The sequence below is a fragment of the Lipophrys pholis genome, assembly GCF_963383615.2.
Source record: "Lipophrys pholis genome assembly, chromosome: 18".
Lineage (NCBI taxonomy): Eukaryota > Metazoa > Chordata > Actinopteri > Blenniiformes > Blenniidae > Lipophrys > Lipophrys pholis.
In genome coordinates this window covers 232207-376385 of record NC_137646.1, presented here as the reverse complement: position 1 = coordinate 376385, position 144179 = coordinate 232207, and the positions used below count along the sequence as shown (strand labels likewise).

Sequence of the window (144179 nt, the reverse complement as noted above, 5' to 3'; positions counted from 1 at the left end):
AGCCTGGGATTACTGCAAAAAGTGTCCAAATTAAGCATCACCAACAAATATTCAAGCCAACTAAAAAAGTTGCCAAAATGACTCTTGCACACTTTGTGTTTTGTAAAATACCTTAAATAGGCGCGGCTCAATGTCCGACTGGGACTTGTGGTGACTGTGCATCCAGTGCTCCCTTTAGCTCAGACCCATTGTGGTATCGCTTCTCGGCCTTTTGGCTAAGATCAAGTGTAGTTTCTGTTCTTATCAGTTTAATATCTGATATGTCCCCTATCTGGGGACTGTATATTAAATTGATTTTTGGAACAGGGAGATGGAATAGGAGCTTGCTCTGTCCACTCCATGCATCAACCTGGTATTGCAGTTCATCTGGGAATGGTGCACCCTCCTCTCCTGTTGAATGAAAACTAAATAGTTCTTTCTTGAAGGGCTGAACTCAAAGTTAAGCAAAGAAAGCAAGTTTCAAAAGAAGTGTAGAACAAAGATCCTGTCTGTGTCAGCAGGGGTGTGAGCCTGTCACTGTTGCTAACTTGGTGACTTTGTCACTAAATCTGGTGACTTTTCAGGTCCTGTTGGCAACTTTTTTTGTGAAAAGCGACTAGCGACTTTCTAGTGTGTTTGGCGACTCTGAGGTGAAAGCAGGTCTGGTTCTGCAGTCACTGTGGTCAACGAGCAGCAGGTCCTGCTGTGAGCCCCTCCCCCGTCCTGAAGCATTGACAGACCTGCGGTCAGTCTGACAGTCCCTCCCTCCCTCCTGCAGTCAGACCAGAGGAGACCCTCACCACACTGCGTCCACACTGAGAAGGAACCACGCATGCGCAAGGCCGCCGCTGCTTTACTGAGCGGCAAGTAAATCTAAATATTGTTTCAATCACACTGAGGCCTGTGGCCTGTACTAGGAACCCTGATCAACATATCCAGGATCTCTCTGTTTCCTGGGTTGACTGATCCTGATCACCGTTACTACCAAGCAGGTTATCAACTCTCTGGTTCAACCCAGACCTACGTGTGCTTGTTCACATGAAAGGGGCGGAGTTTGCAGCATCTGACCAATCACAGACAGAGAAACTCTGCAGAGCAGTTTACAGATTACTGAAGGAGCAGTTAATCTCTGAGATTATGAAGAATTAAAACACATCCAGCAGCTAAAAGCAACACTGCTGCTGCAGCCAAAGCCAGAACATTCCTGACTTGTTAATGCTGACTTGGTGAGATTATACCAGATTAATTCATCAGACTATATAAACAGACAGCACTGTGATCACTCAGTTTCACTTTATTCCAGCAGAAACGTGTCGGGCTGAACTTCCTCACTGATCTTCTTTTAGTTTAGATTTTCCATCCAGTTGTTTTGAGGCTGAGTTTCTCTTGTGTTTTATGTTGGAATATTAATTCATCACCGTGACGACACGAGTAGTTCTGGTTCCATAAATTCATGTTCCTGCAGTTCTGTCAGGTGTGATCATTAAGCTCATTATTCCAGATCAACCCTCATGGAGATAAACAGACTTGGAACAAGTCAAGAACAAAAACATCCTTCAAAGCCTCAGAGACCAGGATTTATTTTATTATGTCAAAAAGATTTCTAAATTCATTTCTCATCTCCGCTCTGCTGCAGCTCAGAGCTGAACCTGCCCACCAATCACCATCATTTGAGAATGGGCGGGGCATTTTCAGAGATTGTCATTCATACAGAATTTCAGACTCTGATCAAAGTAAATAAGGGATTTTTGTCACTTTGATCTTTCCCAATCCTTGGAAATAGTATAGACTAGTTAGAACCAGCAGATGGCGTAATAATACTTCATGGATGCCAACTGCCATTAAAGCCAAACGAAGAAGAAGAAAGTCAATTCAGGATAGTGTTGGTGACTTACAGACTGCACATCTCCATCTTCAGCCCACAACAATCAGGGTTCTAATTTACAGATGATTTAAGGTCCGTTTACACCACAACAAAAACAAGTGGAACCACAAAACTTTAGTCACATTTGGGCTCCGTTTATACAACAGTGGTGCTCGGATCCACTGCAACCGTCACTTTTTGGTCCCGGCTCTCAAGGTGGAACTTTTCTTTCACACTCCCGACTCCACCGACAGGGACAGCCGGAGGCTACGGAGCGCTGTTACTGAGCATGTGCTACTGAACCAGACTGTCAAACTGTGACCTGACAGTGTCAGAGTCTTGATCTCCTGCCTTATTTATGACAATCACTGGAGTCCTTTAGCTTTGAACATGTTGGCTCGTTGGTCTAGGAGTATGATTCTCGCTTTGGGTGCGAGAGGTCCCGGGTTCAATTCCCGGACGAGCCCTTTAGTCATCAACCATGATCCTTTGTGTTAAATTTCCAAAGAGGCTTTGACTTTGTGTGTGAGAATCCTCCTCCCAGACCAACCAGCAACATCTTCAAGAAGCAAAAGGACTCAACCAACAGTATCGGGGCTTTATTCACTTTGAGGAGCTTTCAAACAGCAACACTGACACATTTCAGGATTTTCTCCTAAAAACACTCGATGCTCTGGGTCTGGATGTTAAACTGATCCTGGACCAGGAACATGATGGAGCCAGAACAATGTCTGGCCTCATTTATAAAGGTTGATTATGACAAAACAGGTCCTGAAAGATGCGTACGTCACTTTCCACACTAAGTTTGTGATCTAAAATAAACTTAGGAGGAGACTGTGCATACTAGTATGACAACAATGGACCTGGACCAGGAAAATTTTTGTTATGGGGAAAAACTGGTAGAGCTGATGGTGAAGTGGTGATTTGGTGATGTAGTGAATTGGACCAGATGATGAAGTGATTAATTGACCCACATGGTGAAGTGGTGAATTGGTGAATTGAACCACTGTATGAAAACAGAGCTCCGCCCAACGTGGGGCTCGAACCCACGACCCTGAGATTAAGAGTCTCATGCTCTACCGACTGAGCTAGCCAGGCTACTTGTTCTATGGTCATGGAAGGTTCACTGTAATATCCTACACATGAGACGACCACTGCTCACTGTGGCTGGCTCACATTGTAGAAACTCCATTGTTGTCAGTGTTTCTGCTGCTGTGGTGTAAAAGTAACACTTTTCTTCAACAGACAAGTTGTTGTCACTTGGAACCTTGTGATGTAAATGGGGTCCAAACCGACCCGTTAACATGAGACTGGGTTGTGAAAGCTCACACAGGAGGAGGGTGAAGAAAAGATCTATTGCATCAATTGGCCGGGAATCGAACCCTCCTGAGTGGCAGGAGAGAATTCTACCACTGAACCACCAAAGCTTAAACTTCAGCTCATTCCAGCCAGGAAATGTGAAGCGTTCCACCTTCAGTGCTCCATGAACCCTTCCCCCACAGTTTGAGTGATTCTCACTGTCACTGAGTGAAACTGAACCAAACTGTGACCGGACACTTTTTGTCTCCTGCTGGAAAATAAGAGTCAAACTGTCAATAGTAAGAGAAACATGAAAATCTGACAACTCAATGGACAAAGCTAAGATCCTGAGAGGAGCTGAAGTCAACATTCTTTACACCTTTTTTCATTGTCATGTTGCGTCTCTTCACTTTTGCACTGAAGTGGACGTAGCTTCTACATCACCAGATAACTTCTACAACCTGAGTGAACTTTCATTTTTATGAAGACGACACACAACAGAACTTCCCTATAAAGCCTGGCTCTGCGGACTCTGCCTCTATCCTGTCCTGCCTCACAAAAATAAAGAACCAAAGTCCAAAACCTTTTTACAGCTGAACAGTTTACAAACTGAAATCATTTTGATCGCCCCGAATGGACCCAGTTCTGGTGGTTTTAACAACCTTTGCTCTAGTCTTGGTAGCTCATTGAGCAATGTTTGAAAAGAGGTCCACAATTTAGGTGTGGTGTTCGACTCCGACCTGTCCTTTGACGGTCAGGTGACCAAGGTAGTCCAATCCTGCTTTGCTCAGCTGAGACGACTAGTCAAGACCAGGTCATTCCTCTACCCAGCAGACCTGGAGAAAGTAATACATGTCTTCATCTGGTCCAGGCTGGATTACTGTAACTCCCTTTATTCTGGCATCAGTAGGCTCAATGTTCAAAGACTGCAGCTGGAGCAGAATGCTGCTACCAGGTTTTTAACAGGCACCAGGAGGAGGGACCACATTTCACCAATCCCTTCTTCCTTTCACTGGCTGCCTGTCAGTTTTAGAAGAGATTTTAAAATGCTACTGCTTGTTTTTAAAGCCTTGAATGGTCTGACTCCTCCAGATATCAGAGACCTGTTATGATAATAATAATTACTAGATGTTTGTATTTCCAGAAGAAAATGCAAGTGTGAATGCTGATCTCCCTCGATCTCTGCGTCTCCATGGCTCCAGTGCTGATCTCTTATCAGATTGAAGGAGATCATCACCTGTTGCAATGGAGATGTTCAGAGCAAAGATTTTCTCCTGCTTTGATCTGCTCTGATCTCCATGAGGTGCCTCTCCCATCTGCTTTGTTTGGGACATTTTTTTTCAATTTATTCAGAAACAGTTAAAGATATAAAAAGCAAACAACAGAGCACTTAAAAAAAAAAAAAAAACTCAAAATGATTACAATGAAGAGTAATACGTTGACCAGTAAGAAACAAATAAAAAAAGCACATTTCGGCACTTTGTGGGTTAATTTTTAACCTTTTCTTATAGACTGCACCAGTCCTGATGAATGTGCCAAATTTGTTGAGCAAGTTTATGTCAAATTTGGGTTCGATGTCGTCAGGAGAAGAAAGAAAGAAAGAAACACTACAGATGCAATAGGGTCCTCGCATCCAGGCAGCTTCCCTTCTGGGCTCGGTCCCTAAAAAAAAAGGTGCACAGAACCTGGTGTCCAGTGATGAGGTCCTAGAAAGGGAACAACAAATGGACTCCAGAGTCTTACTGTGTAACTTTTATGTTCACATTGGCAACAGCTGGAATGGCTGGAAGGGGCCGTTCCCAGTCTGAACCTCAGGGTTTTCAATAACAAAACTAAAGGGTTTTATTCTCCCTGTCGGGGAATTGAACTACAGTCTCCTGTGTGACAGGCAGGGATACTCTCCACTATAGTAACAAGGAGATGAGGTCAACCACTGACAAAGTCTCTCAGGGGCGGAGCCAAACTCTGCACCTACGCTTGTGTAACCACAGCGGAGTGTCACTCAAACTGTGGGGGAGGGGCTCACGCAGCACAGCAGTTGGATCACATGACCTCTCTTGGTGGGAATCTGCTGCTATGTGAGCATTGGTGGTTCAGTGGTAGAATTCTTTCGATTTCAATTTGCCCTTCAAAATAAGATTTACGCCCCAAATTTAATCTGGCTCTCCCTCAAACACTACCTCCTCTGAGGGTGAACATCATATCGGCTTCAAAACATTATTAACTGAAAGAGGAGACGCTTCTGCTCAAAACTTCTGATGATGAACCAGATGACAACCAGATGATGAAAAGGTGAAATTAACCAGATGATGAAAAGGTGAAATTAACCAGATGGTGACTTGGTGAATTGAACCAGCTGATGAAGTGATTAATTGAACCAGATGGTGAAGTGGTGAATTAGTGAAGTGGTAAATTGAACCATATGATGATTTGGTGAAATTAACCAGATGGTGAAGTGGTGAATTGAACCAGATGGTGAAGTGGTGAATTAGTGAAGTGGTAAATTGAACCATATGATGATTTGGTGGAATTAACCAGATGGTGAAGTGGTGAATTGGTGAAGTGGTGAATTGAACCAGATGATGAAGTGGTGAATTGAACCAAATGATGAAGTGACGAATTGAACCAGATGGTTCATTTTTATGGACTCATCATATTTTTTCTGGACTCAGACTCATCACATTTTTTTGGACTCATCACATTTTCCTGGACCCATCACAGTTTTCTGGAACCAGACTCATTGGGTTTTTCTGGACTCAGACTCATCAGATTTTCTGCACTCATCACATTTTTTTTCTGGACTCATCACATTTTTCTGGACTCATCGGTTATTTCCGGACTCATCAGATTTTTCTGGTCTCATCACATCTTTCCGGACATATCAGATTTTCTGGACTCATCAGATTATCTGCACTAATCGTTTTTTTTTCTGGACTCATCAGATTTTTCTGGGCTCATCGCTTATTTCCGGACTCATCAGATTTTTCTGGGCTCATCGCTTATTTCCGGACTCATCAGATTGTTCTGGTCTCATCACATCTTTCCGGACATGTCAGATTTTTCTGGACTCAGACTCATCAGATTTTCTGGACTCATCAGATTTATCTGCACTAATAATTTTTTTTCTGGCCTCTTCAGATTTTATTCTGGACTCATCAGATTTTTCTAGACTCATCGGTTATTTCTGGACTCATCAGATTTTCTGGACTCATCGGATTTTTCTGGTCGCATCACATCTCTCTGGACTCATCAGATTTTTCTGGAATCAGACTCATAAGATTTTCTGGACTCTCTGGACTCATCAGATTTTCTGGACTCATCACAGTTGTTTTTTTTGGACTCATCAGATTTTTATGGTATCATCACATCTTTCTGGACTCATCAGATTTTTCTGGAATCAGACTCATGAGATTTCTGGACTCTCTGGACTCATCAGATTTTATGGACCCATCACATTTTTTTGGACTCATCAGTTTTTTCTGGACTCATCACATTTTTCTGGACTCATCATATGTTTTCTGGACTCAGACTCATCGCATTGTTTTGTACTCATCACATTTTTTTGGACTCATCACATTTTCCTGGACCCATCCCAGTTTTCTGGAACCAGATTCATTGGATTTTTCTGGACTCAGACTCATCAGATTTTCTGGACCCATCACATTTTTCTGGACTCATCAGTTTTTTCTGGACTCATCACATTTTTCTGGACTCATCATATTTTTTTTGGACTCGTCATATTTTTTCTGGACTCAGACTTATCAGATTTTCTGCACTCATCAGATTTTTCGGGTCGCATCACATCTTTCTGGACTCATCAGATTTTTCTGGAATCAGACTCATGAGATTTCTGGACTCTCTGGACCCATCACATTTTTCTGGACTCATCACATTTTCTGGACTCATCATATTTTTTCTGGACTCAGACTCATCGCATTGTTTTGTACTCATCACATTTTTTTGGACTCATCACATTTTCCTGGACCCATCCCAGTTTTCTGGAACCAGACTCATTGGATTTTTCAGGACTCAGACTCATCAGATTTTCTGGACCCATCACATTTTTCTGGACTCATCAGTTTTTCCTGGACTCATCCCAGTTTTCTGGAACCAGACTCATTGGATTTTTTTGGACTCAGACTTATCAGATTTTCTGCACTCATCACATTTTTTTTCTGGACTCATCACATTTTCTGGACTCATCGGTTATTTCTGGACTCATCAGATTATTCAGGTTTCATCACATCTTTCCGGACTCAAAAGATTTTTCTGAACTTAGACTCACCAGATTTTTCTCGGCTCATCAGATTTTTTCTGGACTCATCACATGTTCTTGGACTCATCCCATTTTTCTGGACACATCACATTTTTCTGGACTCATCACATTTTCCTGGACTCACCCCAGTTTTCTGGAACCAGACTCATCGGATTTTTCTGGACTCAGACTCATCAGATTTTCTGGAATCATCAGATTTTCTTCACTCATGACATTTTTTTTCTGGACTCATCAGATTTTTCTGGACTCATCGGTTATTTCCTGACTCATCAGATTTTTCTGGTGTCATCATATCTTTCCTGACTCATCAGATTTATCTTAACTAATCGTTTGTTTTCTGGCCTCATCAGATTTTATTCTCGACTCATCAGATTTGTATGGACTCATTGGTTATTTCTGGACTCATCAGATTTTTCTGGTCTCATCATATCTTTGCATACTCATCAGATTTTTCTGGACTCATCAGATTTTTTCCTGGACTCATCCCATTTTTCTGGAACCAGAATGATCGCATTTTTCTGGACTCATCCCATTTTTTTCTGGAGTCATCAGATTTTTTTTGGACTCATCGGTTTTTTTCTGGACTCATCCCATTTTCCTGGACTCATCCCAGTTTTCTGGAACCAGACTCATCGGATTTTTATGGACTCAGACTCATCAGATTTTCTGGACTCATCAGATTTTTCTGGTCTCATCACATCTTTCCGGACTCATCCCATTTTTCTGGAGCCAGAATCATCACATCTTTCTGGACTCATCAGATTTTTTTCTGGAATCATCAGATTTTTCTGGTCTCATCACATCTTTCCGGACTCATCAGATTTTCTGCACTCATCAGATTTATCTGCACTCATCACATTTTTTTCTGGACTCATCACATTTTTCTGGTCTCATCACATATTTCCAGACTCATCACATTTTTCTGGAATCAGACTCATCAGATTTTCTGGACTCATCGCATGTTTTCTGGACTCATCACATGTTCCTGGACTCATCCCATTTTTCTGGACTCATCGGATTTTTCTGGTCGTATCACATCTCTCTGGACTCATCAGATTTTTCTGAAATCAGACTCATAAGATTTTCTGGACTCTCTGGACTCATCAGATTTTCTGGACTCATCACAGTTGTTTTTTTTGGACTCATCACATTTTTATGGACTCATCACATCTTTCCGGTCTCATCCCATTTTTCTGGAACCAGACTCATCAGATTTTCTGGACTCATCACATTTTTTTCTGGACTCAACACATTTTTTTTCTGGACTCATCAGATTTTTATGGTATCATCACATCTTTCCGGACTCATCAGATTTTTCTGGACTCATCCCATTTTTCTGGAACCAGAATCATCACATTTTTTGGTCTCATCACATCTTTCTGGACAAAGACTCATCGGCTTTTTCTAGACGGATCAAATTTTCTGGACTCAGACTCATGAGAGTTTTCTGGATTCTAGGTGAAAACCGAATATAGTTTGTTTTTAGATTAAAGTGAACACGAAAGTGGAAATGGGAGTTTTCTTTAATTAAATTGAAAATCAAGGTGAAAATATGATTTTCTATCAAATTAAAGTGACTATGAAAGTGAGAATAGGAGTTCCCCCCTCACCTCCAGAGGAACATAGAGAGTGAGCTACCAGCAGCTTCTCTCTGGGAAGAACATCAGTCCTCACCTCCAGAGTGAACATAAGTCATGTCTGTATATTCCATCCATCCATCCATCCATCCATCCATCCATCCATCCATCCATCCATCCATCCATCCATCCATCCATGATGTGATCCAGTAAACATGTCCCAGCAGTAGTGTTGTGTTGTTGCTTCTCATTGTCAATAGAAACATGAGAAAGTATGAGAGTGACTGATACGCTTGTATGATCACTGGACCTTTTGAAAGCAGTCAGACTCTCATACTGTACCAGTAGCATCTGTTTCATTCACAACCCGTCTCCATCTTAACTGGACTTTCTGTGTACACATATGAGTTTGTGTTCATCTGTGGTCTGGTGGTGAGTTAGTGTGTTGCCTTGAGTGGCAAAGGGAAATAAAACCTCTGCATGAACAGGAATCATGGAGCCTCCCCCTTCTCAGCTCCAAGTGTCCAAATCTGAACAGCTGGTCTGGGCTCTGAGTGGAAGCTGAGGTGGTCATGTGCCTGGGCCTCCAGACTAATCCACTCCAGTCTCTCTCTCTCTCTCTCTCTCTCTCTCTCTCTCTCTCTCTCTCTCTCTCTCTCTCTCTCTCTCTCTCTCTCTCTCGCTCACGGTGCAACCTCAGCTCCGCCCACTACTCCCAGAGTCCAGGATCCATATTTCACTTTCTCTTGTATTGTTTGACTGTACACTCATAGTGACAGGACGTCTTTTCCTTTATAAATGAGTTCCCAGTCATCTGATTGTACCTCAATAACTAGTTTATCCAGGGATTCCTCTGACTCATTTGTACTGATATCTATCTGTTGTCTGTTTTAATGTTTCTGTGGTTTTTATAGTAAACAGACATGAAATCACTGATATCATTGACTAATACACCACTTACTTTGATAGTATGTATAACATGTGTAAATATATTATCACTAAAGGTTGCACAATGAGAAGTGGTCCTGCTGGAATTCAATTGAAAACTCCATTGTATTTATGAAATCTTCTACCTGGCTGGCTGCTGTAACCTAACTACCTACATACCTGAATCTAATGATGATGTCATCACCAAGGTTGTGAAAAAGAACAATAATGAGCCTTTCATTACAAAGTGGATGGGAGAGGCACCGGATGGAGATCAACGGAGATCAAAGCCGTAGGAAATCTTGGATCTGAGCATGTCCATGGCAAAAGACACTGATCTCCTTTGATCTGATAGGAGATCAACACTGGAGCCATGGAGATGCTGAGATCAAAGGAAATCAGCTTTGTAGAATTGTAATTTGCTCGTACTCATCCTTACATTTTTCTAGAAATTTGTCTTCAATCACCTTTTCTCTAGCTACACCCTCTACCTGAACCTTTACCTGTTTATTTATTTCATATTTTCCAAATATCATGATTTTTGTTTTACCTCGATTTAATGAATTAGAGTTCACTTCTCTGAATGTATCTAGTATGTCGTTGAGTTTTTCTAGGATTTGAGAGAATTGTGGGTCTGTAGTTTGTGAAGTGTGTCTGTTTTCAATAACAGTATCCTTACTGGAAGCCTGTTGAATAATACTATGTAGAACCTTCTATGTACTGCTGACATTGTCTTTATTGTTTTCTGGTACTTTCTTAAAATAATTCTTCTTACATTTTCTCATTATATGAGTGAACTTATTTTTACATTTCTTGTATTTATTTTCCATCTCCTTCGTTCTACATTTATTGGATTCTCTATGTCATGTATTCTTCTTCTTAGATGCATTTTTTAAGCCCTTTGTCATCCATTAAATATCTTTATATTTCAGTTTCACTTGTATTTATAAATGAGTTCCCAGTCATCTGATTGTACCTCAATAACTAGTTTTTCCAGGGATTCCTCTCTTCTGACTCATATGTACTGATATCTATCTGTTGTCTGTTTTAATGTTTCTGTGTTTTTTATTGTAAACAGTAAAAAAACAAAAACAAACAGACATGAAATCACTGATATCATTGACTAATACACCGCTTACTTTGATATTATCTATAACATGTGTAGATATATTATCACTAAAGGAGTGGTCCTGCTGGTATTCAATTAAAACTCCATTGTATTTATGAAATCTTCCACCTGGCTGGCTGCTGTAACAGAATCTGACAGGCACCACCGTCTCCGGGACACTAGGTGGAGCTGTTCCGTTCATTAAATGAGTCTATGTTAGAACTTGGTGCTCTGTATGTGCAATTCATGATGATATTTGAGTTTTTTCTCCATCAATATTTTTAGAATGATCCATTCAAAGACATGTTCCACCACTGTTGATATTTGAGTATGAGTACTCTGCAATATCAGAGCTGATACTGAGAACTGTTACCAGTGCATTCCTGGTTGAAACTGAATGATAAATGACATGTTGCAAATAATTAGAATTCAATAATAATTCTATCCTACTGTATTTTTCTTTCTATTTTATGTGAAGCACTTTGTGTTGCAATTCCTCTGTCTATGGAAAATGCTCTATAAATAAAGTTTGATTTGATTAAAGAAAATGTGTCTTGTCTTTGTATACTTCATATAGTCTTGAGTCTGCTTTTAAATTCAGTAGCTCTTATTTCTCAAACTCATAGAGCAGAGGTCTCCAATCCTGGTCCTGAGGACCCCTGCCCTGCATGTTCTAGTTCCTCCCTGCTTCAGCATACCTGAATCTAATGATGATGTCATCACCAAGGTTGGGAAAAAGCCCAATAACGAGCCTTTCATTGAAATCAGGTGTGTTGAAACTGGGAGGAGCTAAACCTGCAGGACAGGGACCAGGGAGGACCAGGGACCAGGGACCAGGGAGTTTAAGATCCTAACTTCAGCTGGAGCCCCGACTCTCTGATTAAGTAACGTAATATTAATTGATTAATAGTTTGAACGGTTTAAATCAATTTCAATGATTTTAACACTTTCAGTAATTTAATATACTTAAGAGTTGTTGGCTAATGAATGCAGGTTTATTGCTGGAATAACCCGCATTGCTTTTAAATCATTTTGGTGTCTAATTACTCGCAGTATTATTGATTGATTTAATACTCAGTTAATTTAATCACAACTTGAATTGCCTCTAAAGCTATTGGTGACTTCATTGCAGATATATAATTAGTATTTCTTATTAATTAATAAATTAATACATTTATTTAATTAATAATCAAGATTGTTTTTAATCATTTTTCAGTAGTTTTCTTGCATCTCAGCATCTAATTATCCAGAATTATTAATTAATAAATCACAAGGTTGTTCAGTTGATAATCTTAACTGCCTTTAATTCATTTTCAATGGTTTGGCACATTCTAGTAATTCATTGTATTAATTAGTAAACCACGACTTTACTTAATTCCAACTCCTTCTTGATTACTTCTGATTGTTACTAAATAAATAACCACATTAGTTTAATTAACAATCTATCCTAAATGACTTGTAGATCACCCTCGGTGATTCATCCCACTGAAGTAGTTTAACCTCCCTTCAACTATTAATTTATAAATCCCAGATTTGTTTCATTGATAACTTGAATCATAAATTACTTCCTGTAATTTAGCCGTCACTGGTAATCAAGTACTGTTGATCACTGATTGGTCAATAACCATTTGTGACTCCGAGCAGTTTGAGTTCTTCCCAGGTTGCTTCAGCGAGTCGCCTCCTGTGGCTCCACAGATGCTTCGGTAGTTCACACCAGTGACCCGCGGTTGTTAACCAAGGAGTGACCGGTCACTCCTATTGACCAGTCACTCCTACTGACCAGTCGTATCACTTGTGGACCGCCTTAGTGATCTGACACCTCTGGAGGTTCCTCCCATCAGGTAACCCTTTATAGCTCACAACTGTCGGTCAACAACTGACTATTTACTGTAATCAACCCTTGTAGCCCTGCATAACTTACACTTGGTACAATGCCTTAGTAATCTATTACTCCAGTAATCCAATACTTTGGTGGTCTACCACTAGTGATCAGTAATTGTCCACAAGTAAATAACAATTTACCTCTGCTTGATGATTTGTTTATATGTAAATTACCTCTGGTGGTTCAGAACCTTCCATTGGCCGATCACTAGAGTCATTTGCATATTCTGATCAAACCCGAACCCCAACACCACAGAGAGTCTGGTTGTGATGAAACAATGAGTGCTCATGTTCTCCACTGAAATGATTTTCTCAACAAAGCAAAGCAAAGAGAACCCATGACCACTGACCACTGCACCAATGTGATAAACAACAACAACTGACAGTGCTGATAAAACATTTACTCAGGTACATAGTGGAATTCATAAGATGAAAGGTTATCAAAGAGACAAGTTTCTCCTTGGAGGATGAAAAGTTCAATACCTCGTGACCAAAACAATAAATGGTCATAACTTAGACATTGTGCATTAAACTTCACATGCTGTCTCCTCTGTCCTGTCATGATCTACTTCCCTCAATATTGTTTTATAAGCCGATATGATGTTCGCCCTCAGAGGAGGTAGTGTTTGAGGGAGAGCCAGTTTAAATTTGGGGCGTAAATCTTATTTTGAAGGGCAAATTGTGGACTTTCTGTTGGACTTAGGTCAGGGGTGTCATTGTGTGATATTTAGGTGTTGATGAGATGATCAAATGAGTTTTAATTTGATTTCTCTACGACATTCTGACAGACATCTGACCATGGCTTTGGTGGTCATTTTAGTAATTGTAGGTGGCGCTAGAGAGCACATTTTGGCACTTTGTGGGTTATTTTTTACATTTTCTTATAGTCTGCACCAGTCCTGATGAGTCTGCCAAATATGTTGAGTTTTGGAGAATGTTTATGGGTCAAATTAGTTTTTGGGGGAAATTAGGAACGCCGAATGCGTTACGCATCAAAAGTGAGACAAGTCAGGTGAAGTAGGGCTGAGTAGGTACCAGTGGAAAAGCAGCATAAGTTGACCAGTAAGAAAAAAACCCACGGTGGGATATTTATGTCAACTCTTCAAAGTAGGGTTTAGAAAAGGTCTGTTGCATTGGCCGGGAATTGAACCCGGGCCTCCCGCGTGGCAGGCGAGAATTCTACCACTGAACCACCAATGCTCACATAGCAGCAGATTCCCACCAAGAGAGGTCATGTGATCCAACTACTGTGCTGCATGAGCCCCTCCCCCACAGTTTGAGTGACACTCCGCTGTGGTGACACAAGCGTAGGTGCAGAGTTTGGCTCCGCCTCTGAGAGACTTAGACAGTGGTTAAACTCACATCTCCTTGTTACTATAGTGGAGAGTATCCCTGCCTGTCACACAGGAGACTGTAGTTCAATTCCCCGACAGGGAGAGTGAAACCTTTTAGTGTTGTTATTGAAAACCATGAGGTTCAGACTGGGAACGGCCCCTTCCAGCCATTCCAGCTGTTGCCAATGTGAACATAAAAGTTACACAGTAAGACTCTGGAGTCTATTCGTGGTTCCCTTTCTAGGACCTCATCACTGGACACCAGGTTCTGTGCATCTTGGTTTTAGGGACCGAGCCCAGAAGGGAAGCTGCCTGGAGGCGAGGACCCTGTTGCATCTGTTGTGTTTCTTTCTTTCTTTCTTCTCCTGACCACATTGAACCCAAATTAAACCCTAAACATTCTCCAAACTCACCAGATGTGAAACAGCACATCAGGACTGGTGCAGACTATAAGAAAATGTAAAACATTTTAACATCGTTAACATACAAACATGGTATTAAATGACAGAGGAGACACTTCTGCTCAAAACTTCTGTACAGTGGTCATTTTGACAACAAACTCTGATTTAGTCTCAGTCTTTTGAGGAACTCACCATTTAGTTTTAGTCTTAGTTTAGTCATCAGAAATCTTTCTTGTCTTAGTCTAGTTTAGTCGATTAAATATCTTCAGAGTTTCAGTCGACTAAATCCACAGTGGACTTAGTCCATGAAGTGTTTCTCCAGAATATCCAGTCATTGGAAATATCCATCAGTCTGTTCTAGAAGGTATTCAAGTTTCAATTAGCAATACAGACTCAGATTGAACTGTTGTATTACAAAGAATGAATTTCATTTTATTCTCAATGTCAAAAACTTGAGCAAGGTATTTTCACAAAAGCTGTGAAAACCAGCATGTTCCTCTGCAGAGTTTCTCCATGATTGTGATTGGTCAGATGCTGCAGACCACTATACTAAGGAGGAGATGTGGTTCCTCAGATATTATGAGAACCTTCATCCATCAAAACTCTGGACTTCACTTGATACCAATAGATTGAAGACAGAGGCAAGTAGGAGAGGTGAGAGTGCTGCAGCTCCCCCTGTAGGATGGTATATGAACTGCATATCTTCCACTTCAAAGGTCTAGAAATCAGTGTGTCCACCACTGCAAGTCAACAGATAGAACCAAACCTTTGGGTTCTAGTGAGGAGTCAGTCTTCTCTTGTATTGATATTAGTACTGTGACGGGCTGAGTTCTACTTTATTAATCTGATCATAGAATCAAGAGGAGGTGCAGGAGGATTCGCAGGACGAGGTGCAGGATGGTTGCAGGAGGAGGCGCAGTATTCTTTAAGGAGGCACAGGAGAAGACGCAGGAGGAGGTGCAGGATTGTACAAGAGGAGGCACAGGAGGAGGCGCAGGAGGAGGTGCAGGATTGTACAAGAGGAGGCACAGGAGAAGACGCAGGAGGAGGTGCAGGATTGTACAAGAGGAGGCACAGGAGGAGGCGCAGGAGGAGGTGCAAGAGCAGGCACAGGATTGTGCTGGAGGAGGTGCAGGAGGAGGCACAGGGTGAGATCGAGGATGTATGCAGGAGGAGGCGCAGGAGGAGACACAGGAGGAGGTGCAGGATGTGTGCAGGAAGAGGAGGAAGGGGTGGAGGAGGAGGAAGAGGGGGTGGGGGTGGAGGAGGAGATGCAGGAGCAGGTGCAGGAGGAGGTGCAGAAGGAGGTGCAATAGGAGGTGTAGGAAGAGGTGCAGGAGGAGGTGCAGAAGGAGGCGCAGGATGAGGCGCAGGATGAGGCACAGGATTTGTTCAGGAGGAGACGCAGGAGGAGGCGCAGAAGGAGGTGCAGGATTTGTGCAGGAGGAGGCGCAGAAGGAGGTGCAGGAGGAGGTGCAGGAAGAGACGCAGGATGTGTGCAGGAGGAGGCGCAGAAGGAGGTGCAGGAGGAGGCGCAGGATGAGGCGTAGGAAGTGTGCAGGAGTTTGGGCAGAGCAGCTCCTACATAGTTCAGCAGGACGGTTGGCACAACCCAAACTAATTTCTTCGGCCAGAAGGAGCTGGAAGAAGGAAATGACGTCATTTTGTTGGGCAGGACAGACGTACTAACGAGGAGATGTGAGGTCAACCACTGTCTAAGTCTCTCAGGGGCGGAGCCAAACTCTGCACATACGCTTGTGTAACCACAGCGGAGTGTCACTCAAACTGTGGGGGAGGGGCTCACGCAGCACAGCAGTTGGATCACATGACCTCTCTTGGTGGGAATCTGCTGCTATGTGAGCATTGGTGGTTCAGTGGTAGAATTCTCGCCTGCCACGCGGGAGGCCCGGGTTCAATTCCCGGCCAATGCAACAGACCTTTTCTGAACCCTACTTTGAAGAGTTGATTTAACTATCACACCGTGGGATTTTTTCTTACTGGTCAACTTATGCTGCTTTTCCACTGGTACCTACTCAGCCCTACTCAGCCCTACTTCACCTGACTTGCTTCACTTTTGATGCGTAACGCAGGCGGCGTTCTTAATTTCCCCCAAAAAAACAAATTTCACCCCTAAACCCCTAAACATTTTCCAAAACTCAACATATTTGGCAGACTCATCAGGACTGGTGCAGACTATAAGAAAATGTAAAAAATAACCCACAAAGTGCCAAAATGTGCTCTCTAGCGCCACCTACAATTACTAAAATGACCACCAAAGCAATGGTCAGATGTCTGTCAGAATGTCGTAGAGAAATCAAATTAAAACTCATTTGATCATCTCATCAACACCTAAATATCACACAATGACACCCCTGACCTAAGTCCGACAGAAAGTCCACAATTTGCCTTTCAATTTGCCCTTCAAAATAAGATTTACGCCCCAAATTTAAACTGGCTCTCCCTCAAACACTACCTCCTTTGAGAGTGAACATCATATCGGCTTATAAAACTATTTTGAGGGAAGTAGATCATGACAGGACAGAGGAGACAGCATGTGAAGTTTAATGCTCAATGTCTAAGTTATGACCATTTATTGTTTTGGTCACGAGGTATTGAACTTTTAATCCTCCAAGGAGAAACTTGTCACTTTGATAACCTTTCATCTGATGAATACAACTATGTACCTGAGTAAATGTTTTATCAGCACTGTCAGTTGTTGTTGTTTATCACATTGGTGCAGTGGTCAGTGGTCATGGGTTCTCTTTCCTTTGCTTTGTTGAGAAAATCATTTCAGTGGAGAACATGAGCACTCATTGTTTCATCACAACCAGACTCTCTGTGGTGTTGGGGTTCGGGTTTGATCAGAATATGCAAATGACTCTAGTGATCGGCCAATGGAAGGTTCTGAACCACCAGAGGTAATTTACATATAAACAAATCATCAAGCAGAGGTAAATTGTTATTTACTTGTGGACAATTACTGATCACTAGTGGTAGACCACCAAAGTATTGGATTACTGGAGTAATAGATTACTAAGGCATTGTACAAAGTGTAAGTTATGCAGGGCTACAAGGGTTGATTACAGTAAATAGTCAGTTGTTGACCGACAGTTGTGAGCTATAAAGGGTTACCTGATGGGAGGAACCTCCAGAGGTGTCACATCACTAAGGCGGTCCACAAGTGATACGACTGGTCAATAGGAGTGACCGGTCACTCCTTGGTTAACAACCGCGGGTCACTGGTGTGGACTACCGAAGCATCTGTGGAGCCACAGGAGGCGACTCGCTGAAGCAACCTGGGAAGAACTCAAACTGCTCGGAGTCACAAATGGTTATTGACCAATCAGTGATCAACAGTACTTGATTACCAGTGACGGCTAAATTACAGGAAGTAATTTATGATTCAAGTTGGGATTTATAAATTAATAGTTGAAGGGAGGTTAAACTACTTCAGTGGGATGAATCACCGAGGGTGATCTACAAGTCATTTAGGATAGATTGTTAATTAAACAAATTGTGTTATTTATTTAGTAACAATCAGAAGTAATCCAGAAGTAGTTGGAATTCAGTAAAGTCGTGGTGTACTAATTAATACAATGAATTACTAGAATGTGCCAAACCATTGAACATGAATTAAAGGCAGTTGAACAAACTTGTGATTTATTAATTAATAATTCTGGATAATTAGATGCTGAGATGCAAGAAAACCACTGAAAAATTATTAAAAACAATCTCGATTATTAATTAAATAAATTTATTAATTTATTAATTAATAAGACATACTAATTATATATCTGCAATGAAGTCACCAATAGCTTTAGAGGCAATTCAAGTTGTGATTAAATTATCTGAGTATTAAATCAATCAATAATACTGCAAGTAATTAGACACCAAAATGATTTAAAAGCAATGCGGGTTATTCCAGCAATAAACCTGCATTCATTAGCCAACAACTCTTAAGTATATTAAATTACTGAAAGTGTTAAAATCATTGAAACTGATTTAAACCGTTCAAACTATTAATCAATGAATATTACGTTACTTAATCAGAGAGTCGGGGCTCCAGCTGAAGTTAGGATCTTAAACTCCCTGGTCCCTGGTCCCTGGTCCTCCAGGGTCCCTGGTCCTCCAGGGTCCCTGTCCTGCAGGTTTAGCTCCTCCCAGTTTCAACACACCTGATTTCAATGAAAGGCTCGTTATTGGGCTTTTTCCCAACCTTGGTGATGACATCATCATTAGATTCAGGTATGCTGAAGCAGGGAGGAACTAGAACATGCAGGGCAGGGGTCCTCAGGACCAGGACTGGAGACCTCTGCTCTATGAGTTTGAGAAATAAGAGCTACTGAATTTAAAAGCAGACTCAAGACTATATGAAGTATACAAAGACAAGACACATTTTTTTGAATCAAATCAAACTTTATTTATAGAGCATTTTCCATAGACAGAGGAATTGCAACACAAAGTGCTTCACATAAAATAGAAAGAAAAATACAGTAGGATAGAATTATTATTGAATTCTAATTATTTGCGACATGTCATTTATCATTCAGTTTGAACCAAGAATGCACTGGTAACAGTTCTCAGTATCAGCTCTGATATTGCAGAGTACTCATACTCAAATATCAACAGTGGTGGAACATGTCTTTGAATGGATCACTCTAAAAATATTGATGGATAAAAAACTCAAATATCATCATGAATTGCACATACAGAGCACCAAGTTCTAACATAGACTCATTTAATGAACGGAACAGCTCCACCTAGTGTCCCGGAGACGGTGGTGCCTGTCAGATTCTGTTACAGCAGCCAGCCAGGTGGAAGATTTCATAAATACAATGGAGTTTTAATTGAATACCAGCAGGACCACTCCTTTAGTGATAATATATCTACACATGTTATAGATAATATCAAAGTAAGCGGTGTATTAGTCAATGATATCAGTGATTTCATGTCTGTTTGTTTTTGTTTTTTTACTGTTTACAATAAAAAACACAGAAACATTAAAACAGACAACAGATAGATATCAGTACACATGAGTCAGAAGAGAGGAATCCCTGGAAAAACTAGTTATTGAGGTGCAATCAGATGACTGGGAACTCATTTATAAATACAAGTGAAACTGAAATATAAAGATATTTAATGGATGACAAAGGGCTTAAAAAATGCATCTAAGAAGAAGAATACATGACATAGAGAATCCAATAAATGATGAACGAAGGAGATGGAAAATAAATACAAGAAATGTAAAAATAAGTTCACTCATATGAGAAAATGTAAGAAGAATTATTTTAAGAAAGTACCAGAAAACAATAAAGACAATGTCAGCAGTACATAGAAGGTTCTACATAGTATTATTCAACAGGCTTCCAGTAAGGATACTGTTATTGAAAACAGACACACTTCACAAACTACAGACCCACAATTCTCTCAAATCCTAGAAAAACTCAACGACATACTAGATACATTCAGAGAAGTGAACTCTAATTCATTAAATCGAGGTAAAACAAAAATCATGATATTTGGAAAATATGAAATAAATAAACAGGAAAAGGTTCAGGTAGAGGGTGTAGCTAGAGAAAAGGTGATTGAAGACAAATTTCTAGAAAAATGTAAGGATGAGTACGAGCACATTACAATTCTACAAAGCTGATTTCCTTTGATCTCAGCGTCTCCATGGCTCCAGTGCTGATCTCCTATCAGATCAAAGGAGATCAGTGTCTTTTGCCATGGAGATGCTCAGATCCAAGATTTCCTCCGGCTTTGATCTCCGTTGATCTCCATCCGGTGCCTCTCCCATCCACTTTGTGATGAAAGGCTCATTATTGTTCTTTTTCACAACCTTGGTGATGAAGTCATCATTAGATTCAGGTATGTAGGTAGTTAGGTTACAGCAGCCAGCCAGGTGGAAGATTTCATAAATACAATGGCGTTTTCAATTGAATTCCAGCAGGACCACTTCTCATTGTGCAACCTTTAGTGATAATATATTTACACATGTTATAAATACTATCAAAGTAAGTGGTGTATTAGTCAATGATATCAGTGATTTCATGTCTGTTTACTATAAAAACCACAGAAACATTAAAACAGACAAAAGATAGATATCAGTACAAATGAGTCAGAACAGAGGAATCCCTGGATAAACTAGTTATTGAGGTACAATCAGATGACTGGGAACTCATTTATAAAGGAAAAGACGTCCTGTCACTATGAGTGTACAGTCAAACAATACAAGAGAAAGTGAAATATGGATCCTGGACTCTGGGAGTAGTGGGCGGAGCTGAGGTTGCACCGTGAGAGAGAGAGAGAGAGAGAGAGAGAGAGAGAGTGAGTGTGAGTGAGAGTGTTCATGCAGAGGTTTTATTTCCCTTTGCCACTCAAGGCAACACACTAACTCACCACCAGACCACAGATGAACACACAATCATGTGTGTACACAGAAAGTCCAGTTAAGATGGAGACGGGTTGTGAATGACACAGATGCTACTGGTACAGTATGAGAGTCTGACTGCTTTCAAAAGGTCCAGTGATCATACAAGCGTATCAGTCACTCTCATACTTTCTCATGTTTCTATTGACAATGAGAAGCAACAACACAACACTACTGCTTGGACATGTTTACTGGATCACATCATGGATGGATGGATGGATGGATGGATGGATGGATGGATGGAATATACAGACATGACTTATGTTCACTCTGGAGGTGAGGACTGATGTTCTTCCCAGAGAGAAGCTGCTGGTAGCTCACTCTCTATGTTCCTCTGGAGGTGAGGGGGGGAACTCCTATTCTCACTTTCATAGTCACTTTAATTTGATAGAAAATCATATTTTCACCTTGATTTTCAATTTAATTGAAGAAAACTCCCATTTCCACTTTCGTGTTCACTTTAATCTAAAAACAAACTATATTCTGTATTCACCTAGAATCCAGAAAAATCTCATGAGTCTGAGTCCAGACAATTTGATCCGTCTAGAAAAAGCCGATGAGTCTTTGTCCAGAAAGATGTGATGAGACCAAAAAATGTGATGATTCTGGTTCCAGAAAAATGGGATGAGTCCAGAAAAATGTGATGAGTCCGGAAAGATGTGATGATACCATAAAAATGTGATGAGTCCAGAAAAAAAATGTGATGAGTCCAGAAAACATGCGATGAGTCCAGAAAATCTGATGAGTCTGATTCCAGAAAAAAAATCTGATGAGTCCGGAAATCTGATGAGTCTGAGTCCAGAAAAATCCAATGAGTCTGGTTCCAGAAAATGTGATGAGTCAAGGAACATATGATGAGTCCAGAAAAAATGTGATGAGTCCAGAAAAAAATGTGATGAGTGCAGATAAATGTGATGAGTGCAGAAAATCTGATGAGTCCGGAAAGATGTGATGAGACCAGAAAAATCTGATGAGTCCAGAAAAAAATCTGATGAGTCCAGAAAGATGTGATGATTCTGGCTCCAGAAAAATGGGATGAGTCCGGAGAAATCTGATGAGTCTGAGTCCAGGAAAATCTGATGAGTCCAGAAAGATGTGATGAGACCAGAAAAATCTGATGAGTCCAGAAAAAAATCTGATGGGACCAGAAAAATCTGATGAGTCCAGAAAATCTGATGAGTCAGAGTCCATAAAAATCCGATGAGTCTGGTTCCAGAAAACTGGGATGAGTCCAGGAAAATGTGTTGAGTCCAGAAAAAAACCGATGAGTCCAAAAAATCTGATGACTCCAGAAAAAAAATGGGATGAGTCCAGAAAAATGCGATCATTCTGGTTCCAGAAAACTGGGATGAGTCCAGGAAAATGTGTTGAGTCCAGAAAAAAACCGATGAGTCCAAAAAATCTGATGACTCCAGAAAAAAATGGGATGAGTCCAGAAAAATGCGATCATTCTGGTTCCAGAAAAATGGGATGAGTCCAGGAAAAAAATCTGATGAGTCCAGAAAAATATGCTCAGTCTGAGTCCAGAAAAATCTGATGAGTACGCAAAGATATGATGAGACCAGAAAAATCTGATGAGTCCAGAAATAACCAATGAGTCCATACAAATCTGATGAGTCGAGAATAAAATCTGATGAGACCAGAAAAAAAACGATTAGTTAAGATAAATCTGATGAGTCTGAGTCCAGAAAAATCTGATATGTCAGGAAAGATGTGATGACACCACAAAAATCTGATGAGTCAGGAAATAACCGATGAGTCCAGAAAAATCTGATGAGTCCAGAAAAATGTGATGTGTCCAGAAAATGTGATGATTCTGGTTCCAGAAAAATGGGATGAGTTCAAGAACATGTGATGAGTCCAGAAAAAATCTGATGAGCCGAGAAAAATCTGGTGATACTAAGTTCAGAAAAATCTTTTGAGTCCGGAAAGATGTGATGAAACCTGAATAATCTGATGAGTCCAGAAATAACCGATGAGTCCAGAAAATGTGATGAGTCCAGAAAAAAAATATGATGAGTGCAGAAAATCTGATAAGTCTGAGTCCAAAAAAATCCAATGAGTCTGGTTCCAGAAAACTGGGATGGGTCCAGGAAAAACTGATAAGTCCAGAAAAATGTGATGGGTCCAGAAAATCTGATGAGTCTGAGTCCAGAAAAATCCAATGAGTCTGGTTCCAGAAAACTGGGATGGGTCCAGGAAAATGTGATGAGTCCAAAAAAATGTGATGAGTACAAAACAATGCGATGAGTCTGAGTCCAGAAAAAATATGATGAGTCCAGAAAAATGTGATGAGTCCAGAAAAATGTGAGGGGTCCAGAGAGTCCAGAAATCTCATGAGTCTGATTCCAGAAAAAGCTGATGAGTCCAGAAAGATGTGATGTGACCAGAAAAATCTGATGAGTGCAGAGAATCTGATAAGTCTGAGTCCAGAAAAATCCGATGAGTCTGAGTCCAGAAAAAATATGATGAGTCCAGAAAAATGTGATGAGTCCAGAAAAATGTGATGGGTCCAGAAAATCTGATGAGTCTGAGTCCAGAAAAATCCAATGAGTCTGGTTCCAGAAAACTGGGATGGGTCCAGGATAATGTGATGAGTCCAAAATAAATGTGATGAGTACAAAACAATGCGATGAGTCTGAGTCCAGAAAAAATATGATGAGTCCAGAAAAATGTGATGAGTCCAGAAAAAACTGATGAGTCCAAAAAAATGTGATGGGTCCATAAAATCTGATGAGTCCAGAGAGTCCAGAAATCTCATGAGTCTGATTCCAGAAAAATCTGATGAGTCCAGAAAGATGTGATGCGACCAGAAAAATCTGATGAGTGCAGAAAATCTGATAAGTCTAAGTCCAGAAAAATCCAATGAGTCTGGTTCCAGAAAACTGGGATGGGTCCAGAAAAATCTGATGAGTCCAGAAAATTTGATGAGTCTGTGTCGGGAAAACTCTGATGAGTCCGGAAAGATGTGATGAGACCAGAAAAATCTGAGGAGTATGGGAATAACCGATGAGTCCAGAAAAATCTGATGAGTCCAGAAAAAAAAATGTGATGAGTGTAGAAAATCTGATAAGTCTGAGTCCAGAAAAATCCAATGAGTCTGGTTCCAGGAAACTGGGATGGGTCCAGGAAAATGTGATGAGTCCCAAAAAATGTGATGAGTACAAAACAATGCGATGAGTCTGAGTCCAAAAAAATATGATGAGTCCAGAAAAAACTGATGAGTCCAGAGAAAAATGTGATGAGTCCAGAAAATCTGATGAGTCTGGTCCCAGAAAAATTTGATGAGTCCGGAAAGATGTGATGAGTCCATAAAAATGTGATGAGTCCAAAAAAAACAACTGTGATGAGTCTAGAAAATCTGATGAGTCCAGAGAGTCCAGAAAATCTTATGAGTCTGATTCCAGAAAAATCTGATGAGTCCAGAGAGATGTGATGCGACCAGAAAAATCCGATGAGTCCAGAAAATCTGATGAGTCTGAGTCCAGAAACATCTGATGAGTCCGGAACGATGTGATGAGACCAGAAAAATCTGATGAGTCCAGAAATAACCAATGAGTCTAGAAAAATCTGATGAGTCCACAATAAAATCTGAAGAGGCCAGAAAAAAAATTATTAGTGCAGATAAATCTGATGAGTCCAGAAAATCTGATGAGTCTGAGTCCAGAAAAATCTGATATGTCCGGAAAGATGTGATGAGACCAGAACAATCTGATGAGTCCGGAAATAAGCAATGAGCCCAGAAAAATCTGATGAGTCCGGAAATAAGCGATGAGCCCAGAAAAATCTGATGAGTCCAGAAAAAAAACCGATTAGTGCAGATAAATCTGATGAGTCCAGAAAATCTGATATGTCCGGAAAGATGTGATGAGACCAGAAAAATCTGATGAGTCCGGAAATAACCGATGAGTCCAGAAAAATGTGATGAGTCCAGGAAAAAAATGTGATGAGTGCAGAAAATCTGATGAGTCTGAGTCCAGAAAAACCCAATGAATCTGGTTCCAGAAAACTGTGATGGGTCCAGGAAAATGTGATGAGTCCAAAAAAACGTGATGAGTCTGAGTCCAGAAAAACCCAATGAGTCTGGTTCCAGAAAACTGTGATGGGTCCAGGAAAATGTGATGAGTCCAAAAAAATGTGATGAGTCTGAGTCCAGAAAAAATATGATGAGTCCATAAAAATGAACCATCTGGTTCAATTCGTCACTTCATCATTTGGTTCAATTCACCACTTCATCATCTGGTTCAATTCACCACTTCACCAATTCACCACTTCACCATCTGGTTAATTTCACCAAATCATCATATGGTTCAATTTACCACTTCACTAATTCACCACTTCACCATCTGGTTCAATTCACCACATCATCATCTGGTTCAATTCACCAAGTCACCATCTGGTTAATTTCACCTTTTCATCATCTGGTTGTCATCTGGTTCATCATCAGAAGTTTTGAGCAGAAGCTTCTCCTCTGTCAGTTAATAGTGTTTTGAAGCCGATATGATGTTCACCCTCAGAGGAGGTAGTGTTTGAGGGAGAGCCAGATTAAATTTGGGGCGTAAATCTTATTTTGAAGGGCAAATTGAAATCGAAAGAATTCTACCACTGAACCACCAATGCTCACATAGCAGCAGATTCCCACCAAGAGAGGTCATGTGATCCAACTGCTGTGCTGTGTGAGTCCCTCCCCCACAGTTTGAGTGACACTCCGCTGTGGTTACACAAGCGTAGGTGCAGAGTTTGGCTCCGCCCGTGAAAGACTTCGACAGTAGTTGAAGGCACATCTCCTTGTTAGTATAGTGGATACTGTCCCTGTCTGTCATGTGGGAGACTGTAGTTCAATTCCCCGACAGGGAGAATAAAACCCTTTAGTTTTGTTATTGAAAACCATGAGGTTCAGACTGGGAACGGCCCCTTCCAGCCATTCCAGCTGTTGCCAATGTGAACATAAAAGTTACACAGTAAGACTCTGGAGTCCATTTGTTGTTCCCTTTCTAGGACCTCATCACTGGACACCAGGTTCTGTGCACCTTTTTTTTTAGGGACCGAGCCCAGAAGGGAAGCTGCCTGGATGCGAGGACCCTGTTGCATCTGTAGTGTTTCTTTCTTTCTTTCTTCTCCTGATGACATCGAACCCAAATTTGACATAAACTTGCTCAACAAATTTGGCACACTCATCAGGACTGGTGCAGTCTATAAGAAAAGGTTAAAAATTAACCCACAAAGTGCCGAAATGTGCTTTTTTTATTTGTTTCTTACTGGTCAACGTATTACTCTTCATTGTAATCATTTTGAGTTTTTTTTTTTTTTAAAGTGCTCTGTTGTTTGCTTTTTATATCTTTAACTGTTTCTGAATAAATTGAAAAAAAATGTCCCAAACAAAGCAGATGGGAGAGGCACCTCATGGAGATCAGAGCAGATCAAAGCAGGAGAAAATCTTTGCTCTGAACATCTCCATTGCAACAGGTGATGATCTCCTTCAATCTGATAAGAGATCAGCACTGGAGCCATGGAGACGCAGAGATCGAGGGAGATCAGCTTTATTCAATCTTCAGCATTCACACTTGCATTTTCTTCTGGAAATACAAACATCTAGTAATTATTATTATCATAACAGGTCTCTGATATATGGAGGAGTCAGACCATTCAAGGCTTTAAAAACAAGCAGTAGCATTTTAAAATCTCTTCTAAAACTGACAGGCAGTCAGTGAAAGGAAGAAGGGATTGGTGAAATGTGGTCCCTCCTCCTGGTGCCTGTTAAAAACCTGGTAGCAGCACTCTGCTCCAGCTGCAGTCTTTGAACATTGAGCCTACTGATGCCAGAATAAAGGGAGTTACAGTAATCCAGCCTGGACCAGATGAAGACATGTATTACTTTCTCCAGGTCTGCTGGGGAGAGGAATGACCTGGTCTTGACTAGTCGTCTCAGCTGAGCAAAGCAGGATTGGACTACCTTGGTCACCTGACCGTCAAAGGACAGGTCGGAGTCGAACACCACACCTAAATTGTGGACCTCTTTTCAAACATTGCTCAATGAGCTACCAAGACTAGAGCAAAGGTTGTTAAAACCAGCAGAACTGGGTCCATTGGGGGCGATCAAAATGATTTCAGTTTGTAAACCGTTCAGCTGTAAAAAGGTTTTGGACTTTGGTTCTTTACTTTTGTGAGGCAGGACAGGATAGAGGCAGAGTCCGCAGAGCAAGGCTTTATAGGGAAGTTCTGTTGTGTGTCGTCTTCATAAAAATGAAAGTTCACTCAGGTTGTAGAAGTTATCTGGTGATGTAGAAGCTACGTCCACTTCAGTGCAAAAGTGAAGAGACGCAACATGACAATGAAAAAAGGTGTAAAGAATGTTGACTTCAGCTCCTCTCAGGATCTTAGCTTTGTCCATTGAGTTGTCAGATTTTCATGTTTCTCTTACGATTGACAGTTTGACTCTTATTTTCCAGCAGGAGACAAAAAGTGTCCGGTCACAGTTTGGTTCAGTTTCACTCAGTGACAGTGGGAATCACTCAAACTGTGGGGGAAGGGTTCATGGAGCACTGAAGGTGGAACGCTTCACATTTCCTGGCTGAAATGAGCTGAAGTTTAAGCTTTGGTGGTTCAGTGGTAGAATTCTCTCCTGCCACTCAGGAGGGTTCGATTCCCGGCCAATTGATGCAATAGATCTTTTCTTCACCCTCCTCCTGTGTGAGCTTTCACAACCCAGTCTCATGTTAACGGGTCGGTTTGGACCCCATTTACATCACAAGGTTCCAAGTGACAACAACTTGTCTGTTGAAGAAAAGTGTTACTTTTACACCACAGCAGCAGAAACACTGACAACAATGGAGTTTCTACAATGTGAGCCAGCCACAGTGAGCAGCGGTCGTCTCATGTGTAGGATATTACAGTGAACCTTCCATGACCATAGAACAAGTAGCCTGGCTAGCTCAGTCGGTAGAGCATGAGACTCTTAATCTCAGGGTCGTGGGTTCGAGCCCCACGTTGGGCGGAGCTCTGTTTTCATACAGTGGTTCAATTCACCAATTCACCACTTCACCATGTGGGTCAATTAATCACTTCATCATCTGGTCCAATTCATCACTTCACCATCAGCTCTACCAGTTTTTCCCCATAACAAAAATGTTCCTGGTCCAGGTCCATTGTTGTCATACTAGTACGCACAGTCTCCTCCTAAGTTTATTTTAGATCACAAACTTAGTGTGGAAAGTGACGTACGCATCTTTCAGGACCTGTTTTGTCATAATCAACCTTTATAAATGAGCCCAGACATTGTTCTGGCTCCATCATGTTCCTGGTCCAGGATCAGTTTAACATCCAGACCCAGAGCATCGAGTGTTTTTAGGAGAAAATCATGAAATGTGTCAGCGTTGCTGTTTGAAAGCTCCTCAAAGTGAATAAAGCCCCGATACTGTTGGTTGAGTCCTTTTGCTTCTTGAAGATGTTGCTGGTTGGTCTGGGAGGAGGATTCTCACACACAAAGTCAAAGCCTCTTTGGAAATTTAACACAAAGGATCATGGTTGATGACCAAAGGGCTCATCTGGGAATTGAACCCGGGACCTCTCGCACCCAAAGCGAGAATCATACTCCTAGACCAACGAGCCGACATGCTGAAGAAGCTAAAGGACTCCAGTGATGTCATAAATAAGGCAGGAGATCAAGACTCCGACACTGTCAGGTCACAGTTTGACAGTCTGGTTCAGTAGCACATGCTCAGTAACAGCGCTCCGTAGCCTCCGGCTGTCCCTGTCGGTGGAGTCGGGAGTGTGAAAGAAAAGTTCCACCTTGAGAGCCGGGACCAAAAAGTGACGGTTGCAGTGGATCCGAGCACCACTGTTGTATAAACGGAGCCCAAATGTGACTAAAGTTTTGTGGTTCCACTTGTTTTTGTTGTGGTGTAAACGGGCCTTAAATCATCTGTAAATTAGAACCCTGATTGTTGTGGGCTGAAGATGGAGATGTGCAGTCTGTAAGTCACCAACACTATCCTGAATTGACTTTCTTCTTCTTCGTTTGGCTTTAATGGCAGTTGGCATCCATGAAGTATTATTACGCCATCTGCTGGTTCTAACTAGTCTATACTATTTCCAAGGATTGGGAAAGATCAAAGTGACAAAAATCCCTTATTTACTTTGATCAGAATCTGAAATTCTGTATGAATGACAATCTCTGAAAATGCCCCGCCCATTCTCAAATGATGGTGATTGGTGGGCAGGTTCAGCACTGAGCTGCAGCAGAGCGGAGATGAGAAAGTAATTTAGAAATCTTTTTGACATAATAAAATAAATCCTGGTCTCTGAGGCTTTGAAGGATGTTTTTGTTCTTGACTTGTTCCAAGTCTGTTTATCTCCACGAGGGTTGATCTGGAATAATGAGCTTAATGATCACACCTGACAGAACTGCAGAAACATGAATTTATGGAACCAGAACTACTCGTGTCATCACGGTGATGAATTAATATTCCAACATAAAACACAAGAGAAACTCAGCCTCAAAACAACTGGATGGAAAATCTAAACTAAAAGAAGATCAGTGAGGAAGTTCAGCCCGACACGTTTCTGCTGGAATAAAGTGAAACTGAGTGATCACAGTGCTGTCTGTTTATATAGTCTGATGAATTAATCTGGTATAATCTCACCAAGTCAGCATTAACAAGTCAGGAATGTTCTGGTTTTGGCTGCAGCAGCAGTGTTGCTTTTAGCTGCTGGATGTGTTTTAATTCTTCATAATCTCAGAGATTAACTGCTCCTTCAGTAATCTGTAAACTGCTCTGCAGAGTTTCTCTGTCTGTGATTGGTCAGATGCTGCAAACTCCGCCCCTTTCATGTGAACAAGCACACGTAGGTCTGGGTTGAACCAGAGAGTTGATAACCTGCTTGGTAGTAACGGTGATCAGGATCAGTCAACCCAGGAAACAGAGAGATCCTGGATATGTTGATCAGGGTTCCTAGTACAGGCCACAGGCCTCAGTGTGATTGAAACAATATTTAGATTTACTTGCCGCTCAGTAAAGCAGCGGCGGCCTTGCGCATGCGCGGTTCCTTCTCAGTGTGGACGCAGTGTGGTGAGGGTCTCCTCTGGTCTGACTGCAGGAGGGAGGGAGGGGCTGTCAGACTGACCGCAGGTCTGTCAATACTTCAGGACGGGGGAGGGGCTCACAGCAGGACCTGCTGCTCGTTGACCACAGTGACTGCAGAACCAGACCTGCTTTCACCTCAGAGTCGCCAAACACACTAGAAAGTCGCTAGATTTGTCGCTAGTCGCTTTTCACAACAAAAGTTGCCAACAGGACCTGAAAAGTCACCAGATTTAGTGACAAAGTCACCAAGTTAGCAACAGTGACAGGCTCACACCCCTGCTGACACAGACAGGATCTTTGTTCTACACTTCTTTTGAAACTTGCTTTCTTTGCTTAACTTTGAGTTCAGCCCTTCAAGAAAGAAGTATTTAGTTTTCATTCAACAGGAGAGGAGGGTGCACCATTCCCAGATGAACTGCAATACCAGGTTGATGCGTGGAGTGGACAGAGCAAGCTCCTATTCCATCTCCCTGTTCCAAAAATCAATTTAATATACAGTCCCCAGATAGGGGACATATCAGATATTAAACTGATAAGAACAGATTTTTTTTTCTTTTACAAGATTTTATTGACACATTTTACAGTTCATTTTCTTCAATTTCTCCACAGATGTTTTCACTCATTTCACACATAAAAGCCAACAAGGAACAAACTTCTGTTTTAAAATATCACAAATACAGTACTTTAAATAAATAGAGATTTACCAATAAAACAGGACCTGTTGAGTAAAATGCGAAACATGAGGAAATAAAAAGTGTCTATCGTTGTAAAAGTCAATAAATAGGAGTGCCTTCAGTTTAAAAGGTCTATTCTGTTGTGCAGGAGAGCAGTGAGTCCCTATCAAGGGGAACTCATCCTGTTCTCCCAAACATTTGGTCTCTCGGGGTTCTGCCATGGTGCTCAGAGGAGGTCCTCTCCCTCCTGCTCCTTCCCTCCGTCCACACCCGGAGAGCCAGGCCGCCGCTGCCTTGACCTTTTCTCGTGAGGCTCCGGCTCCTTCGTCCGAATGGGCAGGGAGGCGATTCTTCTTTGTGGCTGTGTCCTCGGCCTGCCGCCTGCAGCTTCCACCTCGCGGACCGTCGCTGCGGCCATCTGGATCACAGCCACGGGGGGGATCTGCCTATGCCTTCTTACCAGCAGGTTTCTGGAGGTCCAAGTGGCGTCTTTGATGGCGGCCAGGGTGAGTCACATCTTTTCAAAGTCCTTCTTTGTCATGAACTCGTGGCTCACCCCGTATAGCACCAGCTGTGCTGTAAGGACCCCCCCCTGCTGGTAAGTACGGGAATTGCAAGGAGCCGGCCGTTGCCCACTGGTCTACGGCAGCGCTGCACTCCCAGAGGAGGTGCCTCACCGACTCAGGAGCGCCACAACCAGGCCGGGGGCAAGTTGAGTGCGTTGCCATTCCTCGGGAGTGCATGACGGCCCTGACTGGGAGAACCTCGTGAGCCACCAGCCATGACAGGTCCCGGAGTCTGTTTGGGAGGACAGGATGGTTCACGTTGCGCCAAACTGTGGAGGGCTCACCGAGTGCAAGCCCGCGCACTGGACTCACTGGTTCCCGTTCCTGCACAACAGAAATGAGACATTTGTGGTTGGTTAAAATCTGCAACTCCTCCTGTTCCAGGTTAAACTGTTTAAAAAATGTCTTGATAAAATCATAGGCCGGTGGCAGGTTAAAAGAAACTGGTATTTTAAGATCAATGGGTAAAATCTTAATCCTTCGAAGGTAGGACCCCATCCAGAAACGAGCCATTGCTGTCGTCTTTGGGTTCCTGGAGAGGTCCGTTGCAATAGCCATGTTACTATACCTTTAAAAGGTCATACCTATCATTTTTCTCATTTAAAACATAAATATTCATGAGCTTAAAATCCTGGTCCATAAAAGTCAAATGTATTAAAAGTGCCCTACCGTCTCTCACCACAGTGCTGCCCTTCACCAAGATCCGGGGATTATTTATTAAAATGGCCACTCCATCATTTTTATTACCGTTGGAGCCACTCCATACTGACGGGAGTGGCCACATCTCCTCCCACTGTTGGTAAGAGTTTAAAAACGGTATAGCACACTCCTGTAATAAAAGCACATCTGACTTAAATGAACTTAAAAAGGATAAAGCACTCTGGGCTCTAACTCTCGACTTCACACTTCTCACATTGATGGTAGAGAAGGTGAGGGTCATGAGTATGGTTAAAAACAACAGGTAGGACATTTTAAAAAGATTACAAAGTTAGAACTATAAAATCAGTTAAAAACAGTGACTAAGTTATCACTTGTGAACTGAGCTCTTCCTTCACTTCCATAGGTGAGGTGTGAAGGCTTTGAGCTCTGTTCCCCGTTCGGGCTCTGGGAGTTGGTCTGTCCCGCAACCTGCAATCCATTTTTGAGCCTTTTGGGGTTGATTGCAGAGCAATTGAAAGAAAAGAAACCTCATTGGGTGAATTGGAGGGGAAGACTCTGGGTTCCTCCACAGACGAACTGTCTGAGTACACCTCAACTCTTCCCCTCTTCTCTGAGCCCTGGGGAGACTCAGAGGACAATCTGACTGATAAAAGTCATTTCAAATCGCGGGAACAAAAAACAAAACAACTCAGACCTCGGCCAGCCAGCCGGCGACTGGGAAGTTTGGTCCTTGAGCTGCACCTTTAGACTTCGAGAGCGTGCACGGAACGCAGCGCTAGGCCTGTCATGATAATAAATTTTGCTGGACGATAAATTTTCCCAGAATCTATTGTGATAAACGATAATATTGCTGTTTTCATACCATTTTTCCACTAATATATTAATAATGGTATAATAATGCAAGTATAACATTTTAAAGATAAATAAACTTTTATTTCTGAAGAATATTTAAAATTGGAATTGTATTATGAAAAAAAGAGATCGTAAATATCCAAAGTAAATAATCAAAACAACCTCATCTCTCCCTCTCCTCCTCACGGGGTCTCATGCTGCACTCAGGTGTGCTAGGTGCCATGTTGCTGTGAGAATTGGAGTTACGTGATGCACCTGAACGCATCACGCAGTATCAGCAGCATGAAGTTGGTTAACCCTTAACTTCCACTACAACATCACTGACAACTGCTGCTATTACTCTCAAGATGAATTCAACAGGACAATTCAAAGGGACAATAAACTTTCAATTCTACCTTCAATAGTTGGAGCTTCTATTCAAACTTCAGCCAAATCAAACAGTATGTAGGTCAGTTCAAACAACCATTCAATATTGTCACCATCTCTGAAACATGGATCAGCACTGACAAGGGAGCTGATTTGACCTGATGGATTCGAGTTCAACTCCTTAAACAGAGAGGGGAAGGCGGGTGGAGGGGGAGCTATATATGTGGGTGTAGACCTGAAATATAAAGTGGTGGAGAAAATGACAAGAGCAATGAAAGATGTGTTTGAATGCAACACAGTTGAACTCTGTATGAAAAAAAAAGAATGTAATTGTAAGCTGCATTTATAGAACACCAGGGGCCAGTTGTTCAAAAAAATGTGATCTGGATCAAAATGATCCGGATTAGAAAATCTCATTTGTTGCTTTCCAGGATGCAGAGAGTTGCACAGTAAGACTCTGGAGTCCATTTGTGGTTCCCTTTCTAGGACCTCACCACTGGACACCGGGTTCTGTGCACCTTTCTTTTAGGGACCGAGCCCAGAAGGGAAGCTGCCTGGAGGCGAGGACCATATTGCATCTGGAGTGTTTCTTTCTTTGTTTCTTCTCCTGACGCCATTGAACCCAAATTTGACATAAACTTGCAAACCAAATTTGGCACAATCATCAGGACTGCTGCAGACTACAAGAAAATACAAACAATTAACCCACAAAGTGCCAAAGTGTGCTCTCTAGCGCCACCTACAATCACCACAGCCATGGTGTGATCTCTCTAGAAATGTCGTAGAGAGATCAAAACAAAACTCATCTGTTCGTCTCATCACGACATAAAAATCACACTCTGACACCCCTGACCTAAGTCCAACAGGAAGTCCTCAATTTGATTTTAAGAATAAGATTATCAGCAGAAATTTAAATTGGGTCTCACAGCCTGTAGGAAAGTCATAGAGCGATGAAACCAAAGGTCACTTGTTTGTCTCAGCAAGACCTGGAAATAATGTAATGACACTCCTCACTTAATCCAACAGGAAGTCTTTCAAATTTGCCTTTCAAATCAAGATCCATCCATGCTCATGTCAGCACGGTCACCCAAATGACATTGCAACAGAGCACAAAGGAAGGTGGCGCCCAGCATGGGACATGAACCCACGACCTTGACATTGCGAGTCTCATGCTCTACCAACTGAGCTAGAAGAACCAGGAACCATGAGGGATCACCAAAAGAAGAACCGGACACAGTGACCTGCAACCTTCAAGTGATCCAAGTTTCAATCTTCAGTGTTTTTACTGCAAAATCCTCCAGAGAACAAAAGAATAATCAACTATTCTAACAATCAGTGGGTTGCTGTAAAGAAGTTGCATTTAAATGAAATCACCATGTAAGTTTCAAAGTGTCTGTGTATTCAAAATGTGCAGACACTCTGATGGTTCTATCTGCTAACTCTGTTTGGTGATGTCATAGTGATGTCATAAAAGAATGGAAAATATTAAAGTGACAACATTTCTTTCTTCACTTTGATCCTTCTTGACTTTGATCTTGACAAAACTATTATCTATTAGTAGTTTATTGATACTTTCTCTGAGTTTATTAATACTTTCAGTAATAAAAATAAATTATCAAGAAAAGATTACAGTTCCTGAGTAACATTGATGAGGAGACTTGTGGTGTAAAGGTTGAATGAGTCCAGTGACTTGAGTTGAAATAAAGGAGGGAGTTGAGGTCAAAGAAACACACTTTGACTCCAAAGATCCAAGTTTAAATCTTCAATGTTTTTACAGCAAAATCCTCCTGGAAACAAATAAATAATCAACTATTCTGACAACCAGTGAGTTACTGTAAAGAACTAAAAAGAAATAAGGTGCATTTAATTTAAATCACCATGTACAAAGTATCTGTGTATTCACAATTTGCAGAAAAACTTAAAAAAGCTCTGAAAAATGTTGAAGCGTCTGTAGTTGAAGTGTTTTCATTGACTAGATGTCCATGAATGCACCATGCTGAGCTGCTCTCTGTGGTTCCATGGTGTAATGGTTATCACTCTGGACTCTGAATCCAGTGATCTGAGTTCAAATCTCAGTGGAACCAGACTTTACTGGTGCTGCTCTGCTGTGGTCAACATTCTCCACAATAGTAAGAACCTTCCATGGACAATAAATAATGATTGAGGACAAGTGATGAGTAATTTTCATTATCAGGTGGGACAGAAGAAGCTGCAGCCTGGACTTGAGGCCAGACGTCTTGCAGCAGCCAGTTCAGAGTTTTCTGGAGAGGAAGTTGACTCCAGATCTGGTTGGCTGCTTTAAAGCTGGGTGACGTCTCCTGTAAGTCAATGAGCTCAAACTGCATTTCTGCAGGCTCTTCCTCAGGGACACATGAGAAAGGATTTTGGAAGAGGTTGAATGACTTCTCATGGACCCTGAAGTCGGAGAAGCGGTGGTCGAATTCCTGTCTGAGTTTATTTATGATGTTATGGTTCTTGTTTGAACGCAGGTGACGTAAAACGTGGCGCCCGTCTGTGTCGTCTACAAGCGCCTTGCAGGCGGGAAAATGGGTGAGATGTCCCTGTTTGAGCTGTCCCTGCAGCAGTTCAAGTTTTTGCTGGAAAGTTTTGACATTGTCAAATAGTGTGGAAATGAGCTTCCCATGGCCCTGCAGCTTCACATAGACCTTTTTCACGACAACCTGAAGTAGCGCCTCGTGGAGCTCAATCACTTCCTGTTTGTGTCTCATTGAAAATGGACCTTATCTTTTCACCGACGCTCCTGAACTTGCCAGCTTTTTCATTTGCTGATGCGGAGGCCATCGCAGCGGGGAATACATGAACAAATACACTTGAAGAAGGGTATAAGTTCATCCATGAAGAATATCTCCACAGCTATCAAGGTAAGAAAAGACGGAGTTCAGTGAGCTAACCGCGGCGCTAGCTACAACATATGATGAAGATAAACATGGTGACTAAGGAGCCTCATCTAGTCTGCTAAAGTATTAGAGGTATTTATTAGAGGCATGATCTAGACTTTTAAATGATATTTTAACATTCTGATATGTGTTTGCTATTATAATATAGAAAAGTGATGATGATGATGCCAGATGTTCACCTTCACCCTGCTTTGCTTCTGCAGGCTTCTAGTATCACATATTGTGGAGAGACAGGTGGTGGTCAGAGCTCCATGCTTCAGCTCCATGAGGAACCATGGAGGGACAGGTAGTGGTCAGAGCTCCATGCTTCAGGTCCATGAGGAACCATGAGGAATGATGCCAGATGTTCACCTTCACCCTGCTTTGCTTCTGCAGGCTTCTAGTATCACATATTGTGGAGGGACAGGTGGTGGTCAGAGCTCCATGCTTCAGGTCCATGAGGAACCATGGAGGGACAGGTGGTGGTCAGAGCTCCATGCTTCAGGTCCATGAGGAACCATGGAGGGACAGGTGGTGGTCAGAGCTCCATGCTTCAGCTCCATGAGGAACCATGGAGGGACAGGTAGTGGTCAGAGCTCCATGCTTCAGCTCCATGAGGAACCATGAGGAACCTCACAGACTGCAGGTTGAAACAGTCAGAGAGTCGCTGGGCTCATGTTCAGTTGTTTGACTTCCTGTTCTTCAGCTGTCAGATGAGAGCTGAAGAACTTTCATGTACGATGGACACTCCTGTATGACAGAGAGCTTACTATTCCTCTTCTGCTGCTCTGGATTCTGGGACTTGATTAAAGCTAATTATGTTTTAACAAGTATCAATTTCTATATATGTGTTAAAAACACTTCTCTGTTTTAGATCTCACTGGGTGTTGACAAGCTGAGTTGTTGGTTTATTCCTGTAGTTGTGCAGCTGGTAAAGGCTTTAACAACCATGTAGTTGAACTCCTGGATCAGCCTGCACACTCCTCCCAGCTCCAGCTGCCAACGCTTCCTCCTGCACTGACCTGCACAAGTCATCTACACAGAGGGACCAGACCAAGAACACAGGTAAAAAAAAAAGAGGAACCATTGTTTTCCTTTTATAATATCATTTAGTACGTGACAATCTCCTTAGTAGTTTTAGCAATTTAAGTAAAAATCTTAGCTCTCACAAATCTATCCCTCCATGTCCGACCAAATTGCTCACCTGTCTCTTTATTTATTTGTCATATTTGTTTATTTCTTGTAAGGGGCTCCATCCTGAACCTGCCAGTGAGGTGGTGGGGGAAACAGATGTGTGCAGTCCAGCTGTGCAGAGCTTACACAGGTGTCATTTATTGGTTTGTAATGTTTTTATGCTTGTAATGTTTCCTTTGTCATAACTTACTGTGATGATGTCACTCATGTGTTTGTAGGACCACTTCCTGATCCCGACATCCTGACATCAGGAGGAAAACTATGCCAACTGGAGTCCCAACCACTCAGAGCTCTCCTTTTAGATTTCCTCCCAACTTTGGAGTGAGTCCCAAATAGATGATGTGTCCCAGGTTGCTGACCTCAAGGTTCAGGATGGCCACACAAGTCTGAGGCGTTCACACACATACTACTGGCAGGGACAGGGTTAGCTGGTAATCACCAGATTGGAATGGTGCCACTTTGTCACTGACACATTTAGAACAATAACTGTTGAGCGAGAGCGGCGTGATGAATCGTTCACTGACCAGATGAAATCAAAACTGGACATGTTTTACTTCAATACCATTAATGTGTTTATTTCAATGCAGTAATGATCACATTAAAATGTATAAATGACCTTTTGTCACTTTGTGTTTTGAACATTAAATCTCAAGTTGTGTGAATCACTGTAAATAGTGTAAATAGTGTAAATAGTGTCGAACATGTCAATAAGCTGCTCCTTCAGGCCCACAGCCACCCTGAAGGAGAACATTAAAACTCATCAATCAGAGGCATTCTGGGGCAGCGCTGGGTTCAGGCTTCATCTCCTATTGTCTGAGCTCTGGTCCAGTATATGAGGCGGGATGCAGGTGGAGCAATGGACTCCCAGAAGATCCGGAACCCTCTCAGATGGGAATTTGGTGTAGAACCGGATCTGCTCATCAGAAACACAGTCGCGAGTAAAAAGCATGGGAGACAAATCCACATTCTCCAGCCTGGCTTCCAACTCCTTATTATATTCAAGAGCTTCATCTAGTGCAGCTGTGAAACCAGAAAATAAAATTACTTATTATCTTTACTTACAGTTGTCAGACATTAGTGTCAGAAACACACGACGTACATCTGAATATGAGCATCAATTATTTATTATTAGACTTTACATCCATGGTCTTCATTGGCTACAGGGCCGATCACAGCTGACTTTGGGTGAGGGCACTACTGTATAACTTGAACAGGTTACCAGTCCGGACACAGACAGTCAATCACACATATATACCCACACATATTCACAGTCACCAATTGGCCTAAAATGTATGTTTTTGGTACTGTGAGGGGAAATAACAAGAAAACCGTTGCCACAACAGTCTGAATATAATATAGGCACACACACAGCTCAAAGTAGCGTGTACTTCTGTGTTGAATGCTCATGAAGCCATCAGGAAACACAAGCAAATTAAAATGAAAACTGTATTTATTTGTACACAATAGTTAAACACAATGTTGCAGCAACATGTCAAAAGTTTCATTTATGAATTTCAATTTTATGAATTAAAATCTTAATATGTTAAGCAATTCAAAATGAAATGAATAAAATGAAAACATAAAATGTATTACCTGACGGGAATAATTGCAACTAGAAAGGATCAGATGATTACATGTTGTTAGTTACATTGCCAGAGAACAAACTCAAAGGTAAGACAGTGAGAATCCCCGTGTCATCTGAAGGCCACTTGTGGTTATGGAATCATCAGGATAAACACACAGGAAAGCGTCCCCATTCCCCAGCTCATGTTTCCGTACCATTCAGTCAAAACACTGCAAAAGAAAGAAAAAAAATAAACAGGTCACATTGTCACTTTTTGCTGTCGGTTCCTCAGTCCTGCTCCGTGGTCTTTGCAAGCTTTTTTGTTTGCGTGTGGTTTGTTCAACTATTTGTTACCATGTTGTTCAGTCACAGCTGCTGAAAACTGATATGAGCCAAACCAGCCTTTAGCCACTGTCGGTGTTCCCAAGAGCTCCGGAGGTTACAGAGACAGTGGTGAGTCCAGTATATTTTAAAGGTCATTATTCTTACTGACACTTTTCCTAATGTTCCATTTAGATGAATAACCTGATCAGGAATTAAGCTTTAAAATGAAAGATTGCAAAAATGCAATTCCATCTCCACCTCATGATGAGCCTGTGTTTAAGTGAAATACCTGAGCGAAGGATTGCCATGTGTTTGATCAAACCTAAAGGTTTAGTTTTAGGTTAAAGCTCAAATTGATATTTCAGAAAGGGCAGTGTCCCAGTCTTTTAGGAATACTTGTCACCAACAACTTATATATTTAATTTGTATAATCAGAGGCAATAATCTGTTTTAGCCTCGCTGGACTACAATGAATTTACGGCTCACTAACTGCAGTTGAACTATTGTTTCACCTTCTACCGTACAGCATAGGACCGACTGAATACGTTTATGTGTGTGTTTGTTCTCCTCAAGGGTTGAAGAATCCAGTCAATCTGACAGAAATATTGTTAGTTAATGTGATAAACTTTGTCTATGAGCAGCTTGTAGAAGTGAGAGCTACAGAAACATAGAACACAAAAGCCTCATCAATGGTGGAGACGTTACACAATGAAAAGCTTGTAGAATATACCTACACGGCAAACAGGGAATATTCCCTAGTTATTCAAATGAGAGGTGAGGAAATGATCTGATCTGTGATACTAACAGTGTGTGGACATGAGAGACATTTGTTTGACTGATGGCACGACATGACATTTTGCATCAAAAGATGCAAATAAGCAGAAATAATGAGGAACCTGCTGTTGGTGAAGGTGTTTTGTAATCACATAGTACAAAGTTCATAATACTCAGTGTAGAAGTCTATAGTCATCTTCTCAAGTTATTGACCCTGGGCTAAATGAAAAGAATATATCAACTTAGTACCTGTATTCCTGCTTTGTGATGTGATTTAACTAACAGAATTTCACACGTTAGGATTGGTGTGTTTCAGGAGAAAACAGGAAGCAAAGGGGATTGAAAGAAAAACCTCCAAACAGGAAAATAGTGACAGATGAAGAGCAAATCCAAACTGGTGAGACTGTGTGTGATGTGTAATTAAGCAGATCCAAGTGAAGTGTTTTGTTGTATCTAACAGTCTTCTGGTGCCTGGCTCAGTACACCAGCATGGAGCAAAGCGGGTCCCCAGAATAAAAAACAAAACAAAACTTGTTGATATAAAACTCACCATACAATACTGGATTACACCAGTGGATATCTTTTACTGATGTTATACGTCAACATCCCATTAAAAAATAATGTCATAAGGTAATAGATAGCTGCATGATTTTGTCCATCACATTTGGTCCTTCAGCGTCATTTCTGCCTTTGATAGTAAGTAAGTTGTTCTGTGGTTCTCAGCTCCAGCTCATGTAGAAGACTTCAGGACAAAGTGAGACCAGTGTCACTCTGCAGTGGAACAAAGTGAACAACAACATCAGCTTCATCCTCCAGTTTAATGGTACCGAGACAAACATCAGAGCACCAGATGGAGACGGACCAGTAACTCACACAGTCTCATGTCTCTCTGCTGCAACTGAGGACACATTCACTGTCTTCTCTGGGTTTGGGAGCGTCACAAGCAGTGGAGTCAGCATTAATGCAGTCACTGGTAAGATGCTGTTTTCAGGAAGCTGTGGGAGTTTGATTGTGATCCCACATGTGTATAATGTAGTTATTTGTACTACCAACGTAATTCTTGTGGCTCTTTGTCTCTGACTGTTTGGCCGCCCCTGCTCTATAAGAACAAGAAGAAAGTTCGCTGCTCCAGCATCTTGCCGAACAACAACAACAACAAACGTTGGCACATCGACCAGCTTTTCTTCAGTTCTTATGGGTTCTAATAGGAGGATGCAGGGGCCTTTACTCAGACGTCTCAGCTGCAACGGAACAAATGTGTTTGTTGTGGCTGGTCCCGCAGTGTTTACTGTCACGTGATGATGTCACATACCTGCGTCATCATGCAGCCGTTCACAACCCTGACTCTCTGCGGTGGGACGGAGCAACAGAGTTGGGTGTGGGTACGCTGTTTACCGTACCGTGCGGTACCGTGCAGTGGAAACGAGGCCTATGATGCCTCTTTACATGACTCAACAAAAAAGAGCTGGCTCGGTTACAGTTAGTCCAGAACTCAGCCGCCAGACTTCTGACCAGCACCAACAGGAGGGCCCCCCCCCCCCCCCCTGTGTTAAGATCTCTTCACTGGCTCCCTGTTGAGTCTCGTGTTCAATATAAAATCTTGGTGCTAACTTTTCGAGCCCTACATGGTCCAGCTCCTCCTTACATTGCTGACCTCATAAAGCCCTACAGCTCGACTCGGACCTCGAGATCGTCTGGGCAGAACCTAATAAAAGTTCCATGTACTTGTTTTAAAACCCGGGGAGACCCATCATTCAAAGCTGCCGCACCCCGACTTTGGAATGAACTCCCACTTGACCTGCGCTCCCTGGACTCAGCGGACATCTTTAAAAAGTGCCTAAAAACACATTTGTTTGCCAAAACATTCTAGTCTAATCGACCCACGCTGCCGACTGTCGACATTTGTTGTGTTTTTAAAATGGTTTTTTTCTCTTATCTGTTTGTTTGTGAAGCACTTTGTGACTCCATGTCTGTGAAAAGCGCAAAATAAATAAAATTTACTTACTTACTTACTTACTTACTTACTTACTTACGTACTTACTTACTTACTTACTCTCAGGTGTGCAGCTCAGCTCCAGTACAGGTCTTGTTGACTCCGCCCAGCACACAGACACACGAGGAAGAAGAAAAAACACAGAATATACAGCAGCAGAGCGACACTTTGTTCAGTCACAGCTGCTGAAAACTGATAGGAGCCAAACCAGCCTTTAGTCACTGTCGGTGTTCCCAAGAGCTCCGGAGGTTACAGAGACAATGGTGAGTCCAGTATATGTTAAAGGTTATTTTTAGATTAATATTAATTATTTTATGACACGTTTCCTAATGTTCCATATCAGATGTGGCGTGTACATGAATAATGTGATCAGGAATTAAGCTTTAGAATGAAAGAATACTTTATTTTTGCATCTTTTCAAAGGTTTACCTCATGGAGAGGGGACTGGTGCTTTTTGTTCTCACAGGTTGGTGCAATTTTAAAAAGGCAATTACATCTGTAGCTCATGTTTCTAAAGTGTTGCTGCACCTTGTTAGGGTGACAAGGCCCCTAAGGGGGATTGGTGTGTTTCAGGAGAAAACAGGAAGCAAAGGGGATGGAAAGAAAAACATCCAAACAGGAAAATAGTGACAGATGAAGAGCAAATCAAACGGAGCATACTTTTGATTAATACATTGTATATTCTGGTTTGCTTTAGGAGTGATCACCAATGTAGGTTTTGGCCAAACTCACTACAACTTTGTAAATACTCCTCTGAACTGGACAAACGCTCAGCGTGTGTGCAGGGATGACTTCACTGATCTGGCCACTATTGAAAGTGCAGCTGACGTTGATGCAGTTGGAAACACAACTTCGAGCGATACTGGTGAGTCCTGAATACTTGCACCGTATTTGACACACACTGTTGTGGCCAGTCTTTCGTCCCAAAAATCTAAATTTAGAGTTGCACATTGAGGAGATTTTCGACTCGCAGAAAGTAAAAAACACTCGCAGAGAGATTTTCCAGGTTTCACAATAAAGATGCACTATTTATTTAAACAAACAAAAAATATTCTCTGTGGTTTACTTTCTTAAATAATACAAATACTTAACATAAATTCTAGTTTGTACAGGCTTGTGTGCCTGCGGTAGAAAAACCATCACTCCCTCCTCCTTCCACACTCACAGCTTCACCTCCTCCTGATTCTAAGGAGGAAGGCCTGACGAGGAGGAGGAGAGATCCACACATTTCTAATGATCAAAATAACTAACAAACAAACAAAAATAGGAAAACTTTAAATAGTATTTCTTATCATCACTTAAGTTTGCACCAATTTGACAAAGAACATTTATAGTCTCAAATGGCTCCAACACACACAGAATAATCCACAATGGCAAGTTTCAATTGTCTTGTTTTTGACCGAATCAACATCTTTTATTTGAGCAGGAAAAGCCTGGATTGGTCTTCATGATGACTTGCAAAACAGCTGGATGTGGTCCTTAAATGACAGCAGCTTCTATGGCGAGGGAGAGGCGACGTATAGAAATTGGTTCAGTGGTGAGCCGAACAATTATGCTGGAAGACAAAACTGTGGAGTACTTTGGAGTTCATTCAATGGCAAATGGGATGACATGTCTTGCAGTTTCAAACTTCAGTCTGTGTGCTTCAGTGGTGAGTTTTTTTAAAGAGTAACATTTTAAAAGCATTACTTTTTGACAAGAGCTTCCAGAAATGTCAATACTTCAGGCTGTGTGTAAATGTGTTGAATAAGTCACTGCCTTAGAAACTACTGTCAAATATTCAGCTTTTTCTTTTATTTTGATTCACAGCAAATAGTGGAAGAACTCATTCTTTGTTTATTAAAGAAAAAAAAGTGTCTATATTTCCAGGTACATTGAATGGAAAAGCAACCTTTGTTAGGATTGGAACATTAAGAAATTGGACAGAAGCTCAGAGGTTCTGCAGAGAGAATTATGTCGATCTGGCCAGGTACCGTATGAACTCACTAATTTGTTCATTCCATCCATGAATCTGTGAATTTGTTTTACATACAGTACGATGCAGATCTGCTACTCTTCCCTGCACAGCATACGAAACGAGCCCGAGCATGAAATGGTCAAGAGAGTTGCAGGTGGCAACTATGTGTGGATTGGTCTGTATCGGCGAAAAGTTTGGTCTGATGGGAGTGACTCTCTATATCGAAACTGGGAGAACAACCAGCCCGACACTTCAGGCGAGACGTGCGTCGCTACATCATTGGAGTCAGGACTGTGGTCAGATGAACGCTGCTCCACCCAACGGCCTTTTGTCTGTTACACAGCAAGTAATATATATATTATTTTTACTACTAAATACTGCATGCTTGTGGCGTTGATATCCCACAATAAGACTTATTCCATCCTTGCAAATTCTTATTGCAAAAACAATGTTTTCATAAACTCCATTTACAAATATTTGAAAGAATCAGTGACTCATCTCTCGGCACGTCACTGGATTACAATGCAAATGTTTGAACGATTTACATAAACCTGCTATGCAACAATAGTTTATATGTATGTTGTGTTAAATTGGTGCTTCTATAAACACAAGATACAAACATGTTTGGTCATTCTGTTTCACTTCTGCCACTGATAGTAAGTAAGTTGTTCTGTGGTTCTCAGCTCCAGCTCATGTAGAAGACTTCAGGTCAACAGGACAAAATCAGACCAGTGTCACTCTGCAGTGGAACAAAGTGAACAACAACATCAGCTTCATCCTCCAGTTTAATGGTACCGAGACAAACATCAGAGCACCAGATGGAGACGGACCAGTAACTCACACAGTCTCATCTCTCTCTGCTGCAACTGAGTACACATTCACTGTCTTCTCTGTGTTTGGGAGCGTCAGAAGCAGTGGAGTCAGCATTAATGCAGTCACTGGTAAGACGTCTTGACTCGTGTCATCAAACAGATGAACGATAGAAAAACAAAATACTTTAGTGGAAAAACTGTTTTTTTGTTGTTTTTCTTCCCTCGTCCCTGAGTTATACAGTCAAGCAACACATGTTAAAGTTAAATTACTGTTAAATGTACATACAGAATTTCTAAGTATAATGAATGCCGTCTTTCCGTTTACTTCATTCCATGTAAACCTGACTGCTTGACACTTCTTACAACAGAGGGACCCTGTAAGTATGCTTTTTTTTCTTTGTAATTGAGATTTTTCTTTTCCAGAATCTTTTCATCGGCTCCTGATCACAGGAACACCTCAAACCATACACCTACAAAGTGCAACCTGTGTATGAGGCAGAAGGAAGAAGGATCTTCTCATTTTCACCTCTCAGAAAATAAAGGGAAGACTAAAATAACACATCCGACGGATGTTCTCCTGAGGGATGTCCTCCTGAGGGACGTTCTCCTGAGGGACGTTCTCCTGAGGGATGTTCTCCTGAGGGATGTTCTCCTGAGGGATGTTCTCCTGACGGATGTTCTCCTGAGGGACGTTCTCCTGAGGGACGTCCTCCTGAGGGACGTTCTCCTGAGGGATGTTCTCCTGGGGGACGTTCTCCTGGGGGATGTTCTCCTGAGGGATGTTCTCCTGAGGGACGTTCTCCTGAGGGATGTTCTCCTGAGGGATGTCCTCCTGAGGGATGTTCTCCAGAGGGATGTTCTCCTGAGGGATCCCCTCCCAGACTTGGATCAAAGCATCAGTGCATTCCTTTTTGTTTGTTGTTTGTTTTCAGTTTTGTCATGACCATGTGTTAAATTAGGCTATTTTCATTTATTTTTATTTGTGCATGAGGGTGAATCTTCACTCTTTCACTTTAATAAAGTTGCCGGCCTGCATGCAATTCCTGTCCTCACCATTGAAGTGTGGGGGCGCTAGTCTTAAACGTCATTAAATCATACATTCGCTCAATTTGAAACAGGGAAACCTGGTAAATGTCGGCTTTCGTAAAAGAAAATAAGCTGGGGGACTCTGAGGAGCAGCAACAGAAGCTGATCCAGGTCTGTGGTGCTTCTGTCTGAAGGTAATATCGATTAACTGTAGTTGTCAAGTGCGTCTATATTTTTCTGCAGATTGTCCCCACTTGATAGGACATCCTCCCAACTGAACCACAGGACTCCACTCTTTGCGTTTTGGCTGCTTTTATTTTCTTTTGCAGTCATTTGCAGCAGGTGGAAAAAACCACAAAGGAACAAAGGGAATGCAGGATAAGCACATGTACATATGGTTTGTTTTCAGATTCACAGAGTTTTCACACCTTTCTTAACAACAAGCACATTTTCCATTCTGTGTTTTTCTCTTTAAGAATTGAAATTGTATTTTAACTAAGTGTACATTTTTTAGCAGTCTTATGGTGTTACCATCACAAAATAAGAAAATCAAATCACAAAATAATAATTTCCACATGCCTACTAAGTATTTATACTTTTCCCCTTAATTCTTAACCTTTGACTTTGTTCTAAATAGTTCTAACCCTCCGGCTAAAGCCGTGTTAACCAGGTCTCTCTCTGATAACATAGTAACTAAATTCAAGGAAAGAATTCCCTCTGCTATAGAATCAGTAGTGAATCTTCCTGACCCGTATACTGTTGCTAGCTCAGACATTGAATACCTAACAAACAGTCTGACAGATATGCTAAAAACAACGCTAGACGACATAGCTCCTCAAAAAATGAAACTGAAAAAACAGGAAAAGTCCTCCCCATGGTTTAACTCATCAACCCGCCAGCTTAAACAACGCTCCCGTAGATTAGAAAGAACTTGGCGTTCAACAAAAACAGACCTAGATTATATATCCTGGAAGGATAGCTTCAAAACTTATAAGAAAGTTCTGATTAGAAGTAGAACTAATTACTACTCATCCTTAATAGAGGAAAACAAAAACAACCCTCGGTTTCTTTTCAGTACTGTAGCCAAACTGACCAAGAACCAAAATAGTGTTGAGCCCACCATTCCTATCAATATATGTAGCGAGGACTTCATGAAGTTCTTTCAAAATAAAATGACAAGGCTTAAGGATAACATCCATCAAACCCTACCGTCCGTTAGCCCCATAACAGAGGAACTGGTTAAACCTAACAGTCATCTGGAATGCTTTCAGCAAATACAACTAGTCGAACTAAATTCCCTTATTTCTTCTGCTAAACCAACTACTAGCCTGTTGGACCCAATTCCTACTAGAATTCTGAAAGAGGCACTGCCACTAATCAATAATTCTATACTCACAATTATTAACCAGTCTCTAACAATAGGCTCTGTGCCACAATCCTTTAAACTAGCAGTTATTAAACCTCTCATTAAGAAGCCAAACTTAGACACAAGCCTTCTCTCAAACTACAGGCCGATCTCCAACCTTCCTTTCCTGTCAAAGGTTCTGGAGCAAGTAGTGGCTAAACAACTCCAGGATTATCTGCAGGAGAATAATCTGTTAGAGGACCTTCAGTCCAGCTTCAGAATGAACCACAGTACAGAGACTGCACTGCTAAAAGTTACTAATGACCTTCTAATGGCCTCGGATAGAGCTCTTCTATCTGCTTTACTTCTTCTGGACCTTAGTACTGCATTTGATACTGTCGATCATAATATACTTTTAAGGAGATAAGAAGATGCCGTCGGCATTAAAAACTTAGCCTTAAACTGGTTTAAATCATATTTATCTGACCGCTTTCAATTTGTTCATGTAAATAACAAATCTTCAATGCATGAACGGGTCCTGTGTGGAGTACCACAAGGCTCCGTCCTCGGACCCATATTGTTTAATCTCTATATGTTACCACTCGGAAATATTATTAGGAAACACAACATTAACTTTCATTGTTATGCAGATGATACTCAGCTATATTTATCAATTAAAGCCAATCAGGCCGACCAACTTGTTAAATTAGAGTCCTGTCTCAGGGACGTTAAGTCCTGGATGTCTATCAACTTCTTAATGCTCAACACATCCAAGACTGAGGTTCTAATCGTAGGTCCTAAAAAGCTCAGGGATTACTTTTCAGACAATCTGATTAGGTTAGATAATATTACCTTAACCTCTAACACTGATATTAGGAACCTGGGTGTTATTTTTGATCAGGATCTGTCCTTTATGTCCCATGTTAAACATGTCTCCAGGACAGCCTTCTTCCATCTAAGGAATATTGCAAAAATGAGAAACTTCTTGTCCTTCAAAGATGCAGAAAAAATGATTCCTGCCTTTGTGACTTCAAGATTAGATTATTGTAACTCCCTAATTTCAGGATGTCCAAACTCCTCTGTTAGGATCTTCCAGCTAGAGCAGAACGCTGCTGCACGTTTACTAACCAGAACTGGAAGAAGAGAGCACATCTCCCCAGTCTTAGCATCCTTACACTGGCTTCCAATTAAATCTAGAATAGAATTCAAGATCCTTCTGATCACATATAAAACTCTTCATCAGAAGGCTCCGTCCTATATTGAGAAACTTCTAGAAGTGTATCACCCTCCACAAGCCCTTCGCTCTGAATATGCAGGACTGTTGGTAATCCCTAAAGTCCATAAAAGTAAAACAGGAGGCAGGAGTTTCAGCCATATGGCTCCTTTACTCTGGAATCAACTACCAGCCTCGGTCCGAAAGGCCGACACCATTAGTTTATTTAAGAGGAGACTAAAAACATTCCTATTTGATAAAGCTTATCCTTAGGAATAAAATAGGAATAAAATAGGACCACTAAGTTGAGCTGCTATAGGCCTAGACTGCTGAGGGGATTTCCTCTCTCCCGTTAAAGGGAGGAACTCTACATTTGGAGCTTCTGTTTCTTGTCTTTCTTTCTTTCTCTCTGTGTAACAACATTACTGGAGCCACCAGACACTGCCGCCGTCTTTTTTATCCCTGACAGGAGGAGAGCAGGATCCAGGGGATCAGACCCAAGACTCACAGAGTGGGGTTACGACGGTCCTACTACCCGACCCCACCACAGCACCGGGACCCCACCGCAACGGCACGGCCCTTAAACTCCAGACTGAGATTGGCTCATCATCAGACCAACGCTCATCATAGACTTTTCTTAGTATTTGTACTTATCTGGCCTGTCTGCCACTCTCTCTCTCCCTCTTCTTTTCCTCTCTCTCCCTGTCCTATCCCATGTACTTCTCCCCCCAACCGGTCAAGGCGGATGGCCGCCCTTCCAGAGTCTAGGGTCCGCCCCACGCTTTCTTCCTGAAGAGGGAGTTCTTGAACTTCTCTCCATGCGAGGGAGTTTTTCCTGGCCACTGTTGCTTGTTACACCTGCTTGCTTTGGAAGGGTTTAGTTGGGTCCTGTTGTACTCTATCATTGTAAGAGCGCTTTGAGATGTTTGTTGATGTGATTTAGCGCTTTACAAATAAAATTGAATTGAATTGAATTGAATTGCTCAAGGACACTTGGACATGTGGACAGGTGGAGATGGGAATGGAGCTCCAACAGATGTGGTTCAGGAAGTCCAGCTTGAGCCCAGAATCACAAGGTCTCCTCCAGTTTGAAGTCAACATTGCTGATTTAAACCCTGTTGAGACGCTTCAGGAAATCATTTAGTTTCTGGTTCGTCACCAAAATGAGAAGATTTCAATCAGTTTGGTTTCCATTTGTGTTGAACTGCACAGAGGCTGACAAAAGGTCCCTGCTTGATAATGAATGTTAAAGAAGCACATTTCATTATTAGTTCTAACAATGCTGCTTTCTGTGGTTTGAAAAATGTGAGGTTAAAAATCTTGTATGAGCAGATGTGAACTTTGAAGAAATGGAAGTAAAATGTTGACATGAATCCAATGGCTTTTGTTCTTCACTGTTTTTATTTAACATGAATGAGTCGTAATTTCATTTTTCACTCTTTTTACACCACGGAGGAAAAACTACTGTTTGTTTACCTGCAACACGTACTGAAGTACATATCATGAAAGTAAAACTCCAGTGGAAACATGCAATGATTTCCTCGTCTCAAACTATTTATTCTAACAACAACAACCAACAACAAAAAAATGTATGTGATGTGGAATATTTTGACTTGAGTGACATTTAAACTTCACGTTCCTTAAAGCACACTGTTGAGTGTTGAGACGTTAGATGAGGCTGTTACGCTTGTTAAGAAACAGCAAGTTGTGCAAAAAGACCATTTTAAATGAGATCAAACCGTTAAGTTCTTTCAATGACTTTAATCTGGAAGTAACTCATATTTTAAGATTTCTATATAGAAAAGTTTCTGAATTGTACAAATCTCTCATTGATTACATTTACACTACTAAGTACCACAGTCACACCATGTTTCAGTCGATGACAAAGGAAATTAAACCTCATGTATGAGACTGTCACTTTGATTTGACATTTTAAAACAGTATTTCAATGTTTCTAGATGGAGTTTTTGAAAGTGATGTTTCAGAAGTGCACAGAAAGTTTAAAAGTCTCGTGATTCTAACAATTGATATGTCTTGTGTAAAAGATGTAATAGACTGTATTCTTAAGCAATTACTTATATATGCAATAGATCCTTTTTAACAGGTATTTTTCCTGACAGGATGAAAATAGCCAAGGTGGTTCCAAGCTATAAAACTGTAGACAAATACTCAATCTGATATTCTAGAATTTGTTTCCTCAGTTTGAGAAAAAAACAACAACTTTAAAACATTATATGTAAACAGACTGGATAATTTTATAGAAAAATACAACTTACTGAATGATCATCATTATGAGTTGAGAAGAAAATGATCAACATCTTTGACATTAAATGGGTTTTGTTATGGGTGGATGGATGGACGCAATAGAAATACTGACCTGCAGTTCCCCCTATATCCAGTAGGTGTCAGTATGAAGCAGCTTTGGAGACATGGGGAGCAGGAGGAGGGAAAAGGAGTGTTTGAAGTACACGGCCAGTATTATAGATAGTTTTTACTAAGATAAGCAGCTCATCTACTTTAATGTGGGGGAGAACAATGTGTCATTATTTATGAAGTGAATCATCATCAATATGCAAATCTGAATGAAAATAAAAATAAAGTTTTTTCATGATCTTTGAATGATTTGGGGACTTTTTTTTATTTTATCAGTTGATTGTGACCATAATAAAATGCAGGACAAAGTTTGTAGGTACATAGAAATGACTTGTTATGAACAAACTCAATATATGCAGGGTAAATAAAATCTGCACAAAGTATCACTGCAGAACCGAGAAAGGATTTGTTCACAAACAATATCAACAAGAGAATAACATCAACCTAAAACAACAAATGTACTTTCACTACACAGTTGTTTGTGAAAATAAAGGCAACAGTGCAAATGTAGGTGAGTTAACAAAATAATTAACTCGATAAAATACATGTAACCTAAATATAAGAAGAGTAATGTTACTTTGACAGTGAACACAAAAGGGTTTTTCTATTCAGCCAGATTCATATTATAAGTAAATATCTTTATATAGGTATTTATCTTTCAGTTCCAGTAAAATAATTCATGTAGATTGATTTCAACTGACTGAATATATTCCATGTCTCTCTGAATAGTCTAGAGTTAATCAGTCTACTGTAATTACTACTATGAAGACGATGACCAATTACACTGAGAAGAACAACATGAACTAATGCTGGAGATGATTAAATCTAACTTTCCTTCTATAAATCAGCTCCCTGGATATTGCTGCCTTGCTCAAAGGCCTCTGGCAGTGACTGCTGTCTCTGTGCCGGGGTCCAGTAGTGGTTTGGGGATTCCCCGCCTCCTCCCTCCATTTTTTGGGGGAGGTAATTTGCCAGCTAGATATACGATAAACAATAAAGTAAAAGAAGTACCTTTTAAAATAATCCACAGATTTCATGTGTTTTCTTGGAACATTTTTAAAAAGACAAAGACATAAATCACCTGCTCTCTTTAACTTGTACATGGATGAGTTATCTCAACAACTGAATAGTTGTAAAAGTGGATGTGTGCTGGGTAACAAGATAATTAATCATCTCATGTCTGCTGGTGATCTGGTCATTCTCTCTCCCAGCAGGTTTCAGCAGCTTTTAAATATCTGTTCTGAGTATGGCTTAAAATCTGATGTTAAATATAATGTTAAATATAATGTTAAATATAATGTTAAATATAATGCCACATAGAGCACAGTTCTGATATGTAGAACTAAGGAGGAGAAGGATCTCAACTTCCCTCATTTTTACCTGTCAGAACAGGAAGTCACTGTCAGTAGCAAAACAAAATATCTGGGACATCTCATCTCTGATAAAATGTGTGATGATGATGATGATCTGGATAGACGATGCCGTACGCTGTATGTTCAAGCCAACATACGAGCAAGGACATTTTCTATGTGCTCCATCCATCCATCCATCCATCCATCCATCCATCCATCCATCCATCCATCCATCCATCCATCCATCCATTCATCCATCCATCCCTCCATTTTCTCCCACTTATCCGTTTCCAGGTCGCGGGGGTGGCAGTCTGAGCACTGTCGCCCAGATTCTATGTGCTCTGATAATGTGAAAATGACTCTCTTTAGAGCTTATTGTACTCCCTTGTATACTGCCCCCTTGTGGATTAAATATAGAAAATCAAGCCTACGAAGGCTCAAGGTTGCTTACAATGATGCTCTGAGGATCCTGCTGAAAAAAACCTGGCTGGGAAACAGGAAGTGAGATGTTCTGTCAAGCAGGTGTTTCTACATTTCAGGCTCTCATGAGGAATCTGATGTATAAATTTATACGCAGGCTTGAGGACTCTCAGAACACCATGATAATGCTGCTGAATAATCTCAGTCATAGTCCTGTAAAAAACCACTCATCCTTGTGTATGGTATTATTGTATTGGTATGGATGTCTTTTATAAATAGGGTCATATTTGACTTATCTGTGATTATCCTATTTCTGATATTTTGTTTTATATATTTGTTTAATGTATTTGTGAATGTTTTTTTTGGACTCCTGTGTCTGCAATAAAGATAAAGATGATGATGATATATAATTTTGTTTGATTGTAAAGAAAAAATATCATCATTCCAAACTAGTTCTGTGTACAAATGTTTATCCACAAATAAATGTTAACTATGACCTTGAAGGAAAAACAGTCATTAATGTGTTCTTTTATTGATGAGGAAACAAGAGTGGAATTAATCACACAGTTTCACAGATAATTACCTTCAGCAGAATACATGGAATAAAACGAGATCTCGGGCTCAAGCACCAGTCTGTCCTGGAGGACCAGGCTTCAATGGTCAAGAGCCCAGAGTACAGGAAAACGTTGGTTTATAAGCATTTCTTTCACCCCTCCCTGTACATATGGTGTGGATATCACATGTTGTCTTTATCGAAACTGACTATATCTCGTGTTCTGTCCCGAGAAGTTTTAGACGTCACAATCGTACTTTCTTCAGACAAGGAGGTTGTCACCTCGACATATGTTGCAAACTGGTGTGTTTGTAGTTGCATCCTCCCATATATGGTCGTGTTATTAACAGTTCTGAACAGAAGTGAGACAAGCTGATTATACTGGTATGTAAGCTAGTGCGTTGATAACTCATAACACCTATTTCTTCCTTTACCTACAGCAACAACAAAAGTTGAGCAAGATGGCTGAGCGGGAGTTCAGAGTGACGGCTCCTCCACTATCTAACTGGCCAGGTTTAAAACCTGTGGTTTATGAGACTGTTGATGGCAAGCTTCTAGTTGAGGACCAGTTTTTAAACTTTCTCCTGGTCAGAATGAGAACAATGAGCCAGGACCATCTTGTTCTAACAGCTTCCAACACGTTGGACTTGAAATGGATTGAATCCTGAAGAACGAGGCTGTTTGAACTCGGTCCTGACACCAAACAAAGATGTGTGGCTTTTAAAGGAGATCAGAAAAACATCAGCTACATTAAAAGTTGCTTCAAGGTTTTGAATGAGTGCAGAGAAAACCTCCCTCGGTTCGTCTCCCACTATTTGGATGAGCTACCGCCTGTCACCTCTAACAGCATAGATTAGACCAACTTGCTGAGTAACATGGAGCGGCTCCAGAGTGAAATGTCTGCGCTCAGACATGGAGTGAAACTACAAGCTGGTGTCAGCGAGGGGCTGCATGAAATCACCTCCACTACTGAGCACAGAGTTGCTGCTTTTAGTCACCATCTGAAACCAGGACATGACGGAGGGCAACACAGGGCTACGCCCAGCGTCATCACACATGGCAGTGAGGCCTCACTCCCTGGAGCCTCTACCCTGGGTCAAAGACTGGTGAGGAGGATCTCGGCAGAGTTAAAGTAGAGACTTGGCCGTGATGTAACTTGTCAGTGTATTGACACTGCAAGCAACAGGTCCAGCTCATTTAGACCAGGATACTAAATAGAGCAGTCAAACCTCAGTTGATAACCTTAAGCCGCTCCACACACCTTGTAGTCAGTGTTAACATCAGACAGAAGAGAGTATTTCAAGATCAATTCTAACTCTGCAGACCTGAGATCAGATCAAATCAACTGGCATCAATTCAAAATGTCTGATAAACAGAAGAGAGGTTGACATGCAGGAAATAAAAATCTGTTGTTTTGTTGATATTTTAGTCTAATTATGACAAACTGAAGGCAGCATGTAAAGAAGATAGATGAAATGTATATATAGAATAATCTCCTAGTTTGAGGCACATCACAGCATCCTGGTCTTTTTGTGAGTTGCCAAACCGTCTGTATATTCATCCTCTTTCATTTTGATAACTTTTTCTGAACGATACACCAAAGATAAAGTCATGATCATGTTTTCGATTGGGTTTATAGTACTGTGCTAATATTTAGTATGCAAAACAATATATTTAATGAACTAGACCTTTCATGACTGGGCAAAGAACCAGCCAATGTCATGATCTTGCTCAGTCATGAATTCTTGCATCAATGCTACAATGGGAATCCCGAACCAAATAAAGGTGAAAGTCAAATATTTTTGCAAATGTGGGTCAGGGTACTCTGATAATCATACATATAATGAAATTATAACTTAAATGTGACTGGTGACTGGAATTGAGGGTCATGAATTTCAAATGATGTCATGTTGCATATTATGACTTGATTGTAAAATTCTATTGTGTGTATGCCAATATCTTTTTGGAAGAAACGCCTTAAATTACACTATGTAGATAATCAAAAAGTAACAGGCTGTGGGTTTCATACAAGTGTGTAAAGTTATTCTCACCTTTCAAACAGGATGTGTGTGAGGGAGCGTTGGATGCTCTGCCTGAGCAGGTGATCAGGCTGACAGGGCCTGGAGGAGGGCGGGCTGGGTGCTGGTGATGCAGGCAGATACTGAGTTCCATTCCATGTTAAAGCTGAGGAAGGCTTCTGGGATGATGTTCAGACTGCGGGATGGCCAAACGGAGACTCCATTTTCTTTGCTGTGCAGTCTTAAGAGAGGCGGCTCAAGAGGTGCAAAGTCTCGTGATCGGGGTTCATGGCACTTGTAGTCTATTGACAGAAAAGACACAAGACAGAGTTCTTTCGTAGATTATGGTTTGTCAACACGTCCCTAATATATTTTGAGCCTGTCCTTTGATCTCCTTTGCTCTCCTTTGATCTCCTTTGATCTCCTTTGATAAAATGTTATCTCCTTTGATACAATGTTATCTCCTTTGCTCTCCTTTAATCTCCTTTGATCTCTGAGTGCTAAAATAACTCAAAAATACCTTTGTCAATGCCACATGCGTTTGCAAAACGAAGCTAGAGGGGGATATTTTGTCTATTGAAGCACAAGAAAAGTTCCCCCTGCTTGGACTCAACATATTAATTGACTTCACTGTGAGAACAGAAGTCAGCAGCACCGATATCATGACTCGAAGAGGTAAGTAACATTGTGTCCAGGACTCTGCGATCTCATTATGTCACCTAATGAGCTCCATGCTTGACAGTCACAATAGAAAATGGCTGTTTGGTGATCAGATGCTCAGTTTGATAATGAGCAGAAACAAAAGGCTGAGGCCAGTAAAAGAAAATCAGTTTTCGTGTTTAATCTTGGGCTTTGTTGGAACCATCACCATTTCCATTATTTTGGGGGAAATGATATTGCTAAGAATTCATTTGAAATCTCATGAGTGCTCAATGTTTATGTTTACAGCCCAATGTTGTAATTCACGATTGTGACTACAGGCTTCCTCACAAAGTGAAATAAGCCAGACCGTTCCTCTGACAGGGGTCTACTAATGGTACCGAGAACAAGGCTCATTACCAGGGTGACAGAGCCTTTACTCCCCGGCTCCTCGGCTCTGGAACTCAGGCAGGAAAACTCAATATCCTGTTTTAAGTCTCATCTTAAAACTCATTTTTATCACTTGGCTTTTAGAAACTGATGTTCTCTTATTTTTAGTTTCTATTTCTTCTTGTCTATTTTTAATTGTTCTGTATTTCATTGTTGTAAATTTTATTGTGATTTTAATGTAAAAGTACTTTAATACTGAGTTTAGAAAAGTGCAATAGATATAAAGTTATTATGTTTGCTGGTTATGTAACCTCAGAGACTTTTAATACTTGATATGATCAAGATAAACAGCAGCTCCACCAGAGTATTTCTCTACTGGACAGCAGCTCCTCAGGATATCAGTCATTTGACAATTGGGTGGAGATCAGAGTTCCACAATTCTTGGCCGCGTTTCAGGTTTCTCCCAGTTGTAACACACCTGAACACAATAAGAGCCTCCTTACCTGGCTTTTATACAAGCTTGATGATGACATCAAACTCAGATTGAGGTGTGCTAAAGCTGGGAGAGCTAGAACGTGCAGGGCATGTTGAGGCCCAGAATTGAGGAACCCTGGTGGAGATCATGAAAGCAACACTCCTCTGCATGGAGACTCAAAAGAATTGTTCTGCGTTGACATAGAACATCAAGAGACAGGTTAGTTTTATCCTACTGATGATGTGTTGCTGCAAAAGTGATCCTGCTCAGTTTCTTCCCACCAAGAGCCTGAACAGGGACTTGAACCCTGGACCCTCAGATTAAAAGTCTGATGCGCTATCATCTGAGCTACCCAGGCCTGCCAATACAAGAAGACATAGTACTCCACCAAGGTTGTGATTTTCATGGACAGGGTGTCGAGGTGCAGCTGAAGCAAGAGGAGACAAAAACTCAGAGAGGCTGACAGTAAGGTAAGGCTCTATACTTTCTATTTCATTGGACTTAAACTTTCTTACAGGTCTGTGCTCATTTTAATAAACTGGTGACATCTTATTGTTCCATGCAGAGACGTCCCCCTCCGTCCCCCCGGCTTTTATTAACACATGATCAATCTGAAGTTCAGAGTCAGTGTTGTCTCCAAAGATTGCTGAGATATTTTCATTGTAATGTTTCCTTGTGGCCGTGATCGTATAGTGGTTAGTACTCTGTGTTGTGACAGTGATCGTATAGTGGTTAGTACTCTGTGTTGTGGCTGTGATCGTATAGTGGTTAGTACTCTGTGTTGTGGCCGTGATCATATAGTGGTTAGTACTCTGTGTTATGACAGTGATCGTATAGTGGTTAGTACTCTGTGTTGTGGCTGTGATCGTATAGTGGTTAGTACTCTGTGTTATGACAGTGATCGTATAGTGGTTAGTACTCTGTGTTGTGACAGTGATCGTATAGTGGTTAGTACTCTGTGTTGTGACAGTGATCGTATAGTGGTTAGTACTCTGTGTTGTGGCTGTGATCGTATAGTGGTTAGTACTCTGTGTTATGACAGTGATCGTATAGTGGTTAGTACTCTGTGTTGTGGCTGTGATCGTATAGTGGTTAGTACTCTGTGTTATGACAGTGATCGTATAGTGGTTAGTACTCTGTGTTGTGACAGTGATCGTATAGTGGTTAGTACTCTGTGTTGTGGCCGTGATCATATAGTGGTTAGTACTCTGTGTTATGACAGTGATCGTATAGTGGTTAGTACTCTGTTTTGTGACAGTGATCATTTGGTTAGTACTCTGTGTTGTGGACGTGATCGTATAGTGGTTAGTACTCTGTGTTATGACAGTGATCGTATAGTGGTTAGTACTCTGTGTTGTGGCTGTGATCGTATAGTGGTTAGTACTCTGTGTTGTGGCCGGAGCAACCCCGGTTCAATTCCGGGTCACGGCAGTGGCTCCTAAAGTGTTTATGTTGTCGTCACTCATGAAGCTGCTCTATCATCAACTTGTAGACTGAAGGAATCTCAAGAAGATTCTAACTCCTTTAAAATCTACCATCAGTATGTCTGTTAGGTATTAGTGAAGGTTTTCTTATATTCATATATATTATCCTTCCGTGGAGAGGTCAATTTATTTAGTTTGTTATATATATATATATATATATATATATAAAGTAATATTTTAATAATAATAGTAAATTAATCTCTATATCCCCTTGTTTGTTTTCTTGAGGGATTATTTCAGTATTTGTTATTTATTATTTTTGTAGGATTCGGTGAAGCCCGCCTCTCCACCTATAAATAGGCGGTGTCTAAAGCGTTCGGGGCTGCCCTCTCTCGATGAATCCCGTACTGACACGCAGCCCGGCGGCTTCTCTACTTCGACCTCTCCCATTCGTACCCGCAGTCAGGCGGCTTCCTTCTCCGGCTCTTCCGCCTTCGTTGTATGTTTGGTGTTAGCACAGATCCTTTTTCCCTGGTGGGATCGGTGGTCCTGTTTTCGTTTTTTGTTTGTCCTGCAACAGTAGGTTCGGGGTTTTGTTTGTTAGATTGGGTGTTGGTACCGGCTCCGACGGCCCTGTACAGGGTTGGCCCGGTACCGCACCTGTTTGTTTGTTTGTGCCAGCCCACCAGGTACTTGTTCTTTTGGATATTTTGGTAGTTTAGGACACGGGGTGGTTTTGGGTTTTGTCGGGTTCTAGTTTGTACATAACCCGCTTGTTTTTCAGGTTGAACATTTTTTTCGAATTAAAAAAACCAACGAGTGAATTAAAAGAAAATTAAATAAAAATTGTAAAAATCCACCTGTTTCCCAGTGTCCTTCCAGATATGTTCCGTCCCTCCTCGGGGTGTAACAATGTCTCTCTGTGTCATAGTTACTCTAGAATAAAATAGTTACTCTCTATCTATCACATGTTGTTGTTTCTGTTCATATTTATTTATGTTCTTAAATTCTATTAACGTTTCAGTACAAATATTAGGGGTCCATATATTCTGCTGTGGAAAATGGACCTCGGGGTTCAGATTCTATGAGGGTCCTTTTACAATCTTACACTGGCACTGAGCCTCGATGGAGCCTTGGCCAAATGAACCCTCATCAACCATTTACTTTATTTTCTGACTCCACCAGATGGCGCTGTTGGTTTGAAGATAGAGGCTGAAAGATTGGCCATGAAGTGTGTTTTCAAACATTTGTTGAACAGACAGCGCCATCTAGCGCCATCTGCTTGTATTGGAGACTGCCTGAGAATAGCAGGTGCTGTGAGCTTTTAACCCCCCTGGCCAGAGGGGGCGCTCTTCTTGCTCTTTTTCAACTCAAATTTTCACAAACACATCAATGTTGGTAAACGCTGTGTGACCTGAGGCCTGAAGTACTACGAAGCTGGATTTTCTCTTATCCAGATAACTTTCCATACTATGACACTCATTCACTTCTCACCAGGATAAATCACCATGGTAATTTACCCTGAATGTCTAACCTCCGGAGCAGGTTATGTTCTGGATAAGAGGTCAAAGCTCCGCCTCCTGACCAATCAGATCTCTTGGAAAATGCCCCGCCCATTCTTAAATGATGGTGATTGGTGGGCAGGTTCAGCACTGAGCTGCAGCAGAGCGGAGATGAGAAAGTAATTTAGAAATCTTTTTGACATAATAGAATAAATCCTGGTCTCTGAGGCTTTGAAGGAAGTTTTTGTTCTTGACTTGTTCCAAGTCTGTTTATCTCCACGAGGGTTGATCTGGAATAAAGAGCTTAATGATCACACCTGACAGAACTGCAGAAACATGAATTTATGGAACCAGAACTACTCCTGTCGTCACGGTGATGAATTAATATTCCAACATAAAACACAAGAGAAACTCAGCCTCAAAACAACTGGATGGAAAATCTAAACTAAAAGAAGATCAGTGAGGAAGTTCAGCCCGACACGTTTCTGCTGGAATAAAGTGAAACTGAGTGATCACAGTGCTGTCTGTTTATATAGTCTGATGAATTAATCTGGTATAATCTCACCAAGTCAGCATTAACAAGTCAGGAATGTTCTGGCTTTGGCTGCAGCAGCAGTGTTGCTTTTAGCTGCTGGATGTGTTTTAATTCTTCATAATCTCAGAGATTAACTGCTCCTTCAGTAATCTGTAAACTGCTCTGCAGAGTTTCTCTGTGTGTGATTGGTCAGATGCTGCAAACTCCGCCCCTTTCATGTGAACAAGCACACGTAGGTCTGGGTTGAACCAGAGAGTTGATAACCTGCTTGGTAGTAACGGTGATCAGGATCAGTCAACCCAGGAAACAGAGAGATCCTGGATATGTTGATCAGGGTTCCTAGTACAGGCCACAGGCCTCAGTGTGATTGAAACAATATTTAGATTTACTTGCCGCTCAGTAAACCAGCGGCGGCCTTGCGCATGCGCGGTTCCTTCTCAGTGTGGACGCAGTGTGGTGAGGGTCTCCTCTGGTCTGACTGCAGGAGGGAGGGAGGGACTGTCAGACTGACCGCAGGTCTGTCAATGCTTCAGGAGGGGGGAGGGGCTCACAGCAGGACCCGCTGCTCGTTGACCACAGTGACTGCAGAACCAGACCTGCTTTCACCTCAGAGTCGCCAAACACACTAGAAAGTCGCTAGAATTGTCGCTGGTCGCTTTTCACAAAAAAAGTTGCCGACAGGACCTGAAAAGTCACCAAGTTGGCAACAGTGACAGGCTCACACCCCTGCTGACACAGACAGGATCTTTGTTCTACACTTCTTTTGAAACTTGCTTTCTTTACTTAACTTCAAGAAAGAACTACTTAGTTTTCATTCAACAGGAGAGGAGGGTGCACCATTCCCAGATGAACTGCAATACCAGGCTGATGCGTGGAGTGGACAGAGCAAGCTCCTATTCCATCTCCCTGTTCCAAAAATCAATTTAATATACAGTCCCCAGATAGGGGACATATCAGATATTACACTGATAAGAACAGAAACTACACTTGATCTTAGCCAAAAGGCCGAGAAGCGATACCACAATGGGTCTGAGCTAAAGGGAGCACTGGATGCACAGTCACCACAAGTCCCAGTGGGACATTGAGCCGCGCCTATTTAAGGCATTTTACAAAACACAAAGTGTGCAAGAGTCATTTTGGCAACTTTTTTAGTTGGCTTGAATATTTGTCGACTTGTAGAATATTTGGCGGCTACCCAAACTGTCTCTCTCCTTACCACACCCCGAGGTGAGTGCACCTTTCAAGCCTCGTATCCGCCCCCCAAGCACACGCCTCCATCTACTCCAACGCAACAATACTTGTTTAATGCCACACGGGGCAGCAAACACACACGCATTCACTCTGTGCTCCCCAAACCCTGATTCCTATCCCTTTTGAACAACCCATTTTCAAGATTTGATCCAATCCCATAACCAAAATCCAATCAGATTACCTTTGAACAACTGGCCCCAAGGTATTTCTGAACTATGTACAGTAACGTGGCCTCATATTTTATAGCACCATCTTCCTCTCCTTCATCCTCACAAACCTTTCAGCCACCTCCTTCTTATCAAGCACAACGTCTCTCTATGGAGAGCAAAGTGAGCTTTGAGAGTCTGGCCTCCTTCATGCCCAGAGAGAGTTTTAAATTCATTTCAGGCTGAAACTGAGTTCTGCATTTGCACTAGTGACTGACTGGTATGTCCTTTCCATATGGCTGCAGATGATGAAGGGCAGAACAGCTTCTGTGGTGTTGAGCTTTATTTCTAGTTCACTACACATGGCAGAGAAATAAAGAAATCCATCGCAGACCTGCTCAGCTGTATTATGGCTCTTATATTGGTAGAATCATTACAGGCTGCCTGTCAGTTTTAGACGAGATTTTAAAATGCTACTGCTTGTTTTTAAAGCCTTGAATGGTCTGACTCCTCCATATATCAGAGACCTGTTATGATAACAATAATTACCAGAAGTATGTATTTCCAGAAGAAAATGCAAGTGTGAATGCTGAAGATTGAATAAAGGTGATTTCCTTTGATCTCAGCGTCTCCATGGTTCCAGTGCTGATCTCTTATCAGATCAAGGGAGATCAGTTCTCTTTACCATGGAGATGCTCACAACAAAGATCTCCTCCGGCTTTGATCTCCGTTGATCTCCATCCGGTGCCTCTCCCATCTTCTTTGTAATGAAAGGCTTGTTATTGTTCTTTTTCACAACCTTGGTGATGACGTCATCATTAGATTCTTTTTTTTAAGAATTGACAGAACTATTTGAAAATATCACATCCAAACTGTAAAAACATTGTTGGATATGTTTGTTTCTTTAAGAAACTCAGACCTACTTGTTACTACAGAAGAGTTTTAGGGCCACTCATGACAAAATAAAATAAGAGTTTGTTTCTTTTCATGCAATTTGATATAAAGTCAAAAAACAATGTTGAGATATTGTTTCATCATACAATATGATAACAAAGTTGAAATACTGTGTCATTCTGCAGAACTTCCTGTCCATCCTCTAGGTGGCGCTATCACTGAGACTGTATATTGGTCTATTGAATTGATCAGGGCAGGACTCTGATCACACATGTAAAGAACTGTATAATAAGTGTAGTATTGAGTAACAGTCACCTTGATCCAGTGATACAACATAGTAACACCAGGACAACAAAAGCTGCCGTCACAGTGAGGAATTAATATTCCAACAAACAAACAGGCTCACACGGGGGGTGGAGCCTCAAAAGAACTCAATGAAAATCTAAAGTAAAGGAAGGGCAGTGAGGAAGCTCTGCCTGAAACGTCTGTGCTGGAATAAAGTGAAACTGACTGATCACAGTGTTTCTATTGTACCATGAATTAATATTGTAGAATCTCACAAAGTGACTCATTAACAGAGTCGCTCATTTTCTGCAGCAATCCTTCCTGGATTTTGTTGCAGCAACAGTGTTGCTTTGTCCTGGATGATGAGTTTGAATTCTTCAGTGATCTCTATTGGAGGATAGGAGGTTTTATTTTATTTTTTTTTTTAATTAAAGTGAAAATAGGATTTTTTTTTCAAATTAAATCAAACATCACCTGGAAAATGTTATTATTTTTTTTTTAAATCAAAGTGACTATCAAAGGGAAAATAAGAGGGTTTTTTTTCAAGTTAAAGTGATTTCCAAATGATGTAAAAATCCTCATCCTCCACTATGAGCAATTAAAAAGCAAATAAAGCTGCAGATGGATCAGAACTCCTGGAGTGAAACATAAAGTACTTCAGGAAAGGAGGAGAACGCCGCCACTAGAAGTAGAGATATTTTCAGGATTGTTACGTTACGTTTTGGAACGAACACTAAAGTTAACCCAGAAGTGGAGTATGGACATGATTGTGTGTTCATCTGTGGTCTAGTGGTGAGTGTGTGTGTTGCCTTCAGGGGCAATGGGAAATAAAACCACTGCATGTAAGAAACACTAAACAATAAAAACACTTCTGGTTAAGATCACAGCAACTTAAAACACAATAAATAAGCCAAATATGCAGCAAAATCATATAAATGTGATTAAAAAGCTGTCAACAATGAAGCTGTCCCATGAAGACAAAGTCTTGACTAGTTTCCTGCTGCTGGTTGATCCATGATGCAGAAGATTTGGATGAATGACTGATGGTTTCTTTGTATGTTTCACATCTTGTTTTGCTCTTGTATAGAAAACATTTACAATCACATTCAACACAAATATTGGAAGAAAGAAAGTAGATGTTTTCACCAATGTGGGCCGGTTAGCTCAGTTGGTCAGAGTGTGGTGCTAATAACACCAAGGCCATGGGTTCAATCCCCATACTGGCCAAATAAAGCTTCATAAACCACTTCAGAAGCCACTAGATGGTGCTGTCTCTTCAAAAAACATCTAAAAAACACTTCATTGCCAGTACTTTAGGATCTATCTTTGAACCAGGAGACTGGGGTTCACTTTCCTGATGGAGTTAAGGGATTGTTGTGGTGGATTGCTCACACTGCATGAGCAATGCACCACGATTATAAATGGCTGTATTGTAATTATTAGTTGCATTGACTTGGAATCAAACCCAGGCCTCCAGCGTGGCAGGGGACAACTCTACCACTGAAGCACCAATGCTAACACATCAGATCAGACCCGTCTCCATTTTAAATGTCAAAGAGAACTTGTCCTCATGGCAGTAAGCCATGTATTAAAATGAATCCTGATGGAGACACACAAGCTTCAGAGGCTCTGACAGAACTCACTCACAAACCTGAAAACTGCTTCAGGTCAAATGGACCATAAAGTTACAAATCCTCCAATAGCAGTTGAACCTTCAGCTTCATTTCTTCAAGGTCGGCCATGATTAATGTTTTCATTTTACTTTTGTCAGGATGTGGTCATTCCAGGAGCTCTGTCAAGGCTGTTAGGAGTCTTGATCTCCTGCCTTATTTATGACAATCAGTTGAGTCCTTTAGCTTCTTGAACATGTTGGCTCGTTGGTCTGGGAGTATAATTCTCACTTTGGGTGTCAGAGGTCCTGGGTTCAATTCCCAGATGAGCACTTGGAGTTACCTTGACCCTCTCCAACATTCATTTTCTTCCGCTTATCCGTTTCCGGGTCGCGGGGGTGACAATCTGAACACCGTCACACAGATCACAATGCACCGATTAAGAACCTCCCTGCAGGTGGTGAGCCCACGGGAAGGTGACTCTCCTCTCCTACAAATGGTTTTAACTTTGGTCATCAACCAGGATCTCTTCGTGTTAAATTTCAAAAGAGACTGAGACTTTGTGTTGGAGGCTTGGCTGATCTCTGCTCTTCACCTCATGGACTTTTTATGAGAGAAACCTCGTTGTAATGTCCCGCTTGTGTCTTTATAACTAATTGAACCAAGCTGAAGCAATTCAGCAAGTCTTTCATTTTGACTCAGACTTTAGCATTATGATTTGCTCCTTTAGCTTTCAGGTCTGTCTAGAATCAGATTGGTCATGCAAAAGGTTCCAGATCTCTGTAAAGGACAGTAGACCCATCCAAGATGGCTCCTGTGTTCCATCCTGTTCTGCATGTGATTCCCTCAAACCCACGTGAGGTGTAAAATGTATAAAAGCTGGATTTGTACAGTATATGTGAAATGTTGTTGCTGAGAGAGAGAGAGAGTCTATATTGCTTCCATTACGACCACTACTCTTTGCCGAAACCCGGGATTGAACCAGGGACCTTTAGATCTTCAGTCTAACGCTCTCCCAGCTGAGCTATTTCGGCCTATATGAGCTGAATTTTCATGAAGATATGGAAATTTAACATCAGAACCCCTGTACTAACTACTGGATCACCACAGGATCCGCTTGGTTTCCATTGTGCTAACTCATACTTCCTCAACTACCTGTGAAGACTCTCCATCCACCTAGTTGACGTAGTCCTGAGGAGAACTTTCCTTCATTGTAACGCCTCAAAAGTCTTGAATGAACATCAGCTCAGAGTCATTCTGACAAATGAATCCAGGATCCGCTTCCACCAACTGAGCTATCGAAGGGTGTAAACTGTGTTTCCTGACAGGGGAGAATAAATTCCAGTGGAAAAGACACACATCAATAGTTTACATTGTGCTGACTCATGTTTCTGAAAAGCCTCTGGATTTCAACGGTGGATCCTCAGATTAAAAGTGCATCATTGATAAATTTCACGACTTCAGAGAGCTTCCTTTGAATTCTTGAGGACTGTCGTGACACTGAAGTTTGACCTTCCAACTCAACATTTATGTTACAAAGTCAACTTGCTCTTCTAAATCCTACATACTCAGTTTTATAAAAAGTACTCCTTCGAGCCAGCGACCTAAGGATGTCAATGTTGTCCACTACAGTCCTCCGCTCTACCAACTGAGCTATCGAAGGGTGGCAACTAAGACTTCTGGCCAGGACAGAAGATTCCCCAGGACTATACACAGGTGAAATTTTGACACGGATCAGCTTGGTTTCCATTGTGCTAACTCAAACTTCCTCAAGAGGCAGTGAAGACTCTCCATCCACCTGGTTATGGGTCCTAAGACACCCAACGAGTGTCAGTGATACAGTCAACATGGTCCAGCAGTCGTGTTGTTGCTACTTATTGTTAATGGAAGATCAAACAGATATGGAAATGTGACAGTAGAATTCCAGTAGAAAGCAATCGGACACTGATACGTCACCAGAACAACAAAAACAACTTCATGACAATTTGAGAGTCAAAGACTTTTTCTACTAGTTTCTGCTTCAGTATTATAAATATAAACAGTTACAAACATGTGAAAACTTACTTTACCAAGGAGCTGGTGGTGAAATGGAGAACATGTCTGTCTACTGCTCAGAAGGTTCCAGGTTCAACTCCTGGTTAGCTTTAAGAACAGGGTTGCAGATGTATATTGTCCCGGACACATGAACTGTGTTTAGAGTAGAACTTGGCCCTGACAGTAAAGGTTCTCACTCTATTAGAAGAGCTCTATGTTCTATCATTCTCCTGATGAGACATTTTACACATAATATCTCATATAAAGTCAAACTCGTTGATAAATGTTGGAGTGATTCGATGTTCTCCTTGTGTAGAGTAACGTTACTCATACTGACATTACTCTTTAAAAAAACAAAGCAAGTCTTGCTGCAGTTTCCTCCTTTTCTTTGGTGGGGACGTTGTACTGGAATAAGAGGACAGAACACTTTGACAAGCTTTGACGATACTTGGGAACACTGAAAAAAGTTTGCAGGTAAATAAAGGAACAATGAGCATCTCAGGATTAAGAGGATTTCATTCAGAAGATCTACTTTCTAAATATGAATGTAAACAAGCCATATTGGTGGGAAGGTTCCCTGCAGACCGTTTGACCTCCTTCATAAGAAGTCCCCTGATTAAATATCTGAGGGAGTGGGTGAGGGAGGGGGCGGGGCAGTGGCAGATAGGTGTGTCGCACCGTCAAAATGAAAGCACACCAAATATTTTTCTCCTCCGCGGGATGATTATTGGGCGGGACAAATGCGCAAGTCTCCAATATTGGTGGGGACGTCCCCCCCGGTTCCTACGCCTATGTGTCTCCCTAACAAAGTTGGTACTGAGTTCTGTTCAATGTGTTTGATTGTTTCTTGAGCTGGAAACACGAATATCTATTACAACATTCAAGAGCATCATTAGAATTACACCTGAGGACGTGTTTTGTTGGGATTCATAAGACATCTAAATAACAAGATTTGATTATTTTGGCACTCGTAAACATGTTTTGTTGTGTCTTTAGGGTTTAGCCACGATGTCTTATTTGGCCGGTTTCCAGTGTGAAAGAAATCTCTAACTTGTTGACACTTCCTGGTAAAATGAGGGACATGTGAGACACGCAGGACGGTGGACCACCAGGACAAAGACTGCTACTTTATTGTGAAAAACACCCCCTTGTGGCCGCTCAGCATCAGACACTCTCTGTTGACTCTCTCTCTCCCCTTTAGAAGACGCCTCGCTTCACCTGGACTTTTAGCCAATCACAAGATGACTCAGGCTCGCTGCTCGCGGGCTGCTAACATCCGGTCCCAGACTTTAGCCAGTAGTTCCTGTTCTCAGCACGGACTAGCTGCCTGCTTACATCTGTCCTGTTTTGTGTGTCTTTACAAGTAAGAAGGGCTATTTTGTTGTTCCTTTACTGTCGGTGCGAGATTGGAAGTGTTTTGTCTGCTTAGCGTTGCTAAATGTGAGCTCAGGCTTTGCCTGCCTGGCTCGGCCTCGTGCCGTGACTTTCCTTTCTGGAGATGCTATAGTTTGTCATTTATCTCTCTTATATTCGCTGTAAATCCAGCTAATTGGCGATAAGGCACCGCCTCCCGCATGTCCACCCGTTGTCACGTGACACCTCCCGGTGCGGCCTGTTGTAGTTATTCATGCGACCAGCAGAGGGAGCCATTGTATTGCGGATGGTTTCTTTTTCCCCATTTGATGGTTGAAGCTGTTTCGGCCCACAGAGCAGCCTTGTTTCATTATTTAATGCCAGTTTCGGCCATGTTTATACTTTATTGTTATTATTTCAGCTCTATTGCTATACTAGCATATAGTGAAGACAAATGGATGTTTCTTGCATTATAGACCATTTGTGTTCTGCTAGTTATGTTTTAATTCTGTTTCTCTGTTTCAGAACCACACTAACGCACATGTAATTATACATATTAAATCATACAGTTGTGAACTCAATAAATCATCATCCAATGAGGAAATCCCGCGTGATTCTGAGCGATCGCCCGCTGTGAGCCCTACCTAACGATCCACCCCAGCCAAAGACAAAGCCAGCATGGTTTCCTCAAGGAGAACCGAGGCGATCCAGTCCTTATGGTTTGATCCAAACTTAAAATGATTTAATATAGAAGTTTGATGCTGTGATGTCTATTGTTGCCCGCTGCAGGTTCTGTTTGCCTGATCAGCATCTCTCACTGACTGATGAGAATTTAATGCAATGATATTTTGCCCACAGGGTGTAGAATTGCTCTGAAGGTCAGAGAACAGAAGATGACCTCACAAGACACTCCTCCGACATTCTTGAGCCACTGGAAGGCCCCATGAGCCGACCAACCCCATTCACACCCTGAGCACAGACAGGAGACGGAACGAGACCTACACAGTGATCATTTCACTCCAAAACAGGAAGTCACACTCTAACTCATGTCACCATTCACTATTTATTCTGATAAAAATTCATTCTGAACTGGTCAATCTTTCTTGAAACTTGCTATTTAAGGATCCACACACCTTCAGAAAATCTGTAGAATTTAACAAAACATCAATTGTAAAAAAATTTAATAAATCCAATGAAATTCCAGAAGAAATGTGTTCCTGCTTCTTGCTGGCAACATCCTCTGACCTCCTCCATGAGGTGCCTCTTCCATCCACTTTGTATCAGACTTTTATTTTGATGTTTTTTGCTTTTTATCCAGAAAGTGTTTGCGGAATCGTTAAGAAAAGTCATAGCAACCTATTCCTGAACGTTGATTCTGATGTCTTGAAGAAAAGTCAATGTAATTATATTTCCAGTTTCCTCGTCCTTTTCTTGAAACTGGGAACTGTTCCAATAACACACATTTCCCACGTCATGTCATTACACAACATGTAGCTCAAGAGTATGAACGACACACCAAAAAATACAAACTCTTTGTACAAAGTATCAAGTGACAAATTCAATGGAGATTGTTTGTGATGAATAAAGTGAATAAAGTCTTAATTCCTTCAAAATCTAATATAATTCCAGTAATTCAAATGCACCATTTCTATAAGAAACCTAAAGAACAATAACTGTATTGTGACAAATGAGAAACCAAACCCAGTTCAAATCACACTTTCATTAGAGATGAGGGGCTTTATTTTACAAGAAGAATAACTAGTCAGTGATGTTCTACTTTCTTCTGTTCAAACCAACAGCTGCACCTCTTGCACCACCAGCTGCCAAGAGGTTCAACCAGATCCTCATTGAATACTTTCATACATATTTTAAAGAAGGCTTTTCACCTCATTCCAGGAAGTAGAGTATTGAATTGAAATCACAAGGGAATCTTCCAACACTTACTGTTTCCGCTGGAAGTGTTGAGAGCTGTTACTCATGATGGCGTCTCCATCACCATCAATGAGCCTGGAACGCTGTCCAGGACGGTCTCTGTGGGCCCTGTCAGACCTGGGACTTGAATATGCTAAAAGAAATGACAAACATTCATCCTCAAGAACAAAACATAGAGATTTCTAATGAATTCAAGTTAGCTACTTTGATTTGCAAAGGATAAGCTGAGGGATAATGAAGCCTGACACTTTCATATACATTCTCTTGGTTTGACCAATTATTTGGATGAATGTACTCAAAGTCGGTTTTGCATTTTTGGTTCTTAATGATAAAAAATTTCAACTGAATCATCCTCTTCTTTGACAATTACCTTTCCTGTTTGGAAGGTTTCAGCTGTTATTTGGTAGCGATTTATTTTTCTCCACGTTCCCTGAGGTGGAAGTTTGGTTCTGAATTCCTAAGCCTGTTGTCACAATCCTGAATTACAACATTGGGCTGTACTAACATAAACATTGAGCACTCATGAGATTTAAAATCAAATCTTAGCACTAAGGTAATCTACAAATGGAGGAAAAAATAGGAAGGGTTGTTAAAAATATAATTTCCCCCAAAATAATGGAAATGGTGATGGTTCCAATAAAGCCCAAGATTAAACACTAAAACAGACTTTCTCTTATTGGCCTCAGCCTTTTGTTTCTTCTCATTATCAAACTGAGCATCTGATCACCAAACAGCCATTTTCTATTGTGACTGTCAAGCATGGAGCACATTAGGGGACATAATGAGATCACAGAGTCCTGGACACAATGTTACTTACCTCTTCGAGTCATGATATCGGTGCTGCTGACTTCTGTTCTCACAGTGAAGTCAATTAATATGTTGAGTCCAAGCAGGGAGAACTTTTCTTCTGCTTCAATAGACAAAATATCCTCCTCTAGCTTGGTTTTGCAAACACATGTGGCATTGACAAAGGTATTTTTGAGTTATTTTAGCACTCAGAGATCAAAGGATATCAAAGGAGAACAAAGGAGAGCAAAGGAGAGCAAATGAGTGAAAATTGTATCAAAGGATATCAAAGGAGAACAAAGGAGATCAAAGGAGAGGCTCTTTACTCAATGTTTGACCTACCTCATATGTATTTTGGACGTGTTGACAAACCATAATCTACGAAAGAACGCTGTCTTGTGTCTTTTCTGTCAATAGACTACAAGTGCCATTAACCCCGATCACGAGACTTTGCACCTCTTGAGCCGCCTCTCTTAAGACTGCACAGCAAAGAAAATGGAGTCTCCGTTTGGCCATCCCGCAGTCTCAACATCATCCCAGAAGCCTTCCTCAGCTTTAACATGGAATGGAACTCAGTATCTGCCTGCATCACCAGCACCCAGCCCGCCCTCCTCCAGGCCCTGTCAGCCTGATCACCTGCTCAGGCAGAGCATCCAACGCTCCCTCACACACATCCTGTTTGAAAGGTGAGAATAACTTTACACACTTGTATGAAACCCACAGCCTGTTACCTTTTGATTATCTACATAGTGTAATTTAAGGTGTTTCTTCCAAAAAGATATTGGCATACACACAATAGAATTTTACAATCAAGTCATAATATGCAACAGGACATCATTTGAAATTCATGACCCTCAATTCCAGTCACCAGTCAAATTTAAGTTATAATTTCATTATATGTATGATTATCAGAGTATCCTGACCCACATTTGCAAAACTATTTGACTTTCACCATTATTTGGTTCGGGATTCCCATTGTAGCATTGATGCAAGAATTCATGACTGAGCAAGATCATGACACTGGCTGGTTCTTTGCCCAGTCATGAAAGGTCGAGTTCATTAAATATATTGTTTCACATACTAAATATTAGCACAGTACTATAAACTCAATCGAAAACACGATCATGACTTTATCTTTGGTGTATCGTTCAGAAAAAGTTATCAAAATGAAAGAGGATGAATATACAGACGGTTTGGCAACTCACAAAAAGACCAGGATGCTGTGATGTGCCTCAAACTAGGAGATTATTCTATATATACATTTCATCTATCTTCTTTACATGCTGCCTTCAGTTTGTCATAATTAGACTAAAATATCAACAAAACAACAGATTTATATTTCCTGCATGTCAACCTCTCTTCTGTTTATCAGACATTTTGAATTGATGCCAGTTGATTTGATCTGATCTCAGGTCTGCAGAGTTAGAATTGATCTTGAAATACTCTCTTCTGTCTGATGTTAACACTGACTACAAGGTGTGTGGAGTGGCTTAAGGTTATCAACTGAGGTTTGACTGCTCTATTTTGTATCCTGGTCTAAATGAGCTGGACCTGTTGCTTGCAGTGTCAATACGCTGACAAGTTACATCACGGCCAAGTCTCTACTTTAACTCTGCCGAGATCCTCCTCACCAGTCTTTGACCCAGGGTAGAGGCTCCAGGGAGTGAGGCCTCACTGCCATGTGCGATGACGCTGGGCGTAGCCCTGTGTTGCCCTCCGTCATGTCCTGGTTTCAGATGGTGACTAAAAGCAGCAACTCTGTGCTCAGTAGTGGAGGTGATTTCATGCAGCCCCTCGCTGACACCAGCTTGTAGTTTCACTCCATGTCTGAGCGCAGACATTTCACTCTGGAGCCGCTCCATGTTACTCAGCAAGTTGGACTAATCTATGCTGTTAGAGGTGACAGGCGGTAGCTCATCCAAATAGTGGGAGACGAACCGAGGGAGGTTTTCTCTGCACTCATTCAAAACCTTGAAGCAACTTTTAATGTTGTTGATGTTTTTCTGATCTCCTTTAAAAGCCACACATCTTTGTTTGGTGTCAGGACAGAGTTCAAACAGCCTCGTTCTTCAGGATTCAATCCATTTCAAGTCCAACGTGTTGGAAACTGTTAGAACCAGATGGTCCTGGATCATTGTTCTCATTCTGACCAGGAGAAAGTTTAAAAACTCATCCTCAACTAGAAGCTTGCCGTCAACAGTCTCATAAACCACAGGTTTTAAACCTGGCCAGTTAGATAGTGGAGGAGCCGTCACTCTGAACTCCCGCTCAGCCATCTTGCTCAACTTTTGTTGTTGCTGTAGGTAAAGGAAGAAATAGGTGTTATGAGTTATCAACGCACTAGCTTACATACCAGTATAATCAGCTTGTATCACTTCTGTTCAGAACTGTTAATAACACGACCATATATGGGAGGATGCAACTACAAACACACCAGTTTGCAACATATGTCGAGGTGACATCCTCCTTGTCTGAAGAAAGTACGATTGTGATATCTAAAACTTTTCGAGACAGAACACAAGATGAAGTCAGTTTCGATAAAGACAACATGTGATCTCCACACCATATGTACAGGGAGGGGTGAAAGAAATGCTTATAAACCAACGTTTTCCTGTACTCTGGGCTCTTGACCATTGAAGCCTGGTCCTCCAGGACAGACTGGTGCTTGAGCCCGAGATCTCATTTTATTCCATGTATTCTGTTTAAGGTAATTATCTGTGAAACTGTGTGATTAATTCCACTCTTGTTTCCTCATCAATAGAAGAACACATTAATGACTGTTTTTCCTTCAAGGTCATAGTTAACATTTATTTGTGGATAAACATTTGTACACAGAACTAGTTTAGAATGATGATTTTTTTTTCTTTACAATCAAATAAAATTATACATCATCATCATCTTTATCTTTATTGCAGACACAGGAGTCCAAAAAAACCTTCACAAATATATAAAACAAAATATCAGAAATAGGATAATCACAGATAAGTCAAATATGACCCTATTTATAAAAGACATCCACACCAATACAATAATACCATACACAAGGATGAGTGGTTTTTTACAGGACTATGACTGAGATTATTCAGCAGCATTATAATGGTGTTCTGAGAGTCCTCAAGCCTGCGTATAAATTTATACATCAGATTCCTCATGAGAGCCTGAAATGTAGAAACACCTGCTTGACAGAACATCTCACTTCCTGTTTCCCAGCCAGGTTTTTTTCAGCAGGATCCTCAGAGCATCATTGTAAGCAACCTTGAGCCGTCGTAGGCTTGATTTTCTATATTTAATCCACAAGGGGGCAGTATACAAGGGAGTACGATAAGCTCTAATAAGCTTCACATTATCAGAGCACATAGAATCTGGGTGACAGTGCTCAGACTGCCACCCCCGCGACCTGGAAACGGATAAGTGGGAGAAAATGGATGGATGGATGGATGGATGGATGGATGGATGGATGGATGGATGGATGGATGGATGGATGGATGGATGGATGGATGGATGGATGGATGGAGCACATAGAAAATGTCCTTGCTCGTATGTTGACTTGAACATACAGCGTACGGCATCGTCTATCCAGATCATCATCATCACACATTTTATCAGAGATGAGATGTCCCAGATATTTTGTTTTGCTACTGACAGTGACTTCCTGTTCTGACAGGTAAAAATGAGGGAAGTTGAGATCCTTCTCCTCCTTAGTTCTACATATCAGAACTGTGCTCTTTCTGGCATTATATTTAACATTATATTTAACATTATATTTAACATCAGATTTTAAGCCATACTCAGAACAGATATTTAAAAGCTGCTGAAACCTGCTGGGAGAGAGAATGACCAGATCACCAGCAGACATGAGAGGATTAATTATCTTGTTACCCAGCACACATCTACTTTTACAACTATTCAGTTGTTGAGATAACTCATCCATGTACAAGTTAAAGAGAGCAGGTGATTTATGTCTTTGTCTTTTTAAAAACGTTCCAAGAAAACACATGAAATCTGTGGATTATTTTAAAAGGTACTTCTTTTACTTTATTGTTTATCATATATCTCGCTGGCAAATTACCCCCCCAAAAAATGGAGGGAGGAGGAGGGGAATCCCCAAACCACTACTGGACCCCGGCACAGAGACAGCAGTCACTGCCAGAGGCCTTTGAGCAAGGCAGCAATATCCAGGGAGCAGATTTATAGAAGGAAAGTTAGATTTAATCATCTCCAGCATTAGTTCATGTTGTTCTTCTCAGTGTAATTGGTCATCGTCTTCATAGTAGTAATTACAGTAGACTGATTAACTCTAGACTATTCAGAGAGACATGGAATATATTCAGTCAGTTGAATTAAATCTACATGAATTATTTTACTGGAACTGAAAGATAAATACCTATATAAAGATATTTACTTATAATATGAATCTGGCTGAATAGAAAAACCCTTTTGTGTTCACTGTCAAAGTAACATTACTCTTCTTATATTTAGGTTACATGTATTTTATCAAGTTAATTATTTTGTTAACTCACCTAGATTTGCACTGTTGCCTTTATTTTCACAAACAACTGTGTAGTGAAAGTACATTTGTTGTTTTAGGTTGATGTTGTTCTCTTGTTGATATTGTTTGTGAACAAATCCTTTCTCAGTTCTGCAGTGATACTTTGTGTAGATTTTATTTACCCTGCATATATTGAGTTAGTTCATAACAAGTCATTTCTATTTACCTACAAACTTTGTCCTGCATTTTATTATGGTCACAATCAACTGATAAAAGAAAAAACTCCCCAAATCATTCAAAGATCATGAAAAAACTTTATTTTTATTTTCATTCAGATTTGCATATTAATGATAATTCGCTTCATAAATAATGACACATTGTTCTCCCCCACATTAAAGTTGATGAGCTGCTTATCTAAGTAAAAAGTATCTACAATACTGGCCGTGTACTTCAAACACTCCTTTTCCCTCCTCCTGCTCCCCATGTCTCCAAAGCTGCTTCTTCATACTGACACCTACTGGACATAGGGAGAACTGCAGGTCAGTATTTCTATTGCGTCCATCCATCCACCCATAACAAAACCCATTTAATGTCAAAGATGTTGACCATTTTCTTCTCAACTCATAATGATGATCATTCAGTAAGTTGTATTTTCTATAAAATTATCCAGTCTGTTTACATATAATGTTTTGAAGTTGTTTTTCTCGAACTGAGGAATTCTAGAATATCAGATGATGTATTTGTCTACAGTTTTATAGCTTGGAACCACCTTGGCTATTTTCGTCCTGTCAGGAAAAATACCTGTTAAAAAGGATCTATTGCATATATAAGTAATTGCTTAAGTATACAATCTATTACATCTTTTACACAAGACATATCAATTGTTAGAATCACGAGACTTTTAAACTTTCGGTGCACTTCTGAAACATCACTTTCAAAAACTCCATCTAGAAACATTGAAATACTGTTTTAAAATGTAAAATCAAAGTGACAGTCTCATACATGAGGTTTAATTTCCTTTGTCATCTACTGAAACATGGTGTGACTGTGGTACTTAGTAGTGTAAATGTAATCAATGAGAGATTTGTACAATTCAGAAACGTTTCTATATAGAAATCTTAAAATATGAGTTACTTCCAGATTAAAGTCATTGAAAGAACTTAACGGTTTGATCTCATTTAAAATGGTCTTTTTGCACAACTTGCTGTTTCTTAACAAGCTTAACAGCCTCATCTAACGTCTCAACACTCAACAGTGTGCTTTAAGGAACGTGAAGTTTAAATGTCACTCAAGTCAAAATATTCCACATCACATACATTTTTTTTGTTGTTGTTGGTTGTTGTTAGAATAAATAGTTTGAGACGAGGAAATCATTGCATGTTTCCACTGAAGAGTTTTACTTTCATGATATGTACTTCAGTACGTGTTGCAGGTAAACAAATGGTAGTTTTTCCTCCGTAGTGTAAAAAGAGTGAAAAATGAAATTACGACTCATTCATGTAAAATAAAAACAGTGAAGAACAAAAGCCATTGGATTCATGTCAACATTTTACTTCCATTTCTTCAAAGTTCACATCTGCTCATACAAGATTTTTAACCTCACATTTTTCAAAACACAGAAAGCAGCATTGTTAGAACTACTAATGAAATGTGCTTCTTTAACATTCATTATCAAGCAGGGACCTTTTGTCAGCCTCTGTGCAGTTCAACACAAATGGAAACCAAACTGATTGAAATCTTCTCATTTTGGTGACGAACCAGAAACTAAATGATTTCCTGAAGCGTCTCAACAGGGTTTAAATCAGCAATGTTGACTTCAAACTGGAGGAGACCTTGTGATTCTGGGCTCAAGCTGGACTTCCGGAACCACATCTGTTGGAGCTCCATTCCCATCTCCACCTGTCCACATGTCCAAGTGTCCTTGAGCAAGACACTGAACCCCAAACTGCTCCCAGTGGATGGACTGAGTGCCTTGCATGGTCGCCGCCTCCATTGGTGTGTGAATGAATGGGTGAATGTGATGAACAGTGTAAAGCACTTTGGGGACTGCTAAAGGCCTCTGCATCCTCCCATAAGAAGAAGAAGAAAGGTTCAGCGCTGACATCAGCCAGCTGCTGGAAAAAATGCTTGTTCAGCAGGAGAGTTCATACTCTCACCCCCTCACAACTGACACTTCTGTAAAACCTTTTAACTTTTCAACTGCAGCTTATTTCTCACTTCAAGCGTTTTCAGAAATACATTTCTCTGAAGTGTTTCAGTAAGAAAAGAGAAAGTTTGTGTCCAGGACATGATGTTGGTCTGGTTTTAACTGCAGGAACTGACAGTCCTGACGGTTGGTACTGCTGAACAAAAAGTCTCTGGCCAGAGGGAGCTGGCTGAAGAACATGACATCATTTAGTACGGCAAGACTCTGGAGTGCCCAACGTTCTTCTTGTTCTTATGGAGGATGAATCGGCTTTTATACGCTGGAAAAACACTATATAAGTGAAATCCATCAACACATCTCACATAGAGTCTTTCATGATTTCATCTCTTTATGGTTTTTCATGTGTCGCCGCAAATTACTACGATGACAGAAACTCCACCCACATGTTTCACAAGAATACGGCTTCTCACCTGTGTGAGTTCTCTTGTGTATCTTCAAATGACTCCCTTGACTGAAACTTTTCCCACATGTTTCACAAGAATACGGCTTCTCACCTCTGTGAGTTCTCTTGTGTATCTTCAAATGACTCCCTCGACTGAAACTTTTCCCACATGTTTCACAAGAATACGGCTTCTCACCTGTGTGAATTCTCTTGTGTCTCTTCAAATCATTTGATCCTCTGAAACTTTTCCCGCATGTTTCACAAGAATACGGCTTCTCACCTGTGTGAGTTCTCTTGTGTATCTTCAAATCATTTGATCCTCTGAAACTTTCCCCACATGTTTCACAAGAAAATGGCTTCTCACCTGTGTGAGTTCCTATGTGGCGTGGCAAATGACTGTGAAGAGAAACATTTCCCACATATTTTACAAGAATACGGCTTCTCACCTGTGTGAGTTCTCTTGTGTATCTTCAAATCATTTGATCCTCTGAAACTTTTCCCACATGTTTCACAAGAAAATGGTTTCTCACCTGTGTGAGTTCTCTTGTGTCTCGTCAAATTACTCTGTTGAATGAAACTTTTCCCACATGTTCTACAAGAATACGGCTTCTCACCTGTGTGAGTTCTCTTGTGAGTCATTAAATCTCTCTGTTGAACGAAACGTTTTTCACATGTTTCACAAGAAAATGGCTTCTCACCTGTGTGAGTTCTCTTCTGCACCAACAAACCATCCTGTCCGGTGGAACTTTTAACAAAGATTTCACCACTTTTCTTCTTATCATTGAAAGTTGTTAAATTCTGACGTAATTGAGGTTTTTTCTGGACCATATTTCCACAGGTTTCCTCACAAAGAAGCTTTTCACATTCAGCCTGCTTCTCTGACACAGGGAACTTGTCCACACAATCACTCTGAAACATGCTTCTTCTTTTCATCTCTACATTTCTACTTGATTCTGAGTCAACAAGTTTTTTCACATCGTGGACTTCAGAGTCATGAGAGAGGAACTGCTCAGTGTCTGGTACTTCTTCTGGTTCACTCAGGGAACTTTGTTCCTCAATTGAAGGAACCCTAAAGGAATCACCTTCAAACTTCAGTAGAAGCCGCTCTCCTTCCTGGCTGGTACCGAGTTCCTGGTGCTCCTCAATCTGTGGAGGTTCTGGTTCCTTTTTAATCTGTGGAGGATCTGGTTCTACTGGTTCCTCTTTGATCTGTTGAGGTTCTGGTTCTTGTTCCTCTTTTATCTGTGCAGGTCCTGGTTCTTCTGGTTCCTCTTTAATCTGTGGAGGTTCTGGTTCTTCTAGTTCCTCTTTGATTTGTGGAAGTTCTGGTTCTTCAGGTTCTTCTTTCATCTGTGGACTTTCTGGTTCCTGTTTGATCCGTGGAGGTTCTGGTTCTTCTGGTTCCATTTTGATCTGTGGAGGTTCTGGTTGTTCTGGTTCCTCTTTGATCTGTGAAGGTTCTGGTTCTTCCTGCTCCAGACTGGAGTTTGTTCCCAGTTTAAAGAGCTGCTCCTCCCTACAGTCACGGTGCAGTTGGAGCTCTGGAGGGACAAAAAAGTACAAAATAAAAGTTACATTACTTCTACAGTTCCTGCTTTAAAATGACTCAGACGAGTAATTTGATTACAATAAAATCACCTGAGGCAATTATGGCAATGAATTAAAGATGAAAAACAAATGGGTTAAAGGAACAATGAAAATATGAGCAGTAATAAAAAAGATAATGAAAATGTCTGGTTCAATCTGCAGGGCGACTAAAATAGGAAAGAATTTAGATTTTCTTCCTTCAACCATAAACGGGGGATTTCATAGGAGGGAATCCAAATGGCTGCTCTATATTGGACGGCTTTTCAAAAAGGGAAAATATGAAACCATTTGAGCAGCTTAAAACTGAATTTGATCTGCCAACACAAGACTTTTATAAATTCTTACAAATTAGAAGCCGTCTTCTAAAACACAAAGGATGGGAATTCTTAGGTAAAGAACCAAATGAAGTAGAGAAAGTACTAATGACCAAGCTGGAGAAGAAGAAGAAAGTCATTTCAAAGCTTTAGAAAGCAGCTGAACAAGACAACAACATGAACTTTAAATAGAAATGGGAAAGTGAAAGAAAGAAGAATTGGGGGGAATCATTTAAAGAAGGACATCAAATGTTTAGGAGCATTATATGGAAAGAAGGTGAATGGAATTAAAAACACAAGATTTTCTGCTCCCACTAAATATGTCCTAATATAGTAAAACATGTGATAAATGCTGGAGGGGTTGTGGTCCAGTAGGAGACTAGAGACATATATTCTGGGACCGTCCCAAACTCAGAGAATATTGGAAAAATATACAGAAAGAGATCAAAAGAATCTTGGATGAAAACATTGATTTAGACCTGAAATGATTTTTATTGGGTTTTAAACCCAAAAATGATTAGAATGTTACTTATTGTAGAAAAGTAAAAGATTAGAGTGTGCTGGCTGGAACCAAACCCCCCCCTGCATAAAGCAATGGTGGGACCCAATCAAAGATGTGCTGAATATGGAACAAGTAAGAGCAAGGTTCCAAAACAAAGTGAAGGAATGTGAAGACCTGTGGTCTCCCTATATACAAAGGAGGATTCTAACAGAATCACCCCACAAGGGACTTACTTCATTATTTACAAAGCACTCTCATTAAGATCTACTGCTTTGTTTGTTTGGTTTTGAATTAACATCTCTAACTAAGGTGTTTACTTGTTGTGTTTGCATTAAGCAGATTTGTTTTAGGATCATTTCATTACATTATTTAGACATTTAAGAAGCGGGTGTCTGGACACATGGTGAAAGGGGGAGAAGAATAAAGAGGTAGAAAGGTAGACATACATTCTAGGAAGGAGACGGAGGGCATCCATCTTTCTCTTTCTTTTTCCTTCTCTTGATTGGATGGAAGGTTTTTTAACAGACCTTCAGTACGGCTGTTTGTATGGAGGGACGGCTGTTTAAAGTAGGAATGGAAAAGACAAGTTTCATTTATCTAGAATCTATTTATTTATCTTTTCATTTACTTAATGACAAAAGACTAGATTAATAGGAGGAACAGAGGAGGAAGAGAAGGGAGGGTCCCACATTTGTTGATGATGTCATTTAGTTGTTTGGTTCTTTAAGTTTTTATGTCCTTCTAAACAGATATTGGAAATGTATTTGTAAGATAAGAATACTGCATGTACCATACTCATATGCTTATTTGAAAAAATATATTAAAAAAAGGAAGTGCAACAATCTTTTCAAACATCTTAGATGTTCATATTTCTAAAACTCTAGTTGCTGAAGTATTTTAACTTGATAGTTCTTCCATGTTGCCATTTGGAGCCTCACTGTTCCAGAGACAAGAGGTTTACATTCTTCCAGGTGCTTTTGCCTCCATGTTCCTCCATGTTGGTTTCACTGATACTCAGAGACAATCGTCTTTTAATATGGAAACCTGGAGCCAGGAAGTGTCTGCATCCTGAGGCTGGAGGCTTGAGCCCGCCTTTGGAGAGAGGAGGGACTATTCTCTGCTGTGATTGGACTGGAGAGGACAGGAAGTGACCAAACACAGGAAGTTGCAAACAATGCAAATCCACTGAAATCAGAAATGATTAAGAAAAATACCCTCTCTGTTTTGTCAATGGCTGCTCATATTATTATTTTAACCTTGTTTCAATGTATTGTCAGGTAGTTCCAGGTGATTCTAGACGCTCTTCTCCTGTTTCTGACTTCAACTACAACTGTGTATTGATTAAAACCTGGAAACATGGAAAAGAGTCAAAGTCTGAGTTCAATCCAAGTTTCCCTCCAGAAACACAAATCCTGCTTCTGTGTGCGGTGGATAAACCAAACCCAGTCAGAACAATGGAGATCCTGCTCCAGTCACATTCATGTGTTCATTCACACTTTTCCAGACCTGTTCTGTGGAGCTTGATTTGAGGGTTCCAGATGGTTTCCAGCAGTCTGTGCTGACGATCAACCTCCTCCTCGTGCTGGACGATAGTTTGTTCAAACTCTCCCAAAGCCTGAACTGAACTCATTGTTGCTGCACGAGATGAAATGTTTCCTCTGTGAGACACGACAACACAGCCGAGAGAGTCCAACAAGCTCCAAACAGTAGTGGAGGGCGGCTCGAGCTAAAATATCGACGTATTCTCCGTGGCTCTGCACGCTCCTGGAACTCCACTCGCGCTTGCTCCGGTCCTCCCTTTCCTGTTTCCGGTCTGACGTCACGCGACCACCCAGGATCCATATGTCTATGGACGCAGCGGGCTGGTGTTTCGGATTAACTGGTTTCCATGTTAACTGGTGACTGACATCAGATGTTCTAAACCCGACAGAAATCCGGAGCTGTCCTGGCCTGCGCCGTTTAACCGCTTTTACAATAAAGTTTCAAAGTGAGTCTTATTTTAACATCTGTAGTTTCGAGCAGCCGAGACTAACAGAGGTCGGGTACCAGTTAACAGGGACACCAGATAACCCGAAACACCGGCGACAGGCGTGATTGAATGATTTACAATTACACGTTAGTCCTGTGAATGAGCCACAATTATTAATCCCAGTGGGTGGGAAAACAAAAGAAAAAGAAAATGGAGGAAGAAGGACAGTCAAAGGATAAAGGTAAGACATTTGTTGGTTATGTTGGCTGGATAGGAGGTTCAAAGGCCCCTGCATACTCCCTTTTTGAACCCATAAGAACAGGAAGAAAATTCGGCAGTGACGTCAGCCAGCTGCTGAAAAAATAGCTTTTTCAGCAGGACTGTTCATACTCCGATAAGAAGCTGCCGAACTCGCAGGCCACGCCCCCTCGCAGCAGCCACACGTCTATGAAGCGGCGTTTAAACATTTCAACTGCAGTTTATTTCTGTCCTCCAGTGCTTTCAGAAATACATTTCTCTGAACTTTTTCAGTAATAAAAGAGAGTTGTTGTCAGAGCGCCATGTTGGTCCGGTTTTAACTACAGGAGATGACAGCTGTTCGTGATGCGTTCAGGTGCATCATGTAAAAACCTCCACTCCGACATTTTAACGAGCTGCGGCGCTCATACAATGTTTCGAGTTAAATATGATTAAAATATCACTGATAGTCATGAGCGAACTGGAACACGCATGCGCAGCACACGGCAGTGCAGAAGTTTCGGCAGTGCGGCTCCTACATAGTTTGGCCAGGGCGGTTGATACAGCCTAAACTAATTTCTTCGGAGCTGGCCCGAAGGAAATTACGTCATTTTGTTCGGCAGGACCTGCACTGCTGAACTTTCTTCTTGTTCTTATGGAGGATGAAGGGGCCTTAAGTTTTCAGCTAATTAGTTTATTTGTCCTGCTTGCCTCGGATCCATGTGGCTGGATGGTTGGATTGGTTTGCTTTATGGAAGTTGGCTGGTTGAAAATGAATATGTCACATGAATGGACAGCGTGGGACCGACTGACTGACTGTCTGAGGTGTTGTTGATGCTCTGCCATTGTTCTCTGGAAAATGTTTCTCAGTAATTTGACTCTTAACATTACTTTATCAATATTTAGCAGTACTGTAGTGTGTATTATATAGGTCTGCTATTACACGTTTGAAGTGTAAAGGTTTGTTTTGAAGTGAATGTTAACAACTTGGCCTATTTATTTATTTTATACTATTGTGGCAGTGGATCATTTATCTTAGTTTTATTACTTGAACTTGTACAATATGTAGATTAATGCAGAATCCCCTGAAAAACAACAATTTTATAATTATGTAAATGCTTTAAAGGGGGACACTGGACATTACAATGTTTCAGATAAAAGCAGGTTCATTTTAATGTTCTGTATTACTGTAACATCACTGCAGTTATGAAATAGGAATATGTGCTTATGACCATTTTTGCTTGAAAACCTGAAGTTCTTTGTCTTTACTGGAGCAATTCTAAAATCTTTTGGACTCCAGGCATTGAGCCAGAGGGATCTGTCCAGCTTCATGGACCAGCCCATTCTTCAGGACCTTCTCCTGACCAGGAAGCAGTAGGACCATCTTCATCTGCACATTTATATGGTCAGTTGTCTGTTTTGGTAAACCAGTAGGAGGTCAATCTTCCACAATAAAGATCTGGAGGAATTGTAACCCAGTCGGTGGATTTCCCTGAGAAAGGCCTGTGACTGTGGCCTCAGCAGAGAAGAGCTTCTCAAAGCTGAAGCTCCTCAAGACCGACCAGAGGTCAGAGGTCATCCAGGGACAGGATCGCTTCACTGCTCCTGCAATAATCAGCATCAACCATGAGAAGTCTGGCACATGAGGACATCATTGATGACTTTGCAAGTAAAAAAGCCGGGCAGCAGACATTTTGAAGGCAATACACTGTGACCTTAAATAAAATGTGTTATTAATGATGAGACTAAATATATTAAGTGTTATGTTGTGTGAGACTGATTGTTAGTGTTTCATGGTTTTCACTGTTGCTCTTTACATTAGATGTTGCTTTTATTTTATGATAAGTCAGCATGAAGTCTTAAAAACACTGTATGTTTTATTTATTGAGGTAAGAAGGAATGTTCTTTTCCTTGTGTTATAGTTTTTTAATCAGTTTAACTTGCCTGAGGCTCAAAATGAGCTATTTAATGTTAAAATGTGAAGTCATCAGAAGAAAATCTAAAGGATGAGGAACCTCCCCATGAGAGTTTGACAAACTAAGGTTCCCCAAACAGCATCTCACCTTGTCTATGAATGAGTGTTTGTCCTGTTGTGGATCAGTTCCCTGCCTTTTGCTCAGCGTCAGCAGAGATGAGCTCCAGCTCCAGATGCCTCTGTTCAGAGAGTTGAGGTTCCAGACTGCAGAGGCCAAAGTGTAACTGTTGTCCCCGTGTTCTTCTGTCTGGAGTTTACATCTTATTACTGTGCCTGTGTGGAGTTTGTGAGGTTTTTCTCCCACAAACCAAAACTGTAAATGTCAGGTTTAATTCAGTTGTTCTCAAAGTGTGTGAGGATGAAATCCCCTCACAGAACTCACTACATTCCACAGTTCTGGAGTTTCCTCCAAGCCACCAGTGGGAATAAACACAAGTACTTTTTTTTAATCTTTCCTCTTACAGTCCAAACAATGATGCACCAACAGTCCCTAACAAGACCCTCTCCTCCACCAGCCCCCTCCCAGCGCCGCTCTGTGCAGCTGCCCTCCGATGGCTCACTTCACTAAAGAGTTTTTCTCTCAGGGGACTAATAACATTTCATATTTTGTGGATTAACAATTGTTTTGAATGATTTATTGATGAAGAAGATGCATCATAAAGGCGTTGAGGAGACTTTACATCAACTTACATTGTTTTCTTGAGGACTAATTATACTAATTATACAGTAACTCAAACTCCTTGGTGGCGTTCACCCTGCCCTCATCATGAAACATGTTCTCATGAAATAATACACACACACACACACACACACACACACACACACACACACACACACACACACACACACACACACACACACACACACACACACACACACAGTCCACTACTACGTGTTCTAATCAGGGAGGAGGAATGACTTTAACATTGGGGGGGGGACACATGTTGGAAACCTGACAGATCCATAAATAGTTTGAGCAGAAATATGTCATGAATGAACGACACTGGAAAACATTCACCAAATACTCTTCTTTTACTTTCTTCTTTTTCAAAAGTTTCTTGTACAAATACTGCTCACCAATATTCATACATGTATATCTGTATGTAAATGTTTTATGATCTTAAGATGTGGGCAAGCCTCCCAGAGAAAACTCTTCTCCCTCTTTGGTCAAAGCACAGTGATGATGTCATCACAGGACAGTACTCTTACTTTATCAGGTGCAGTACTGGTACTAGAAATGTCCATTTGATATATCAGTAAAAAAAATACATTTACTGAAGTTAACTGAAAATGGAATTGATTCTTTTGACTTTCAGTCACTGGCTGAAGCTAAAGAGCCAAAATGTTTGTCCTCCTGTCCTCTGCAGTCACACTTTTCTTGCAACTTGACGTCTTGTTGATCAACTGAACATTTACAGGAGGACGTTCTTGTGCCGTCACAGACACAGCATGACGGTGTGTAGGACTGTTCTCATGTGCTTTACATTTGTCTAAAGCCCTTTTCCAGTTTGTAAATCCAGAAGTGATAAAGGTGGGCTCTGATGTCCCAGTGAAGACGGTGCGTCTGTCCTGCTAAATTGTCTTGTAATAAAAACACAAAAAACCTTCAGTACTGCATCATGATGAAGCCATGGAAAGTCCTTGTACCACTTTTCTTGGAAACTTAAAGTTTCTGTTTGACAGAACTTGAGTCTCAATGAATTCTGGGCGTGGCTGATATGGCGCTGTCCTCTGTCCTTTGACGTCAGAGTCTGCCCGCTGTCTGTCCCTACTCTGAACACCATAAAAGGAAAAGTCACAAAGTCACACAGCGCCAGGGGACGGCACTTACTACAAGCAAGCAATTCCAATTGTTGTGAACTCTTGTCAAATATCTCCTGTTAGATGTCCCTGTCTCTTACCTGTTGCTCTGCTCGTGTCTGTCCCTCAGTTTCATTCTCTGCCTTGAGTCCTTGATGTCCCTGCATGGAATTCATGTCTTTACAACAGACAGTATTTGTATTTGACTTACAAAAGCTTAAAATATATATGTTGAGGTTTTTGTCCTACAGAATAAAGACTTTTAAGAACAGGGTTGCAGATGTATATTGTCCCGGACACATGAACTGTGTTTAGAGCAGAACTTGGCCCTGACAGTAAAGGTTCTCACTCTATTAGAAGAGCTCTATGTTCTATCATTCTCCTGATGAGACATTTTACACATAATGTCTCATATAAAGTCAAACTCGTTGATAAATGTTGGAGTGATTCGATGTTCTCCTTGTGTAGAGTAACGTTACTCATACTGACATTACTCTTTAAAAAAACAAAGCAAGTCTTGCTGCAGTTTCCTCCTTTTCTTTGGTGGGGACGTTGTACTGGAATAAGAGGACAGAACACTTTGACAAGCTTTGACGATACTTGGGAACACTGACAAAGTTTGCAGGTAAATAAAGGAGCAATGAGCATCTCAGGATTAAGAGGATTTCATTCAGAAGATCTACTTTCTAAATATGAATGTAAACAACAACATGATGTTATAAACAAGCCATATTCGTGGGAAGGTTCCCTGCAGACCGTTTGACCTCCTTCATAAGAAGTCCCCTTATTAAATATCTGAGGGAGCGGGTGAGGGAGGGGGCGGGGCAGTGGCAGATAGGTGTGCTCCACCGTCAAAATAAAAGCACACCAGTTAAACATTTCAAAATCAAATATTTTTCTCCTCCGCGGGATGATTATTGGGCGGGACAAATGCGCAAGTCTCCAATATTGGTGGGGACGTCCCCCCCGGTTCCTACGCCTATGTGTCTCACTAACAAAGTTGGTACTGAGTTCTGTTCAATGTGTTTGATTGTTTCTTGAGCTGGAAACACGAATATCTATTACAACATTCAAGAGCATCATTAGAATTACACCTGAGGACGTGTTTTGTTGGGATTCATAAGACATCTAAATAACAAGAGTTTATTATTTTGGTACTCGTAAACATGTTTTGTTGTGTCTTTAGGGTTTAGCCACGATGTCTTATTTGGCCGGTTTCCAGTGTGAAAGAAATCTCTAACTTGTTGACACTTCCTGGTAAAATGAGGGACATGTGAGACACGCAGGACGGTGGACCACCAGGACAAAGACTGCTACTTTATTGTGAAAAATGCCCCCTTGTGGCCGCTCAGCATCAGACACTCTCTGTTGACTCTCTCTCTCCCCTTTGGAAGACGCCTTGCTTCACCTGGACTTTTAGCCAATCATAAGTTGATTCAGGCTCGCTGCTCGCCGGCTGCTAACATTCGGTCCCAGACTTTAGCCAGTAGTTCCTGTTCTCAGCACGGACTAGCTGCCTGCTTACATCTGTCCTGTTTTGTGTGTCTTTACAAGTAAGAAGGGCTATTTTGTTGTTCCTTTACTGTCGGTGCGAGATTGGAAGTGTTTTGTCTGCTTAGCGTTGCTAAATGTGAGCTCAGGCTTTGCCTGCCTGGCTCGGCCTCGTGCCGTGACTTTCCTTTCTGGAGATGCTATAGTTTGTCATTTATCTCTCTTATATTCGCTGTAAATCCAGCTAATTGGCGATAAGGCACCGCCTCCCGCATGTCCACCCGTTGTCACGTGACACCTCCCAGTGCGGCCTGTTGTAGTTATTCATGCGACCAGCAGAGGGAGCCATTGTATTGCGAATGGTTTCTTTTTCCCCATTTGATGGTTGAAGCTGTTTCGGCCCACAGAGCAGCCTTGTTTCATTATTTAATGCCAGTTTCGGCCATGTTTATACTTTATTGTTATTATTTCAGCTTTATTGCTATACTAGCATATAGTGAAGACAAATGGATGTTTCTTGCATTATAGACCATTTGTGTTCTGCTAGTTATGTTTTAATTCTCTTTCTCTGTTTCAGAACCACACTAATGCACATGTAATTATACATATTGAATCATACAGTTGTGAACTCAATAAATCATCATCCAATGAGGAAATCTCACGTGATTCTGAGCGATCCCCCGCTGTGAGCCCTACCTAACGATCCACCCCAGCCAAAGACAAAGCCAGCATGGTTTCCTCAAGGAGAACTGAGGCGATCCAGTCCTTATGGTTTGATCCAAACTTAAAATGATTTAATGTAGAAGTTTGATGCTGTGATGTCTATTGTTGCCCGCTGCAGGTTCTGTTTGCCTGATTAGCATCTCTCAGTGGCTGATGAGAATTTAATGCAATGATATTTTGCCCACAGGGTGTAGAATTGCTCTGAAGGTCAGAGAACAGAAGATGACCTCACAAGACACTCCTCCGACATTCTTGAGCCACTGGAAGGCCCCATGAGCCGACCAACCCCATTCACACCCTGAGCACAGACAGGAGACGGAACGAGACCTACACAGTGATCATTTCACTCCAAAACAGGAAGTCACACTCTAACTCATGTCACCATTCACTATTTATTCTGATAAAAATTCTTTCTGAACTGGTCAATCTTTCTTTAAACTTGCTATTTAAGGATCCACACACCATTTAACAAAACATCAATTGTAAAAAAATAAAATAAATCAAATAAAATTCCAGAAGAAATGTGTTCCTGCTTCTTGCTGGCAACATCCTCTGATCTCCTCCATGAGGCGCCTCTTCCATCCACTTTGTAACAGACTTTTATTTTGATGTTTTTTGCTTTTTATCCAGAAAGTGTTTGCGGAATCGTGAAGAAAAGTCATAGCAACCTATTCCTGAACGTTGATTCTGATGTCTTGAAGAAAAGTCAATGTAATTATATTTCCAATTTCCTCGTCCTTTTCTTGAAACTGGGAACTGTTCCAATAACACACATTTCCCACGTCATGTCATTACACAACATTTAGCTCAAGAGTATGAACGACACACCAAAATAATACAAACTCTTTGTACAAAGTATCAAGTGACAAATTCAATGGAGATTGTTTGTGATGAATAAAGTGAATAAAGTCTTAATTCCTTCAAAATCTAATACAATTCCAGTTATTCAAATGCACCATTTCTATAAGAAACCTAAAGAACAATAACTGTATTGTGACAAATGAGAAACCTCACCCAGTTCAAATCACACTTTCATTCGAGATGAGGGGCTTTTATTTTACAGGAAGAATAACTAGTCAGTGATGTTCTACTTTCTTCTGTTCAAACCAACAGCTGCACCTCTTGCACCACCAGCTGCCAAGAGGTTCAACCAGATCCTCATTGAATACTTTCATACATATTTTAAAGAAGGCTTTTCATATCATACCAGGAAGTAGAGTATTGAATTGAAATCACAAGGGAATCTTCCAACACTTACTGTTTCTGCTGGAAGTTTTGAGAGCTGTTACTCATGATGGCGTCTCCATCACCATCAGTGAGCCTGGAACGCTGTCCAGGACGGTCTCTGTGGGCCCTGTCAGACCTGGGGCTTGAATATGCTAAAAGAAATGACAAACATTCATCCTCAAGAACAAAACATAGAGATTTCTAATGAATTCAAGTTAGCTGCTTTGATTTGCAAAGGATAAGCTGAGGGATAATGAAGCCTGACACTTTCATATACATTCTCTTGGTTTGACCAATTATTTGGACGAATGTACTCAAAGTCGGTTTTGCATTTTTGGCTCTTAATAATGAAAAATGTCAACTGAATCACCTTCTTCTTTGACAATTACCTTTCCTGTTTAGAAGGTTTCAGCTGTTATTTGGCAGCGATTTATTTTTCTCCACGTTCCCTGAGGTGGAAGTTTGGTTCTGAATTCCTCAGCCTGTAGTCACAATCCTGAATTACAACATTGGTCTGTACTAACATAAACATTGAGCACTCATGAGCATTAAAATCAAATCTTAGCACTAAGGTAATCTACAAATGGAGGAAAAAATAGGAAGGGTTGTTAAATATATCATTTCCCCCAGAATAATGGAAATGGTGATGGTTCCAATAAAGCCCAAGATTAAACACTAAAAACGATTTTCTCTTATTGGCCTCAGCCTTTTGTTTCTTCTCATTATCAAACTGAGCATCTGATCACCAAACAGCCATTTTCTATTGTGACTGTCAAGCATGGAGCTCATTAGGTGACATAATGAGATTGCAGAGTCCTGGACACAATGTTACTTACCTCTTCGAGTAATGATATCAGTGCTGCTGACTTCTGTTCTCACAGTGAAGTCAATTAATATGTTGAGTCCGAGCAGGGAGAACTTTTCTTATGCTTCAATAGACAAAATATCCTCCTCTCACTTGCTCGGTTTTGCAAACGCATGTGGCATTAACAAAGGTATTTTTGAGTTATTTTAGCACTCAGAGATCAAAGGATATCAAAGGAGAGCAAATGAGTGAAAATTGTATCAAAGGATATCAAAGGATATCAAAGGAGAGCAAATGAGTGAAAATTGTATCAAAGGATATCAAAGGAGATCAAAGGAGAGGCTCCTTACTCAATGTTTGACCTACCTCAAATGTATTTTGGACGTGTTGACAAAACATAATCTACGAAAGAACTCTGTCTTGTGTCTTTTCTGTCAATAGACTACAAGTGCCATTAACCTCGATCACGAGACTTTGCACCTCTTGAGCCTCCTCTCTTAAGACTGAAGGACAAAGAAAATGGAGTCTCCGTTTGGCCATCCCGCAGTCTCAACATCATCCCAGAAGCCTTCCTCAGCTTTAACATGGAATGGAACTCAGTATCTGCCTGCATCACCAGCACCCAGCCCGCCCTCCTCCAGGCCCTGTCAGCCTAATCACCTGCTCAGGCAGAGCATCCAATGCTCCCTTACACACATCCTGTTTGAAAGGTGAGAATAACTTTACACACTTGTATGAAACCCACAGCCTGTTACCTTTTGATGATCTACATAGTGTAATTAAAGGCGTTTCTTCCAAAAAGATATTGGCATACATACAATAGAATTTTACGATCAAGTCATAATATGCAACAGGACATCATTTGAAATTCATGACCCTCAATTCCAGTCACCAGTCAAATTTAAGTTATAATTTCATTGTATGTATGATTATCAGAGTATCCTGACCCACATTTGCAACAATATTTGACTTTCACCATTATTTGGTTCAGGATTCTCATTGTAGCATTGATGCAAGAATTCATGACTGAGCAAGATCATGACACTGGCTGGTTCTTTGCCCAGTCATGAAAGGTCTAGTTCATTAAATATATTGTTTCACATAGTAAATATTAGCACAGTACTATAAACTCAAATGAAAACACGATCATGACTTTATCTTTGGTGCATCGTTCAGAAAAAGTTATCAAAATGAAAGAGGATGAATATACAGACGGTTTGGCAACTCACAAAAAGACCAGGATGCTGTGATGTGCCTCAAACTAGGAGATTATTCTATATATACATTTCATCCATCTTCTTTACATGCTGCCTTCAGTTTGTCATAATTACACTAAAATATCAACAAAACAACAGATTTATATTTCCTGCATGTCAACCTCTCTTCTGTTTATCAGACATTTTGAATTGATGCCAGTTGATTTGATCTGATCTCAGGTCTGCAGAGTTAGAATTGATCTTGAAATACTCTCTTCTGTCTGATGTTAACACTGACTACAAGGTGTGTGGAGTGGCTTAAGGTTATCAACTGAGGTTTGACTGCTCTATTTTGTATCCTGGTCTAAATGAGCTGGACCTGTTGCTTGCAGTGTCAATACGCTGACAAGTTACATCACGGCCAAGTCTCTACTTTAACTCTGCCGAGATCCTCCTCACCAGTCTTTGACCCAGGGTAGAGGCTCCAGGGAGTGAGGCCTCACTGCCATGTGCGATGACGCTGGGCGTAGCCCTGTGTTGCCCTCCGTCATGTCCTGGTTTCAGATGGTGACTAAAAGCAGCAACTCTGTGCTCAGTAGTGGAGGTGATTTCATGCAGCCCCTCGCTGACACCAGCTTGTAGTTTCACTCCATGTCTGAGCGCAGACATTTCACTCTGGAGCCGCTCCATGTTACTCAGCAAGTTGGACTAATCTATGCTGTTAGAGGTGACAGGCGGTAGCTCATCCAAATAGTGGGAGACGAACCGAGGGAGGTTTTCTCTGCACTCATTCAAAACCTTGAAGCAACTTTTAATGTTGTTGATGTTTTTCTGATCTCCTTTAAAAGCCACACATCTTTGTTTGGTGTCAGGACAGAGTTCAAACAGCCTCGTTCTTCAGGATTCAATCCATTTCAAGTCCAACGTGTTGGAAGCTGTTAGAACAAGATGGTCCTGGATCATTGTTCTCATTTTGACCAGGAGAAAGTTTAAAAACTGGTCCTCAACTAGAAGCTTGCCGTCATCAGTCCCATAAACCACAGGTTTTAAACCTGGCCAGTTAGATAGTGGAGGAGCCGTCACTCTGAACTCCCGCTCAGCCATCTTGCTCAACTTTTGTTGTTGCTGTAGGTAAAGGAAGAAATAGGTGTTATGAGTTATCAACGCACTAGCTTGCATACCAGTATAATCAGCTTGTCTCACTTCTGTTCAGAACTGTTAATAACACGACCATATATGGGAGGATGCAACTACAAACACACCAGTTTGCAACATATGTCGAGGTGACATCCTCCTTGTCTGAAGAAAGTACGATTGTGATATCTAAAACTTCTCGGGACAGAACACAAGATGTAGTCAGTTTCGATAAAGACAACATGTGATATCCACACCATATGTGCAGGGAGGGGTGAAAGAAATGCTTATAAACTAACGTTTTCCTGTACTCTGGGCTCTTGACCATTGAAGCCTGGTCCTCCAGGACAGACTGGTGCTTGAGCCCGAGATCTCGTTTTATTCCATGTATTCTGCTGAAGGTAATTATCTGTGAAACTGTGTGATTAATTCCACTCTTGTTTCCTCATCAATAAAAGAACACATTAATGACTGTTTTTCCTTCAAGGTCATAGTTAACATTTATTTGTTGATAAACATTTGTAGTACACAGAACTAGTTTAGAATGATGATATTTTTTCTTTACAATCAAACAAATTGCATATCATCATCATCTTTATCTTTATTGCAGACACAAGAGTCCAAAAAAACATTCACAAATACATAAAACAAATACATAAAACAAAATATCAGAAATAGGATAATCACAGATAAGTCAAATATTTCCCTATTTATAAAAGACATCCATACCAATACAATAATACCATACACAAGGATGAGTGGTTTTTTACAGTACTATGACTGAGATTATTCAGCAGCATTATAATGGAGTTCTGAGAGTCCTCAAGCCTGCGTATAAATTTATACATCAGATTCCTCATGAGAGCCTGAAATGTAGAAACACCTGCTTGACAGAACATCTCACTTCCTGTTTCCCAGCCAGGTTTTTTTCAGCAGAATCCTCAGAGCATCATTGTAAGCAACCTTGAGTCGTCGTGGGCTTGATTTTCTATATTTAATCCACAAGGGGGCAGTATACAAGGGAGTACAATAAGCTCTAAAGAGAGTAATTTTCTGAGACTGTTTTTCCTTCAGTAGTAATTACAGTAGACTGATTAACTCTAGACTATTCAGAGAGACATTCAGTCAGTTGAAATAAATCTAAATGAATTATTTTACTGGAACTGAAAGATAAATACCTATATAAAGATATTTACTTATAATATGAATCTGGCTGAATAGAAAAACCCTTTTGTGTTCACTGTCAAAGTAACATTACTCTTCTTATATTTAGGTTACATGCATTTTATCAAGTTAATTATTTTGTTAACTCACCTAGATTTGCACTGTTGCCTTTATTTTCACAAACAACTGTGTAGTGAAAGTACATTTGTTGTTTTAGGTTGATGTTATTCTCTTGTTGATATTGTTTGTGAACAAATCCTTTCTCAGTTCTGCAGTGATACTTTGTGCAGATTTTATTTACCCTGCATATATTGAGTTTGTTCATAACAAGTCATTTCTATGTACCTACAAACTTTGTCCTGCATTTTATTATGGTCACAATCAACTGATAAAATAAAAAAAAGTCCCCAAATCATTCAAAGATCATGAAAAAACTTTATTTTTATTTTCATTCAGATTTGCATATTGATGATGATTCACTTCATAAATAATGACACATTGTTCTCCCCCACATTAAAGTAGATGAGCTGCTTTTCCAAGTAAAAACTATCTACAATACTGGCCGTGTACTTCAAACACTCCTTTTCCCTCCTCCTGCTCTCCATGTCTCCAAAGCTGCTTCTTCATACTGACACCTACTGGATATAGGGGGATCTGCAGGTCAGTATTTCTATTGCGTCCATCCATCCACCCATAACAAAACCCATTTAATGTCAAAGATGTTGATCATTTTCTTCTCAACTCAGAATGATGATCATTCAGTAAGTTGTATTTTCTATAAAATTATCCAGTCTGTTTACATATAATGTTTTAAAGTCGTTTTTTTCTCAAACTGAGGAAACAAATTCTAGAATATCAGATTATGTATTTGTCTACAGTTTTATAGCTTGGAACCACCTTGGCTATTTTCATCCTGTCAGGAAAAATACCTGTTAAAAAGGATCGATTGCATATATAAGTAATTGCTTAAGTATACAATCTATTACATCTTTTACACAAGACATATCAATTGTTAGAATCACGAGACTTTTAAACTTTCTGTGCACTTCTGAAACATCACTTTCAAAAACTCCATCTAGAAACATTGAAATACTGTTTTAAAATGTAAAATCAAAGTGACAGTCTCATACATGAGGTTTAATTTCCCTTTGTCATCGACTGAAACATGGTGTGGCTGTGGTACTTAGTAGTGTAAATGTAATCAATGAGAGATTTGTACAATTCAGAAACTTTTCTATCTAGAAATCTTAAAATATGAGTTACTTCCAGATTAAAGTCATTGAAAGAACTTAACGGTTTGATCTCATTTAAAATGGTCTTTTTGCACAACTTGCTGTTTCTTAACAAGCTTAACAGCCTCATCTAACGTCTCAACACTCAACAGTGTGCTTTAAGGAACGTGAAGTTTAAATGTCACTCAAGTCAAAATATTCCACATCACATACATTTTTTTTGTTGTTGTTGGTTGTTGTTAGAATAAATAGTTTGAGACGAGGAAATCATTGCATGTTTCCACTGAAGAGTTTTACTTTCATGATATGTGCTTCAGTACGTGTTGCAGGTAAACAAACAGTAGTTTTTCCTCCGTAGTGTAAAAAGAGTGAAAAATGAAATCACGACTCATTAATGTTAAATAAAAACAGTGAAGAACAAAAGCCATTGGATTCATGTCAACATTTTACTTCCATTTCTTCAAAGTTCACATCTGCTCATACAAGATTTTTAACCTCACATTTTTCAAAACACAGAAAGCAGCATTGTTAGAACTAATAATGAAATGTGCTTCTTTAACATTCATTATCAAGCAGGGACCTTTTGTCAGCCTCTGTGCAGTTCAACACAAATGGAAACCAAACTGATTGAAATCTTCTCATTTTGGTGACGAACCAGAAACTAAATGATTTCCTGAAGCGTCTCAACAGGGTTTAAATCAGCAATGTTGACTTCAAACTGGAGGAGACCTTGTGATTCTGGGCTCAAGCTGGACTTCCTGAACCACATCTGTTGGAGCTCCATTCCCATCTCCACCTGTCCACATGTCCAAGTGTCCTTGAGCAAGACACTGAACCCCAAACTGCTCCCAGTGGATGGACTGAGTGCCTTGCATGGTCGCCGCCTCCATTGGTGTGTGAATGAATGAGTGAATGTGATGAACAGTGTAAAGCACTTTGGGGACTGCTAAAGGCCTCTGCATCCTCCCATAAGAAGAAGAAGAAAAGTTCAGCGCTGACGTCAGCCAGCTGCTGGAAAAAATGCTTGTTCAGCAGGAGAGTTCATACTCTCACCCCCTCACAGCTGACACTTCTGTAAAACCTTTTAACTTTTCAACTGCAGCTTATTTCTCACTTCAAGCGTTTTCAGAAATACATTTCTCTGAAGTGTTTCAGTAAGAAAAGAGAAAGTTTGTGTCCAGGACATGATGTTGGTCTGGTTTTAACTGCAGGAACTGACAGTCCTGACGGTTGGTACTGCTGAACAAAAAGTCTCTGGCCAGAGGGAGCTGGCTGAAGAACATGACATCATTTAGTACGGCAAGACTCTGGAGTGCCCAACGTTCTTCTTGTTCTTATGGAGGATGAATCGGCTTTTATACGCTGGAAAAACACTATATAAGTGAAATCCATCCACACATCTCACATAGAGTCTTTCATGATTTCATCTCTTTATGGTTTTTCATGTGTCGCCGCAATTTACTACTCCCACATTTCACAAGAATACGGCTTCTCACCTGTGTGAGTTCTCTTGTGTATCTTCAAACTATTTAATGTACTAAAACTTTTCCACATGTTTCACAAGAATACGGCTTCTCACCTGTGTGAGTTCTCGTGTATCTTCAAACTATTTGATGCACTAAAACTTTTCCCACATGTTTCACAAGAATACGGCTTCTCACCTGTGTGAGTTCTCTTGTGTTTCTTCAAACTATTTGATGCACTAAAACTTTTCCCACATGTTTCACAAGAACACGGCTTCTCACCTGTGTGAATTCTCTTGTGTATCTTTAAATCATTTGATACACTGAAACTTTTCCCACATGTTTCACAAGAATACGGCTTCTCACCTGTGTGAGTACTCTTGTGTATCTTCAATTTATTTGATCCTCTGAAACTTTTCCCACATGTTTCACAAGAAAATGTTTTCTCACCTGAGTGAGTTTTTTTGTGTTTCATCAAATTACTCTGTTGAATGAAGCGTTTACCACATGTTTCACAAGAATACGGCGTCTCATCTGTGTGAGTTCTCTTGTGAGTCATTAAATATCTCTGTTGAGCAAAACGTTTTTCACATGTTTCACAAGAAAATGGCTTCTCACCTGTGTGAGTTCCAATGTGGCGTTGAAAATTACTTTGTGAAGAGAAACATTTCCCACATATTTTACAAGAATACGGCTTCTCACCTGTGTGAGTTCTCTTGTGATTCATTAAATCTCTCTGTTGCGCGAAACATTTTTCGCATGTTTCACAAGAATACGGCTTCTCACCTGTGTGAGTTCTCTTGTGAGTCATTAAATCTCTGTTGCGCGAAACATTTCTCGCATGTTTCACAAGAAAATGGCTTCTCATCTGTGTGAATTCCCATGTGGCGTCGCAAATTACTTTGTGAAGAGAAACATTTCCGACATATTTTACAAGAATACGGCTTCTCACCTGTGTGAGTTCTCTTGTGAGTCATTAAATCTCTCTGTTGAGTGAAACGTTTTCTACATGTTTCACAAGAAAATGGCTTCTCACCTGTGTGAGCTCTCTTGTGGCGTGGCAAATGACTTTGTGAAGAGAAACATTTCCCACATATTTTACAAGAATATGGCTTCTCACCTGTGAGAGTTCTCTTCTGCACCAACAAACCATCCTGTCCGGTGGAACTTTTAACAAAGTTTTCACCATTTTTCTTCTTATCATTGAAAGTTGTTAAATTCTGACGTAATCGAGGTTTTTTCTGGACCATATTTCCACATGTTTCCTCACAAAGAAGCTTTTCACATTCAGCCTGCTTCTCTGACACAGGGAACTTGTCCACACAATCACTCTGAAACATGCTTCTTCTTTTCATCTCTGCATTTCTACTTGATTCTGAGTCAACAAGTTTTTTCACATCGTGGACTTCAGAGTCATGAGAGAGGAACTGCTCAGTGTCTGGTACTTCTTCTGGTTCACTCAGGGAACTTTGTTCCTCAATTGAAGGAACCCTAAAGGAATCACCTTCAAACTTCAGTAGAAGCCGCTCTCCTTCCTGGCTGGTACCGAGTTCCTGGTGCTCCTCAATCTGTGGAGGTTCTGATTCTTCTGGCTCCCCTTTGATCCGTGGAGGTTCTGGTTCATTTTTGATCTGTGGAGGATCTGGTTCCTCTTTGATCTGTGGAGGATCTGGTTCTACTGGTTCCTCTTTGATCCGTGGAGGTTCTGGTTCCTTTTTGATCTGTGGAGGATCTGGTTCTACTGGTTCCTCTTTGATCCGTGGAGGTTCTGGTTCCTCTTTGATTTGTGGAAGTTCTGGTTCTTCTGGTTCCTCTTTCATCTGTGGACTTTCTGGTTCCTCTTTGATCTGTGGCAGTTCTGGTTCTTTTGGTTCCTTTTTGCTCTGTGGAGGTTCTGGTTGTTCTGGTTCCTCTTTGATCTGTGAAGGTTCTGGTTCTTCCTGCTCCAGACTGGAGTTTGTTTCCGGTTTAAAGAGCTGCTCCTCCCTACAGTCACGGTGCAGTTGGAGCTCTGGAGGGACAAAAAAGTACAAAATAAAAGTTACATTACTTCCACAGTTCCCGCTTTAAAATGAATCAGACGAGTAATTTGATGACAATAAAATCACCTGAGGCAATTATGGCAATGAATTAAAGATGAAAAACAAATGGGTTAAAGGAACAATGAAAATATGAGCAGTAATAAAAAAGAGAATGAAAATGTCTGGTTCAATCTGCAGGGCGACTAAAATAGGAAAGAATTTAGATTTTCTTCCTTCAACCATAAACGGGGGATTTCATAGGAGGGAATCCAAATGGCTGCTCTATATTGGACGGCTTTTCAAAAAGGGAAAATATGAAACCATTTGAGCAGCTTAAAACTGAATTTGATCTGCCAACACAAGACTTTTATAAATTCTTACAAATTAGAAGCCGTCTTCTAAAACACAAAGGATGGGAATTCTTAGGTAAAGAACCAAATGAAGTAGAGAAAGTACTAATGACCAAGCTGGAGAAGAAGAAGAAAGTCATTTCAAAGCTTTAGAAAGCAGCTGAACAAGACAACAACATGAACTTTAAATAGAAATGGGAAAGTGAAAGAAAGAAGAATTGGGGGGAATCATTTAAAGAAGGACATCAAATGTTTAGGAGCATTATATGGAAAGAAGGTGAATGGAATTAAAAACACAAGATTTTCTGCTCCCACTAAATATGTCCTAATATAGTAAAACATGTGATAAATGCTGGAGGGGTTGTGGTCCAGTAGGAGACTAGAGACATATATTCTGGGACCGTCCCAAACTCAGAGAATATTGGAAAAATATACAGAAAGAGATCAAAAGAATCTTGGATGAAAACATTGATTTAGACCTGAAATGATTTTTATTGGGTTTTAAACCCCAAAATGATTAGAATGTTACTTATTGTAGAAAAGTAAAAGATTAGAGTGTGCTGGCTGGAACCAAACCCCCCCTGCATAAAGCAATGGTGGGACCCAATCAAAGATGTGCTGACTATGGAACAAGTAAGAGCAAGGTTCCAAAACAAAGTGAAGGAATGTGAAGACCTGTGGTCTCCCTATATACAAAGGAGGATTCAAACAGAATCACCCCACAAGGGACTTACTTCATTATTTACAAAGCACTCTCATTAAGATCTACTGCTTTGTTTGTTTTGATTTGAATTAACATCTCTAACTAAGGTATTTACTTGTTGTGTTTGCATTAAGCAGATTTGTTTTAGGATCATTTCATTACATTATTTAGACATTTAAGAAGCGGGTGTCTGGACACATGGTGAAAGGGGGAGAAGAATAAAGAGGTAGAAAGGTAGACAGACATTCTAGGAAGGAGACGGAGGGCATCCATCTTTCTCTTTCTTTTTCCTTCTCTTGATTGGATGGAAGGTTTTTTAACAGACCTTCAGTACGGCTGTTTGTATGGAGGGACGGCTGTTTAAAGTAGGAATGGAAAAGAGAAGTTTCATTGATCTAGAATCTATTTATTTATCTTTTCATTTACTTAATGACAAAAGACTAGATTAATAGGAGGAACAGAGGAGGAAGAGAAGGGAGGGTCCCACATTTGTTGATGATGTCATTTAGTTGTTTGGTTCTTTAGGTTTTTATGTCCTTCTAAACGGATATTGGAAATGTATTTGGAAGATAAGAATACAGGGGCGGGTTGGCCCCTGCTGCCGCGCTCCGGGTCTGCCTCATTCCTGGATTGGGGGGAGCGGGGGACGGGGGGGCTCCGGGTTCTGGATGGACGGTTGACTGAGAGTGACCTCCAGGGCCTGATGGGTGTGTGTGTGTGTGTGTGTGTGTGTGTGTGTGTGTGTGTGTGTGTGTGTGTGTGTGTGTGTGTGTTGGGGGGTGGGGCTGTGTGGGCGAATGAGGGGGGGTGCCCTAGCCACTGGCCTCCGGCTGGGCTTGCACTGGGCCCTGCGGGTCTCAGACTCTGCTGTCTGGCCGTTGGGTGGGGTGGGGGTTCCCTGCCCGGGTCCCCTTGCGGCGCCTTGTTGGGGGGGGTGGCTCCCCGGCTCCTAGGCCGGCCGCTCGGGGGTGGGGTGGGGCAGCACGGGGGGTCCAGCTGGGCCAAGGTCCTAGCGACGGGGGACCCCCTCCCTCAGAACCCTCCCTGCCTTACCTCACCTTATATTACTCCACAATAGGGAACAGTGGGGCGGTGCCAAGGTGGGGGGTCCGGGCTACTTAACTGCGGTCTGGGTCCTCCCCCGACTTCGCACCACCCACAATTTTAACCACACTTAGTCACGCAGGGTCTTGAGGGGGTAAGCCGCTTTCGGGGTTCTGCCGCTTGTCAGCGGTAGAACGCCCGGGCCCCGCTACCCCCCAATTTTAAACCGCACCATAGACACACACATTGCATCCACCTCTTCAAAACACAAAGACACACCCTTACATACATCCAACACACATATAGGGCAGGGGGAGGGCGGGAGACGTGGCTCCCCCCAGCACCTCCCGCTGGGGTCCCGCCCCGGCCCAGGGTGAGTGCGGCTGGAATGCGGGGGGCGCGCTCCCTCGGGCGTGGCGCTCGTGGGGGGGCTGGGGTGCGGTGCTCCTTCTCCATTTGCTGTTGGATTGGTGGAGGTTGGGATATCGCGGGGGCTGGGTGGGAGCCCGGCCGGCGGCCTGGGGGGCGAGATTCATCACTCCCCCCCCCCCCCTAAGTGTATGAGTGTGTGAGTGTGTGAGTGTGTGAGTGTCTGCGTCTGAGTCTGAGTCTGTGTCTGCGTCTGTGTCTGTGTCAGGGGTGGGTGTCTGTGGGGGGTGGGTGGGGGGTTGGGTTTATCAATCAAGATCGGGGGGGAGGATCATGGGGCGGGTGGGATATGAGGCTCCTGGGGGTGTAGAGTTGACTGTCCTCCGACCGGGGCCGGCGCGGGCCTTCGCTTTCCTGGGTCTGGGGGCGGGTCTGGGGGGGGGCTGGTCCGGGGCGCGGCGGCTGGGGCCGTCTCTGCCTTGCCGGGTTGGGGGGGGCGGTGGGTGGGCCGGCTCCCGGGGGTGCGGCGGGACTCGCCGCCGGGGTTGGGGGGGCTCTCGGCCCGCTCGGCCCGGGGGCCCTGCTCCCTGCTCCGGCCTTTTCTCGGCTTGGCGGCTTGGGTCGGGGCCTGGGGCCCTGTGCCCTTTATCCTTCTCTTGTGGGCCCCTCTTGCCTGGGGGGCTGCCGTCTGCCGGGGTTGCGGTGTTCGGGCCCGATGGCCTCAGACCCCGGGGTGTCGCTACGGGTCCCCCCACAACAGTTCCGGTCACACCCAGTGGACAAGCCACACACACACACACACACACACACACACACACACACACACACACACACACACACACACACACACACACACTTCCACTCCTCACGAAAGGTGCTTCTGAAGTTGTTTGTTCTCTGTCATCATTTGCTCAAACTTTAAAAATCATGTTCCTCTTTTGTTGTTGCCTCTTTGTTAATTCATGTTCCTGCTTCATGTTACTGTCTAGATAGAGCTGCTCAGGCTGGTTAATCTAAGAAATCATGTTACTGTCTAGATAGAGCTGCTCAGGCTGGTTAATCTAAGAAATCATTTTACTGTCTAGATAGAGCTGCTCAGGCTGGTTAATCTAAGAAATCATCTTACTGTCTAGAGATAGAGCTGCTCAGGCTGGTTAATCTAAGAAATCATTTTACTGTCTAGATAGAGCTGCTCAGGCTGGTTAATCTAAGAAATCATCTTACTGTCTAGAGATAGAGCTGCTCAGGCTGGTTAATCTAAGAAATCATTTTACTGTCTAGATAGAGCAGCTCAGGCTGGTTTAATCCAAAAACAGTTGGAAAGTATTTGGATCAGTGTGATAACTGCAAATAATATATGTAGCACTCTCAATCACATCATATTGTTGGCCCAAAATGCCGAACAAGACAAGGGCAAAAAAAAAAAAAAAAAAAAAAAGGAATTAAGCTTTAAAATGAACGATTGCAAAAATGCAATTCCATCTCCACCTCATGATGAGCCTGTGTTTAAGTGAAATACCTGAGCGAAGGATTGCCATGTGTTTGATCGAACCTAAAGGTTTAGTTTTAGGTTAAAGCTCAAATTAATATTTCAGAAAGGGCCGTGTCCCAGTCTTTTAGGAATACTTGTCACCAACAACTTATATATTTAATTTGTATAATCAGAGGCAATAATGTGTTTTAGCCTCGCTGGACTACAATGAATTTACGGCTCACTAACTACAGTTGAACTATTGTTTCACCTTCTACCGTACAGCATAGGACCGACTGAATACGTTTATGTGTGTGTTTGTTCTTCTCAAGGGTTGAAGAATCCAGTCAATCTGACAGAAATCTTGTTAGTTAATGTGATAAACTTTGTCTCTGAGCAGCTTGTAGAAGTGAGAGCTCCAGAAACATAGAACACAAAAGCATCATCAATGGTGGAGACGTTACACAATGAAAAGCTTGTAGAATATACCTACACGGCAAACAGGAAATATTCCCTAGTTATTCAAATGAGAGGTGAGGAAATGATCTGATCTGTGATACTAACAGTGTGTGGACATGAGAGACATTTGTTTGACTGATGGCACGACATGACATTTTGCATCAAAAGATGCAAATAAGCAGAAATAATGAGGAACCTGCTGTTGGTGAAAGTGTTTTGTAATCACATAGTACAAAGTTCATAATACTCAGTGTAGAAGTCTATAGTCATCTTCTCAGGTTATTGACCCTGGGCTAAATGAAAAGAATATATCAACTTAGTACCTGTATTCCTGCTTTGTGATGTGATTTAACTAACAGAATTTCACACGTTAGAACAAGACCTATGATGTTTGCAACTCAAGCATCGAGGAACACAGAACATGAATTTATATGGAGTACACACTGCAGTACTCACATACCACTGAGCTCCTTCAAAATAAAAATCAATTTGAAAATGTTTCTTAGTTAGAAAAAAATTATATAATACAGAAGGAAAAAGGACAATAGAACATTCGATCCACATGAGAAATAAATATGATTTTTCCTTTTATATGTTGAAAAACTGTTGTTATTCTTCATGTTTTCTTCTTGATGTGTTTATAAAGTGTTGCTGCACCTTGTTAGGATGACAAGGCCCCTGAGGAGGATTGGTGTGTTTCAGGAGAAAACAGGAAGCAAAGGGGATTGAAAGAAAAACATCCAAAGAGGAAAATAGTGACCGATGAAGAGCAAATCAAACCTGGTGAGACTGTGTGTGATGTGTAATTAAGCAGGTACAAGTGAAGTGTTTTGTTGTATCTAACAGTCTTCTGGTGCCTGGCTCAGTACACCAGCATGGAGCAAAGCGGGTTCCCGGAATAAAACACAAAAAAAAACTGGTTGGGGAACAAAAAGTAAAGTCCGAGCTGAAAGACATTGAACTATGTACTTTGGTGAAATACGTACCTTTATTATGCGTGCATGTGTGCAGAACTCTGATATGAGAAATGAAATCCATTCAGTGGTTAGTGTGATAGCCGGGAACTGAATGGCAAATTGAATTTCTCGTACTGGGTTCATATTTTTGTAAATTTGGCTATGAAGGAGTGAGTGGCTCATCTGATATAAAACTCACCGTACAATACTGGATTACAGCAGTGGATATCTTTTACTGATGTTATACGTCAACATCCCATTAAAAAAAAATAATGTCATAAGGTAATAGATAGCTGCATGATTTTGTCCATCACATTTGGTCCTTCAGCGTCATTTCTGCCTTTGATAGTAAGTAAGTTGTTCTGTGGTTCTCAGCTCCAGCTCATGTAGAAGACTTCAGGACAAAGTGAGACCAGTGTCACTCTGCAGTGGAACAAAGTGAACAACAACATCAGCTTCATCCTCCAGTTTAATGGTACCGAGACAAACATCAGAGCACCAGATGGAGACGGACCAGTAACTCACACAGTCTCATGTCTCTCTGCTGCAACTGAGGACACATTCACTGTCTTCTCTGGGTTTGGGAGCGTCACAAGCAGTGGAGTCAGCATTAATGCAGTCACTGGTAAGATGCTGTTTTCAGGAAGTTGTGGGAGAGGGGGAGTTTGATTGTGAGCCCACATGTGTATAATGTAGTTATTTGTACTACCAACGTACTGTAATTCTTGTGGCTCTTTGTCTCTGACTGTTTGGCCGCCCCTGCTCTATAAGAACAAGAAGAAAGTTCGCCGCTCCAACATCTTGCCGAACAACAACAACAACAAACGTTGGCACATCGACCAGCTTTTCTTCAGTTCTTATGGGTTCTAATAGGAGGATGCAGGGGCCTTTACTCAGACGTCTCAGCTGCAACGGAACAAATGTGTTTGTTGTGGCTGGTCCCGCAGTGTTTACTGTCACGTGATGATGTCACATACCTGCGTCATCATGCAGCCGTTCACAACCCCGACTCTCTGCGGTGGGACGGAGCAACAGAGTTGGGTGTGGGTACGCTGTTTACCGTACCGTGCGGTACCGTGCAGTGGAAACGAGGCCTATGATGCCTCTTTACATGACTCAACAAAAAAGAGCTGGCTCGGTTACAGTTAGTCCAGAACTCAGCCGCCAGACTTCTGACCAGCACCAACAGGAGGGCCCCCCCCCCCCCTGTGTTAAGATCTCTTCACTGGCTCCCTGTTGAGTCTCGTGTTCAATATAAAATCTTGGTGCTAACTTTTCGAGCCCTACATGGTCCAGCTCCTCCTTACATTGCTGACCTCATAAAGCCCTACAGCTCGACTCGGACCTCGAGATCGTCTGGGCAGAACCTAATAAAAGTTCCATGTACTTGTTTTAAAACCCGGGGAGACCCATCATTCAAAGCTGCCGCACCCCGACTTTGGAATGAACTCCCACTTGACCTGCGCTCCCTGGACTCAGCGGACATCTTTAAAAAGTGCCTAAAAACACATTTGTTTGCCAAAACATTCTAGTCTAATCGACCCACGCTGCCGACTGTCGACATTTCTTGTGTTTTTAAGATGTTTTTTTCTCTTCTCTGTTTTTATTTGTTTTTACTGTGAAGCACTTTGTGACTCCGTGTCTGTGAAAAGCGCTAAAGAAATAAAATTTACTTACTTACTTACGTACTTACTTATTTACATACTCTCAGGTGTGCAGCTCAGCTCCAGTGCAGGTCTTGTTGACTCCTCCCAGCACACAGACACACGAGGAAGAAGAAAAAACACAGAATATACAGCAGCAGAGCGACACTTTGTTCAGTCACAGCTGCTGAAAACTGATAGGAGCCAAACCAGCCTTTAGTCACTGTCGGTGTTCCCAAGAGCTCCGGAGGTTACAGAGACAATGGTGAGTCCAGTATATTTTAAAGGTTACTTTTAGATTAATATTAATTATTTTATGACACGTTTCCTAATGTTCCATGTCAGATGTGGCATGTACATGAATAATGTGATCAGGAATTAAGCTTTAGAATGAAAGAATACTTTTTTTTTTGCATCTTTTTAAAGGTTTACCTCATGGAGAGGGGACTGGTGCTTTTTGTTCTCACAGGTTGGTGCAATTTTAAAAAGGCAATTACATCTGTAGCTCATGTTTCTAAAGTGTTGCTGCACCTTGTTAGGATGACAAGGCCCCTGCGGAGGATGGGTGTGTTTCAGGAGAAAACAGGAAGCAAAGGGGATGGAAAGAAAAACATCCAAACAGGAAAATAGTGACAGATGAAGAGCAAATCAAACGGAGCATACTTTTGATTAATACATTGTATATTCTGGTTTGCTTTAGGAGTGATCACCAATGTAGGTTTTGGCCAAACTCACTACAACTTTGTAAATACTCCTCTGAACTGGACAAACGCTCAGCGTGTGTGCAGGGATGACTACACTGATCTGGCCACTATTGAAAGTGCAGCTGACGTTGATGCAGTTGGAAACACAACTTCGAGCGATACTGGTGAGTCCTGAATACTTGCACCGTATTTGACACACACTGTTGTGGCCAGTCTTTCGTCCCAAAAATCTAAATTTAGAGTTGCACATTGAGGAGATTTTCGACTCGCAGAAAGTAAAAAACACTGGCAGAGAGATTTTCCAGGTTTCACAATAAAGATGCACTATTTATTTAAACAAACAAAAAATATTCTCTGTGGTTTACGTTCTTCAATAATACAAATACTTAACATAAATTCTAGTTTGTACAGGCTTGTGTGCCTGCGGTAGAAAAACCATCACTCCCTCCTCCTTCCACACTCACAGCTTCACCTCCTCCTGATTCTAAGGAGGAAGGCCTGACGAGGAGGAGGAGAGATCCACACATTTCTAATGATCAAAATAACTAACAAACAAACAATAATAGGAAAACTTTAATTAGTATTTCTTATCATCACTTAAGTTTGCACCAATTTGACAAAGAACATTTATAGTCTCAAATGGCTCCAACACACACAGAATAATCCACAATGGCAAGTTTCAATTGTCTTGTTTTTGACCGAATCAACATCTTTTATTTGAGCAGGAAAAGCCTGGATTGGTCTTCATGATGACTTGCAAAACAGCTGGATGTGGTCCTTAAATGACAGCAGCTTCTATGGCGAGGGAGAGGCGACGTATAGAAATTGGTTCAGTGGTCAGCCTGACAATTATGATGGAAGAGAAAACTGTGGAGTACTTTGGAGTTCATTCAATGGCAAATGGAATGACGTGTCTTGCAGTTTCAAACTTCAGTCTGTGTGCTTCAGTGGTGAGTTTTTTTGAAGAGTAACATTTTAAAAGCATTACTTTTCAACAAGAGCTTCCAGAAATGTCAATACTTCAGACTGTGTGTAAATGTGTTGAATAAGTCACTGCCTTAGAAACTACTGTCAAATATTCAGCTTTTTCTTTTATTTTGATTCACAGCAAATAGTAGAAGAACTCATTCTTTGTTTATTAAAGAAAAAAAAGTGTCTATATTTCCAGGTACATTGAATGGAAAAGCAACCTTTGTTAGGATTGAAACATTAAGCACTTGGACAGAAGCTCAGAGGTTCTGCAGAGAGAACTATGTCGATCTGGCCAGGTACCGTATGAACTCACTAATTTGTTCATTCCATCCATGAATCTGTGAATTTGTTTTACATACAGTACGATGCAGATCTGCTACTCTTCCCTCCACAGCATACGAAACGAGGCTGAAAATGAAATGGTCAAGAGAGTTGCAGGTGGCAACTTTGTGTGGATTGGTCTGTATCGGCGAAAAGTTTGGTCTGATGGGAGTGACTCTCTATATCGAAACTGGGAGAACAACCAGCCCAACACTGGAGGCGAGACGTGCGTCGCTACATCATTGGAGTCGGGACTGTGGTCAGATGAACGCTGCTCCATCCAACGGCCTTTTGTCTGTTACACAGCAAGTAATATATATGTTATTTTTACTACTAAATACTGCATGCTTGTGGCGTTGATATCCCACAATAAGACTTATTCCATCCTTGCAAATTCTTATTGCAAAAACAGTGTTTTCATAAACTCCATTTACAAATATTTGAAAGAATCAGTGACTCATCTCTCGGCACGTCACTGGATTACAATGCAAATGTTTGAACGATTTACATAAAGCTGCTATGCAACAATAGTTTATATGTATGTTGTATTAAATTGGTGCTTCTATAAACACAAGATACAAACATGTTTGGTCATTCTGTTTCACGTCTGCCACTGATAGTAAGTAAGTTGTTCTGTGGTTCTCAGCTCCAGCTCCTGTAGAAGACTTCAGGTCAACAGGACAAAGTGAGACCAGTGTCACTCTGCAGTGGAACAAAGTGAACAACAACATCAGCTTCATCCTCCAGTTTAATGGTGCCGAGACAAACATCAGAGCACCAGATGGAGACGGACCAGTAACTCACACAGTCTCATCTCTCTCTGCTGCAACTGAGTACACATTCACTGTCTTCTCTGTGTTTGGGAGCATCAGAAGCGGCGGAGTCAGCATTAATGCAGTCACTGGTAAGACGTCTTGACTCGTGTCATCAAACACTCAGATGAACGACATTAGAAAGTCAGATTCAGTTCAAGCGATAAACTCTCACAATCGGACAAGGAGGCTATTTTGGTCGATTTGAGACTAATATAAATTACCTTTTTAGTATTAACCATCATTTATTTTAAATTATACTTTTGAAAAGTGTTCTTCAATTCCCAATATGGACATATTTTCTGTGTGTTTGTTGTGTTTTTTCTAACATTTTTTCTTTTTAAATTCTGCTCATGGAGGAGGACAACTTGTCATCCTATTCTGTGAGGTATAAGTCTACTACTTGAAACTACTGGATCCAACTGGAGACGCACATGGAAGGATTTCAACCTTTTACATTCAAAGTCACTTTCCAAGACAATTATATGATATATAATAAATGCATAGCATCACTTTGTGTAATTAATGTCACTGCAAGAGTGGCAGGGATGAGTTTTGATGAAGCTATTTCCACTTTTCTGTCATCGTTAAATCATTTCCATATTATTGCTCAGGGCTGTCCTCTCGTCCTGACTCTCTATATTGTTCACACAAGTTAAAAAAGGCGACATTATGCAGGGATGTTGTCTGTTTGTCTCGTGGATTCTTGGATTTGTGATTTTGCTTTGCCATTTTGATTTTGTTCTGTGGATTGTTGCACCTTTGCCTGGTGGTGGTGAAATTTGAGAAAACTTCCTTGAAAGCGATTGACAAGCGCTTGGGCGTGATTATAGTGACATCTGCTGGGGGTTTGTATGTACTGCACGTGAGGGGAAGATTTGACCAGGGATCATAATTTCATGACTGTGACTGGTCTCATCCTTTCATCTTTCATTTCAGTTCTTGATTTAAAATAAATAAATAGTTGTTTTCCAACCAAACTTGTGTCACTGTAGTAAATCACATTGAAGATCTTTATTTTCTAAAGAATAACTTTGACAGTCTTTCACTCTGGCCTCCACCTTTTCTCACTATACTGCTCTGGCTATGTGAGAAAACCCACACATACACAGGGATAACTTGCAAACGGTGCACAGAGTCAGTGTGGAGGAATACTGCCAATGCTAATCCCCCAAAACAAACTTTTTTGTAGGTATCCTTTTTTTTTTTTTTTAGCTTTTTATCTGTCAGTCATTCATTTGTTTTCCACCATCGAAGAAATGCAGCGTTCCATCATTGCATGCCAAGGCCTGACTGCTTCATCAATAAAGAAATGAGAGTTGAAGTATTTTAAACAGAAGTTACCAGGTAAAGTCACTTTAGGAATGCTGTAGAATGAAAGAGCTTGCAAACTTTGTTCTTCAATTACAGTATTGATCATTTATACCCATATACAACCATATAAGTCAAAAGCAAGTGAGGACAGAAAAAGAAAAAAGATGAAGCTATACGGCAATGAACAACTCCCCTCTTCTAGATCCTTATTCAGAGTTTAAATTAAATTCCAGTTTATTGTCATATGCAAATCACCAAACCTGTTTCCCCTGTACGAGGAAATTCTTTTTCTGCTGTTCACAGAGAATGCCAGCAGCAAAATAGCATGTAAAAGAAAACGGTGCAAAATAAGTCAATGACTGTCTACAATACATAAATAGAAAGTGGTGCAAGAATAGGTGAAGAAATGTTTATGAAAAAATAGAAAAACTAGAGTCAAAAGATGCAGCATGAAGCATGTACAAGCAGTCTTGTGCCAAACGTGTTGTATGAGGCAGAAGGAAGAAGGATCTTCTCATTTTCACCGCTCAGAAAAATAAAGGGAAGACTAAAATAACACATAGTTCTGCTCATGGAGGAGGACAACTTGTCATCCCATTCTGTGAGGAATAAGTCTATTACTTGAAACTACTGGCTCCAATTGGAGACGCACATGGAAGGATTTCAACCTTTTACATTCAAAGTCACTTTCCAGGGGAATTATATGATATATAATTAATGCATTGCATCACTTTGTGTAATTAATGTCACTGCAAGAGTGGCAGGGATGAGTTTTGATGAAGCTATTTCCACTTTTCTGTCATCGTTAAATCATTTCCATATTATTGCTCAGGGCTGTCCTCTCGTCCTGACTCTCTATATTGTTCACACAAGTTAAAAAAGGCGACATTATGCAGGGATGTTGTCTGTTTGTCTCGTGGATTCTTGGATTTGTGATTTTGCTTTGCCATTTTGATTTTGTTGTGTGGATTGTTGCACCTTTGCTTGGTGGTGGTGAAATTTGAGAAAGCTTCCTTGAAAGCGATTGACAAGCGCTTGGGTGTGATTATAGTGACATCTGCTGGGGTTTTGTATGTACTGCACGTGAGGGGAAGAGTTGACCAGGGATCATAATTTCATGACTGTGACTGGTCTCATCCTTTCATCTTTCATTTCAGTTCTTGATTTAAAATGAATAAATAGTTGTTTTCCAACCAAACTTGTGTCACTGTAGTAAATCACATTGAAGATCTTTATTTTCTAAAGAATAACTTCGACAGTCTTTCACTCTGGCCTTCACCTTTTCTCACTATACTGCTCTGGCTATGTGAGAAAACCCACACATACACAGGGATAACTTGCAAACGGTGCACAGAGTCAGTGTGGAGGAATACTGCCAATGCTAATCCCCCAAAACAAACTTTTTTGTAGGTATCCTTTTTTTTTTTTTAAGCTTTTTATCTGTCAGTCATTCATTTGTTTTCCACCATCGAAGAAATGCAGCGTTACATCATTGCATGCCAAGGCCTGACTGCTTCATCAATAAAGAAATGACAGTATTTTCAACAGAAGTTACCAGTTTTGGGTGCTTTCAATTTGCACCACAAGTCCTTTTGTTGCCAGTCTAACTAAAGAAAGACACATGAGTCAGGTTTCTTAAAAATTGATTATCAAACTATATTGAAGTGCGGTAAGCAAGCAATATTCTCAATTTACAGAATTCTGGGTCCTGGTTCATACTCTAAACCGAGCGACGTGAACTGCGAGCATGTCTGCCGATGCAACATGTGTATTTATGCATTCATCTGCTCACAGGGGCAGGACGGTCCAGATGGTGAGTCACGGGGTCACCGCAGGGTTAGCTGAGGTTTGCAGGATGTCACGAAGCCAGCCTGGGTCAAGGGGTACTTGAGGGAGGTCATCAAAAGGGACCAGTTGTGACGGGGTTCCTCCGATTGTAGTCTAGGTTTCGATCCCCCCACTCAAGTTCCTGTTTCACAGGCTTTGTCTCCTCCAAACACTGAGATAAGCACATTTTACAGGCAGCATCCTGCAACCATAAACTAAAGTTGTTTCTCATTAGAGCTGACCTCAGCAGATTGTTAGTCATGCGCTAAGCAAATTTCCTCAGAGCAAGTTAGTATCTTTCACACAGTTTTAAGGCAGAGCAGTTATTTTAAGAATAGAATCTCTTAACACCAGGTAAAGTCGCTTTAGGAATGCTGTAGAATGAAAGAGCTTGCAAACTTTGTTCTTCAATTACAGTATTGATCATTTATACCCATATACAACCATATAAGTCAAAAGCAAGCGAGGACAGAAAAAAAGAAAAGATGAAGCTATACAGCAATGAACAACTCCCCTCTTCTAGATCCTTATTCAGAGTTTAAATTAAATTCCAGTTTATTGTCATATGCAAATCACCAAACCTGTTTCCCCTGTACGAGGAAATTCTTCTTCTGCTGTTCACAGAGAATGCCAGCAGCAAAATAGCATGTAAAAGAAAACGGTGCAAAATAAGTCAATGACTGTCTACAATACATAAATAGAAAGTGGTGCAAGAATAGGTGAAGAAATGTTTATGTACAAATAGAAAAACTAGAGTCAAAAGATGCAGCATGAAGCATGTACAAGCAGTCTTGTGCCAAACGTGTTGTATGAGGCAGAAGGAAGAAGGATCTTCTCATTTTCACCGCTCAGAAAAATAAAGGGAAGACTAAAATAACACATCCGACGGATGTTCTCCTGAGGGATGTCCTCCTGAGTGACGTTCTCCTGAGGGACGTTCTCCTGGGGGATGTTCTCCTGAGGGATGTTCTCCTGGGGGACGTTCTCCTGGGGGATGTTCTCCTGAGGGATCCCCTCCCAGACTTGGATCAAAGCATCAGTGCATTCCTTTTTGTTTGTTGTTTGTTTTCAGTTTTGTCATGACCATGTGTTAAATTAGGCTATTTTCATTTATTTTTATTTGTGCATGAGGGTGAATCTTCACTCTTTCACTTTAATAAAGTTGCCGGCCTGCATGCAATTCCTGTCCTCACCATTGAAGTGTAGGGGCGCTAGTCTTAAACGTCATTAAATCATACATTCGCTCAATTTGAAACAGGGAAACCTGGTAAATGTCGGCTTTCGTAAAAGAAAATAAGCTGGGGGACTCTGAGGAGCAGCAACAGAAGCTGATCCAGGTCTGTGGTGCTTCTGTCTGAAGGTAATATCGATTAACTGTAGTTGTCAAGTGCGTCTATATTTTTGCAGATTGTCCCCACTTGATAGGACATCCTCCCAACTGAACCACAGGACTCCACTCTTTGCGTATTGGCTGCTTTTATTTTCTTTTGCAGTCATTTGCAGCGGGTGGGAAAAACCTCAAAGGAACAAAGGGAATGCAGGATAAGCACATGTACATATGGTTTGTTTTCAGATTCGCAGATTTTCACACCTTTCTTAACAACAAGCACATTTTTCATTCTGTGTTTTTCTCTTTAAGAATTGAAATTGTATTTTAACTAAGTGTACATTTTTTAGCAGTCTTATGGTGTTACCATCACAAAATAAGAAAATGAAATCACAAAATAATAATTTCCACATGCCTACTAAGTATTTATACTTTTCCCCTTAATTCTTAACACTTTTTATTCTAGTAAGTTTTAGCAAATCAAACATTTACTTTCAGTAAATCAAATAATCAATCCACGATTCAAAATACAAATAAACAGTTCAGAAACTCTAATTTCAAAATTATAGCTATATTTTCTTCACTGTTTTCTCACAATCAACGATCGATCATTGTAAATCAAAAGAGTTCTGTTCACATGTTCGTGCCTTCTGATTCCCAGCGCGCATGAACGCACCACAGAGTCACCTACTCTCGCAATGTAAACAGTCATGGCAGCGCTCACCAGCTGTTCTTCAGACGTCTTTTGACGTGCCTTTGGGGAGATCGCCTGCACGATAGATTTACCCCGCTCGAGATACTTTTGGCTGTTTTGGCTCGCGCTGCCCGCGTTGATTGAGCCACCTGTGTCACTCTCTGCTTCCGATCACTCATGTGCTTGGTTTTCTCCTCCTCCGGAGTGCGCGCACTGGAGGGATATAGGTTCTGCCCTCTGACGTGACAACTCCGTCAAGGATGAGGGGATGAGAGGGCAAGGCAGCTCGACTACAACCAAACAACATCTGACTTAATCTCAAACTGCGCAGGCCTGAAAGTCAACAGGTGCTAAATCAGCACCGTGTAGTACAGAAGATCAGTTTGTGATCTGTAGTCGTCTGTTTCTGTAAATATACATTTTGCTGATTGATTGTGTGGCACTGATGTGAAAACTCAGTGAGTGAGGATGGTGCTACGTGCATCCCCCCCAAAAAACACACATCAGCCACACATCATGGACTTTATAGGTCAAAGTAGTGAGGAGAAGAAAGAAGATTCCCATGTGGCGTTATCATGGACTCTAATGTTCTTGTTCCATTTGCATTGCAGATTGTTTGTGTGATAATTATTTCTACAGGACCCAAAACTAATCTCTGGCGGCTAGTACAGGAATCAGCTGAGAAAGAAGCCGCTACACCCCCTACGTAAATAGCCTGGGATTACTGCAAAAAGTGTCCAAATGAAGCATCACCAACAAATATTCAAGCCAACTAAAAAAGTTGCCAAAATGACTCTTGCACACTTTGTGTTTTGTAAAATGCCTTAAATAGGCGCGGCTCAATGTCCGACTGGGACTTGTGGTGACTGTGCATCCAGTGCTCCCTTTAGCTCAGACCCATTGTGGTATCGCTTCTCGGCCTTTCGGCTAAGACAGCGGTCCCCTCCTTTGGGTGGTGAAATCGTTTACCTGTTGTGGTAGTGATTTCCTACTTGTATAGGAGGACATTTTGTTTTTTTCAGGAATATTGTTTCTCTTTTGCATTTTATTTGTAGTTGAGTGATTGTCCTGAAAAAAAGTGTTGTTGTGCAGACTGAGGGGAGCTGTTCTAATAGCTTTCTCTCTGTCTGCTCGACCTTTTATTGCTAACTTTTAAAGTTTATTTATAATTTTAACAATATATTGTATTCTTAATTGGTTTTTTTTTTACCTTTTTAAGCTGGTGGTGCCTCCAACATGTCGGCCAGTCATGCCGGCATTAGGAGGCACCACAGTGTGCGTTTTACCTTTTTAGAAAAAGAAGGGAAATTGGTATATATGTCACGCCTTGATTTTTCCAGGAAGCTCGTTCAAGGTGTGCTCAACTTTTCCCCGACAGACCTGAATTGTGTCCTGACCCTGCCCTTCAACAAGGGATTTGATGTAAGTTTTTGCTCTGCAGCACTCCTGCGACAGTTCTGGTTACGCTTTGAAAATGTAAAACCCCAGTTTGCTGTGTTCAATGTGGAGAAGCTTTCTGACAATGCGCTTAAAACCGTTATTGTCAGAATGTTCAATGAAACACTGAATGCAGAAGACATCTGTGCATGGCTGGGTAGATACTGCACTGTTAAAGGCCAGGCTACCAAGGTGAGGGATGAGGACGGCATCTGGAATTGCGCTTGGAGGGTCCCCATTCAACAATGGCAGGACCCCCAGGGCTTCCAAGGTCTGAAACATCTCCCACCCATGGTAGTCCTGGGTGAAAACAGGGGCTATATTCACTACCAGGGCCAGCCCAAGCTCTGCCGTAAGTGTGGTCAGCACGGCCACCTGGCTGAAGCCTGTGAGCTGGTCGTTTGCAGGAAGTGCCGAGAAATTGGTCACACCTTTGAGGAGTGTACCAATGGCAGAAGGTGCAACCTCTGTGGAGAGACCAACCACCTCTTCAGAGATTGCCCCAAATCCTTTGCCAACAAGTTGAAGGCAGCAAAACAGACAGAAAAGGAAGGAAGTGACGGACACGAGGAACAGGTGAAAGAGATAATTGAAGAGGCGGGTATTGTGAACCCTGATCCCCCACCAACCACTGTGGTTGGAGGGGAAGGATCAGTTGAGGCAGAAGGGGAGGGGCCTGCAAAGACCTCCTCAGGTGAATCCACCGGAGATGAGAGCAGGCAGGCAGCAGGTGGAGCTGTTTCCAGTGGTGAGGAAAGCCAGGGATCCAGCAATGATGCCCCCCTCCCCAATGCCCAACTCCCCAAGAGACCGGCATCAGAATTGTCCTCTGAGTCTCCCCAGGGCTCAGAGAAGAGGGGAAGAGTTGAGGTGTACTCAGACAGTTCGTCTGTGGAGGAACCCAGAGTCTTCCCCTCCAATTCACCCAATGAGGTTTCTTTTCTTTCAATTGCTCTGCAATCAACCCCAAAAGGCTCAAAAATGGATTGCAGGTTGCGGGAGAGACCAACTCCCAGAGTCCGAACGGGGAACAGAGCTCAAACCCTTCACACCTCACCTATGGAAGTGAAGGAAGAGCTCAGTTCACAAGTGATAACTTAGTCACTGTTTTTAACTGATTTTATAGTTCAAAATTTGTAAATGTCCTACCTGTTGTTTTTAACCATACTCATGACCCTCACCTTCTCTACCATCAATGTGAGAAGTGTGAAGTCGAGAGTTAGAGCCCAGAGTGCTTTATCCTTTTTAAGTTCATTTAAGTCGGATGTGTTTTTATTACAAGAGTGTGCTATACCGTTTTTAAATTCTTACAAACAGTGGGAGGAGGTGTGGCCACTCCCGTCAGTATGGAGTGGCTCCAACGGTAATAAAAAGGATGGAGTGGCCATTTTAATAAATAACCCCCGGATCTTGGTGAAGGGCAGCACTGTGGTGAGAGACGGTAGGGCACTTTTAATACATTTGACTTTTATGGACCAGGATTTTAAGCTCTTGAATATTTATGGTTTTAATGACAGGTATGACCTTTTAAAGGAACAGCACATGGCTGTTGCCACGGACCCCTCCAGGAACCCAAAGACGACAGCAATGGCTCGCTTCTGGATGGGGTCCTACCTTCGAAGGATTAAGATTTTACCCATTGATCTTAAAATACCAGTTTCTTTCAACCTGCCACCGGCCTATGATTTTATCAAGACATTTTTTAAACAGTTTAACCTGGAACAGGAGGAGTTGCAGATTTTAACTAACCACAAATCTCTCATTTCTGTTGTGCAGGAACGGGAACCAGTGAGTCCAGTGCGCGGGCTTGCACTCGGTGAGCCCTCCACAGTTTGGCGCAACGTGAACCATCCTGTCCTCCCAAACAGACTCCGGGACCTGTCATGGCTGGTGGCTCACGAGGTTCTCCCAGTCAGGGCCGTCATGCACTCCCGAAGAATGGCAGCGCACTCAACTTGCCCCCGGCCTGGTTGTGGCGCTCCTGAGTCGGTGAGGCACCTCCTCTGGGAGTGCAGCGCTGCCGTAGACCAGTGGGCAACGGCCGGCTCCTTGCAATTCCCGTACTTACCAGCAGGGGGGGTCCTTACAGCACAGCTGGTGCTATACGGGGTGAGCCACGAGTTCATGACAAAGAAGGACTTTGAAAAGATGTGGCTCACCCTGGCCGCCATCAAAGATGCCACCTGGACTTCCAGAAACCTGCTGGTGAGAAGGCATAGGCAGATCCCCCCCGTGGCTGTGATCCAGATGGCCGCAGCGACGGTCCGCGAGGTGGAAGCTGCAGGCGGCAGGCCGAGGACACAGCCACAAAGAAGAATCGCCTCCCTGCCCATTCGGACGAAGGAGCCGGAGCCTCACGAGAAAAGGTCAAGGCAGCGGCGGCCTGGCTCTCCGGGTGTGGACGGAGGGAAGGAGCACGAGGGAGAGGACCTCCTCTGAGCACCATGGCAGAACCCCGAGAGACCAAATGTTTGAGAGAACAGGATGAGTTCCCCTTGATAGGGACTCACTGCTCTCCTGCACAACAGAATAGACCTTTTAAACTGAACGCACTCCTATTTATTGACTTTTACAACGATAGACACTTTTTATTTCCTCATGTTTCTCATTTTACTCAACAGGTCCTGTTTTATTGGTAAATCTCTATTTATTTAAAGTACTGTATTTATGATATTTTAAAACAGAAGCTTGTTCCTTGTTTGCTTTTATGTGTGAAATGAGTGAAAACATCTGTGTCGAAATTGAAGAAAATTAACTGTAAAATGTGTCAATAAAATCTTGTAAAAGAAAAGAATCTGTTCTTATCAGTTTAATATCTGATATGTCCCCTATCTGGGGACTCTATATTAAATTGATTTTTGGAACAGGGAGATGGAATAGGAGCTTTCTCTGTCCACTCCACGCATCAACCTGGTATTGCAGTTCATCTGGGAATGGTGCACCCTCCTCTCCTGTTGAATGAAAACTAAATAGTTCTTTCTTGAAGGGCTGAACTCAAAGTTAAGCAAAGAAAGCAAGTTTCAAAAGAAGTGTAGAACAAAGATCCTCTCTGTGTCAGCAGGGGTGTGAGCCTGTCACTGTTGCCAACTTGGTGACTTTGTCACTAAATCTGGTGACTTTTCAGGTCCTGTTGGCAACTTTTATTGTGAAAAGCGACTAGCGACTTTCTAGTGTGTTTGGCGACTCTGAGGTGAAAGCAGGTCTGGTTCTGCAGTCACTGTGGTCAACGAGCAGCGGGTCCTGCTGTGAGCCCCTCCCCCGTCCTGAAGCATTGACAGACCTGCGGTCAGTCTGACAGACCCTCCCTCCCTCCTGCAGTCAGACCAGAGGAGACCCTCACCACACTGCGTCCACACTGAGAAGGAACCGCGCATGCGCAAGGCCGCCGCTGGTTTACTGAGCGGCAAGTAAATATAAATATTGTTTCAATCACACTGAGGCCTGTGGCCTGTACTAGGAACCCTGATCAACATATCCAGGATCTCTCTGTTTCCTGGGTTGACTGATCCTGATCACCGTTACTACCAAGCAGGTTATCAACTCTCTGGTTCAACCCAGACCTATGTGTGCTTGTTCACATGAAAGGGGCGGAGTTTGCAGCATCTGACCAATCACAGACAGAGAAACTCTGCAGAGCAGTTTACAGATTACTGAAGGAGCAGTTAATCTCTGAGATTATGAAGAATTAAAACACATCCAGCAGCTAAAAGCAACACTGCTGCTGCAGCCAAAGCCAGAACATTCCTGACTTGTTAATGCTGACTTGGTGAGATTATACCAGATTAATTCATCAGACTATATAAACAGACAGCACTGTGATCACTCAGTTTCACTTTATTCCAGCAGAAACGTGTCGGGCTGAACTTCCTCACTGATCTTCTTTTAGTTTAGATTTTCCATCCAGTTGTTTTGAGGCTGAGTTTCTCTTGTGTTTTATGTTGGAATATTAATTCATCACCGTGACGACAGGAGTAGTTCTGGTTCCATAAATTCATGTTCCTGCAGTTCTGTCAGGTGTGATCATTAAGCTCATTATTCCAGATCAACCCTCGTGGAGATAAACAGACTTGGAACAAGTCAAGAACAAAAACATCCTTCAAAGCCTCAGAGACCAGGATTTATTTTATTATGTCAAAAAGATTTCTAAATTCATTTCTCATCCCCGCTCTGCTGCAGCTCAGTGCTGAACCTGCCCACCAATCACCATCATTTAAGAATGGTTGGGGCATTTTCTGAGAGATCTGATTGGTCAGGAGGCGGGGCTTTGACCTCTTATCCAGAACATATCCTGCTCCGGAGGTTAGACTTTCAGGGTAAGTTACCATGGTGATTTATCCTGGTGAGAAGTGAACGAGCGCCGTAGTACAGGAAACCCAGAGTTAATCCTTGAAGTTATCTGGATAAGAGAAAATCCAGCTTCGTCGTACAGGCTTTTCACAGAACAGGCTTTTTGTTAGATTTTTTTGTTTGTGTTCATGTTACTTAGTGTTTTAATGTGTTTTCTTTAAATTCAACATAGAACTTAACAAAATCTGGGTTTACTTTTGCTAATCTCAATTTCTGAATGTGAAATTTTCCAATTAGAATTATTAAATTAACCTTAAATTCTATTGTTGTAATCTTAATATACAATTAAACTTTTACAATCAATTTGAAGATTATTCTTTTGTTTTACACATTATATAATTCTGACTTTTAGATCATAGGGTCGCTGAATAAGAACAGTAAAACAATAAATGACTTAATCATTCATTTTCGCTGTTACAAACGCTGCATTTATTTTCAATTTCTATAAATTTGGATAAGTATACATTTGTTCTATATATGTTGTGCAAAACATTAATATGTACTTGCTTAATTTTATTGATAAAACAAGATGTGCATGGTAATAACCATGCTCTCTGCCAATCAATGTCTGTCAAGATCTTCTTCCATAAAGATTTTCCTCTGGGACTTCTTCTTTATTCATAAAAACAGTTTCTTATGTGTTTATTACTACATTTATGATCCAAAATGTCTCTACAGTAGAACCTCTGAGGAGCGAACCCGGTAAGAGAGGACAACCTGCCTGACGAGGACAATGGACAGGTTGTCCTGGGACATTTCAAGCTGAGCGACACTAAAACAGCCAAACTACTTGGGCTGGACCCGATTGTTGGATTATTCAGACCTTGTGGTGTCAGGAGATTAGTTCTGAGATGTGAATCATGGCTGCTTCCCCGCAGCACGGTGCTGCTCTGAGAAGCTCCTCTCCGTCAGCCCCGCCATACGTTCCACATTGCGTGTCCGGAGACTGTCGGCGGGCCGCGGGTGATACACGATTGCCTCCATCCTCCACTCCTGTGCTCGTATTCAGGAAGCGTCTCAGAGTCCTCTTAGGGAGCTCCTGTCTTAGCCTCAAAGTTCTTAGCAAGGAATCTGAGCTTCAAAGTGATTCAGGAAGTTTCTAAGAGCAACTCTGAGCGAGGAGTTGACAGCAACTTTTATCTTAGTGAGGAGGCCAGGTCGACCCCGTTGCCATGTATGACGCAGTCTGCTGAAAGCTGATTGGTTGTTAGAGAAAGGAAGAAAGAAAAAAGCCTCTGTGCTCCTCCTAATGAATGGAGAGTAAAATTAACCCATCAAATATCTTGGGCTCTATTAAAAATGTGTAATCATGAAAATTATTTAGGTCTATTTTATGAAACTCAGACAAATTAATTGAATTTGTACACAGCTTAAGAATGATAGAACTTTCCTGGTTCACATGCCGATTATTACATTGATTTGATTCTTGTTCTCTTATTTTTACCACTTAATGTATTTGATATTAATGGTGGAGGCGACGCAGCGTCACCACTTCCTGTGATTTACCACCAATGTGGGGCTGTGAAAGAACCGTAACGGTCAGACTGACACTCTGCTGACGGAGGACTGGGACAAACCCCCGTCATCACCGCTGCACTGCTGCAGCCTACTTGTAGTGACGTAGCACAATGTTGTGATCACCTTCATCTGGGGCGTTACTGCGTTGCTTTGCTGTGGGAGAAATCAGCTTTCTCAGTTCTGCAGTGATACTTTGTGCAGATTTCATTTACCCTGCATATATTGAGTTTGTTCATAACAAGTCATTTATATTTGCCTACAATCTTTGTCCTGCATTTTATTATGGTCACAATCAACTGATAAAAGAATAAAAAGTCCCCAAATCTTTCAAATATCATGAGAAAAGCTTTATTTTTATTTTCATTCAAATTTGCATTTTGATGATGATTCGCTTCATAAATAATGAGACATTGTTCTCCCCCACATTAAAGTAGATGAGCTGCTTATCTTAGTAAAAACTATCAGTATCTACAATACTGGCCGTGTACTTCAAACACTCCTTTTCCCTCCTCCTACTCCCCATGTCTCCAAAGCTGCTTCATACTGACACCTACTGGATTTAGGGGGAACTGCAGGTCAGTATTTCTTATGCATCCATCCATTTTCCAATAAGTTGCAATAAAAGAAACTACAACTTCTTTCAACCACCTTCACAGTGTAACTATTTAAAGTGTAACTGTTTTACTGTGGAACATTATTCTTTTCTGTCACTTTTTTAATGTGTAACTATATTCAACATTGCTAAAAATACATTTTGCTTCTCTGTATAAAATGAGTTTAAAAACAAAAACTTCCTGAGGAAAAACAAAAAAAAGGTTTGTTGTGCTAAAATGAGACCTTTAATCCACACATCTTTCCAGTGATGGTATGAGGCTGCTTGTTGCTGCAGATCTTCTCAAATCTGGGTTGCAGTTGTGAGACTGTCACTCTAGTAACTAGAGTGACAGTCTCACAACTCACTCACTCACTCATCCATCGTGAGGCGCTGGCAGTGAAGAAGATGCCTGATGATCTGAAGTCTGTGCTGGACTCTGCTGTAAAAACTGTGAACTTCATCAAGGCCAGAGCGACGAATGCTCGCTTATTTCCTGTGCTCTGCGAGGAGATGGGGAGTGAGCATGTCCAGCTCTGGCTTCATACTGAAGTAAGGTGGCTTTCAGAAGAAAGGTGCTTTCGAGGCTTTTCTAATTGCACAGAGAGTTCCAGATGTTCTTGCAGGACACAGATTCCCCCTCGTCAGACGTTTGTGAGGATGCTGTGTGGCTCAGTCAGCTGCCATACGTGTCTGACATTGTTTCACGTTTAAAGGACCTGAACTTGGGACTGCAGGGACTCTCCATCAAGGTTTTTGATGTGCAGGACAACATGAATGCACTGCTGAAAAAGTTGGAGTTATTTGAACTCAAAGTGAAGACAGGTGATGTTTCAGCTTTCCCCTGCTTTGGAGAGTTTCCTGTCTGATAATGAGCTGGTGCTTGATGATGGAGTCAGGGAGAACATGGCTGCACACCTCACATCACTCAGACAACAGCTCCACAGTTATTTCCCAGTGATGCCTGAAGCTCCAGCGAGCAGCTGGATGAGAAACCCTTTCAACATTGACACCTCTCACATGGCCTCAATGGATTTAACTGCTGTTGAGCAGGAGAGTTTAATAGAAACACTGAAGCATCTTTCAGAAAGCAGACTTTGTAGGACTTTTGGCTGAAGCAGTCCAGTGAATACCCGGTGCTTCCTGACAAGGCCGTGCGCTTTCTCCTTCCGGTTGCGAACACCGATCTGTGCGAGAAAGGCTTCTCTTCACTTGTTGTCATAAAAACAAAGTAGAGAAGCAGGGTGGATGCTGAGCCAAACCTGAGACTGAAGCTGACCTCCATTGACCCAGACATTGCAGGACTGTGTTCACAGAGGCACGCACACTCATCACATTAAGCTCATGGAGGTTGTTTCATTACAGCCGTTATTCTTAATGCTCTTCCTCACTCTTGTTTTATTCTTAATCTTATTGTTCTTCCTCTGTGTGCGTGCGTGCGTGCGTGCGTGAGTGTGTGTGTGTGTGTGTGTGTGTGCGTGTGTGTGTGTGTGTGTGTGTGTGTGTGTGTGTGCGTGTGTTTCTGTTTCAGAAAGCAGCCATACAGCAGTGTGTGAAGTTCAGACAGCCTGTTTATATATTTTTTTTATCAAGTACAGTACATTGTTTACTTAACATTGAAGTACAGTACAGTTTTATTTAATCCTTAAGAACTGTTTTTTGTTCGTTTGTCTTTCATTTATTTAAGTACAATGTTTATTTAACTTTTCTGTGCAATATATTTAAATTGAATGATTATCTAAGTACAGTCTTTTATTTTCCTATATTTAAGCGTAGTGTTACTAATCTAACTGTGTAAAATGTTACAATGGCTGACAGTATTAAATATACCTCTTTAGGAGTAAAACCTCTGCCTTGTTTTTGATGAATGCTGAGGCTTACTAGGCTACTGTATAGTGTTGGTCATTATGGTGGTACTTGGAGAGCCGAGTATTTTCTGGGTGGTACTTGGTGTAAAAAGTTTGAGAACCACTGAACTAGAGAATACTACAGTATTTAAAATAATCTTCAGTCCAAGAGACGGGTGACTTTGCACTTGTTTATGAGCAAGTTATACAGTAAAGAATTTTCTAAATATTCTAAAAGCGATCTCCAAGCCCATAAAAAATATTTCAACAGTTGAGAAGTGATTTGCAGGAGTGGTCAGCAGCTCCTTCACTGTCTGGTAAGCCATTTATACTGTACTAATTAATACACACTCAATTAATACACACAAGTTTTCTACAGCACAGCTGGTTCTCAGTGCTGCCCCCTGGAGGTTGATAGCTTTTCTACAGTGGGAAAGTGGGAATTTCCACAATAAAATATAGAGATTAACAATAGAGCAGAGTTTCTTCTCATTGAATTCAAAACAGGTAATAAAGTTTTTCTCTTCAACATTAATTTCATGTGTTGTTTTGTACAGAATATAGTTCTCTGGTTCTTTTCAAAATGTAAAACTGTATGAGTAACCATAAACTGTTCCTGGGTGATCGCGTGACGTCAGACCGGAAACAGGAAAGGGAGGAGCGGAGCAAGCGCGAGTGGAGTTCCAGGAGCGTGCAGAGCCACGGAGAATACGTCGATATTTTAGCTCGAGCCGCCCTCCACTACTGTTTGGAGCTTGTTGGACTCTCTCGGCTGTGTTGTCGTGTCTCACAGAGGAAACATTTCATCTCGTGCAGCAACAATGAGTTCAGTTCAGGCTTTGGGAGAGTTTGAACAAACTATCGTCCAGCACGAGGAGGAGGTTGATCGTCAGCACAGACTGCTGGAAACCATCTGGAACCCTCAAATCAAGCTCCACAGAACAGGTCTGGAAAAGTGTGAATGAACACATGAATGTGACTGGAGCAGGATCTCCATTGTTCTGACTGGGTTTGGTTTATCCACCGCACACAGAAGCAGGATTTGTGTCTCTGGAGGGAAACTTGGATTGAACTCAGACTTTGACTCTTTTCCATGTTTCCAGGTTTTAATCAATACACAGTTGTAGTTGAAGTCAGAAACAGGAGAAGAGCGTCTAGAATCACCTGGAACTACCTGACAATACATTGAAACAAGGTTAAAATAATAATATGAGCAGCCATTGACAAAACATAGAGGGTATTTTTCTCAATCATTTCTGATTTCAGTGATTTGCATTGTTTGCAACTTCCTGTGTTTGGTCACTTCCTGTCCTCTCCAGTCCAATCACAGCAGAGAATAGTCCCTCCTCTCTCCAAAGGCGGGCTCAAGCCTCCAGCCTCAGGATGCAGACACTTCCTGGCTCCAGGTTTCCATATTAAAAGACGATTGTCTCTGAGTATCAGTGAAACCAACATGGAGGAACATGGAGGCAAAAGCACCTGGAAGAATGTAAACCTCTTGTCTCTGGAACAGTGAGGCTCCAAATGGCAACATGGAAGAATTATCAAGTTAAAATACTTCAGCAACTAGAGTTTTAGAAATATGAACATCTAAGATGTTTGAAAAGATTGTTGCACTTACTTTTTTTAATTTATTTTTTCAAATAAGCATATGAGTATGGTACATGCAGTATTCTTATCTTACAAATACATTTCCAATATCCGTTTAGAAGGACATAAAAACCAAAAGAACCAAACAACTAAATGACATCATCAACAAATGTGGGACCCTCCCTTCTCTTCCTCCTCTCTTCCTCCTATTAATCTAGTCTTTTGTCATTAAGTAAATGAAAAGATAAATAAATAGATTCTAGATCAATGAAACTTCTCTTTTCCATTCCTACTTTAAACAGCCGTCCCTCCATACAAACAGCCGTACTGAAGGTCTGTTAAAAAACCTTCCATCCAATCAAGAGAAGGAAAAAGAAAGAGAAAGATGGATGCCCTCCATCTCCTTCCTAGAATGTATGTCTACCTTTCTACCTCTTTATTCTTCTCCCCCTTTCACCATGTGTCCAGACACCCGCTTCTTAAATGTCTAAATAATGTAATGAAATGATCCTAAAACAAATCTGCTTAATGCAAACACAACAAGTAAATACCTTAGTTAGAGATGTTAATTCAAATCAAAACAAACAAAGCAGTAGATCTTAATGAGAGTGCTTTGTAAATAATGAAGTAAGTCCCTTGTGGGGTGATTCTGTTTGAATCCTCCTTTGTATATAGGGAGACCACAGGTCTTCACATTCCTTCACTTTGTTTTGGAACCTTGCTCTTACTTGTTCCATATTCAGCACATCTTTGATTGGGTCCCACCATTGCTTTATGCAGGGGGGGTTTGGTTCCAGCCAGCACACTCTAATCTTTTACTTTTCTACAATAAGTAACATTCTAATCATTTTTGGCTTTAAAACCCAATAAAAATCATTTCAGGTCTAAATCAATGTTTTCATCCAAGATTCTTTTGATCTCTTTCTGTATATTTTTCCAATATTCTCTGAGTTTGGGACGGTCCCAGAATATATGTCTCTAGTCTCCTACTGGACCACAACCCCTCCAGCATTTATCACATGTTTTACTATATTAGGACATATTTAGTGGGAGCAGAAAATCTTGTGTTTTTAATTCCATTCACCTTCTTTCCATATAATGCTCCTAAACATTTGATGTCCTTCTTTAAATGATTCCCCCCAATTCTTCTTTCTTTCACTTTCCCATTTCTATTTAAAGTTCATGTTGTTGTCTTGTTCAGCTGCTTTCTAAAGCTTTGAAATGACTTTCTTCTTCTTCTCCAGCTTGGTCATTAGTACTTTCTCTACTTCATTTGGTTCTTTACCTAAGAATTCCCATCCTTTGTGTTTTAGAAGACGGCTTCTAATTTGTAAGAATTTATAAAAGTCTTGTGTTGGCAGATCAAATTCAGTTTTAAGCTGCTCAAATGGTTTCATATTTTCCCTTTTTGAAAAGCCGTCCAATATAGAGCAGCCATTTGGATTCCCTCCTATGAAATCCCCCGTTTATGGTTGAAGGAAGAAAATCTAAATTCTTTCCTATTTTAGTCGCCCTGCAGATTGAAGCAGACATTTTCATTCTCTTTTTTATTACTGCTCATATTTTCATTGTTCCTTTAACACATTTGTTTTTCATCTTTAATTCATTGCCATAATTGCCTCAGGTGATTTTATTGTGATCAAATTACTCGTCTGAGTCATTTTAAAGCGGGAACTGTAGAAGTAATGTAACTTTTATTTTGTACTTTTTTGTCCCTCCAGAGCTCCGACTGTAGGGAGGAGCAGTTCTTTAAACCGGAAACAAACTCCAGTCTAGAGCAGGAAGAACCAAAACCTTCACAGATCAAAGAGGAACCAGAACAACCAGAACCTCCACAGAGCAAAAAGGAACCAGAAGAACCAGAACCTCCACAGATCAACGGGGAACCAGAACCTCCACGGATCAAAGAGGAACAAGAAAGTCCACAGATGAAAGAAGAACCTGAAGAACCAGAACTTCCACAAATCAAAGAGGAACTAGAAGAACCAGAACCTCCACAGATCAAAGAGGAACCAGAACCTCCACAGATTAAAGAGGAACCAGAAGAACCAGAACCTCAACAGATCAAAGAGGAACCAGTAGAACCAGATCCTCCACAGATCAAAAAGGAACCAGAACCTCCACGGATCAAAGGGAAGCCAGAAGAACCAGAACCTCCACAGATTGAGGAGCACCAGGAACTCGGTACCAGCCAGGAAGGAGAGCGGCTTCTACTGAAGTTTGAAGGTGATTCCTTTAGGGTTCCTTCAATTGAGGAACAAAGTTCCCTGAGTGAACCAGAAGAAGTACCAGACACTGAGCAGTTCCTCTCTCATGACTCTGAAGTCCACGATGTGAAAAAACTTGTTGACTCAGAATCAAGTAGAAATGCAGAGATGAAAAGAAGAAGCATGTTTCAGAGTGATTGTGTGGACAAGTTCCCTGTGTCAGAGAAGCAGGCTGAATGTGAAAAGCTTCTTTGTGAGGAAACATGTGGAAATATGGTCCAGAAAAAACCTCAATTACGTCAGAATTTAACAACTTTCAATGATAAGAAGAAAAGTGGTGAAATCTTTGTTAAAAGTTCCACCGGACAGGATGGTTTGTTGGTGCAGAAGAGAACTCTCACAGGTGAGAAGCCATTTTCTTGTAAAATATGTGGGAAATGTTTCTCTTCACAAAGTAATTTGCAACGCCATATTGGAACTCACACTGGTGAGAAGCCATTTTCTTGTGAAACATGTGAAAAACGTTTCGCTCAAAAGAGAGTTTTAATGACTCACAAGAGAACTCACACAGGTGAGAAGCCGTGTTCTTGTAGAACATGTGGGAAAAGTTTCATTCAACAGTCATTTGATGAGTCACAAGAGAACTCACACAGGTGAGAAGCCGTGTTCTTGTGAAACATGTAGTAAACGCTTCATTCGACAGGCTAATTTGATGAGACACAAACAAACTCACTCAGGTGAGAAGCCGTATTCTTGTGAAACATGTGGGAAAAGTTTCAGTGTATCAAATGATTTGAAGATACACAAGATAATTCACACAGGTGAGAAGCCGTATTCTTGTGAAACATGTGGGAAAAGTTTCGGTCAACAGAGTCATTTGACGAGACACAAAAAAACTCACACAGGTGAGAAGCCGTATTCTTGTGAAACATGTGGGTGGAGTTTCTGTGATCGTAGTAATTTGTGCCGACACATGAAAAACCATAAAGAGATGAAATCATGAAAGACTCTATGTGAGATGTGTGGATGGATTTCACTTATATAGTGTTTTTCCAGCGTATAAAAGCCGATTCATCCTCCATAAGAACAAGAAGAACGTTGGGCACTCCAGAGTCTTGCCGTACTAAATGATGTCATGTTCTTCAGCCAGCTCCCTCTGGCCAGAGACTTTTTGTTCAGCAGTACCAACCGTCAGGACTGTCAGTTCCTGCAGTTAAAACCAGACCAACATCATGTCCTGGACACAAACTTTCTCTTTTCTTACTGAAACACTTCAGAGAAATGTATTTCTGAAAACGCTTGAAGTGAGAAATAAGCTGCAGTTGAAAAGTTAAAAGGTTTTACAGAAGTGTCAGCTGTGAGGGGGTGAGAGTATGAACTCTCCTGCTGAACAAGCATTTTTTCCAGCAGCTGGCTGACGTCAGCGCTGAACTTTTCTTCTTCTTCTTATGGGAGGATGCAGAGGCCTTTAGCAGTCCCCAAAGTGCTTTACACTGTTAATCACATTCACCCATTCATTCACACGCCAATGGAGGCGGCGACCATGCAAGGCACTCAGTCCATCCACTGGGAGCAGTTTGGGGTTCAGTGTCTTGCTCAAGGACACTTGGACATGTGGACAGGTGGAGATGGGAATGGAGCTCCAACAGATGTGGTTCAGGAAGTCCAGCTTGAGCCCAGAATCACAAGGTCTCCTCCAGTTTGAAGTCAACATTGCTGATTTAAACCCTGTTGAGGCGCTTCAGGAAATCATTTAGTTTCTGGTTTGTCACCAAAATGAGAAGATTTCAATCAGTTTGGTTTCCATTTGTGTTGAACTGCACAGAGGCTGACAAAAGGTCCCTGCTTGATAATGAATGTTAAAGAAGCACATTTCATTAGTAGTTCTAACAATGCTGCTTTCTGTGGTTTGAAAAATGTGAGGTTAAAAATCTTGTATAAGCAGATGTGAACTTTGAAGAAATGGAAGTAAAATGTTGACATGAATCCAATGGCTTTTGTTCTTCACTGTTTTTATTTAACATTAATGAGTCGTAATTTCATTTTTCACTCTTTTTACACTACGGAGGAAAAACTACTGTTTGTTTACCTGCAACACGTACTGAAGTACATATCATGAAAGTAAAACTCTTCAGTGGAAACATGCAATGATTTCCTCATCTCAAACTTTATTCAATTATAAATTATTATTTATTATTAATTTACTATTGCATCAACACATCATGAGTAGGGTAAAACTAACCTGTCTCACGACGGTCTAAACCAGCTCACGTTCACTATTAGTGGTGAACAATCCAACACTTGGTGAATTCTGCTTCACAATGAGAGGAAGAGCCGACATCACTATGAACGCTTGGCCGCCACAAGCCAGTTCTTCCTGTGGGAACTTTTCTGACACCTTCTGCTTAAAACCCCAAAAGTCAGAAGGAATCAATGGAAATACTGATGTGCAGTTCCTCTTAAATCCAGTAGGTGTTAGTATGAAGCAGCTTTGGAGACATGGGGAGCAGGTGGAGGGGAAAGTATGGATAGTATGGAGCTCCATAGGAAAGGAGTGTTTGAAGTACAGAGCCAGTATTGCAGAAACGTTTTACTTAGAAAAGCAGCTCATCTACTTTAATGTAGGGGAGAGCAATGTGTCATTATTTATGAAGCAAATCATCATCAATATGCAAATCTGAATGAAAATAAGAATAAAGCATAATAAAGCACAGTGCAAATCGAGGTGAGTCAACAAAATAATTAACTATAAAATGCAAGTAACCTAAATAAGGAAACTTCAAAGTGTACCATACACCATAAAACCATAAAAAGGCCATTAAACAGGGTCAAAAATCTTAAATTCTGACATCTTATATACCCCTAATTGTATTCTATAAAATACATGTAACCTAAATATAAGAAGAGTAATGTTACTTTGACAGTGAAATCAAAAGGGTTTTTTCTATGAAACCATATTTATGTTTAAGGTAAATATCTTTATATAGGTATTTATCTTTCAGTTCCAGTAAAATAATTCATGTAGATTTATTTCAACTGACTGACTATATTACACGTCTCTCTGAATAGTCTAGAGTTAATCAGTCTACTGTAATTACTACTATGAAGACGATGACCAATTACACTGAGAAGAACAACATGAACTAATGCTGGAGATGATTAAATCTAACTTTCCTTCTATAAATCTGCTCCCTGGATATTGCTGCCTTGCTCAAAGGCCTCTGGCAGTGACTGCTGTCTCTGTGCCGGGGTCCAGTAGTGGTTTGGGGATTCCCCTCCTCCTCCCTCCCTTTGCTTTACAGCTCAGAGTTTTCTTTTGCCTGTTTTTAAGTGTTTAAATAAATGTGTGGTGTTTCCTCAGGAACTACTTTCTTGTTCAGACGTCGTAGCTTGAAGTGTTTTGGTCTGAAGCTGTGAAATAAGTCCACACATTTTTCATATGGAGAAACAAAAAGCATTAAAAAAAAACAGTAATAATGAACCCAGATGATAAGGGTGGACGTAACTTTTTAGACTTTTCCATCTTAAATAATACTTTCAAAATAAATTGGCTAAAACAATTAATCATGAACCTTCTTCACTTTGGAATTTTATTCCAAAACTTGTTTTCTCTAAGTTGGGAGGCCTAAATATTCTTTTATTTTGTAATTATACTGTTGAAAAAGTCCCCTTGAATCTATCCAGTTACCATAACCAGATGCTTCTCTCTTGGTCTTTGATCTACAAACATCATTTCTCCCTGCATAAGTACTACACCATAAGTACTACACCATAACTACTACACCATAAGTACTACATATGGAATAATAAAGACGTCTTCCATAGAAACAAATCCTTATTTTACCCTGACTGCTTTACTCATAACATACTTCTGGTTCTTCAGCTGTTTAACTCCGATGGATCATTAATAAATGATCAAGAATTTATTTCAAAATATAGAATTGCAATTCCTATAAATGAATTTAATAATGTTATAAAAGCTATACCCACTGGAGTAATTATGTTATTTAAAAGTACTGCAGGACAAAATCCAACACTTTTACTCTTCGATCCAACTAAACTAGATATACGTCAAATATGTTTCTCATCAACACGTAATAATAATAATAATAATAATAATAATAATAATAATAATAATAATAATAATAATACGCTCATTATTTCAAAAATATGTTGTCTCAGTTCCATATGTGGAATCTTATTGGAACAACTTTATTAGTGACCTTGACTGGAAAAATGTGGTGATTTTGCCAGCTGGATAAATGATAAACAATAAAGTAAAAGAAGTATCTTTTAAAATAATCCACAGATTTCATGTATTTTCTTGCAAGGTTTTAAAAAAGACAAAGATATAAATTGCTCTTTCTGTAAAGAACTCCCTGAAAATATATTTCATCTGTTTCTGTCTTGCCCCTTTTCTAACAAGTTATGAGAAGATATTTGCACCTTGATCTCTACTAGTATTGAAACATCTTACAGTCAATGATATTTACTATATACTAATATTTTACTTATCTGTGATTATCCTATTTCTGATATTTTTATACTGTTTTATTCTCATTTTTTTGTATTTTTGATATATTTTTTATGAACTCCTGTGTCTGCAATAAAGATAAAGATGATGATGATATGCAATTTTATTTTATTGTAAAGAAAAAAAATTATCATTCCAAACTAGTTCTGTGTACAAATGTTTATCCACAAATAAATGTTGACTATGACCTACAGCAACAACAAAAGTTGAGCAAGATGGCTGAGCGGGAGTTCAGAGTGACGGCTCCTCCACTATCTAACTGGCCAGGTTTAAAACCTGTGGTTTATGAGACTGTTGACGGCAAGCTTCTAGTTGAGGACGAGTTTTTAAACTTTCTCCTGGTCAGAATGAGAACAATGAGCCAGGACCATCTGGTTCTAACAGCTTCCAACACGTTGGACTTGAAATGGATTGAATCCTGAAGAACGAGGCTGTTTGAACTCTGTCCTGACACCAAACAAAGATGTGTGGCTTTTAAAGGAGATCAGAAAAACATCAACAACATTAAAAGTTGCTTCAAGGTTTTGAATGAGTGCAGAGAAAACCTCCCTCGGTTCGTCTCCCACTATTTGGATGAGCTACCGCCTGTCACCTCTAACAGCATAGATTAGTCCAACTTGCTGAGTAACATGGAGCGGCTCCAGAGTGAAATGTCTGCGCTCAGACATGGAGTGAAACTACAAGCTGGTGTCAGCGAGGGGCTGCATGAAATCACCTCCACTACTGAGCACAGAGTTGCTGCTTTTAGTCACCATCTGAAACCAGGACATGACGGAGGGCAACACAGGGCTACGCCCAGCGTCATCGCACATGGCAGTGAGGCCTCACTCCCTGGAGCCTCTACCCTGGGTCAAAGACTGGTGAGGAGGATCTCGGCAGAGTTAAAGTAGAGACTTGGCCGTGATGTAACTTGTCAGCGTATTGACACTGCAAGCAACAGGTCCAGCTCATTTAGACCAGGATACAAAATAGAGCAGTCAAACCTCAGTTGATAACCTTAAGCCACTCCACACACCTTGTAGTCAGTGTTAACATCAGACAGAAGAGAGTATTTCAAGATCAATTCTAACTCTGCAGACCTGAGATCAGATCAAATCAACTGGCATCAATTCAAAATGTCTGATAAACAGAAGAGAGGTTGACATGCAGGAAATATAAATCTGTTGTTTTGTTGATATTTTAGTCTAATTATGACAAACTGAAGGCAGCATGTAAAGAAGATGGATGAAATGTATATATAGAATAATCTCCTAGTTTGAGGCACATCACAGCATCCTGGTCTTTTTGTGAGTTGCCAAACCGTCTGTATATTCATCCTCTTTCATTTTGATAACTTTTTCTGAACGATACACCAAAGATAAAGTCATGATCGTGTTTTCGATTGAGTTTATAGTACTGTGCTAATATTTAGTATGTGAAACAATATATTTAATGAACTCGACCTTTCATGACTGGGCAAAGAACCAGCCAGTGTCATGATCTTGCTCAGTCATGAATTCTTGCATCAATGCTACAATGAGAATCCTGAACCAAATAATCAAATAGTTTTGCAAATGTGGGTCAGGATAATCATACATATAATGAAATTATAACTTAAATTTGACTGGTGACTGGAATTGAGGGTCATGAATTTCAAATGATGTCCTGTTGAATATTATGACTTGATTGTAAAATTCTATTGTGTGTATGCCAATATCTTTTTGGAAGAAACACCTTAAATTTCAATATGTAGATAATCAAAAGGTAACAGGCTGTGGGTTTCATACAAGTGTGTAAAGTTATTCTCACCTTTCAAACAGGATGTGTGTGAGGGAGCGTTGGATGCTCTGCCTGAGCAGGTGATTAGGCTGACAGGGCCTGGAGGAGGGCGGGCTGGGTGCTGGTGATGCAGGCAGATACTGAGTTCCATTCCATGTTAAAGCTGAGGAAGGCTTCTGGGATGATGTTGAGACTGCGGGATGGCCAAACGGAGACTCCATTTTCTTTGCTGTGCAGTCTTAAGAGAGGCGGCTCAAGAGGTGCAAAGTCTCGTGATCTGGGTTAATGGCACTTGTAGTCTATTGACAGAAAAGACACAAGACAGAGTTCTTTCGTAGATTATGGTTTGTCAACACGTCCAAAATACATATGAGGTAGGTCAAACATTGAGTAAAGAGCCTCTCCTTTGATCTCCTTTGTTCTCCTTTGATACAATTTTCACTCATTTGCTCTCCTTTGTTCTCCTTTGATATCCTTTGATCTCTGAGTGCTAAAATAACTCAAAAATACCTTTGTCAATGCCACATGCGTTTGCAAAACCAAGCTAGAGGAGGATATTTTGTCTATTGAAGCACAAGAAAAGTTCTCCCTGCTTGGACTCAACATATTAATTGACTTCACTGTGAGAACAGAAGTCAGCAGCACCGATATCATGACTCGAAGAGGTAAGTAACATTGTGTCCAGGATTCTGAAATCTCATTATGTCCCCTAATGAGCTCCATGCTTGACAGTCACAATAGAAAATGGCTGTTTGGTGATCAGATGCTCAGTTTGATAATGAGAAGAAACAAAAGGCTGAGGCCAATAAGAGAAAATCTGTTTTAGTGTTTAATCTTGGGCTTTATTGGAACCATCCCCATTTCCATTATTTTTGGGGAAATAATATTTTTAACAACCCTTCCTATTTTTTCCTCCATTTGTAGATTACCTTAGTGCAAAGATTTTATTTTAAATCTCATGAGTGCTCAATGTTTATGTTAGGACAGCCCAATGTTGTAATTCAGGATTGTGACTACAGGCTTAGGAATTCAGAACCAAACTTCCACCTCAGGGAACGTGGAGAAAAATAAATCGCTGCCAAATAACAGCTGAAACCTTGCAAACAGGAAAGGTAATTGTCAAAGAAGAGGATGATTCAGTTGAAATTTTTAATCATTAAGAACCAAAAATGCAAAACCGACTTTGAGTACATTCATCCAAATAATTGGTCAAACCAAGAGAATGTATATGAAAGTGTCAGGCTTCATTATCCCTCAGCTTATCCTTTGCAAATCAAGCAGGTAACTTGAATTCATTAGAAATCTCTATGTTTTGTTCTTGAGGATGAATGTTTGTCATTTCTTTTAGCATATTCAAGCCCCAGGTCTGACAGGGCCCACAGAGACCGTCCTGGACAGCGTTCCAGGCTCATTGATGGTGATGGAGACGCCATCATGAGTAACAGCTCTCAAAACTTCCAGCGGAAACAGTAAGTGTTGGAAGATTCCCTTGTGATTTCAATTCAATACTCTACTTCCTGGTTTGAGATGAAAAGCCTTCTTTAAAATAGGTATGAAAGTATTCAATGAGGATCTGGTTGAACCTCTTGGCAGCTGGTGGTGCAAGAGGTGCAGCTGTTGGTTTGAACAGAAGAAAGTAGAACATCACTGACTAGTTCTTGTTCTTGTAAAATAAAGCCCCTCATCTCTAATGAAAGTGTGATTAGAACTGGGTGAGGTTTCTCATTTGTCACAATACAGTTATTGTTCTTTAGGTTTCTTATAGAAATGGTGCATTTGAAGTACTGGAATTATATTAGATTTTGAAGGAATTAAGACTTTATTCACTTTATTCATCACAAACAATCTCCATTGAATTTATCACTTGATACTTTGTACAAAGAGTTTGTATTATTTTGGTATGTCGTTCATACTCTTGAGCTAAATGTTGTGTAATGACATGACGTGGGAAATGTGTGTTATTGGAACAGTTCCCAGTTTCAAGAAAAGGACGAGGAAACTGGAGATATAATTACATTGACTTTTCTTCAAGACATCAGAATCAACGATCAGCAATAGGTTGCTATGACTTTTCTTAACGATTCTGCAAACACTTTCTGGATAAAAAGCAAAAAACATCAAAATAAAAGTCTGATACAAAGTGGATGGAAGAGGCGCCTCATGGAGGAGATCAGAGGATGTTGCCAGCAAGAAGCAGGAACACATTTCTTCTGGAATTTTATTGCATTTATTTTATTTTTTTTCAATTGATGTTTTGTTAAATTCTACAGATTTCCTGAAGGTGTGTGGATCCTTAAATAGCAAGTTTCAAGAAAGATTGACCAGTTCAGAAATAATTTTTATCAGAATAAATAGTGAATGGTGACATGAGTTAGAGTGTGACTTCCTGTTTTGGAGTGAAATGATCACTGTGTAGGTCTCGTTCCGTCTCCTGTCTGTGCTCAGGGTGTGAATGGGGTTGGTCGGCTCATGGGGCCTTCCAGTGGCTCAAGAATGTCGGAGGAGTGTCTTGTGAGGTCATCTTCTGTTCTCTGACCTTCAGAGCAATTCTACACCCTGTGGGCAAAATATCATTGCATTAAATTCTCATCAGTCACTGAGAGATGCTGATCAGGCAAACGGAACCTGCACCGGGCAACAATAGACATCACAGCATCAAACTTCTACATTAAATCATTTTAAGTTTGGATCAAACCATAAGGACTGGATCGCCTCGGTTCTCCTTGAGGAAACCATGCTGGCTTTGTCTTTGGCTGGGGTGGATCGTTAGGTAGGGCTCACAGCGGGGGATCGCTCAGAATCACGTGAGATTTCCTCATTGGATGATGATTTATTGAGTTCACAACTGTATGATTTAATATGTATAATTACATGTGCGTTAGTGTGGTTCTGAAACAGAGAAAGAGAATTAAAACATAACTAGCAGAACACAAATGGTCTATAATGCAAGAAACATCCATTTGTCTTCACTCTATGCTAGTATAGCAATAGAGCTGAAATAATAACAATAAAGTATAAACATGGCCGAAACTGGCATTAAATAATGAAACAAGGCTGCTCTGTGGGCCGAAACAGCTTCAACCATCAAATGGGGGAAAAGAAACCATCCGCAATACAATGGCTCCCTCTGCTGGTCGCATGACTAACTACAACAGGCCACACCGGGAGGTGTCACGTGACAACGGGTGGCCATGCGGGAGGCGGTGCCTTATCGCCAATTAGCTGGATTCACAGCGAATATAAGAGAGATAAATTACAAACTATAGCATCTCCAGAAAGGAAAGTCACGGCACGAGGCCGAGCCAGGCAGGCAAAGCCTGAGCTCACATTTAGCAACGCTAAGCAGACAAAACACTTCCAATCTCACACCGACAGTAAAGGAACAACAAAATAGCCCTTCTTACTTGTAAAGACACACAAAACAGGACAGATGTAAGCAGGCAGCTAGTCCGTGCTGAGAACAGGAACTACTGGCTAAAGTCTGGGACCGAATGTTAGAAGCCCGCGAGCAGCGAGCCTGAGTCAACTTGTGATTGGCTAAAAGTCCAGGTGAAGCGAGGCGTCTTCCAAAGGGGAGAGAGAGAGTCAACAGAGAGTGTCTGATGCTGAGCGGCCACAAGGGGGCATTTTTCACAATACAGTAGCAGTCTTTGTCCTGGTGGTCCACCGTCCTGCGTGTCTCACATGTCCCTCATTTTACCAGGAAGTGTCAACAAGTTAGAGATTTCTTTCACACTGGAAACCGGCCAAATAAGACATCGTGGCTAAACCCTAAAGACACAACAAAACATGTTTACCAGTACCAAAATAATAAACTCTTGTTATTTAGATGTCTTATGAATCCCAACAAAACACGTCCTCAGGTGTAATTCTAATGATGCTCCTGAATGTTGTAATAGATATTCGTGTTTCCAGCTCAAGAAACAATCAAACACATTGAACAGAACTCAGTATCAACTTTGTTAGTGAGACACATAGGCGTAGGAACCGGGGGGGACGTCCCCACCAATATTGGAGACTTACGCATTTGTCCCGCCCAATAATCATCCCGCGGAGGAGAAAAATATTTCATTTTGAAATTTTTAACTGGCGTGCTTTTATTTTGACGGTGAGGAGGTGGAGGAGGCAGCAAAGAAGGAGGCACATGAGGAGCTGCAGGAGGAGGTGCAGGAGGAGGCGCAGAAGGATGTGCAGGAGGAGGTGCAGAAGGATGTGCAGGAGGAGGCGCAGGAGGAGGTGTAAGAGGAGGCGCAGGAGGAGGTGCAGAAGGATGTGCAGGAGGAGGCACAGGAGGAGATGCAAGAGGAGGCGCAGGATGAGGTGCATTATGTGTGCAGGAGGAGGCACAGAAGGAGGCACAGAAGGATGTGCAGCAGGAGGTGCCGGAGGAGCTGCAGGATGTGTGCAGGAGGAGGTGCAGGAGGAGGAGGTGCAGTTGGAGGCACATTAGGAGGTGGAGGAGGAGGCACAGGAGGAGGGGCAGGAGAAGGCGGAGGAGGAGGTGCAGGCGCAAAAGGAGGCCTAGGAGGATGTGCAGGAGGAGGTGCAGGAGGAGACGCAGAAGGAGGCACAGGAGGAGGTGATGGAGAAGGTGGAGGAGGGGGCACAGGAGGAGGCGTAGGATGTGTGCAGGGGGAGCTGCAGAAATAGGCGCTGGATGATCTGCATCTGGAGGTGCAGGAGGCGCAGGGGGAGGTGTAGGAGGAGGCACCGGATGTGTGCAGGAGGAGGTGCAGGTGGAGGCGCAGGAGAAGGTGGAGGAGGCAGCAAAGAAGGAGGTACATGAGGAGCTGCAGGAGGAGGCACAGGAGGAGGCGCAGGAGGATGTGCAGGAGGAGGCACAGGAGGAGGCGCAGGAGGTGGTGCAGAAGGATGTGCAGGAGGAGGTGCAAGAGGATGCGCAGGAGGAGGCGCAGGAGGAGGCGCCGGAGGAGCTGCAGGGTGTGTGCAGGAGGAGGTGGAGGAGGAGGTGCAGGAGGAGGTGGTGCAGTTGGAGGCACATGATTGTGCAGGAGGAGTTTCAGGAGGAGGCGCAGGAGTAGTCGCAGCATGTGTGCAGGAGAAGGCACAGGAGGAGGTCCAGGAGGAGGTGCCGGAGGAGCTGCAGGATGAGGCGCATTATGTGTGCAGGAGGAGGCACAGGAGGAGGTCCAGGAGGAGGTGCATAATTGTGCAGGAGAGGCGCAGGATTGTGCAAGAGGAGCTGCAGGATGTGTCCAGGAGGAGGTGCACGAAGAAGCACAGGATTGTGCAGGAGGAGGTACAGGATGAGGTGCAGGAGGCGCAGGAGGAGGCACAGGAGGAGGTGCAGGAGGAGGTGGAGGAGGATGCACAGGTGGAGGTGCAGGATGAGGCACAGGAAGTGGTGCAGAAGGAGGTGTAAGATGTGTGCAGGAGGAGGTGCAGGAGGAGGTTCAGGATGAGGTTCAGGAGGAGGTGCAGGATGAGGTTCAGGAGGAGGTGCAGGAGGAGGTTCAGGATGAGGTTCAGGATGAGGTTCAGGATCAGTTGTATTTTTGTTGTATTTGATCCCTTTGGGGAAGATCCTCCAAAGGTTCAGTGATGTTTCTTTCCACTTATTTGCTGATGATATCAGCGTTACTGCTCCTTTAAGCCGTCTGAGATCATGAAGCTAAACTCCTTGCTCCATTGTCTGGTGGAAATAAAACAATGACTCAGCGATAACTCTCTGCAGCTCAATGCAGACCAAACAGAAACACTGGTTATTGCCCCTGATGATTCAATCCCTGGGATTAAACAGTACCTGGGTGACTGAGGCCAGTCTGCTAAGCCAAGTCTTAGAACCTTGGGAGTTCTCTTTGACAAAGACCTGTCATTAGTGCAGCACTGGAAGCAGCTGACCAGGAACTGCTTCTTTCAACTCAGGAAAAGATCTAAACTTAGGAATATGGTCTCACAGAACGATTTGGAGCTTCTCATTCCTGATTTTGTGTCTTCGTGTTTAGACTATTGGAACCGTTTGTTTTCATGTCTGAACAAGAAGGAGCTTTCTCCACTGCAATTAGTGCAAAACTCTGCAGTGAGAATTCTGAGCCGTACTAATAGGAGGACTCACATGTCCCCGGTTCTAAAAGAACTTCATTGGCTGCCAGTGTCCTATAGGATCAAGTTTAAAGTTCTGGTCCTGGTCTTCAGAGCCTCGCATGGTCAGGCTCCTTCTTATATCAGTGATCTGATCCAGCCTTACACCCCTGAACGGCTCTGAGGTCTGTGGATCAGAACCTGCTGAAGGTTCCACGCTCTCATTTTCTCACTAGAGGTGACCGATCCTTCCAGGCTGTTGCTCCGAGGCTTTGGAATGATCTTCTTCCCTCTTTGTGCCCAATTGACTCTGTTGACACCTTCAAGAGCAAACTTAAGACTCATCTATTTGTTCAGACTTTTAATTAACGACCTTTGTGCTGCTAGGATTTTGTCTTGTCTTGGCCTTTTATATTCTGTGTTCTTTCTGATGTTTTTGAACATTGTTTTGAAGTACTTTGTGGCTTTTTGTCTGTGAAAGCTGCTATATAAGTAGACCTTATTATTATTATTATATGATTATAGTGTGGGTGAGCGGTCCAAGGCTCTGGATTTAAGGCCTCTTCATCCTCCATAAGAACAAGAAGAAAGTTCAGCAGTGCGGAGTCCTGCCGAACAAAATTACGTCATTTCCTTCGTCCAGCTTCTTCTGGCCGAAGAAATTAGTTTGGGCTGTTCCAGCCTTCCTGCTGAACTATGTAGGAGCCGCTCTGCCGAAACTTCTGCTCTGCCGTGTGCTGCGCATGCGTGTTCCAGTTTGCTCATGACTATCAGTCATATTTTAATCATATTTAGCTTGTAACATCGCTACTGTACGAGCGCTGCAGCTCGTTAAAATGTCAGAGTGCAGGCTTTTATATGATGCACCTGAACGCATCACAAACAGCTGTCAGCTCCTGTAGTTAAAACCAGACCAACATCGAGCTCTGACAGAAACTCTCTTTTATTAGTGAAACAGTTCAGATAAATGTGTTTCTGAAAGTACTGGAGGTGAGAAATAAACTGTGCAGTTGAAAAGTTAAAGTAAACGCTGCATCACAGACGTGTGGCTGCTGTGAGGGGGCGTGGCCTGTTATGTAAGGGCGTGGCCTGATAGTTTGGCAGCTTCTTATCGGAGAATGAACAGTCGTGCTGCCGAAAAAGCTTTTTTTTCAGCAGCTGGCTGATGTCACTGCTGAGTTTTCTTTGTGTTCTTAAGGGAGTATGCAGGGGCCTTTAGGCTCCAGTCTCTCAGGAGGCGTGGGTTCAAATCCCACCACCGCCAGTTAAAAAGTTTTGGGTTGCTGAAGTAACAAGACGTCGTCGTCCATTAAGCTCCTGATATGTTGGAAACTGTGTTGAGGAATTTCAAAAACCTTTCGCTATGTTTCCTCCCGCTTTCGAACAGGAGACCTTTTGTGTGTGAAGCAAACAGGCCTAGGTAGCTCAGACGGTAGAGCATCAGACTTTTAATCTGACGGTCTAGGGTTCAAATCCCTGTTCAGGCTCTTTGTGGGAAGAAACTTAAAACAGAGCAGGATGACTATTGCAGCAACATTCAGCATACCTGAATCTAATGATGACATCATCACCAAGGTTGTGAAAAAGAACAATAACGAGCCTTTCATTGCAATCAGGTGTGCAGCAGCTGGGAGGAGCTAAACCCTGCAGGACACCGGCCCTCCAGGACACAGCTTGGACAGGATGTTATTTTCCTGCCTGAGTTCCAGAGCCGAGGGGCCGGAGAGTAAAGGCTCTGTCAGACAAAAGTTCAGCCGTGGGTCCCGCCAAACAAAATGATGTAATTTCCTTCTTCCAGCCATCCTGGCCGAACTATGTAGGAGCCGCTCTGCCGAAACTTCTGGTCTGCTGTGTGCTGCTCATGCGTGTTCCAGTTCGCTCATGACTATCAGTCATATTTTAATCATATTTAACTTATACCATCGCTACTGTACGAGCGCCACAGCTCGTTAAAATGTCGGAGTGCAAGCTTTTACATGATGCACCTGAACGCATCATGAACAACTTTCATCTTGTTCTTATGGAGGATGAAGAGGCCTTTACTCTCTCATGTCTGCCAAGGCAGGATAATCTGGAAGGAGGTGGTTGGTAGAAAGTCTGTTCCTGATTTGAACCCAATGGTTCTCCATGACTAAACTAAAAGCCTCTCACTCCCCGTCGGGGAATTGAACCCCGGTCTCCCACGTGACAGGCGGGGATACTCACCACTATACTAACGAGGAGATGCTGATGTTGCTGCCTGTCTGTCATAGTGTCTCAGGGGTCCCCCAGCAGAGGGGACACTGTGTCCTGAAGATCCACTGAGGAGAGCAGAGAGGACGACACCTGCTCCTCCTCCTCCTCCTCCTCCAGCTCCTCCTCTTCCTCTTCGAACTCCTCCTCCTCCTCCTGCTCCTCCTCCTCTTCATTTGTTGATTCATTAGAAGTTGTAGAGATTTTTTCTTGTTGTTCTAAATTCTTTGTTGAGGTTTGAATCCCGTTCCTTCATGTTGGACCTTAACAAGTGTCCTTCAGAGGACAATGAGACTCTGGAACCTTCAAAGAGTGACCTGGTGTGTGTGTGAGTTTTTCAGCTTGTGTAGAGTGGAGCAGGAGCTGTTCACCACCTTCACCTCCATCACCTGAGGACGTGTCCACAGCACAGAGAGTGAGCTGCATGGACAGAGAGCGTTGGACTGATTGTGTCTTGAAAGTGAAATGACTCCTCCGCTGTGTGTTGGTCACACTGAGTGATCTGCACCGTCACACAGCGGTCAACAGGGGGCAGCAGCAGCTCAACAAAACACCTGAGCCTCTGAGCCTGTAGTGACAGCTGGCCTTGATAGGTGGAGAGAGTCCAGTGGAGGTTGTAGTGAGGTGGGCGGAGCTTCTAGTTTTACCATAGAACTTGTCCTCAAACGTCTGCTGAGTGTCTCTTATCATGCTGCTGCTTTGTACAGTGTGGCCGTGCTGACTCGTCACAACAGGACTCAACATGTCTCCTCTGAGAAGCGTCCCAGCTGATGGGGGATGTCCAGGTTGCTCATGGTGGTGCTCAACATGTTCTCAGGTGCTCCACCCTGGAAACATCAACTGGGCTCACATTTCCAGGGTGGGACAGTTGAGGACATGAAAAGAGATACAGTGTCAATGAGCCTCAGCTTTGCTCCAGATGCTCTGTGTGTGGAAACCTTGTTCAAACCTTTTCAAGGTTCACTACTGTGGGAAGAGTGATCTGACACTGAGCGCTGAGCAAACTCTGAGCTTCAAACTGTTTAGGAAGACATTTTCTACAAACTGTGGAATGAAAGAACTAATGTGTCCACCAAACTGTCCTTCTGTCCTCATGCTTGGAATCAGAACTGCATCAATTCAACCAAATCTTCATTAGTTTTGTCCAGAAGTTCTCTTCATTGTTTCTTCTGTTTAAGGCCTCGGTGCTTCAATGCTTCAATTCTTTCCTCCCACTCAAGAGTCCCGGGTTCAATTCCCAGCCCTTGCACCAATCAATGACTGTCCCAATCATAGAACCATTGTTCTGTCTAGTTCCAGGATCTTCTCTTCACAAGTGGTTCCACCACTGCACCTTGAAGTGTCTGGATTTCCAGGAAGTTGATGTGCTTGTTAAAGTTTTAGATTAAAGAGTGAGACACACTTTGCCTTCTCCTGCACCTCCTACTGTGCCTCCTCCTGCGCCTCTTCCTGTACACATCCTGCGCCTCATCCTGTGCATCCTTCTGCACCTCCTCCTGCGCCTCTTCCTGTACACATCCTGTGAATTTAGAGGAGGATCCGTTGGATCCGAGGCCGTTAGTCGAACCTCGGATCCAAGAGGAACAATGCGGTTTTCGTCCAGGTCACGGAACACTGGACCAGCTCTATGCTCTCCATCAGGTACTCGAGGGCTCATGGGAGTTCGCCCAATCAGTCCACATGTGTTTTGTGGACCTTGGAGAAGGCGTTCGACCGTGTCCCTCGGGACGTCCTTTGGGGGGTGCTCCGAGAGTATGGAGTCCAGGACCCTTTGCTCAGGGCTGTCCGGTCCCTGTACACCCGGAGCAGGAGTTTGGTTCGCATTGCCGGCAGTAAGTCGGACCTGTTCCCAGTGCACGTTGGCCTCCGGCAGGGCTGTCCTTTGTCACCGGTTCTGTTCATAACTTTTATGGACTGAATTTCTAGGCACAGCCAGGGACCGGAGGGGGTCCGGTTTGGGGACCACAGGATCTCGTCTCTGCTTTTTGCAGACGATGTGGTCCTTGTGGCTTCATCAAACCTGGACCTTCAGCGTGCACTGGCGCAGTTCGCAGCCGAGTGTGACACAACTGGGATGAGGATCAGCACCTCTAAATCCGAGGCCATGGTTCTCGACCGGAAAAAGGTGGCTTGCCCCCTTCAGGTCGGTCGAGTGCCCTTGTCCCAAGTGAGGAGTTCAAGTATCTCGGGGTCTTGTTCACGAGTGGGGGGAAGATGGAGCGTGAGATCTACAGGCGGATCGGTGCAGCGTCTGCAGTTATGCGGTCGCTGTATCGGTCCGTCGTGGTGAAGAAGGAGCTCAGCCAAAAGGCGAGGCTCTGGATTTACCGCTCGATCTTCCTTCCTACCCTCACCTATGGCCATAAGCTTTGGGTCATGACCAAAAGAACGAGATCCAGGATACAAGCGGCTGAAATGAGTTTCTCCCATAGGGTGGCTGGGCGCACCCTTAGAGATAGGGTGAGGAGCCCAGTCACCAGGGAGGAGCTGGGAGTAGAGCCGCTGCTCCTCCGCATCGAGAGGAGCCAGCTGAGGTGGCTCGGGCATCTGTTTCAGATGCCCCCGGACGCCTCCCTCGGGAGGTGTTCCGGGCATGTTCCTCTGATAGGAGGCCTCGGGGCAGACCTAGGACACGCTGGACAGACTATGTCTTTCGGCTGGCCTGGGAACGCCTTGGGGTCCCACCGGAAGAGCTGGAGGAAGTGTCTGGGGCGAGGGAATTCTGGGCGTCCTTGCTTAGACTGCTGCACCCGCGACCCGGCCAAGGATAAGAGGAAGAAAATGGATTGATGGATGGATGGATGGATGGATGGATGGATGGATGGATGGATGGATGGATGGATG

General features: G+C 41.6%; 1 protein-coding gene across 4 annotated transcripts; it reads left to right on the top strand.

Annotated features, from left to right (window-relative positions):
• Window positions 1–42185: 42185 nt before the first annotated feature.
• On the top strand, window positions 42186–110926 carry LOC308123378 (C-type mannose receptor 2-like). Of its 4 annotated transcripts, XR_013936211.1 has the most exons (9): window positions 105417–105525; window positions 105687–105729; window positions 105961–106128; window positions 106690–106914; window positions 107133–107232; window positions 107331–107566; window positions 107904–108161; window positions 108429–108608; window positions 109395–110578. XR_013936211.1 is itself a non-coding variant. In XM_080485839.1 (8 exons), the coding sequence occupies exons 1-8, from the start codon at window positions 42284–42286 to the stop codon at window positions 108461–108463; spliced, it is 1068 nt and encodes a 355-aa protein (XP_080341965.1). In that variant the 5' UTR covers window positions 42186–42283; the 3' UTR covers window positions 108464–109046. The 4 variants fall into 4 exon arrangements, 3 of the variants coding, with proteins under 3 accessions (XP_080341965.1, XP_080341964.1, XP_080341963.1); XM_080485839.1 differs by lacking the exons at window positions 105417–105525; window positions 105687–105729; window positions 105961–106128; window positions 109395–110578 and adding exons at window positions 42186–42286; window positions 42447–42489; window positions 42721–42888 and having other exon boundaries at window positions 108429–109046; XM_080485838.1 differs by lacking the exon at window positions 109395–110578 and having other exon boundaries at window positions 105378–105525; window positions 108429–109046.
• The last annotated feature ends 33253 nt before the right edge of the window (window positions 110927–144179 follow it).

Excerpts from the sequence above, each read along its gene's own strand:
- LOC308123378 (XM_080485837.1), top strand. Across the intron at positions 107,233-107,330 it reads AACTATGTCGATCTGGCCAG|CATACGAAACGAGGCTGAAA; the intron begins GTACCGTATGAA and ends TTCCCTCCACAG. Across the intron at positions 107,567-107,903 it reads TTTTGTCTGTTACACAGCAA|CTCCAGCTCCTGTAGAAGAC; the intron begins GTAATATATATG and ends TGTGGTTCTCAG.